Source organism: Saccopteryx leptura, chromosome 1, assembly GCF_036850995.1.
Source record: "Saccopteryx leptura isolate mSacLep1 chromosome 1, mSacLep1_pri_phased_curated, whole genome shotgun sequence".
Classification (NCBI taxonomy): domain Eukaryota; kingdom Metazoa; phylum Chordata; class Mammalia; order Chiroptera; family Emballonuridae; genus Saccopteryx; species Saccopteryx leptura.
This window is the reverse complement of record NC_089503.1, coordinates 260,420,927-260,560,020: the sequence shown is the minus strand read 5'-3', so window position 1 is coordinate 260,560,020 and position 139,094 is coordinate 260,420,927. Positions and strand designations below refer to the sequence as shown.

The following is a 139,094-nucleotide window of genomic DNA, read 5'->3' as shown; positions in this document are numbered from 1 at the left end:
ACATACAGGAGTAGCTCGATGTTCCTGTCTTTCTCTCCCTGCCTCTCTAAAAACAAGAAAGAAAGAAAGAAAGAAGAAAGAAAGAAAGAAAGAAAGAAAGAAAGAAAGAAAGAAAGAAAGAAAGAAAGAAAGAAAGAAAGAAAGGGAGGAAGAAAAAAAGAGTGCAAAGAGGGAATATTCTGAGAGACGATGGTGTCCACATTGGGAGAGGTGTTGGGCCTAGGAGTCAGGACTCAGCAGTAAAGGCACAGTAAAAACCAGGCACTTAGGAACAGCTGGGTTCACAGTAGAGGCAGAGCACATGGCTGTGGGCCCAGCACTGGGAGGTCAGCCTCTGAGGGCTGCATTCATCTTCCTTCAGGAAAGGCACAATTCTCTCCTTTTCCTCAGCCCCACCCCCTCCCTCTGCCCTAGTTTCTTGTTTATTCATTCAGGGTCATGATTTATTTTCAGATGAGAATATTGTACTCCTCACTCTCTGTGGCAACCTGCCAGAGCCACATGCTGGCCACACTGGGAGAAGGGAGGCCAAAATGAACACAGCCCAACTGAGAGAAGGCAGGTCCTTGGGGAAGGTTCTCAGTCGGGCCCAGCCTTTGACCTTCTTTGTATCCTCATGAACATCAAATCAAGTAACAGTACAGGTGGCCCAAATTTTCTAATTTCTCCATGTGCCTGATAAATACAGAGACCGATGTGCTGTTACATCACTGTCTTTGTGGTGGGCGTGAACAATGTCATTTGGGAGTTGGTCTGGGTGAGCCAGGCATGGTTCAAGGTGGATTGTGAAGTGTCCAAAAATAAACACTCCTTCAGATCATTCAGACTAATGAGAATGCTTTCATTTTTATTTTTTAAATTATGTTTATTATATTGTTTATTAGATTTTATAAAGTTGAGTTCACTATCAGCTCCCATCTTCAACTTAACAAACTCCTGTTCATCCTTCAAAACCCAACACACACACTCCCTCCTCCATCCTTCACACATCCACACAAATGTTACATCTTTCCCCTCAGAACTGTGAGAGAGGAATCCAAAGGCACCATGATCACCTGTTTATGACTCTTTTTCCACCTCTAGACTCTGTTCTAGTACCCAGCTCAGTGCCTGATACACAGTCAGGACTCATAAATGTCGAATTTTGAAGAATACCTTTTTTTTTTTTTGTCTTGGCTATGGGAGGGTAAGAGGGAGAGAAGGGGATGAGGGAAAAGGAGAGAAGCAGATGGTCACTTCTCTTGGGTGCACTGACCAGGAATTTAACTCAGGATGTCCATACACCAGGCCCACACTCTATCCAAGGATTTATACTATTCAGCAGGCAGAATCAGCACTTTGGAGTGGCCTCTGCCTATAACCATGAAACCTGAGGACTCGTGTTTTTGGCCTGCAGGTATCTTGAATAGTGTCTGAGGCCAAGTGCCTGGCCTGTGTCCAGACGAGGAAGACCAAGGTAATTGGCTGAAGTTCTGCTGCTGGACACTCTCACTTTGTCCCAGAAATCCCATCTCTGACAAGCAAGCCCTGCCTGCCACCACTGCTGGGCCTCTGGGTGCCTGTATCAGTCAGAGCCCTGCAGAGAAACAGAATCAACAGGATATACACACATTATATACAGTGTATGAAGATACTTATGCTTTTGTTTGTTTCTTTTTGAAGATATTTGTTTTAAGGAATTGGCTCATGTGATTGTGGTAGTAAGTCTGAAGTTTATGTCCATCACACTGGAAACTCAGGGAAGGTTTCTATGTTGCAGTCTGGAGGAGAATTCCTTTTTCCCTAGGAACCCTATTTTCACTCTAAAGGGTTTCAACTGATTATATAAAGCCCACCCACAGTATCAAGGATAACTTCCTTTCCGTAAAGTCAGTTGATTGGAGATGTTAACTATCTCAAAAAATATTTTTGGCCCTGGTCAGTTGTCATCCCAGAATGCCAAGTTTGCTGGTTCAATCCTGGGGTCACCTGCTTGATCACAAGGTCACTGATTCAAGCCCGGGTCAGGACACGTATAAGAAGCAATCAATGGGTGCACAAGTTCATACTTCTCCTTCTTTTCCTCTCTCTCAAATCAATGGTATCATGAACCAGCACAATTCGTAATTGTGCAGGTCTCGAGTGGGAATGGAAATGCGAGATTAGGAAATAAACACAGAGAGAAAAAGGATGGGATCGGGAGGACTCATTGCCAAGACTGTGGCCTGCAAGAGCAGCCTGCACCCCCAAAACACTTTATTTATAGGACAAAGAGCAAAGCTATTTGCAAAACAAAGAGATCTCTGATACAAAGTCACATTTCTGAGCTATACCAGAAATTCTCCCAAGTGCAGAAAACTCCCCACCATGCATAACATCTTAATTTTACAAAACAGAGGGTAAAAGAAAACTGCCTGCAGTCTCTTCGCAGGACATGGGGGATGGGACAAGTAGAAACAATCAGCATCACAGCTGACATGGAGGTGTGGGGAAGGGCATGTAAATTGCCTTTACCAACTTAATCAAACAATCAGAGGCTATAGGAAAGAGCTTAGCCTTTGGCTTAACCCTTAAACTGCAAAGATCTGCCTGATCAGGAGGTGGCGCAGTGGATAGAGCGTCGGACTGGGATGCGGAGGGCCCAGGTTCGAGACCCTGAGGTTGCCAGCTTGAACGCGGGCTCATCTGGTTTGAGCAAAAGCTCACCAGCTTGGACCCAAGGTCGCTGGCTCAAGCAAGGGGTTACTCGGTCTGCTGAAGGCCCGCAGTCAAGGCACATATGAGAAAGCAATCAATGAACAACTAAGGTGTCGCAATGCGCAACAAAAAACTAATGATTGATGCTTCTCATCTCTCCGTTCCTGTCTGTCTGTCCCTGTCTATCCCTCTCTCTGACTCTATAAAAAAAATAAAAATAAAAAAAAAATAAATCCTATCCCCATCTTAAAAAAAAACCCCAAAACTGCAAAGATCTTTGTCAGCTTACAGTCTCCTACAGCCTTTAGCAACTTAATCAAGTAAGTGAGGTGGGGGGGGGGGGCATGGGCAGCAAGGAGCCCTGTCAGCTTACTGCCAGTCCCGCACACCTCTGTCCCCCAAAAATCTAAACTACAAGGACCCTGTCAGCTTGCGGCCTGTTTCCCACACAATGGGGAAAAAATACTTTTGCAGCAACATCTTAGAATAGTATTTGACCAAAAACTGGAGATCATTACTTGACTAAATTGACACTAAATTTTAACCATCAGTGTGTTTCCCTGTTCTCCACTCCTACACACCCACCCATGAAAATGCCAACTCCTCTGATAAATTTTCTGTGACAGGCCCTGGCCGGTTGGCTCAATGGTAGAGCGTCGGTCTGGCGTGCGGGGGACCCGGGTTCGATTCCCGGCCAGGGCACATAGGAGAAGCGCCCATTTGCTTCTCCACACCCCCTCCTTCCTCTCTGTCTCTCTCTTCCCCTCCCGCAGCCAAGGCTCCATTGGAGCAAAGATGGCCCGGGCGCTGGGGATGGCTCCTTGGCCTCTGCCCCAGGAGCTAGAGTGGCTCTGGTCGTGGCAGAGCATCGCCCCCTGGTGGGCAGAGCATCGCCCCCTGGTGGGCAGAGCATCGCCCCTGGTGGGCGTGCCAGGTGGATCCCGGTCGGGCGCATGCGGGAGTCTGTCTGTCTCTCCCGTTTCCAGCTTCAGAAAAATAAAAAAAAATAAAAAAAAAAAATTTTCTGTGACATGTCTACCACAAAGGAGAGTACATGGAGGTGTGTTGACTGGCTGCATCGAGGCAGAGAGAGCCAGAAGGGGAGCAAGCTAGGCAGGCATTCAGGGTACCTGTGGAAGGACAGTGGAGATGCCAACGCCAGCCAAAACGTTTGACTTTGCTGCAAGGGAGCCATAGTAGATGTTGGAGTAGGGGAGGGATATGGTTAGGTACACCAACCATTACAAGGCTTGTCATTGGCTGTTGTGGGTCTGTCAGCACGCCCATGTGGAGGGAAATAGGGGGCAGAGCCCCAGTCCAGGCAGGAAATATCAAGGCCTAGGCCAGTGGTTCTCAGCCTGTGGGTCACGACCCCAGCGGGGGTCGAATGACCAAAACACAGGGAAATACATATTTTATTTAAAAATGTATTGTATAATAAATATGTAAATATGTATTTCTGATGGCTTTAGGCGACCCTTGTGTTTTGGTCGTTTGACCCCCGCCGGGGTCGTGACCCACAGGCTGAGAACCGCTGGCTTAGGCTAAGGGCTATTCCATGATCTTCACAGAGGTTGCCCTCACTTGACAAAACAATATTTATTGTTTTCCATTATTTTCTCTTTTTTTAATGTTTACTTTATAGCTTTTAGAGAGAGGAGGGGAGACAGAAACATCAATTGGATAGGAACATCAGTCTGTTCCTATATGTGACCTGACCAAGGATCGAACCTGCAACCTCTGCTCTTCAGGATAATACTCTAACCAATCAAACTATCCAGCCAGGGCTCCATTATCTTCAACATGTGACCTTAATCCTCAGCATTGCAGGTCTTTTCCCCCCTTTCATTCAAGTTTTGTGTGTGTGTGTGTGTGTGTGTGTGTGTGTGTGTGTGAGAGAGAGAGAGAGACAGAGAGAGACAGAGAGAGAGAGAGACAGAGAGAGAGATAGAGAGAGGGGATAGGGACAGACAGGAACAAAGAGAGATGAGAAGCATCAATAAGTTGCAACACCTTAATTGTTCATTAATTGCTTTCTCATATGTGCCTTGACTAGGGGCTACAGCAGAGCGAGTGACCACTTGCTCAAGCCAGCAACCTTGGGCTTCAAGCCAGTGACCTTTAGGCTCAAGCCAACAACCATGGGTCATGTCTATGACCCCACACTCAAGCCAGATGAGCCTGTGCTCAAGCAAGCAACTTCAGAGTTTCGAACCCAGGTTCTCTGTGTCCCAGGCCAAAACACTATCCACTGTGCCACCGCCTGGTCAGGCTCAAGTTTTTTATTTTAAAATAATTCTATATTCATGTACAATTGTAAGAAATAAGAAATAAAATTATTAAAAAATTATTTAAAAAAAAAGAAATAAGAAAGATAATTGAAAGCATATATTCATACAAAAATTTGTATGTGAATAAAAATAGTGAAAAGTGGAAACAATCCAAATGTCTACCAACTGATGAATAAATAAAATATAAAATATTGATACAGTGAAATATTATTCAGCCACAAAAAGCAAAAAGGAACGAAAAATGAGGTAGGCTGCAACATGGATGAATCTTAAAATTAATGCTGAGTGGAGCCCTGGCCAATAGCTTAATTGATTGGAACATCCTCCACAAGAGAGTGAGTCAGGGCCTGATGGCGAGCACTTTACGGAGCTACCCCAGAGTGTTGTGGGGAGCCACGACATGTGGGCCCAGCAGAACACTGTGAGGTTTACCAAGATGGGGCCTTAGATGACACTGCAGCTTATCAAAATCCAAGAGGGGCCTGACCAGGCAGTGGTACAGTGGATAGAGTGTTGGACTGGGATGCCGAGGACCCAGGTTCGAGACCCCGAGGTCGCCAGCTTGAGTGCGGGCTCATCTGGTTTAAGCAAAGCTCACCAGCTTGGACCCAAGATTGCTCGCTCGAGCAAGGGGTTACTCGGTCTGCTGAAGGCCCGCGGTCAAGGCACATATGAGAAAGCAATCAATGAACAACTAAGGTGTCGCAATGCGCAACGAAAAACTAATGATTGATGCTTCTCATCTCTCCGTTCCTGTCTGTCTGTTCCTGTCTATCCCTCTCTCTAACTCTCTCTCTCTCTGTCTCTGTAAAAAAAAAAAAAAAAATCCAAGAAGGCATGGGAGAGGGGAACATGGTCATTTATAGTTTCATACACAAGACACAGGAGGAACTGCAGGCCACACTGGTCTAGCCAAGGAAGAAAAGCTATAGCTCAAGGCCCAGTGGCAGGCCCAACAGGCCCAGAATGTCCAGTGTAAGCAAGAACAGAGAGAGGTTCACTGAAGAGGAGACTGACAGGCATGAAGCGGGCACAGACAGATGCCAATGGGGATAATGATGTTGAGGACCTTGTGGCCCCCCCCCCAAAGCAGAGAGGCGAGGGCCAGCCAGCAGGAGGACAAGGATGAAGCTGAGTATTTCCACCAGGCAGTAGGCGAGGAGCCTGATGCAGACATGTTCCCAAAGGCCCAGCGGAGATGACCCACCAGGCCTCTGTGCAAGAAACAGGTAAAGCAGCAGAAGTCAGACCATGGCAGTGACCAGAAGCCTCCAAAAGCCAAAGTCAGGCCCTGGGGGGTCCAGGCCAACCTGCGGAACTGAGCACAGCCACCTAAGAGAGTATCCTGAGGCCAAGTCTGACCAGCGGATGGAATGCCCCAGATTGGGGCCCAGGAGATGCTGCCCTGGGTGCCTGTTTGGGCATCTAGGTGCAGCCATGTTTCCTTTGATAAAGGAAATATCCACTCTAATAAACACTGACTTCCCATGGGAGGGGAAGCAATGCTGACTGAAAGAAGCCAATCATAAAAGAGCACATAGTATATGGTTCCATTTATATGAAATGCCTAGAATAGGCAAATCAATAGAGACAGAAAGTACATTAGTGGCTGACTCAAGGTAGGGGGAAAGGAGAATGAGAAGTGATTGCTAACTGGCACGAAGTTTCTTTTAGGATTTGATGAAAATGTTTCGGAATCAGATAGTGGTGATGGTTATACAACTTTGTGAATATACTAAAAACCCATTGAAGGCCCTGGACGGTTGGCTCAGCGGTAGAGCGTCGGCCTGGCGCACGGGGGACCCGGGTTCGATTCCCGGCCAGGGCACATAGGAGAAGCGCCCATTTGCTTCTCCACCCCCCTCTCCTTCCTCTCTGTCTCTCTCTTCCCCTCCCGCAGCCGAGGCTCCACTGGAGCAAAGATGGCCCGGGCGCTGGGGATGGCTCCTTGGCCTCTGCCCCAGGTGCTAGAGTGGCTCTGGTCATGGCAGAGCGACGCCCCGGAGGGGCAGAGCATCGCCCCCTGGTGGGCAGAGCGTTGCCCCTGGTGGGCATGCCGGGTGGATCCCGGTCGGTCGGGCGCATGCGGGAGTCTGTCTGACTGTCTCTCCCTGTTTCCAGCTTCAGAAAAATACAAAAGAAAAAAAAAGCCCATTGAATTGCCCTGGCTGGGCCCTGGCAGGGCCCTGGCCAATTGGCTTAGCGGTAGAGCATCGGCCAGGCGTGTGGATGTCCCTGGTTCAATTCCTAGTCAGGGCACACAGGAGACACGCCCATCTGCTTCTTCACCCTCCCCCTCCTGCTTCTCTCTCTCTCTCTCTCTTCTCCTCTCCTCCTGTAGCCATGGCTCGCTTGGAGCAAGTTGGCCCCAGGCACTGACGGTGGCTCCATGGCCTCTGCCTCAGGTACTAAAAAATAATGGCTCCAGTTGCAAAGCAGCAAGGGCCCCAGATAGACAGAGCATCGCCCCAAGTGGGCTTCCCTAATAGATCCCGGTCAAGGTGCAAGCGAGAGTTAGTCTCTGACTCCCCTCTTCTCACTAAATAAAATAAAAGAATTGCCCTTGACACATAGCTTGGTTGGTTAAAGCACTGTCCCAATATGCAAGGGCTGTGGGTTTGATTCCTGGTCAGGGCATGCGCAGGAGTGGGGATTGATGTTTCTGCCACTCTTTCTCCTCCTCTCTCTAAAATTAATATAGTGATATCTTGACACACAAGTTTAATTCATTTCATGGCCGATCTCATGACCCAATTTGCTTGTGTGTCAAATAGAATTTTCCCATTTAAATGAATGGGAATGCAATTAATCCTTTCCAGCCTCAAAAACCACACAAATTTTTTGTTTTGTATGCTTTTAAATAAGAAAATGTACTTTATAAATAACAAATATATATATGGTCTACTGGAAAGTTCTGTCCGTTTCTATCACAACAAGTTTTGACACGTAAGCACATGTTTATTTGGCACGTGTGCCTCTCTATTTTTATCACTTAATGTATACATACTGACGTAGCAAATTAACTAAAACAAAGTTGATTTACGTTAGTCTTATGTGTGAAGTGATAGTGTACCCATGGCTACTGATAAAGTTCATTTATGCCACTGTAATTTTTTTATTCACTTTAATTAATTTTTATTTTATTTATTCATTTTTAGAGAGGAGAGAGAGAAGGAGAGAGAGAGAGAGAGAGAGAAGGGAGGAGGAGCTGGAAGCATCAACTCCCATATGTGCCTTGACCAGGCAAGCCCAGGGTTTCGAACCGGTGACCTCAGCATTTTCAGGTCGACGCTTTATCTACTGCGCCACCACAGGTCAGGCTTTTTTATTCATTTTAGAAAGGAGAGAGAGAGGAGAGAGAGAGAGAGAGAGAAGGGGGGAGGAGCAGGAAGCATCAACTCCCATATGTGCCTTGACCAGGCCAGCCCAGGGTTTTGAACTGGCGACCTCAGCATTTCCAGGTTGACGCTTTATCCACTGTGCTACCACAGGTCAGGCCTATGCCACTGTAATTTTTACGAATTTCAACAAGGAAGAAATGCTACAGAAGCATGTCTGTCGCATCCACCCTATTCCCCAGACTTAGCACCCTCCAACTATCACTTGTTTTTGTCCTTACAAAATTTTTTGAAGGGCAAAAAATTCAAAAATGAAGAAGATATCAAACAAGCACTGGTTCAACTTTTTGCAATCAAAAGATAAAACATTTTTCAAAAATGGGATATACATAGCCTGACCTGTGATGGCGCAGTGGATAAAGCATCGACTTGGAATGCTGAGGTTGCTGGTTTGAAACCCTGCACTTGTCTGGTCAAGGCACCTATGGGAGTTGATGCTTTCTGCTCCTCCCCCTTTTCTCTCTCTCTCTCTCTCTCTCAAATGAATAAATAAATAAATAATTTTTTAAAAATGGGATATACAAATTGCCCTCACGCTGGCAAGAAATCAATAATAATGGCAATTATATTATTTAATAAAGTTTACTGACGGTAAGAAAAATTTGTATTTTGTTTTATTCCAAAAACGGACAGAACTTTCCGGTAGACCTTTTATGTGAGGTATTTTTCCCCACCGAGAAGGAAGAAAGAGGGCTCGGAGCCACCAAGTGTGGAACAACAAAAGGCTTTATTTATTTATTTATTTATTTTTAAAGGCTTTATTGAGTACAGAGCGCGCATCCCGCCCGGCAAGGTTCCCTGGCCCCAAGGAGAGATGGAGGCCAGAGAAATCGCAAGGATTAAACCACGTGGGAGATATTTAAAGGGTGCCTCTAGGGAAGTCGAGCTAATATGATGTGGTGAAATCTCACTGGCTAGCAGCCGGTTGCTTTTTCCAAAGGGTTCCTGTGAAGCTTCTTTTGGTGCGCTAGGTTATGGGCGGTCCTAGCCAAAGTTCGCGGGTCTGGGTTCCCTATGTGACCATCCCCCATTATCCACCGACCTTACATTCTGACCTTTTGTGTTAAATAGAAAAAGGGCGCCGTTTATTTGTCTGGCTACTTCCTGCTGATTAGGGGCATTGTGGGGAGGGGGAGATCGGAAGGTGGTGGCTTTGAGGGGTGTCAGGAGGAACATCTGTTTGGCAGTGAGTTGAGAAACTTTGAGGATGTGGTCCTGTAAGGATTAAAAAAAAAAGAGGAGTAATAGGGGGATTTGTAGGGTCCAGCCTTTTGGTGAGCTGGAGATGGATGGAGTCCAGTGGTTCCGACTGCCAGTGGTTCTATAAGGAGGCAAGCTTGAGGCAAAACTGCATGTCAGGAGTAGCGTAAAAAGGGGAAAGGAAGGGGTCCCATCCATTCCCATAACCGAGACCTGTGAGGGAACTAGAGGTCCAGAGTGTGATGGCAAAACAGAGAAGGTAGCCCCCGTGTCCACAAGAAATGAGATAGACTTACCCACTAGTTGCAGCATACCCTGGGTTCTCTGTGTCCAGGCCGTGTCCTAGGAGTTTGAGCGATGCACCCACCCGGCTGGATTGGCCTTCCCATTTGGGCAGTTTGTCCTCCACGTAGAGGCACTGAGGAAAAACCTGTTGCTCAAAGGGGCAATCACTCCGCCAGTGACTAGACTGCTTGCAGTCAGGGCAGGGCTCAGTGGGCAGCTGCAGGCAGGGGCCCTGCCGGGACTAATGATCCTGCTTACCACACTTAAAGCAAACTGCTGGTGGGGTTTCTCTTTGTGGCTTGGATTTGGGTCGGGCACTTCCTGTGCCTTGCCTCTGTTGTTCTACTGGCCTCAGGGTTGCCACAAGAGCAGGGGTTTGCAGCGTTACCTTCTGCTGCATGTGGGCCTGGCGAACAGCCTTGGCCTGTTTCTACTAATTGGGACCATTAAAAACTTTAAATGCCGTGTTCACAGGTTCCAGATAGGGGTTTGGGGGTTGAGAATAAAAGAAGGAGGGCTCATGCGGAGACTGGCACCCAGATACTGCAGGAAACACTGGAGCCAAAGGCAGGACAGGGCCAGAACTTCCTGCAAGAAAATTGGGGTTGGATGTCCTGAAAACCGGTGTAAGAGCCAATGCCAGGCTGAGAATGGCCTGACAGAGGAGGAGTTTAAGAACACAGTGGAGAAGGGAGGGGCCCCTGACCAGCAGGGGAGGAGAAAGAGAGATGGTAGTGGTGAATAAGAAACAGGTTTTTGTGAAGGGAGGGGAGGTGGCTCTGAGAGGGAAGAGACCCGAGCACAAAAGAGGTCCGCGAGGAACTAGAGAGAAGTCTCGAGAGAGGGGCAGCGACCCCACGGGTCAGACAGGAAGGAGAGAGGGTTGGGAGTCCACGGAGAAGGAAAGATCAGGAGTGGAGGTTTTAGGTGAGGTTTCTCTGGCCAGAAAAAGGCCTGCGCGGTGGGACAGGTGGCACAGAGATTAAGGACGGGTGCGCAAATAATTAGAAGCCGTGTATGTAAGAGATCTCCAATCAGTTCCCAGCTTTTTTGGAGATAGTTAAATTGGTGAGGGTGTTAAAACCGAAAATCCCTTCAGGAAACTAATTCAGTGGGTTCTGTGGCCTGGCCACAGTGGAGAAGAACAGTTTCTTCTTCTTTATGGAGGGAGATTCCTGTGCCCACCCAGACGCCCTCAGTCCTTGGAGTAGTCAGATTTGAGTATTAGCGTCCTAAAACTCAAGGTCCGGCCATGGATGGAAAAGGTAAAGTGGATATGCTTGGGGCGTCTCCCCAAGCACACACTCACGCGGAACGGAAAAGACTTCCCTGACATAGCTACGGTTACTCGGAGGAAAGAACTCAAAGGTGGCTGGAGGCAGGGGATTTACCGCACCATGCGCCGAAGTGGGTGGAAGGTTGGAATCCTGGTTCTTTCTCGGAGGGGATGAGGAAGAGGAGCGGTCCTTGTGGACTTCAACTCCTCCTGGGTTTCGGCACCAAAATGTAAGGTATTTTTCCCTGCCAAGAAGGAAGGAAGAGGGCTCGGAGCCACCAAGTGTGGAATAACAAAAGGCTTTATTGAGTACAGAGCGCGCATCCCACCCAGAGAGTTTCCCTGGCCCCGAAGAAAGAAAGATGGAGGAGGCCCTGGCCGGTTGGCTCAGCGGTAGAGCGTCGACCTGGCGTGCGGGGGACCCGGGTTCGATTCCCAGCCAGGGCACATAGGAGAAGCGCCCATTTGCTTCTCCACCCCCACCCCTTCCTTCCTCTCTGTCTCTCTCTTCCCCTCCCACAGCCAAGGCTCCATTGGAGCAAAGATGGCCCGGGCGCTGGGGATGGCTCCTTGGGCCTCTGCCCCAGGCGCTCGAGTGGCTCTGGTCGCAGCAGAGCGACGCCCCGGAGGGACAGAGCATCACCCCCTGGTGGGCAGAGCGTCGCCCCTGGTGGGCGTGCCGGGTGGATCCCAGTTGGGCGCATGCAGGAGCCTGTCTGACTGTCTCTCCCCGTTTCCAGCTTCGGAAAAATACAAAAAAAAAAAAAAAAGAAAGAAAGATGGAAGAGATGAAGGCCAGGGAAGTCGTAAGGATTAAACCACGTGGGAGATATTTAAAGGGTTCCTCTAGGGAAGTCGAGCTAATATGATGTGGTGAAATCTCACTGGCTGGCAGACGGTCGCTTTTTTCCAAAGGGTTCCTGCGAAGCTTCTTTCGGCGTGCTTGGTTGTGGGTGGTCCTAGCCAAAGTTCGCAGGTCTGGGTTCCCCACGTGACCATCCCCCATTATCCACCGACCTTACACTTTATACACACACACACACACACACACACACACACACACACACACACACATAATAAGAGAGAATGTAAAGAAATAAACTGGTTTATGAAGTGTATTTACCTTCAAGGTCAGGCAAAGATGCTGGTGGAGGGGGAGGAGACTAGAGGAGGAAGTTTTCATTTCATGCGCCTGCTATAGCTTAACATAACTTACTCTCTACACACTTAAGGCTACATTTAGTTGCAAAATTCAACTTACACACTATGTATGATATGTAACTTTATTGCTAAACTTAATTGCTACTTTTTTACTTTGCTTAATCATCATTGTATGGCTTCCTTCTCCTCTGCTCTTTTCAAAACTTTTTGGCAGGAAAACCCCTGCTCCAGCAACATTAGCATAACAATGGCCCTTCCCAAGCAGGAAGGTAATTAGCAATTTCACAGACAGCTGCCCAGGATCATTTTTAACAATAAAAGTGAGCAAACTCAGAAAATACAAATTTTACAAACTCATTTGCCCAACAATCATTTTCTTCACTGACTTTTGGCTTTTTTGCCAAACTTTCCTCGCTTTCACTTAGAAGCCATTTCAACAAAAACCTTTCCATGGAAGATTATTTCTTCCTCCCTTTCAGAACGTTTGGCAGGCTATCTATTGGAGGGTGACGGAAGCTCATGATTCAAATATTCGCTTGTGGCTTTAATGCAAAAATCCCACGAGCCACTGCTCATCTCTCAAATTGCTCGCAATGTAAAGTGCTCATGTGTCAAGGTACCACTGTAAATAAATTTTATTTATTTATTTTTATTTTTTAATATTTTGGACAGAAATAGAGAGGAGAATCAGAAAGAGGTACGGATGGGGACAGACAGGAAAGGAGAGAGATGAGAAGCATCAATTCTTCATTGCAGCACCTTAGTTGTTCATTGATTGCTTTCTCATATGTGCCTTGAGTGGAGGGCTGTTAGGTTAAAGCTGCGGTGGCCAGTCCACTGGGAAAGGGGAAAGCCTCCTTTCAGCTTCTCTTGGCACCTGGCAGGTCGATATAAACTCTCGACTAGGTCTGACCTGGAGGGAACTCCAGGTTTGTACTGCCTTATCCTGTATGAGATAGCTGACAGGCTAGATCCCTTCCTGGGTTTATGGGTGGGCACCTGGGAGAGCCAAACTGAAAACACAAGGCTGGTGTATTCCAAAAGGATTATTTAAAATGCTTCGGTACAAGTGTGCCCAGATGGAACCAAACGCCATATTAGCCCCGGGGTGGGTTGAAGAAAGGTATTTATACTTTACGTAGGAGTCTTGGAAAAAGCGGCTGACGTCATTGCCTCTATAAGAACAAAGTAATATTTTTTTTGTTTGTGGATTGGAGAGATGCCACAGTTTCTCCAAATTGTTTATTTCCCCGGCTCAACTGTCTAAAGGAGGCCTGTGCTAGTTCAAAAGGTCCCAGGTCAGCCAGGCATGCCGAGGCTTCAAGCAAACCAGTCCCCCTTCCTCCCACTGGTTTGCACTGCCCCTGGTGGGGGGGGGGGGAGCTGATCCCTTAGTAGACTGCTTATCAGAAGACAGTGCCCAATGTGGGGCCTGTAGCTAGGCTTTTATAAACACTTATTGTGATTTAAACTCCTCTAATTGTCAGGTCCCTTTCCCTGACTTGCAAAAATAAACTGTTTGTTATATTTATAAGTGAAGGCCAGGAAGCCATTAAACGAGAGAATATAGCAAGCCAATTAACTACAACCTCACAGTGAGGGGAGGAAAATGTGCTGCATTGAGCTGGCTAATTTGGGTGAGGAGAATTTTAGTTTTAAAGGGGGCTCTAGTTTTAAAAGCTGCTCTGAGCCTGACCAGGCAGTGGCGCAGTGCATAGAGCGTCGGACTGGGATGCCAAGGACCCAGGTTCGAGACCTCGAGGTCCCCAGCTTGAGCACAAGCTCATCTGGTTTGAGCAAAAAAAAGCTCACCAGCTTGGACCCAAGGTCGCTGGCCCCAGCAAGGGGTTACTCGGTCTGCTGAAGGCCCACGGTCAAGGCACATATGAGAAAGCAATCAATGAACAACTAAGGTGTTGCAATGCACAGTGAGAAAGTGATGATTGACTGCTTCTCATCTCTCCATTCCTGTCTGTCTGTCCCTGTCTATCCCTCTCTCTGATTCTCTCTCTGTCTCTGAAAAAAAAAAAAAAAAAAAAAAAAGCTGCTCTGAACCCAAACCTTACAGGGGTTACAGGCTACAGCAGAGGAAGTGATCCCTTGCTCAAGCCAGTGACCTTGGGCTCAAACCAGTGACCTTGGGCTTCAAGCCAGCGACCTTTGGGTTCAAGCCAGCGACTATGGGGTCATGTCTATGATCCCATGCTCAAGCCGGCGACCCCTCGCTCAAGCTGGTGGGCCTGTGCTCAAGCCGGCGACCTCGGGGTTTTATTTTTTTTATTATTTTTATTTTTCTGAAGTTGGAAATGGAGAGGCAGTCAGACAGACTCCTGCATGCGCCCAACCAGGATCCACCCAGCATGCCCACCAGGGGGCGATGCTCTGCCCATCTGGGACGTTGCTCTGTTGCAACCAGAGCCATTCTAGCGCCTGAGGCAGAAGCCACAGAGCCATCCTCAGCACCCGGGCCAACTTTGCTCCAATGGAGCCTTGGCTGTGGGAGGGGAAGAGAGAGACAGAGAGGAAGGAGAGGGGGAGGGGTGGAGAAGCAGATGGGTGCTTCTCCTGTGTGCCCTGGCCGGGAATCGAACCCAGGACGTCCTGCATGCCAGGCCAATGCTCTACCACTGAGCCAACCGGCCAGGGCTGACCTCGGAGTTTTAAATCTGGGTTCTCCACATCACAGTCCAATGCTCTATCCACTGTACCACCGCCTAGTCAGGCAATAAATAAATTTAAAAATAAATAAATAAATAAACCTTGTGCAAAAGAGGAGGTGGTGTGGTATCGCCATTTTTTGCAAGGCTTCCGACAGCACAATGTTGGGACAGAGCATTCGGAAGTTCACAACCTCTGTGGTCCGTAGGAGCCACTATGAGGAGGGCCCAGGGAAGAATTTGCCATTTGCAGTGGAAAACAAGTGGCGGTTACTAGCCATGATGACCCTGTTCTTTGGGTCTGGGTTTGCTGCACCTTTCTTCATAGTAAGACACCAACTGCTTAAAAAATAAGGATGTTTTCATTAATTCGTGAAACAGATAAGAAGAGGATCATTTTGAGAGGTGCAGTCTCTTTGAAAAATGGATTAAACTGTTGAACTCAACATATTAGATGTGTTTGTAAATAAACTTAATGGCATGAAAAAAAAATAAACCATTGAATTTAATACTTTTAAAGGGTAAACTTCGTATTATGTAAATTATGTCTCAATAAAACTATTAAAAAAAGAATACAGGGAGATCTAGGATACTGTTCACCCCACTCCACCAGTGGGAACATCCTGTATGAATACAGTACATTATCACAACTGGAAAATTAACATCAATACAATGGACAGCCTGACCAGGCATTGGCGCAGTGGATAAAGCATCAGACTGGGATGCAAAGGACTGAGGTTCAAATCCCCAAGGTTACCAGCTTGAGCGTGGGCTTATTCGGCTTGAGTGCATGCTCACCAGCTTGAGCACAGGGTCGCTGGCTTGAGCATGGGATCACAGACAGGTCACTGGCTTGAGCCCTAGGTTGCTGGCTTGAGCAAGGGGTTACTCACTCTGCTGTAGCCCCCTGGTCAAGGCACATATGAGAAAGCAATCAACAAACAACTAAGATGCCACAATGAAGAATTGATTCTTTTTTTTTTCTTTATTATTATTTTTGTGTGTGTGTATTTTTCTGAAGTTGGAAACAGGGAGACAGTCAGACAGACTCCTGCATGTGCCCGACCGGGATCCACCCGGCATGCCCACCAGGGGGCGATGCTCTGCCCATCTGGGGCGTTGCTCTGTTGCAACCAGAGCCATTCTAGCGTCTGAGGCACAGGCCATGGAGCTGTCCTCAGCACCTGGGCCAACTTTTTGCTCCAGTGGATCCTTGGCTGCAGAAGGGGAAGAAAGAGACAGAGAGGAAGGAGAGGGGGAGGGGTGGAGAAGCAGATGTGTGCTTCTCCTGTGTGCCCTGGCCGGGAATCGAACCCGGGACTCCTGCACGCCAGGCCAATGCTCTACCACTGAGCCAACTGGCCAGGGCCGAATTGATTCTTTTTATCTCTCTCCCTTCCTATCTGTCTGTCCCTATCTGTCCCTCTCTCTGTCTCACTCACTGTCTCTGTCACACACACACACACACACACACACACACACACACACACAAATACAATGGACAGGCTTTATTCAGATTTCTTCAGTTTTACATGCACTCATTTGCATTCTTCATAGAATTTTAAAGAAATAAGAATAATGGCAGTAGCTGTTTGAGAGCTAGCTGCACAACAGGCTTACTGGGACCCAATCTCAGAACAGCTGTGGGAGGTGGGGACCATATCCCAGGAGAGGCTCAGGGTAAGAAAGGCTTTACTCAAGATTGATTTTTTGTAGATGGTGTGAGGTAGGGACCATTTGTTTTGTTCCACAGGGAATCTGGTAGCTCCAGACTATTTCTTTTTTTTTTTTTTTCTTTTTTTTTTGTATTTTTCTGAAGCTGGAAACAGGGAGAGACAGACAGTCTCCCGCATGCGCCTGACCAGGATCCACCTGGCACGCCCACCAGGGGGCGACGCTCTGCCCACCAGGGGGCAATGCTCTGCCCCTCCGGGGCGTCGCTCTGCTACGACCAGAGCCACTCTAGCACCTGGGGCAGAGGCCAAGGAGCCATCCCCAGCGCCCGGGCCATCTTTGCTCAGTGGAGCCTCGGCTGCGGGAGGGGAAGAGAGAGACAGAGAGGAAGGAGAGGGGAAGGGGTGGAGAAGCAGATGGGCGCTTCTACTGTGTGCCCTGGCCGGGAATCGAACCCGGGACTTCTGCACGCCAGGCCGACGCTCTACCACTGAACCAACTGGCCAGGGCCTCAGAACAATTTCTTGAAAAGCCTATCTGTGTCCAGGCTCATACAGGTAACCAGGGGCGGGGCAGAGATTACAATCCAAAAACACCTGACTCAACTGAGAACAGTCTCTACATCCCCTGTGGCATAAGCAGAGCAAACTTTGCTCTGTCAGCACAATGCAGCAGCTTCTGAGAGAGTTTGCCAGAGGAAGCAGGGCAGGGAGGCACAGGCCAGCTCTAACTTGCTTCCTTCCCATAGAATGGTGAAATGTTTCATTCAGCCTTCAGCCCACCACAGCTGCACTTTTTTACTATTTTTTCCTTTTTCTGCCTTCTGGGGAAAAGGTGGACATCTGGCCATGTGTGTTTCCATGCACTTATTTGCCAAAGAAGTTCAAGGTCATGGGAGATGTGAATGTGAGGCCCCAGGCCACCCTCAGACCTTCCCAGAATCACCCAAGACTCCACAAATCACAGAGAAGTTTCATCAAACATACGAACATCCAGGAGCCTCCTACACTCCTCTTCTCTTTCAGCCTCCAGAACATTCCCCTCCAAACCTTCTCATGATCACTTCCCTACTCAGGCCCACCATCTCTCCTCCGGAGGCTGCGCCAGCTCACCTTTGGGCTCCCTGACAACACCATTCCCTCAGTCCCTTCTCTCTCTCTCTCTTTTTTTTTTTTTTTTGTATTTTCTGAAGTTGGAAACGGGGAGGCAGTCAGAAGGACCTCCACATGCGCCTGACCGGGATCCTCCCGGCATGCCCACCAGGGGGCGATGCTCTGCCCATCTGGGGCATCGTTCTGCTGCAACCAGAGTCATTCTAGTGCCTCCTCAGCACCCGGGCCAACTTTGCTCCAATGGAGCCTTGGCTGCTGGAGGGGAAGAGAGAGACAGAGAGGAAGGAGAGGGGGAGGGGTGGAGAAGCAGATGAGCGCTTCTCCTGTGTGCCCTGGCCGGGAATTGAACCCGGAACTCCTGCACGCCAGACCGATGTTCTACCACTGAGCCAACCGGCCAGGGCCCAGTACCTTCTATTGACAGCAGCCACAGGAAGCTTTGCAGAGCTTATAAACCAACCAAGTTACTCCCCAGCTCAAAACTCTCCTATGATTCCCTAGGAATCTCCTATGATCCTAGTATTCTACTACTCCTTGCAATCTCTAAGGAGGCCCAGGGTCTGTGCATCGCCGTGGTCTTTTAGTCCTCCCTCTCCTTCACTTCCCCTATTCCAGCTTCAGCATCCTCCTTCGTGGTCCTCAAACATGCCCAGCTCCTTTCCACTCAGGACCTTTGCATATGCTGTGCCTGCAAACTGGGATGCTCTTCCTTCTGATCTCATTGCATCTGACTTCTCTTTCCAGACTTAGCTCAAATGTCACCTCCTCAGAGGGGGCCTCCCTGCAGATCCAGGAGACAGTAGGGCAGTCCCCACTTCACTCGCCCACTCTCCACCCTTATTTGCATGCTCTCTAGGCCATCTCTTGCTTCCTGTGTTTGATTTCCTTCTCTGTACATATTACCATGTGAACTCTCCTTGTTTATATATTTGCCTTTTACGCTTATTGTAACCCCCACGCCCAGCACAGGGCCCAGAACATGGTTAGGTCTCAAAATATTATTGTAAAACGAATGAGTGAATGAATGAACAAGTGGACCAAAGCAATTAAGGGACCAGAATCCACAAGAACCCATTCTGAGGTCCAGCTACTGTTTACACAGTAACAGTATAACAGTAACACTGGGTGAACTGTTTATACCTTGCCCAATTCAGAGATGGCCACTGGGCATCTTTGAAAGGGGCCAGGACTGCACCCCTCTCCTCACAGTCACCTGGCTTGGTGCAACCTCAATGCTCTGAGCTTCAGTTTCCTTCTCTGGAAAGCAGGCATAATAATAATTGTGAACTCCTCCGCCAAATGAATGAATATGAATGCAACTATGCCAGGGAATGATGAGAGCTTTGATGAAAAATAAAAGGACAGATGGAAAGAGCTGGGAAGAGGCATGATGGGTTGATGTGGTAATGAGGGGAGGCTCCCTGGAGAAGGTGACACTGACCAGAGTTTTGAGAACTTTCTGGAAGCCAGAGACCGCCCCCTCCAGGTTAGGGCCTCTGATATTTTTTGTTTGTTTGTTTGTTTATTTTTTTACAGAGACAGAGAGTGAGTCAGAGAGAGGGATAGACAGGGACAGACAGACAGGAACGGAGAGAGATGAGAAGCATCAATCATTAGTTTTTCGTTGCGCATTGCAACACCTTAGTTGTTCATTGATTGCTTTCTCATATGTGTCTTGACCGCGAGCCTACAGCAAACCGAGTAACCCCTTGCTGGAGCCAGCGACCTTGGGTTCAAGCTGGTGGGCTTTTTGCTCTAACCAGATGAGCCCGCGCTCAAGCTGGCGACCTCGGGGTCTCGAACCTGGGTCCTCTGCATCCCATCCAACGCTCTATTCACTGCCACCGCCTGGTCAGGCTGATATTTTTAATGAAGTAAAATTCACATAACATAAATTAATGATTTTAAAGTGTATAATTCTGTACTGGCCAGATACCTCAGTTGGTTAGAGCATCATCCATAGGCACAGACATTGCCAGTTCAATTTCTGGTCAGGGCACATACAGGAACCGCTCGATGTTCCTGTCTCTCTCTTTCCTCTCTCACTTAAATCAATAAAGAAAAAAATTTTTTAAGTATATAATTCAGCCTGACTGTCAGTGGTGCAGTGGATAGAGCATCAACCTGGGATGCTGAGGTCTCAGCTTTGAAACTCGAGTTCGCCAGGTTGAGCGTGGGCTCTCCAGCTTGAGTGTGGGGTCGCTGGCTTGAGCCCAGTGGTCACTGGCCTGATGCCTAGATCTCTGGCTTGAGCCCAAGGTCACTGGCTTGAACAAGGGGTCATTGGCTTGGCTTGAGCTCCCCAGTCAAAGGATGTATGAGAAGCAATCAATGAACAAATAAAGTATCGCAACTACGAGTTGATGCTTCTCATTTCTCTCCCTTCCTTTCTCTCTCTCTCTTGCCCCCTGCCCCCATGTGTGCATGCACAAAATAAGTAAATAAGTAAAATAAAGTGTATAATTCAGTGGCACTTAGCACATTCAGTGTTGTGCAACTACCACCTGAATCTAGTTCCAGAACACTGTATTACCCAAAAGGAAACCCTGTACCTATTAAGAAGTCACTTCTCAATTCCCCATTGTGAGTCTAATTTTAACTCGTCTTCCTGCAATGCCAATGTCTCTAATATTTATTTGCAAATGTCAGATGTTCAAAGAAATGGACACAGAGTGAGATTTGGCACACATGCTGTGGTCCTAGGTGTCCATCCAAAGCATTGAAAATGTGTGATTCTACTTTTTTCTTCCTTCCTTCCTTCCTTCCTTCCTTCCTTCCTTCCTTCCTTCCTTCCTTCCTTCCTTCCTTCCTTCCTTCCTTCCTCCCTCCCTCTCTCCCTCCCTCCCTCCCTCCCTCCCTCCCTCCCTCCTTCTTTCTTTCTTTCTTTCTTTCTTTCTTTCTTTCTTTCTTTCTTTCTTTCTTTCTTTCCAGAGACAGAGAGAGAGAGTCAGAGAGAGGAATAGCTAGGGACAGACAGACAGGAATGGAGAGAGATGAGAAGCATCAATCATTAGTTTTTCGTTGTGCGTTGCAACACCTTAGTTGTTCATTGATTGCTTTCTCGTATGTACCTTGACCGCGGGGCTACAGCCAACCGAGTAACCCCTTGTTCGAGCCAGCAACCTTGGGTCCAAGCTGGTGATCTTCACGCAAACCAGATGAGCAGGCGCTCAAGCTGGTGACCTCAGGGTTTCGAACCTGGGTCCTCCACATCCCAGTCCAACACTCCATCCACTGTGCCACTGCCTGGTCAGGCTGATTCTACTTTTAAGGCCATCCCCCATACATGTTCCCTGAGGAAGCACCCTAGATGCTCAACCATAGGGGGTCAGTTTAACAAATTTTGGAAAAACCCTGATAAAATCTTTCAACACAAGAGGGCAGTCTGGTATTGATCAGTGTGGAAAGTGAAACTCCACTGAGAAGTCATGGGTACAGTATCATTGCATTGTGACTAAGAAGAGAGGAGGAAAAAATCTAGAATAAAATAGACCATCATGTTATAACAGTGATTTCTGGGCACTCCCTTTATTCTTTTTTTTTTTTTTTTTTTTTAATATTTTTTTTTCTGTATTTTTCTGAAGCCGGAAAAGGGGAGAGACAGACTCCCGCATGCGCCCGACAGGGATCCACCGGCACGCCCACCAGGGGGCGTCGCTCTGCCCACCAGGGGGCGATGCTCTGCCCCTCCGGGGCGTCAATCTGTTGCGACCAGAGCCACTCTAGCGCCTGGGGCAGAGGCCAAGGAGCCATCCCCAGCGCCCGGGCCATCTTTGCTCCAGTGGAGCCTCGGCTGCGGGAGGAGAAGAGAGAGACAGAGAGGAAGGAAGGTGGAGAAGCAGATGGGCACTTCTCCTGTATGCCCTGGTCGGGAATCGAACCTGGGACTTCTGCACGCCAGGCCGACGCTCTACCACTGAGCCAACCGGCCAGGGCCACTCCTTTTATTCTTAAAATTTCATTCACTCAACAGATTTTTTTTACCAAGCACCTGGTTTGTGCCAGCCCACACATACCCATGGCAGAGGTAGCATCTGAATTTAGTTTGTTTCCTGTGCCAGTGTGTTTTAACTTACCAGTGAACACCAGGCACATTGTAAGTTCGTAATAAAAATGCATTCACGGAGCCTGACCAGGCGGTGGTGCAGTGGATAGAGTATCGAAATGGGACACAGAGGACCCAGGTTCAAAACCCTGAGGTTGCTGGCTTGAGCATGGGATCGTAGACATGACCCCATGGTCACTGGCTTGAGCCTAAAGTTCGCTGGCTTGAGCAAGGGGTCATTCGCTATGCTGTAGCTCCCTGGTCAAGGCACATATGAGAAAGCAATCAATGAACAACTAAGGTGCTGCATCGAAGAATTAATGCTTCTCATCTCTCTTCCTTCCTGCCTATCTGTCCCTATCTGTCCTTCACTCTGTCTCTCTCTCTGTCTCTGTCGTACACACAAAAAAATGCATTCAGGGAATTAAATGCTATGACAAAGGACCTATTTACATTATTTACATTATTCTTGTCTGTGTTTTCTCTGAAACGGATTTTACTCTGAGTACATATCACTTTGGCAATCAGAAGAGAACTTACAGGCTCTGGTTGGTTGGCTCAATGGTAGAGCATCCGCCTGGCATGTGGATGTCCTGGGTTTGATTCCCAGTCAGGACACACAGTAGAAGCGACCATGTGCTTCTCCACTCCCTACCCCCACTTCTCCTCCCAGAGCCATGGCTTGATTGGCCTCAGGTGCTAAAAATAGCTTGGTTGTGAGCATGGCCCCAGATGGACAGAGCTTTGGCCTCAGACAAGGGTTGCTGGGTGGATCCCGGTCTGGGTACAGGTGGGAGTCTCTCTATCTCCCCTCCTCTCACTTGAAAAGAAGGGGAAAAAAAGAGAGAAACTACATAAAGCTGATTTTGTTAGCAAATGTATGCCTGTGTGTTCCCACCATCCCCTACCCCCTACGCTCCAGAGGCCACAGCTCTTCCTGGCCTCTGACCAAGAATGAAGTTGGTACATCCTAGCTTGTGGGGTCTACTCACCAGCCCACCAAACACTCAACACACTTACCACTGTCTCAGGAGGGGAGAGGACCTCTTAGCTCTTAGCATATGCCCCTCCCTCTCTCAGAGTCAGTTTCTGCAGCTGTAGAAGGTGGCCCCAACAGCTCCCATCAGGGTTGGCTTCTGAGTTTAATTCTCTGATGTAACTTTCTGAAAATCCTGAGTAATTTTTCAACAAGGGACCCTAATTTTCCTCTTGTGCTGGGTCCTACAAATCAGTGAGGCAATGCTGCCTCTGCTGGATCTGTCAATGAGCACTTATCCTGTGCCTGCCATGGTTCCCATCTAGGAAATGTGTGATCACTGCTCTCAGACTTCCCAGCCAGAATAAGACAGGACAGGACTTGAACCCAGGCCCCTGACTGCCACCTGCACATATAGTGTCTCCCTTGTGCATGCAGTTGGTACCTAATGTGAGACCTTTCTCTTTCCCTCAGGGGTCCTTCTGCCCCAGCCTGAGGGACAACAGGCTCCTCTGCAGGAAGCAGATGTTTCCGTCTAGTTGGAGGCCTGGAATTTCAGTGATAATAAGGCCTTGAGAGAGAGAGAGAGAGAGAGGAGAGGAAGGAAGGCCAGACAAGGTAGAAAGGGGGTTAGTGAGACAGGCTTCCTTCCCGAGGCCCTGGGAGCTCAGAGCCTGTGGTCAACTCCAAAGATATAATAATAGTGCTGATAACAATGCCATTTGTTTATTAAGTACAACCCAGGATACCCTCTGCATTGTGACAACCAAGGAAGAAAGTCTTAGAATCACTCTCCTCAGCCCATTTGTCATGTATCACTCTGGTGAATCTTACTAAAACAGAGTAAAAGCAGATCATGTCCCTCTCCCGCTTAAAAGCCTTCCATGGCTCCCCAGCTCTGTGAGTATAAAGCCAATACTTATCGCTGGGGCTCCCTAACATCTAGCTCCCTAATATCCTCCCAAATCACCCCATTCTGGCCACACCTGCCTCTTTGATGTTGCTCGAAGGGGTTGAGCACATTCTCACTTCAGGTCCTTTGCACATGCTGTTCCCCTGAATTACTATCTCCTTTTAGCATCCTTCACTGACCACCTATCCTTGCGTGTTGCTTTGTCTGGTTTTCTCTCCTTTGCAAAAAGCTTTCAGAAATCATCCTATTTGGTCCTCTATCACCTATCTTGCCCACCAGATAGCTGTGCTCTCTCTCCCTCAGGGTAGGACCTCCCACAGTACTGAAACACAGTAGGTGCTCAATAAATGAGTTAAGAGATGGGAAACCAGTCTTACACAGGAGGAAACAGAGGCCCAGGGAGGCCCCCAGTGCATCCATGGAGATAAACTCTGTCGGGCTCCTCGAGTCCAAGCCCAGATTGTACCAAATCCCCCTCCTGTTTGTTTGTAAATAAGCCTCCAAATGCTACAGAGAGCAGGTCAGGCTTTCCACCTGGCCAGCTTTTGACATGGAGAATCTGCTTAAGACTCCTAAGCCTCATTTCTCCATTATAAAAATGAAGTTAGAGGTCAGGTCCATGGGGTTCTGTCTTGGGCTGCCACACTAGGTACCCTCCACCACAGAGTCACCTTTGCCCTCCTATACTGGGTGACAATGGAGCCCTGAGAGGCCTTAGCCTATGCCTGGACTCTGAGAAACCCCAGTCTGAAGTGAAAGCAGAGCCAGACACAGACCCCTATGGGGTCATGGTTGGGGAAATGAAGAAAGTCTGGGAAGGCTTCCTAGAGGAGGAGATGTTGAAACTGAGTTCAGAGGCTCAGATGTGGGTCCAACAATGTGGCTAATAGTGATGAGGAGCTGGATTCTCTCTCTGAGTCTCTAGGAGAGTCATGAAGGGTGTCAGAGAAGAAAAGTGAGCATGCATCAGTTAAAGGGATCCTAGAGACAGAGAAGACGTTGTTTTAGGGGTGCTCCAGAGAGGCGAATATTGGCTCTGGCTTGTGCCTGGAGACCAGGAGTGGTGTCCCCTAGCAGATCAAGAAAAGAGGCTGCCATATCTGTCAGCCAGTTTCTGCAGAAACATTCGGTACTAGGTGGCCCCTTGTGGGCCATCACCAAGCAGGAACATGCATCCCCCACCCTGCCCCTCCTTTCCGTCTTTGCTGAGGCCTCCTGTTTTCTGTTCCCACAGTTGTTCCTTCAAGGACACAGACAAAAAGCAGGAGGAGAGGGCAGGCAAAGGAGAGGCCATGTAGGCTACTCAGCTAGAATTCGGGAGTTTGTGGGAGGAGAGCTTTCCTGGCTGAAGGGCAAGTGTGTGCTGGAGCTGTCTAAGCCTCAGCACTCTGACAAAGTGGAGGAACTAAGGCTCAGAGAAAGGGAGGATCTGAGCTCATTCTGCACATGTACACACACCCGGTTCTTTCCTAAGAACTCAAACTCAGCCAGGAATCTACAGTGTAAATCTGATCACATCCCTCTCTCTTTGGTGTCAAACTGTCCCAAGGCTCCCCAGTACCCTTAGAACAAAATTCACATACTTTATCAAGGCCCATGAGGCCATAACTGGCCACTCTACCCCTCCAAACTTCCTACTCTCCTCCCACTCGCTGTGTTCTGGCCACCTGGCCTCACCACTCTTTCTTCAATGCACCCAGCCCAGCCCTACCTCAGGGCCTTTGCACATGCTGTGCCCTCTGCTCAGAGTACTCTTTGTGAGTTATCCCTGTTTAATTCCTCAGGAAAGGTTGCAAGAAATTTGGTCATCTGTTCAGAAACACACAACAATTCCTGCCCAGGCCCATCTTACCAGCCCCCTGCCTCCATCCCTCTCCCACCAATGGTGCCAGATTTTAAATAGACTTCCAGAATAGTCCACCTCAGAGCTGATTCTCAGCCCCTCCAGGTCTTGCCACCTCCAGCTATGTGCCAAAGACCCTCAGGTTTCAGGCCCAAAGTCTTTGATCAGGGAGCTCCTGGGACAACCTGACCCCCATATCTCCCAGCATCCTTCCTGAAGTGACTGCAATTTCTCCGCCCCACTTTCTGCCCTTCATGCGGGCAGATGCTAGAGCCTTCAAGGACAGCACAGCCAAAAATAATCAGGCCCGACCTACCTCCCAAAAAGTGGAGCAGAACCTGCCCAGCCACCTGACACCATAGAGGTAATTAGTGCACATGGCAATTAGGGTAATTAGGTCTGTGGGATCCAGACCACAGTTCCAGGTTTGGAGTTGGGGGGGGGGGGTGCAAGTGCACCACCACCACAACGCCTGACCCTCCCTAGTTTTGGGAGCTTGAGTCCATAACCTGGTGCTTAACCCCCATCCCTGAGCCTCTTTGTTTCTGGGCCCGAGGGTGCCTGGCTTCATTATTTCCCAGGTGCTGTTTGTTTAATGAATTAGCCTTGCCTTGGGTAGAAGTTGAGTTGAATCTAAATTTAAGGCAAGGTCACTTTCACTAATATTGAATCATTACACTCTCCCCTGCCATGATCCTCATATATCCACCCTATGCCGGGAGATACAAAGCCAAAGGTAAGCCTCAGCTCAGCCCTTGAGCTGCCCTTAAGCTTGGGAGAGTTAGAGTTAGACACAAACATCCCCAGCCCCTTGGAGTCAGAATCGGACCAGAAAGAGGGAGGGTATTGGGAAGGGTCTAGCTTCTCAGAGAAAAGAACATTGGAGATGGGGCTTTGAGGGATGAGTAGGAGTTTTCCCCAAGGCTAAAGTGTAATGGCTGGCCTAGTTCGCATGGCTGCAGAAAAATGGGGTGAAGGGGGAGAAGGATGACTGGAGGAGCACATAGTTCAGAGCTAAAGATTTAAAGGATATTAATTACACCAGGTTGGACCTGAGCTCACACTGGGTTGGGAGCCTTCAACTCCTAAAAGGGAAGAATTGTAAGAACTTGGCTCAGGATCAAAACCACATGCCCAAACAGCCAAGAATAAATAAAATGTTTATAGCAGTGAGCTTTTATTAAGCTCCTAGAGTCATGCCCTCTTGACTCAAGGACTTGTCAGATTCTTACAGGAAACTTCAGAAGTGGGCAGCATTCTTATGCACATTTTATAGGTGCAGAAACTAAGGCACAGAGAGGGAAACTGGCCTCGTTAAAGTCACACTCTGGTAAGAGGCAGCAGGGCTGGGAGTCACTTTCTGGCTCATGTGACTCTAGAAAAAACCAAGGACCAAGGCTGGAGCCTAGAGATCCCTTCCTTCTGGAAGCATTTATAGACTTCCTACTGCAGATCACACTTGCTCTAGGTGCTGGGGCGAAGCTGTACAAGAGGTGGACAGAACCAAATTATGCCATAACAGATCGAGGTGGCCACAGTGACACATGTGGTTGGACATGTCACTTTGGGGAAGAATGACAGACTGCCCCTGATCTGGTGGGATAGGAATCCTCCAGGGAATAGAGAAGATTTAACTATAGTTCAAAGGTTGGGTCAGATTTAACTAGGCAGAGGTAATAAGTGCCACTCTACAAAGGGCTTTTCTAGAGCCAAACAAGTCATTCTAGTTTCTGTTTGGTCCCTCTTATAATGGGTTGCTCATCCCCTCATGTCCTTCTTTAACCTGAAGAAAGAGCTGTCACTTCTGGTCAGCCACCCTGGGATATTGGCCTCTGCCCACCCTATAAGGATAGCCCCTAGGAGAAGAGGCCTCAATCTGTGGTGGGGATAGCAGCTCGGCAGCCTCCCACCTATCTACATTCAGGGCACAGTGAGGATCTACTGGTATCACCTGGATCTTCATTGCCTCCTCCCCCAACTCAGCCCTGTGAGCATCAGCCCATTCACAAGGCAAGAAGTCTGAACTGACAAAGCCACTCCCCCAGTTTGGACTTGACTAAGACAATATCAGGTCAGGGCTGCTCAAGACCAGCACCATCCCAGCCCCTCCTGGAGCCTGAGGGGAACCTAGGAAATAATTCATTTCCCCACTCTCTCTCATGCTGTTGCCTTCTGCCCACACATAGAAGAAATTTGGCCTGGGCCCCTAGCCTGGCCCTCCTCAAAGAATGGCCATGTGGCCCTAGCTACACCCTAGGAATGCCTAGCAGTCTGACATTCAGCATACCCTGAATGGCTTCCAGAAGTCTCAGGTCTGCTGGCACATTTCCAGTTACTACTTATTTATTCATTTTTGGTAATAAGGAAAAGTCACTATGCACAGAACAGACCGTATTCTTTGTTCCACATAGTGTTCAAGCATTTTGTGGCTTCGGGCCTGAGAGCAAAGCCAAATCTTTTGCTTGTGCAGATGCCTTGCAAAGTTAGAAGCAGCCTGGGAAATTGAGTCTGCGCTTCCATTTCCCCAGTGAGGCTGGGGGTCCAGGATGGGCCAGCCTACCAGGAGTGACCAGGTCTGGCCACAGTTGATAAATAATATCTAATTAGATAAATATCTTATAAACAGATAACACACATCAGGGATCTCACAGAAAGGGACGGCAGCGTAAGGCAGGGTGGGGTGAGATTCCTTCTAAACCCAGGCTGGTCAGACAAGCTTCTCGAAGGAAAGTGGCCATGGAGTTGAGCCTCAAAGGACAAGGTAGAATAGTGCCTGCAGGAAGGGCATTCTTGGTGGAGGGAACCGCTTGGGCAAAGTCCTGGAGGGAGTAAACTCAGATCTTGGCCTGGGAATAAGTTTCCAGAATTCACCTAAAAGTAATTTGAAGGTAGCAAACAACTCAGATGTGTGATTCTTGTTAGGGGAACAGAAATAAAAGAAGAGGGAGAGGAGATGTGACATAGGAAACGAAAAGCAAAACCTCTGGAAAGCTCAACCATGAGCCTCAGAGCTTCAGGGAACTGTGGGTCTTGAGTTTAAGGAGCCTGGATGCCTCTGCCCATGGACCCGACAGCATTGTGTGACTTGAGACAGGCCAGGGGGCCTCGGGAGGGGATCACTGCTCAGCCCCAGAAGGACATGCTATTGGTAAGTGTTTGAAGCGCTCCCTCTGACCAGAGGTGCAATCCAGGTGTGCGGACCTAGGGGACTCACCCATTTGGTGGGAACAGGACACCGACATTCATTCTCTTCACCCTGGATTCTGGGACCCTATAACAAAGTCATAAAACCATCTTTGGCATTGTCATGTTACACAGTTACAGTTCTGTCTGTCCGTTTCCTCTGTCTCTGCGTCTCTCCCCACCTCCGCACCCTGTCTGTTTCTGGGTCTGAGTCCCACCCTCATCCCAGTCCCCTTTCCCACTCTTTCCCCACACCCCAGCCCTCTCCCATTCTTCTGGCCTCCCTTACCCCACTCTCACCCCTCCCTCTCCACGAAGGGCCAGCAGGGGGCGCTGCGGGAGGCCTCGGGGAGGCGGGGAGGCGGGGAGGCGGGGCGGGCGGCGGCCGCGTCGGGACCGGCTGTGATGGGACCGGAGGCGGCGCGGGCGGCAGCGCAGACAAAGGCGCGGGCGGCGCTGAGGGCGCGGGGAGTCGGCGCTGCGTGCCGCACCCGACTCCGCCGGTACACCGGGGAGCCTAGCCGGCAGGGTGAGCCCGACCAATGAGCTTGAGCGCTAGTGCGGGGACCCCGAAGTTCTAGGGCCGGGGGAGAGCGCGGGGGTCCCCTAAGTTCCGGACTCCGAGGCTGGGGGCGGCCGGGGAAGCTTCGAGTACCAGGTCTGGCTGGGGCTCACGGCCCCCGAAGTTCCGGAGCTCGGGTCGGGGGTCGGGTTCAGTGAGAGGGTTTCCCAAAGTTCCGCGCCCAGAGTCACAGGAAGCTGCGAAGGCGTTTCCGAAGTTCCAGACCTGGGGGTGAGGGGTGGTGCGAGGAGACCCCGAAATTCCGGACCCGGGGATGCAAGGGTGTTAGGAACCGGGTGGCGCGGAGGATCCCCGAAGTTATGAACCTGGGTTAGAGGAGGCAGATAACATGTCCCCGAAGTTCTGGACTCGGAGTCGGGGGTGTCGCGGGCATCTTGGAAGTTCCAAGGTTGGGGACCGCACATCCTAATGTTGAGGCACGCACTGGGCGCCCCACTCCTGGCGCGTGTTGGGACTTGATCCTGACTGAATATCAGGAACCCGCATTGGGGCGCCAGGGCATCGGGCGGGGTCGGGCCCCCTCTGGGAGCCTCACAGCCGCGGTATCCGAGGGGCATAACTAGTTGGTGAGTAACTTTCGTCAGACGCGCAAGTGCAGTCCCGGCCGGAAGGGCCAGCGTTCCCAGAGACCCCTGAGCTCCAGAGCCCCAGCTGGGCCCAGGACCACCATCCCCCAACCTCTGCCAGAGTTGCACACCAGGGGCTTAGGTTTCAGACCCTGCCCAGGACTGTGGGGTTAAGGGGGGCGTCTCCCTCTGACCACTGAGACTACTAAACCCTGGAGTCCCTTCTCCCTCTCCCAGCTTGCCTCCCCCAGGTCCCTCCTGAGTCTCCTGCAGATACCCTGGATGCAAGTTTGAGGATGCAGGGGAAGGGTCGGGAATCCTCCCTAGGCAGCTGTTTCTGGTTCCTGTGGGGTCATCCCCAGCAGAGAGACTGGGGAGCCCATCTCCTAATCCTGGGTCCTATCCACCCTCCATGGTATTGGGAGTGAGTGTTGATAAGCCACCTGGTGGTGGACACCAGGGTGGTCCTGTTTGACTACATCTTTTTTTGACAAGGATGGAGGGTCCCTAATTGGATTTTGACACTACATCTGTGCCTGTGCCTTAGAGTGGAAATGGAGGGATCCTTCTGTGGGCCCAGCTAGGACTGGTCTCCCAGTAGGCACCTGGTGATGCCACACTTATGGCTGGAACCCTGGTTTGAGGAGGGATGGGAGAATGTATGGGAAAGTACTGAGCAGGAGCTGGCCTTGGCTCTCTGAACCCACCGGATATTGAGGGAGCTTCACTGGGCTGGGGATTCAACATCCCGGATGATGATATGTTGAAATGTCAGGGGCCACCTGGCTCCTCAGAAAGCCATCTCCTGCCCAGGGTGTTGTAAGTGTTCTCCAGGAGGAGTCAAGGTCTCCTTGCTCTGAGTGATCTTCTGATTCCCTTACCTTTTTGATTGAAATTCTATGAAGGGTGCATCTGGTGGTAGGTCCTGAGACCTGCTTGGCCTCCCTCAAGCTGTCCTGGGGGTGGGGGTGGGAGGCGGGGAACACTCACAAGCCCCATCTACCCCAGAGGCTGAACCAGCAGCTCCTGCCACTGCTCTGGCTGCCCCTTGAAGCCCACCCAGCCCAGCTTGACCAATGTCCACAGCCAGGTGAGCCCCTGCCTCCACTGATTTGGCCCTGAGCCTTCTGGGGACGGGGTACCCAGCTCCAACTGAGTGCTCTCTCCCCATGCAGGGAACAGCCCATCTTCAGCACACGGGCACATGTGTTCCAGATTGACCCAGCCACCAAACGGAACTGGATCCCTGCGGGAAAGCATGCACTCACCGTCTCCTACTTCTATGATGCCACCCGCAATGTCTACCGAATCATCAGCATTGGGGGCGCAAAGGTCCTGGCAGGGCCTAGTTGGGGCAGCAGGCAACAGGCCTGGTCTGGTTGTTGCCTTGCTGTGTGCCAGTCTCTTCCTCCTGAAATGGCTCAGACCATATACCTTGGAGGCACTAATACAAAGTGATACCCCAGTGGTCTCTTGTTCATTATTAGCAGTCCCATTGACCCTGAACTTTGTTCTCTTCTCCCCAGGCTATTATCAATAGCACTGTCACCCCCAACATGACCTTTACCAAAACCTCCCAGAAGTTTGGACAGTGGGCAGACAGTCGTGCCAACACTGTCTATGGCCTTGGCTTTGCTTCTGAACAGCATCTGACCCAGGTGGGTCTCGGGTATGTGGTAGGAGGGATAAGGCTGGGCCTGGGTATTCTCTTGGGTGCACTGGGGCCCTTGGTCAGGTGCTGGGCCTCTACCTTCCCAGCTGTAGAACTGGACAAGCCAGAAGCCCCTTCCCAATTCCCTGGTTCACATCCCAGCCCTGCAGGCCACCTGCTCCAATTTCAACACACTCTGCCCCTCTCTGGGTTCCTGGGCTGGGCTGGGTGCTTTCCCCACACATGCTAACACTATATCATTGCTGCCCTCCACCCTCTGCTGTCTCTAGATGTCAGTATTGTTTTATCTACTATTTTCCTGGATGGTTGGTTAGTGTTCTTGGAGTTATTCTCAGGCATAACAATTTTCTTCTTCAATTAGTTTTCATTTTCCTTTCATATTTAGGTCTTGAATTTATTTCTGTGGGTAGTATAAAGCAGGAGTATTTTTTCCTACATGAGTATGTAAGACTCCTCCATGAACTTCCCACCTCCCTCCCTCAAGCCCACTCTGCTCATTGGGTCATCATTTCCTAAGCCTTCTTCCCACTCTAGCAGTTCATGAGATGAGGGGATACACAGAGTTGCTAAGTCCCTTTGAAAGTGACAGGGCCTGCCCAGGCGGTGGTGCAGTGGATAGAACGTCGGACTAGTATGCGGAGGACCCAGGTTCAAAACCCTGAAGTCACCAGCTTGAGCGCGGGCTTATCTGGTTCGAGCAAGGCTCACCAGCTTAAGCCCAAAGTCACTGGCTTGAGCAAGGGGTCACTCGGTCTGCTGTAGCCCCCCGGTCAAGGCACATATGAGATAGCAATCAATGAACAACTAAGGTGCCACAACGAAGAGCTGATGCTTCTCATCTCTCCTTCCTGTCTGTCTGTCCCTATCGGTCCCTCTCTCTGTCTCTGTCACACACACACAAAAAGAAAGTGACAGGGATGTGCTGGCTGGTAGTAACCTGGTGGGGTGTCGGGGAGGGGGCCAAGGGTTTATTGACTGTCTATTTCTGTTCCCCTTCCTCAGTTTGCTGAGAAGTTCCAGGAAGTAAAGGAAGCAGCGAGGCTGGCAAAGGAGAAATCTCAGGATGGGGGGGAGCTCACCAGTCCAGCCCTGGGGCTTTCCACCCACCAGGTCAGCACTCCCTGTCCCATGCCTGCCTGACAATATTGGAGGGTGGGAGGAGGGGGTCCCTGCATTGTGTTGTGTCAGTGCCCAGAACTAAATGCACACAAACTGTGGCAGGGACCACGGAGGAGGAGTGTGGGTGCTATGGAGCATGTCAAGGGAAATCTGGCCTAACTTTGGGTCAGGAAGACCAGAAAGCCAGCTCAGATGACCAAGTCAAAACCCGGAAGTTGAGATGGCTAGGGAAGCAGAGTAAAGAACTGTTTCTGGGCAGTTTCTCCCATTAATTTATGCAGCGTAATTTATTAACCACCTGCTGTGTGCTGGGCCCAGGGCTGGACTGGGGTTACAGAGATGAAAAAGCAGGCTGGCTCCTGCTCTCAGGGCTCATGAAGTGGATTCATAAGAAATTCAGCCTGGTGGAGAGGGCTTATTGTAGGTACTGTTCCTAGGTTTTCAGATTGACTTTCCCCTCGCAGCCCCCAGATTTCTAGTATCTCAGTGGGTTTAGACTGGCCAGCATCAAGCTTGCACCTGAGGAATTGGTGAGAGCCCAAGCAGGCAAGGTTGGGGACCATGGAGGTTGGATGAGGATGAGAGGGGTGCGCTCGGATCCCAGTGCTGGGAAGATCGCCTGCCCTCAGTCATGACCCTAATAACATAAGTCCTGACCCTAACCATGACCTACTAACTGATCCTTGACCGAAGCCCCACCTGCCCACACTCTTAGGTGCCCCCGAACCCCCTCGTCAGCGCCAATGGCCCCCCCAGCGACGAGAAACTGTTCCGCAGCCAGAGCGCGGAAGCCCCTGGCCCTGCTGAGCGAGAGCGGCTCAAGAAGATGCTGTCGGAGGGGTGAGGGAATAGGGCGGGGCATGGGGGTCACGGCAGGGCCAAGGGCTGCAGGAGGAGCGTCTCAGAAGCCGCTGGAGCGCAACCAGCGGCCGATCTGACTATGGGTACAGGGAAGCGGTTAACCCCAGTCCTGCCCCTTCCGGAGAGGAACTCACCCTTCTACTCACTCCGGCTTTGGTCACGCCTTTTAGGGAGATGATCCCGCCCCGTCCCTTTCACACCTCCCCTAGTTAGTTCTAAACTCCCCTGCGCCTCCCTACCCTACCCGGTTGTGGCTACATCCCCATGGCTTGCCCATGGGACATTCTCATTGTCTCACTGAGGAAATAACCGGTGCCTACTCAGACCCGACCCTCGCCCACCCCCTAGCACCGCCCCCCTAGCCACACCTCCAGTAAGACTCCTTCCCGGGTTTTCTGGGCGCTGGCTCCGCCGCCAAGCTTTGTCCTGCTTCACCCTGCCGCTGCCCATTGTACCGCTCTCCGCACACCAAGTCCACTGTGGCCCCTCCCATAGACCGCCCGGCCCAGTCGGCCCCACCCCTAGCCTAGCGTCTGCTTGCCTGGCTTCACATGGTGTCGACCTGTGCGTCTCCGCAGTTCCGTGGGCGAGGTACAGTGGGAGGCCGAGTTCTTCGCTCTACAGGACAGCAATAACAAGTTGGCCAGCGCCTTGCGAGAGGCCAACGCAGCTGCCGCTCAGTGGAGGCAGCAGCTGGAGGCCCAGCGCGCAGAAGCCGAACGGCTGCGGCAGCGGGTAAGGAGACCCCTCCCTCTCAGAGACCCCGCGACCCAGACAACTGTAGCCCCTGCATGCACGCGTCCTGTGTGTCCTGGGTACGCCGACTGGCTGTGTGAACTCCACAGATCACTTCCTTGAGCCTTAGTCTTGTACTCTGTAAAATGGGTATGATACAGCATAACCTCAGAGGGGTGTCAGACCAGAGGCGGATTAAGGTCGGTTGAGGACCCAGGCGCAGAATATTGGGCTCCTTAAAAAAAAAAAAGACAAGGAAAATAAAAATACATGTTAACCATACTTTTAAATAAGTAAAAAATATGTACTATTAATGTTAAAATCGCACATGAGACCAAACTTGGTATCATTAGAAAAAAGTGTGAATTGGGGTTTTGTGGGGCCCTTCAGAAGTCGGTGCTGGTGCACCCACCGTTAAATCCGCCTGTGTCAGACTCTAACAGTCTTCCCTACCAGGGGCAGGGTGGTACCTCCAAGCAGAGGGGGGCAAATAAATGCCTAGTCACAGGCAGAACTAAGCAGAAGGTAGATTCCTCAGGGAGTTGCTGACCTTTCTGTCCATGCAGGTGGCTGAGTTGGAGGCACAGGCAGCCACAGAGGCAACCCAAGTCTGTGAGGAGGGGACAGGCCAGTCGCTGGAGCAGCTGGAGTCCCTAGTGCAAACCAAGGATCAGGTGAGCACTGAGCAGGTTAGAGTATATATTTATGTATGTCACCAGGCTTCACTTCCCAGACCTATGGGGGAAGCCAGGACCCCCACATCACCCTGGAAACTTCTCCACTAGGAGATCCAGACACTGAAGACCCAGGCTGGTGGGCCTCGAGAGGCCCCTGATGCAGTGGAGTGGGAGGAGACGCTGCAGAAGGTGCAGGTGTGTGTGGTTGCCAGGGGGTGGAATGACTGCACTTGGGCAGCCAGCCTCTGGTGTGGGATAGACTTGGTATCTTCCCTTCCTGGCCCATCCCCGAGCCTGTTTCTCCACCTGTAAATGGGATCAGGAAGATATCTTTCTAAGGCTGTGAAGGATTGGGAAAACTAGATGCATGGAAGGTCTGAGGTGGTTTGTAAATGGTTGTTATTGGTACATTTTTGAGCCACTCATTTATTTATAAACAAGCAGTTTTTAATTCCCCATTGAGCTCCAGTTCTTGACCCCATGAAGTCCTCACTCATCCCCAGCCTGAGATAGGAGCCTGCATTTGAACTCAGGTCCAGCTGACCTGACTTTCACTAAAAACTTTATCCAAGAAACATTCATGGAACATGTCTTGGGAGTTTGCAGGTGGAGGTATTAAAAGATCTGGTGTCCCCAAAAGTGTCCTGGGGAGAAAGTTGGGGAAATATGCCAGTTTCCTGGGCAGAGGGCACAGCATGTGCAAAGGCCTTGAGATAGGGAGGACATCAACATGTTGACCACAAGGCCAGTGAGGTTGTGTTGGAATAAGAAAGGAGGAGAGGGATGGTATGTATTTCATGGATTTCATCCCCAGCCTGATCAGTCACAGGAGGGCTTTCAGAAGAGAGGCATTATGTTCTGTGATGTTCAAATTGGCCTTGGGACCAGGGAGTGTCTCCAACACAGGTAGCAGGGAGGACTGGCTGTGTGATCTCCACAGATCACTACCTTGAGCCTTAGTCTGGTACTCTGTAAAATGGGTATGATACAGCATAACCTCAGAGGGGTGTCAGACCAGAGGCGGATTAAGGTCGGTTGAGGCCCCAGGCACAGAAGAAAATATTGGGCTCCTTAAAAAAAGACAGGGAAAATAAAAATACATGTTGGCAACCATCTTGGCTGACCAGATGGAGGGCTTGGCCCACATTGGGGTTGTGGATGGCATTCAGATACTGACACCCCGGGCAGTGCTGGGTGACCCTAGACACCTGTGAGGGCCCTTAACCCCACCCATCCTCTCCCTGCAGGGCCTGGAAACCCGCAACGTGGAATTGGAGCACCAATTACAGGTTACAGAGCAGAGTCTGGAGGAGGCTCGGGCCGAGCGGGAACAGGCAAGGGCCGAGGTGGCCCGGGCTGCGCAGCTGCTGGACGTCAGGCTTTTTGAGCTGAGCGAGCTGCGGGAGGGCCTGGCCCGCTTGGCTGAAGGTGCGCCCTGAGCCCAGTCCAGCTGCCAGTCCTCATAGGAGCTCAGGCCTACGGGAGCAGGTTGTATACAAATGCTTCCTACCTGGGGCACAGGCTGGCCGCAGGCGGTCCAGCAGGCCATTCACCCTGGCAGGGACCAGGGCCGATTCAGCCCAGGAGGGGCTGGCCTGGCCACTCACCCTTCAGCAGTTATTTGGGGCTTCTCACTATGTAGGATTTTTTTTTAGAAAATTTAATTTAATGGGGTGACATTGATCAATGAGTACTGTACATAGGTTTTAGGTAAACATCTCCATAACATTTGAACAGTTGATTGTGTTGTGTGCCCATCACCTGAAGTCAAATCATTTTCCGTCACCGCATATTTTCCCCTTTATACCCCCTGCCTTGCGTAGGATTTCTAGAATCATCAAAGCATTACTGGTGCCCAGACTACATTTCTAAGTCTGGCTCTGTGGGTACCTAAGCACTGTCACTAGACCCTCTCCTGTTTACTTTGGGTACACCTTAGCTGCCCCATCAGTGTAGGGTGAGACTCAGCCCAGTGAGGGGCCCAGCCCACACAGCTCTGCCTGGTTCTGCTGCCCCCATCCCCTTAGGCTCAATCCATACTGTCTAGACCAGTTTTAGACTTAGGTGGCCCCTGGTTAAGCCCCAGTTCACTCTGGCTACAACCCCCAAATCTGATGAAGTGGGCAAGCAGAAAAGCTCCTCAGACCACAGCCATGTTCACAGAGGAGGGGATGATCTCACCAACCTCATGGCCACATTTGGAGAGTTGCAGTTTCTGTGTCCATTTCCCAAATGGCAAAAGTAAGGGTCACCCAGCTGGAACAGCCAGCACTGCAGTTCAAAGTTTAGGGCTTGGCCCAACAGGACTGGAAAACTGGGGGTGGGATGGCGTAACATGTAGTTCTGGGAGACTTAAAAGGCACAAGAGGCCATAACCTCCTTTCCTGCCCAATCCCTCAAGTCAGACAGGTAAGTCAATAGACCTATTTATTGAGTGTCTCCTGCAAATGACACACCTTTACTCTTGGGTTCCATGGCAACTCCCTCACCCATGGTGACCCTTGTCACTGTATGGAGATGAGCCCAACATGGCCAGTGTTCTTTCCTTTACAACCTGACTTTGGTCAAGACTCTAAAGGGCCAGCCAGGACCATAGGGTGGAGGAGCCATGTACTGCACAATGTGGGTGTCATTGGGCTCCACTGAGGGGGGCTAGGCAGGCTGGGAGAGGGGGTTTTCAACAGGGTAAGACCCTTCAACTCCAACCCTCAGATCAACGAAGGAATCTGTCAGCATGCAGGGGCCCAGTGGGGCTCAGGCAGGGCCCTGGGTGGGTGCTGGGGCCTCTTGGGCCTCAAGCTGAGCCTTGGATGAACGTCCTCTGCCGCCAGGGCCACCAGCCATCTGCTGCTGCAATGTATGTTCCACCTGCTTCCTGAAACGCTGGTTCTTCTGCTTGATCTTGGCCAGCTCAGCCTTACGTTTGGCCTCCAGGTCAGGGTCCTGGTTCAGGGAGGATGGGGAGGTGGCTGAGCTGGTGGTCATCCCCTACCTCAGGAACCCTGCCTCCCACCTGCTGGCTCAGCCCTCACCTTCCCCTCCAGGATGAGCTGCTTCCGCTTATTAATTTCCTTCTTTTCATCAAAGTTGGCTGCCTCAAATTTCTGGGGTAGGTGGGAGAGGGAGAGGCTGTCAGAGGGGGCTGGAGGTCCCCATCTTGAGGGGACCACCCTGGGTCCCAAGGATTAGCTCCCCAACACTCACAATTTCACATTCTCTCCGGACCATATTGACCTGCGTGAGAATCTGCAGCACCTCAGCCTCCTCCACCACGAACTCCTCCAGCTTCTTTTCTGTGGGGACAGTGGGGGAGGGCGAACACGACAGGGAGAAGGGATTTCACTCACTTAATGAGTTCTCAGTGCAATGAGGCATTCAAGGCATCTTAGATCGTATCAGTTAAGTCAGGTGGGCAAGATCTGGGATTTCAGACCTAAGAAGGTATAGAATGCTTTTTGTGTTTGTGTATGTGTGTGGTTATTAACACCATGAACTTGACTGGGAATATTTATTTTTTGGACAGTGTCCTTTAAAGTCAAGGAGTTTCTGAATTTTAGGACAGTGTGGTGATTGGAGATACCCTAGTGGTTCTTCATTTTAGCTACACATTAAACAACTTGAGGCAGGTTTTAAACAGACTCAGTCCCCATCCTTAGGACCTCTGACCCATCCACAGGGACGATCCACACAGCATGGTCTCAGAAACCAAAGTCCCTGCCCACTGGACATGGCTTTTGGCTGCTGAGAGCCATAATGGGGAGCTTGTACTTCAATAACTGGGCAAAAAAAAAATTCTTTTTTTTTGTTGTGTAAGAGAGTACAGTTTAAGTCCGTTCATGTGAGAAGGCAGGTGGGCATCCTGCCCCTGCCCCATTACTTACTGATCTGCTCCTCAATAGCATGTACCAGGTGGATGTCATACTGTGTCACCAGTGTAATGGCCTGTCCCTGCCGCCCTGTGAGGATACACCAGTTATCAGGATGAGGGATTAACAGAGGCAGGTCAGGACTCCTTTCAATTGAGGGCAGCAGAACTTGATGGGTACGTGGGGGTAGGTGAAGGAAGTCCAGAGTATCAGGGCTCGACCCCCAGCCAGACCTGTGTAGTGTGTGGGTCTGTCTCGGGGGAGCTATAGGACACCAGGGAGAGGCAGCTCTCCTGCCACCTTGGCCCTACATGGAGGTGGGCAATGGTGGCTGATTTCCCTTTTCAGCATGGCTGCCAGACTGAGTGATGTCAGCAATAAGCCCTGACAAGCCTCAGCCCAGATTTGTACGTGCCAACTTCTCCATCCTGTTTCTGTGACAATGACTAGTACTGGACCAGCACTAACAGCTGATGAAGCCCATGACCCTTGGAGCCGCTCCAAACAGGCGGCATGTTCTCATCACCCATGATTTAATGAGAGTGTAAGGCCCAGAAAGCTGAAGTGACCTCCCTGAGGCCACAGGGCAGGAGAGAAGGAACAGGTCCAGTATAGCCCCAGAAGCCTCGTCTCTACTCCAGGCATGAGAAAATCTCACAAATGCAGTATCTCTCCCTGGCAGGGCTGGGGAGCAGAAAGATGGATGCTTCCTTGGCCCCTGGCTAGGGTTACACTGAGCACACTGAGAAGCTAAACTTGGCACCAAATCCCATAGGGCAACATCACACCAGGACTCATGCACCCACTCACTGCAAGGTCCCAAATGGCAGCCCTGACAGGAGAAGAGGACTGGAGTGAGGTAATAGGAAGTGGTAAGGATTTGTGAGTATGCGCCACATCTCCAGGAGACAGAGTGTAGGTCACATAGAAATGCCAAAGTACAGTCACTGCCTTTGCTTTTAAAAGGACAATTCCCCAATTTGCAAATGCTGTCTCTTAACATTTCTCACCTGCAGGCTGTATCCCTCCTGTTGTACCAGCTAATGATTAGTTTCTCAATGTGTAGGGCAGGCTGAAGGAATAGGTCCCCAAAGGCCACCATCCTGTCTGCTCACCTGCACGGGCTGTCCGGCCAACTCGGTGGATGTAGATCTTTGGGAGGCCAGGGGTGTTGTGGTTGATGACCACCTGTACTGTGGGAATGTCCAGGCCCCTAGAGGCAGAGGCCAATCAACACCACTATCCACATGCAGAAACCGAGGCTGAGACTCATCCAATGTCACTTAGCAGTGAAGCTGGGGTTGCCCAACCCTTGCCCAAGGCCAGCCTCCCCTTCTGGCCCCTCTTTGGGATGGGACTGGGCCAGTGCACAGGAGGGAGTACCCTGGGCCACTCACCGGGAGGCCACATCTGTTGCAATCAGGATCCGATAGATGCTTGACTTGAACTTGGCCAGGGCAGCAAAGCGTTCTTTCTGAGCCAGATAAAGGAGAAAAATTGAGGGATGGGGGCTAGGGGTCAGTTAGCACCATGGTAAATGTTCAAGCACTCACTAGATGAAGCCTGAGAACAGAGCAGGGGCAAGGATGGTGCTGTCCTCACAGTCCAGTGAGGGAGATGACTGAAAAAGCCAAACCAGGGCAGACAGGGGTAGCAGGAAGAATGTTCCAGGCAGAGGGAAGAGCCTAGCCAAGGGTCCTGTGGCTGGGAGGAGTCTCAGGCAAGGCTGGCAGGCGGGGGTCTGCTCACCTGTTTCATTATAGAATGCAGAGCCACAGCGGGGAAGTTGAACTTGCGTAGCATCATGCACAGGATCTGGCAGGTCCTGGTCAGAAAGACACACTGGCAGCCCCTCCAAACCTGCGACCCTGGGAAAGTGCTCCTGCCCCCACCCCTGCCGAGGACCCCAAGCAGATGGTCCTGCACAAATGGAAAAGGGCAAGCAAAGGTGCTGGGTGTCTTGCCCACTGACATTCTCTCTGTAGACTCTTCTCCTAGCCTAAGCCAATGAGTCATCCAGACTTAGCCCCACATCCAGACTTTTCAGGAAGCCAATAAATTCTTGAGAAGTAGCACCAGGTAGGAGGTCCTGTCAATGTGGCACGGACTTCCCATTGACTGGCTCATACTAGAACAGTTTACAGTTTCTTGACAATACCACGACGTGCTTCAGAATATTCTAAAGTACCCTGTGGGAAGACCAGCCCTGAGTGTGGATGCTGCTGCACTGGGCCTCCATAACACCTTAGACCACAACAAATAGGCTGGTCCAAGCTGGGCAGAGCTGGGGACCCCTGGTTCTTTGGGTTAAGGGAAGATCTGAGGAATCCCAAATCCTGGTTACAACTTTAGGAGAGGCGACCATGGTGAGCTGCCTGATCTCTGAGTCTCCTGAAGCAAATCTTTCAAAACCTCTGGTCTGAGCAGAGGCCCTGGAGTGCTGAGATTGACTGTGTTCCTCCCACCTGTGACCTCGGGTCACCTATTGGGCCTCTATGAAGGTCTGTGGGAGGCAGGCCCACTGAGCTCACTTGCATGTGTTGGTGAAGATGATGATGGACCAATCCTCATGTTCATCCTGGAAGTTCTGAATCAGATGGACCAAGTAGGCATCCTTAACCTTCTCAGGCACCAGTAGGTAGTGCTGGTGTAGCTGTTCTACTGTGCGCACCCTGGGAAGGGGTGGGCCTCAGTTTCCCCGTCTGTTGAATTCAGCCAGTGCCCTGCCCCTCCAATGGGCAATAACCTCCATTGAGGGTAACCTCCCCACCACCCCACCACCTCCTGCCTGCCCCTGCCAGCCCTGGAATGTGTCTGTAGACTCACGGGGCCTGAGCCTCCCAGAAGAAGGGCTGGTTGGTGGCCAGGCCCTGCAGCTCCCTGAGTGTGTCGGTCAGGGTGGCACTGAAGAGTAGTGTCTGCCTGCGTGCAGGCACAGCCGCCAAGATAGCCTCCAGGTCCACGGTGAAATCAGTGCAGCCCTGCTCCAACAGCCGGTCCGCCTCGTCCATCACCTGCGACACAGGCAGCAGCACATAGTGGTAGGGGTTTGGGATGGGGATGTTATCTGAGGTTGGCCTGCCACTCTCACGTGCCTCCTTCCCAGCTTTGGCCATGGGCGCAGGGGCATTCTCCCTTGAGGTTTTAGAGGCCCTGCTCCCTCACCTGTCTCAGCTCCAATGTCACTTCCTTAGACAGGCCCAACCACCCTTGCTGGTATAGGCCACCTCATCTTGGCCTCTGAGCTGTTCCTAACATTGTCCTGGATGGCTTATGGACCACATTTTCCAAATGGATGAATCAGTGCTGAGGCCAACTCACCAGAAAGCGGATCTTCTTGATGCTGAAGGTGTTGGAGCTGCGGAGGTGGTCAGCCAGGCGCCCTGGGGTGGCGATAACCACGTGTGGTTTCCGGGAGAGCTCCAGGGCCTGGGCCACCATGTCTGTAGGTAATGGGCAAGAAGTGGGGCTCAACAGGTGGTTCAAGGCTGCAGGGATCCCACGCCCAGAGCCTTCCTGGGGCCCCTGTACCCATGCCGCCGACAATGATGCATTCTTTCAGGCCCAAAGGCTTCCCCAGGACCCGGAACTGCTCTGCGATCTGGTAGGCCAGCTCCCTGTGGGTATGAAGCCAGGCTGGGTTACATAGCGGTTCTGTGCCTACCTCCCATTTCTAGCTCCACCCTAGAGCTTCCTGACTCACTCTTATCTATCCATGGCTCCCAGTCTCCCTTGGACAAAATCTCTGACAATTAGCACTGGAGAACTGTATAGGCACTTTCCCCTCACCAGACTGAGCCCAGAACAGCCCATGGCACCTCCCCTAGCAGTCCCACTCAGTCTGGCCTCTCCTCCTCCCATATTCTCAGCAACAGCCTTGACACCAGTCACCAAAGCCTAATACCTGAGCGTTAGTCCCTTACCCCACCTCCCCAAGGCTAGTCAGTATCCAACTTCTCTTCTCTCTGCCTCTCAGCCTTAGCTCCAACCAGGTCTCTCTTGGGCCCATGTCCCCGCTTCCTGGCCTCCTCCTGTCTTGCCTTCTGTCACTCACATTCCCTCAAAATCAATTCTAACCTGGCGTTTAAGGCCCTTTTCAGGCTAGCTCTAATATGCCTGGCCCCCAGGACCCTTTCTGTATCCTGCCTCTCACATCTCTGCATGAGTGCACTAGCAATTCCCTCTGCCTAGATTAACTTTCCCCAAACAAGTTCCTTTGAGAGACACTTCTCATTCCTTAAGGAACCCTTGACTGAAGTGTTCCTTGATCTCACCCTTTCCCAGGTCACACTTTCATAACACAGTGCTTAACTCATCTGCCATTTCAGAACGTGTCATGTCAACCACCCTCTCTATGTGACCAATAATGGAAGATATACCTATTCTTAAGCTACAAAACTACTGACAGATCCTGTCTGGCCAGTGCTTGCCCTGAGTCAAACGCTATGCTCAACATTTTTCACATGCTATATTACTTAATTCTGTAGCACCCATAAGAGGAGGCATGATTTGTTTCCATTATGCATACAGGGAAAGTGTGGCTCACAGAGATAAAGAACTTGCCCAAGAGAACACAGCTGGTTAACTTACCCAGAGGTCTGTGGGGAGCTCACCTTGTGGGTGTCAGGACAAGGCAGAAGATACCATAGGGATCCTCAGACAGTTTCTGCAAGATGGGCAGGACAAACGCTGCCGTCTTGCCACTGCCTGTATTAGCACAGCCCAGGCAGTCCCGACCTGGGCAGAGTGCAAAGCAACATCAACAGTTTAGGTGCAGATAAATGTTCCATTGAACAGTTAATGTATGCCTGATACTGGCCCATCCCTTTTCCATTCTGGGGATACTGACAAATTTTAGGAGGAAGAGACCATTATCATTCCCATTTAACAGAAGCAAAAACAGACTCAGATTTGCTCAGGAACACAGTTGGTGAATAGCAGACTGGATTGGAATCTACTTCCATGACCCAAGATGTTATATCTACTACCTCATGTGGACTACCCCCCGCCACCATCATCTCAGCATGGGGAACCTGGAATGCCCTCCTCCAATCTGCATCTTATGCTCCCTATTAATTCTTTCACATGTTTATTTAATCCAGGGGTAGTCAACCTTTTTATACCTACCACCCACTTTTGTATCTCTGTTAGTAGTAAAATATTCTAACCGCATTACTGGTTCCACAGTAATGGTGAGTTATAAAGTAGGGAAGTAACTTTACTTTATAAAATTTATAAAGCATAGTTACAGCAAGTTAAAGCATATAATAGTAATTACTTACCAAGTACTTTATGTCAGATTTTCACTAAGTTTGGCAGAATAAGTCTTTATAAAACAACTTACTATGGTTAAATCTATCTTTTATCTATACTTTGGTTGCTCTGCTACCGCCCACCATGAAAGCTGGAACGCCCACTAGTGGGCGGTAGGGACCAGGTTGACTACCACTGATTTAATCCATCAACTTGTCACGTCCTAGGCTTCCTGAGGGCATCTCTGCAATGGCAAAACTGGGTTGGGCTAGCCCGACCAGGCGGTGGCGCAGTGGATAGAGCATCAGACTGGGATGTGGAGGACCCAGGTTCCAGACCCCAAGGTCACCAGCTTGAGCACGGGCTCATCTGGTTTGAGCAAAGCTCACCAGATTGGACCCAAGGTCGCTGGCTTGAGCAAGGGGTTACTCAGTCTGCTGTAGCCCCACGGTCAAGGAACATATGAGAAAGCAATCAATGAACAACTAAGGTGTCCCAACAAAAAACTAATGATTCATTCTTCTCATCTCTCTCTGTTCCTGTCTATCTGTCCCTATCTATTCCTCTCTCTCTGTCTCTATAAAAACAAAACAAAACAAAAAAAACAAAAAAACTCAGTTGGGCTAGAAGAGTGGGGAGAAGAACAGTCATGGAGCCAAAGTCCTTGATCTATCAGTAATTTTGACAACCTGTTTCCGGATGTAAAATGAAGACAGCAGGACCTGGCGGGTGGCTCAGTGGATAGTGCGTAGGTCCATGAATGGACATCCTGGGTTTGATAACCGGTCAGGTAACACAAGAGAAGCAACCATCTGCTTCTGTCCCGTTCCCTCTTCCCCTTCTTTCCCTCTTCCTCTCGCGCAACCTGTGGCTCAATTGGAGCGTCCACCAGGTTCTGGGTTGGTCTGAGCAGCCGCAGGTGCTAAAAAACAGCTCCTACTCGAGCATCAGCCCGGCCCTAGATGGAGGTGGATCCGGCAGGGGCCCATGCGGGAGTCTGCCTCACTATCTCCCCTCCTCTGACTTAAAAAAAAAAAAAAAATGAAGACAGTAATGCAACTTCTCTTAAAATTTCCCAGTACTATCGGTTAGTCATCCACCAAACCTCCCTGATTCTGAGAATATGTAGGTTTCAGAGGTTAAGAGGTTTTACATCACTTGTGTGCGGACACACAGCAAGTCAGTCCAGCAACCTAAAAGCCAACAACGCTGCTTAGTCTGCCTCCGGAACCCAGGCTCCCTGAAATGCCCGAAAACCAGCATGTGTAAGGGGAAGAGAGGAAGAGACAGGGGCGCAGACGCCTCCTGGGGACGAGGACGGGCCATACTTACCTTCCAGAATGGCGGGGATGCAGCCGAGTTGCACAGGTGTAGGTTGCTTCAAACCCAGCTGCCGACATTGTTCCACGAGCCACGACGAAAGCCCTAGACCCGAGAACCCAGACATTTTCTCGGCTCGCTACTAAACCCGTGTGAGCCGCGCTTCCGGCGCGTGCCAATGACGCAATAAAAAGTTTCCCGTTCTTTGGATCCGATTCCTGCGTGGTCCCACCTCCGTTCCATTCCCAGCCTGACCACATCTTTACCATGTTTTCCCGAATCCCATTGTCTGGCAGGATTAAATAAAACTACAATTCTCGAAATGCCCTGCGAGACGCACTTGCGTCACCCTCCGGAACGAACAAACTATATTTACCGGCGTGCCCCGCGGCGGGTCACGGCTTCCGGCCGTCGTGGCGCTCAGGAAGAGGAGTGAGTGACAGCAGAGCGTTATGGCGCCTCCCGCTCCTGTCCCGGCATCCGGCGGCTCTGGGGAGGTGGACGAACTGTTCGACGTGAAGAACGCCTTCTACATCGGCAGCTACCAGCAGTGCATTAACGAGGCGCAGCGGGTGAAGGTGCGGCCGCTCCGGGGCCGGGGACGTTGGGAACGGAGGCCGCTTCCTGGTGGCCGTGGGTCGCGTTGTTTTTAAAAACTCTTCTTCAGGTGGCAGACCCCCTCCCCCCTCACACACACACAAACAGGCATCTTCTCAGAGGCAGTGAGGAGTTAATTCTCGTCCCTTGACAAAATCCAAAGCAGTAGAAGTTTTTATTTCTCAGAGCATTCCCTGCAACCTGGAAGGCATTTGAGTAAGAGAGACGTTCATGCTACTGTAGTAATCAACAATTCTCACTTGTTAGACAATGGTTGCCATACCCTGTATTACCTACCCGTGAAGTAGGGACGGTCTATTCTCATTTAATAGATGAAAATACCGACGCTCAGAGAGAAATTACTTCCCCTACGTTACCCTTCCTCACTAGCCCGGTTATTTCTCCCCAGACTCAGTCATTTATTCCTCAGCGAGCATCTCTATGGGTCAGGCAGTGTGTTCGTGCTGGGCTGAAAACGGTAACAAAATAAACAAAACTCTCAGCTCTCTTTTGGGAACCTCAGCTTGGCAAGGGAGATAGACAGTAGACGAGTAAATAAGCCAGCAGTGGTGGGAATGATCTTGGTTGGCTGCTTGAGAGTTTGGAAGTAAATTTGCAGGCAGGGCCCAGCCAGGTAGGAGCTGGTGACCAGAGAAGGGGCAGCAGGGGCTGTTAGGACCTTTAAGGGAGGACTTGGGCCTGCTGTCACTTTGAGTGAACCTATGGAGAATTTTTTTTTTCTTTTTTTTACAGAGACAGAGCAAGGGATAGATGGGGACAGAGACAGGAACGGGGAGAGGTGAGAAGCATCAATCATTAGTTTTTCGTTGCAACACCTTAGTTATTCATTGATTGCTTTCTCATATGTTCCTTGACCGTGGGGATACAGCAGACCGAGTAACCCCTTGCTCAAGCCAGCGACCTTGGGTCCAAGCTGGTGAGCTTTGCTCAAACCAGATGAACCCGCGCTCAAGCTGGCGACCTCGGGGTCTCGAACCTGGGTCTTCCACATCCCAGTCCAATGCTCTATCTACTGTGCCACAGCCTGGTAGGGCCTGATGGAGAATTTTTAAGACCAGAGAACATGGCAGGGTCTTTGCCTGCCTTCACCTTCTGGTGTTCCAAAGAGAGGAAACAAAGAAGCTAGTGAAGAGTGATTACAACTTGTGCACTGTGTGTGAAGAGGAGATAAAAAATACTCAGCCTGACCAGGTGGTGGCACAGCGGATAGGGCATCGAACTGGGACTCAGAAGACCCAGGTTTGAAACCTCGAGGTTACTTGCTTGAGCCCAAAGGTCGCTGGCTTGAGCAAAGGGTCACTCGTTCTGCTGTAGCTCCCCCCCCCCCCATATGAGAAAGCAGTCAATAAACAACTAAGGTGCTGCAATGAAGAGTTGATGTTTCTCATCTCTCTCCGTTCCTGCCTATCTGGCCCTCTCTCTGACTCTGTCAAAAAAAAATACTCAGAGAAACTGGGGGAGGGGTGACTTTCACTGGCAATCAGGCCTTGCCTTTCTTTCCTTTTTTTTTTTTTTTTTTTTTTTAAAGAGACAGAGAGAGAGCCAGAGAGAGGGATAGACAGGGACAGACAGACAGGAATGGAGAGATGAGAAGCATCAATCATTAGTTTTTCGTTGGGATACCTTAGTTGTTCATTGATTGCTTTTTCATAAGTGCCTTGACCGCAAGTAACCCCTTGCTAAACCAGCAACCTTGGGTCCAAGCTGGTGAGCTTTTGCTCAAACCAGATGAGCCCGCACTCAAGTTGGCGACCTCGGGGTCTCGAACCTGGGTCCTCAGCATCCCAGTCCGACACTCTATCCACTGCGCCACCGCCTGATCAGGCAGGCCTTGCCTTTCTTGACTGTCATTTGAGCCTGAGACAACCTCAGCTGCAGAGGTGCTGAGGCAGGTGTGAGCTCAGAATAGTGAAGGCACAGAGGCCAGTGTAGCAGAAGTGGCTGTGGGTGGGGATTGGGATGGAGGGAGGAGGATGTAGAATGAGGTGGGCAGGGTAAGGGCCCATAGCAGGAGTTTTTATTTTATTCTGAAGATGTGGATATACCTTCAGAGCATCAAATAAGGGAGTGGCAGTCATCACAGAGGCAGACAGATGATTGAGATGAATTTGGACTCTGAAGTACTGAAGGTTTACTTTCCATGCTTCTTGCCTTTGGCTGTGAACCCAGTGTCCCTGAGCATCTGTATATGGGGGATAAAACCTCAACCAGACTTCAGGAAGCTGTAAGGATTTGTTGAAATAACACTTGCATGATTACATTAATTTTCTGTTGCTGCCTTGAGGAGTTACAACAAACAGCATAAGACAACACTTATTAATCTCTCACAATTGCTATAGGTCAGAAGTCCAATATGGCTCTCACCATTTAAGGTGTCGGCCAGACTGTCTTTTTTGGAGATTCTAGGGAAGAATCTGCTCTCAAACTCATTCAGATTATAGGCTCTTCATCAGGGGCCACTATTAGCTCTTAGAGACTTCTCTCTACAGTCTTCAACCTTGCATGTGTTCCTCCCCTACCCCCATCTCAGAACCAGCCATGGGGTTTGGTTTTGTTTTTTGGGGGTTTTTTTACAGAGAGAGTCAGAGAGAGGGATAGATAGGGACAGACAGACAGGAACAGAGAGAGATGAGAAGCATCAATCATTAGTTTTTCATTGCAACGCCTTAGTTCATTGATTGCTTTCTCATGTGTGCCTTGACCGTGGGGCTACAGCAGACCGAGTAACCCCTTGCTTGAGCCAGTGACTTTGGGTCCAAGCTGGTGAGCTTCGCTCAAACCAGATGAGCCCACGCTCAAGATGGCGACTTCAGGGTCTCGAACCTGGGTCCTCCACATCCCAGTCTGACGCTCCATCCATTGCGCCACCTCCTGGTCAGGCCCAGCCATGGGGTTTTCACATTTAAAATCACTTGAATTTCCCCTTCTGCCTAGTTCTGCCTACTTTGCTTTTAGAGCTTCTTTGATTAGACTGGGCCCTCCTGGATAACCAGCACACTCTCCTGATTTTAGGGTCCATAACCATAATCATTTCTGCAAAGTTCCTCATGATATAATGTAAGCTGTTCACAGGTCCTGGGAAGTGGCTTGGACATCTTTGAGAAACCTTTAGGTTCACCAGCAGATATGTAGTGCCTCCTTGTTGGAGTCCTGAAGACTGAGATAGACCTGGGCTCAGATTCCGGTTCTCTTAGGTTGACTCTGCAGCTAGGGCTGAGTCACTGTACCTGTCTGAGCTACCATTTTCCCTCCTGTCAAAGGGAAACAGTGATACCTATCTCAGTAGGATCACTGTGAGATTTAGCATCATACTCTAGTTGGCCTTTTGGATTCTGCCTTGTATGTTGCTCACATCATAGTAATATGTTTTTTGAGTCTTCTCCCTTCATAATATGCAGACTTTGCTGCTGAAAGAACTAGCATGATCTGCTGTATGTAGAGAGTGACTGGAAATAAAGGAAATCATCCCAGTGGTCACTCTGGCCAGAGGCACACACAACCCAGCTTCTGAGCCATGAACATGCCAAGACGTTATCCTTGAGGCATCCAGTGAACAGGAGCACTGGCCTCACTGAGCCATCTGATGTTTAATTAACTCTGGTCCATGGAGCACTTTAAGCCCCTTAAGCAGCCTATACTGCATTGAATGCTGTCCATAAAAAGATGCATCCACCTGAAACCTGTTAATGTGACTTATTTGGGGAAAGGGTCTTTGCAGTTGTAATTCAGTGACAGTTCTGTAGATGAGGTCAGGGGATTTAGGAAGGCCCTAAATCAAATGACTGGTGTCCTAAGAGAAAGGCAGAGAGAGAGTTGAGGCAGACAGAGAAGATAGAGGTAGAGGTTGGAGTGGTACAGCCATAAACCAAGGAATGCTTAGAGCCATCAGAAGCTGGGCAAGGCAAAGAAGGATTCTCCTCTAGCCTTTGGAGGGAGTGTGGCCCTGCTGAGACCTTGAACTTGGGCTTCTGCCCTCCAGGACTGTGAGAGTATGTTTGTACTGTGATACGGTGAGCCTGGCAACCTCAGACAGGCATAACATTAGGTGGCCCCAGGTGGAACACCATTGTGTGCTAGCACTATGTCACCATTATATCCCTTTTTGTCAGACATTTTTTTAAGTCCCCACAAGATGGCAGGCAACACCTAGGTGTTGGGAATGAAACAGAAGAAAACCTCAGAGGAACAGACCATCTAGTGTGGTCAGGTGACTCTCATGGCCACAAGGACAGTTAGGGTAGGAGACACAGGACCCCGCCTCCCACCCCCCACCCTCACTCCATCACTGGCCTCCCCAGACAGTGTTCCTTGCTCTTGGGCTTGGCTGCATCTATGCTCTGTCTGGGGGCAGGTAGGACCACCTGGTGTCAGGCAGCATTGGTAGGCATAGGCCTCCTGGCTTTGCTGGTTTCTGTGCTTCCAGGTGGTTCTGACAACCTGTTAGTACTGGGGACCAAAGCACTCACCTGGTGGCATGTATCAGGATCCCTCTAGTAACACGAGTCTGTACATCCGTCCTTGCTCTTATGCCTCCTAGAAGCTCTCTCTCTGGCTAATTGAAAGGGTCCTGAGAGTCCACTTGTGGCTTCTTTTTTTTTTTTACTTTTTTTTTTTTTGGCGGGGGGAAGATAAGAGAGGAGGAGCAGGAAGCATCAACTCCCCTATGTGCCTTGACTCAGGAAGTCTGGGGTTTCAAACCAGCAACCTCAGTGTTCCAGTTTGATGCTCCATCCACTGTGCCACCACAGGTCAGGCCCTCTGTGGCTTCTTGGTGAGACCTTGACAGTCCTGCAGGTTCGGTGGTGGTGGTGTCCATTTTATAGGTAGGGCAGTTGAGGCTCAAAGTCCCCTCTGGGACCCAAGGTCCCCCTCAGGGTCCCCCACTGTATCCTTGCTTCAAAGACATCCAGAGCCATCATGTTGGCTTTTTGTTTTTTAAGATTTTATTTCTTGATTTAGGGGGGAGGGCAAGTGAGAGAGAGTGAGAAGCATCAACTCATAGTTGAACCCCGTATGTGCCCTGACCAGGCAAGTGCAGAGTTTGAACTGGCAACCTCAGCATTCCAGGTCAACACTTTATCCACTGCACCACCATGGGCCAGGCCATCATGTCTGTTTTTTCACTGAAGGTGGTGTAAGGCCGCCTCAGATGGATTGTCCTCACCAGTATCCACCTTTAAGAATCATTTGAAACTCACTTATTTAGCAGACGTGTTCCATGTTATGGCCAGATCCCCAGCCTGGTCACCAAGACCAGAGAAAGCCATTGGAACCCTACAGTGAAGTTGGCCTGAGTTAGGCTGGGACCAGGAACCAGGCTTCTTGTTTCTGGTCTCCTTTAGACTGGGAAGACACACTCACCACCCTCACTCTGCCTCTCAGGCTGGAGAGAAGAAGGCATGGTGACAAGGAATCTGATTTTCATCTTGAAGGAGGCCAGTCCTGATGTATCCCCACCTGTGGAACTCCAGACCCTTTGTTTCTGTGCCGTGGCAGCTGTCCAGGCCATCTCTGGGCTTGTTAGAAAGGCCACCATGCCCTCTGGGCTGAGCTGCTGTGTGCTTACCAGTCCCAGGCACCACAGGGCCCCCAGGAGGTTGGCCAGTACCCTGGGATCCAAAAGCTATACACCCAAGAGAGGATCCTTCACCTGCCTGCAGCTTCTTGGGACCTTTCTCACAGTCCCACAGTGAATGCTGTAGATCACCTCACTTTTGCTTCTCGGCTCTGTGCTTTGTGGCTGGACCAAGGGTGTGCAGCCTGCAGACCTGTCTCCAAGTACAGGGAGGTCCCTGAGGTCTCACCTGGCCCAGCTGAGACACAGACTGAGCTCTCCCAGAAAGATCCTCTTGAGTGAGGAAAACCTTCCTCTCCTGTGTGTCACGTTAAAAGAATGTTTTGAAAGAAAAGCAGACGGGAACAAACTTTGTGGAAGTATTTGTCACAGAAAGCAAAGTCCTCTTCGCATATCTCCAACTGGGTCCTATTTGTTCTCCAGCGTCACCTATCTGTCCCCTCATCTTGTGGCTGGAGTGATTGTGGCACTTTTGGTGCCCAGTTTTTCACTTAGAGGAATGGCTGACAGTCGAGCCTCCTTTCTGAGATGATGTTGGGATGGAACAAAATGAGGTACCCACCATGACATGTGCCCTCAGTGAAAGCTGCTCTCCTGCCCAAGAGCACAGGAAGCTGAGAGCCAGGGTCTGGACTCCACCAGGGAAGCTTTCTGCTCCTGGCCACTAAGGACCTGTTCAGCATATGGCCCTGTGTATCCTGACCTGCCTCTGTTTCCACAGCTGTCGAGTCCTGAGAGAGAGGTGGAAAGGGATGTCTTCCTGTACAGAGCGTACCTCGCACAGGTGAGCCTCGGCTGTGACCACCACCATCCCTAGGATGGGAGAGTAAAGACCATAGTGCTGAATGGGGGCAGGGCACCTGGCAAGATGAGGGGTCCCTGGGGGTGGTGGGTGACAGCCAGGTCCAGGTGTTGGGGCTTCACCAGGGTAATGGTGAGCCCCAAGAAGCCCTCTGTTCCAGGAGCTCAGGACATATATACCTTATGGCAGGGGAGAGTGGGTGGAGTTGACAGCATGGTTGTCTCATCACAGAGGAAATATGGCGTGGTCCTGGATGAGATCAATCCTTCCTCAGCCCCTGAGCTCCAGGCTGTGCGCATGTTTGCGGAATACTTGGCCAGCGACAACCAGAGGTGAGGATGGGGACAGGGAGGGTTCCTCCTTTCTTCCCCCGCACCTCCCTGTGCTTTGGTTTTCCCCACCTGCACAGTGGGAGGCAGTAATGGATCATGCTTCAAAGGGGTCTGGGAGGTCAGAGACAGGACATGTATGTAGATGCCCTCACAAGCTGAGAGGCTCCCTAAACATATAGCTCTGGGCATCACGGAGGGGGCCTCCCCCAGACATATAAGGCAGGGATCCTTAGCATGTTGGGGGAATGGCTGTACCACCTGCCGCTTATCTCCCTGGGAGGAGTCCAGACGAAATTCAGGTGAGGCTACATCAAGATCTCATCCTGGGTCCTGGCCGGTTGGCTCAGTGGTGGAGCGTCAGCCTGGCGTGTGGGGGACCCGGGTTCGATTCCCGGCCAGGGCACATGGGAGAGACGCCCATTTGCTTCTCCACCCCCCCTCCTTCCTCTCTGTCTCTCTCTTCCCCTCCAGCAGACAGGGCTCCATTAGAGCGGGGATGGCCTGGGCGCTGGGGATGGCTCCTTGGCCTCTGCCCCAGGCGCTAGAGTGGCTCTGGTCTTGGTGGAGCGATGCCCCAGAGGGGCAGAGTGTCGCCCCCTGGTGGGCAGAGCGTCGCCCCTGGTGGGTGTGCCGGGTGGATCTCGGTCGGGCGCATGCAGGAGTCTGTCTGACTGTCTCTCCCCATTTCCAGCTTCAGAAAAATACAAAAAATACAAAAAAAAAAAAGATCTCATCCTGCCTGACCAGGTGGTGGCGCAGTGGATAGAGCATTGGACTGTGATGTGGAAGGAACCAGGTTCGAGACCTCGAGCTCACCAGCTTGAGCGCGGGCTCATCTGGTTTGAGCAAAAGCTCACCAGCTTGGACCCAAGGTCGCTGGCTCGAGTAAGGGGTTACTCGGTCTGCTGTAGCCCCACGGTCAAGGCACATATGAGAAAGCAATCAATAAATAACTAAGGTGTCGCAATGCGCAATCAAAAACTAGTGATTGATGCTTCTCATCTCTCCATTCCTGTCTGTCTGTCCCTGTCTGCCCCTCTCTCTGACTCTCTCTGTCTCTGTAAAAAAAAACAAAAACAAAACTCATCCTAAGGCAGTGGTTCTCAAAACTCTTTGAAGTTGGGGCGCATTTAAAATCCTACAAGTGCCTGACCTGTGGTGGTGCAGTGGATAAAGCATCGACCTAGAAATGCTGAGGTCGCCGGTTCGAAACCCTGGGCTTGCCTGGTCAAGGCACATATGGGAGTTGATGCTTCCAGCACCTCCCCCCTTCTCTCTCTGTCTCTCACCCTCTCTCTCTCCTCTCTAAAAATGAATAAATTAAAAAAAAATTAATAAAAAAAATTTTTAAATCCTACAAGTAATTGTAGGTGCACTGTATACAAATTTCTGAGAAATATGTTATAATTAAGTCAAGTATTAAAGAAAAAAATAAAGTCCAAGTGTGCTTTTATGATAATTAAACGAAATAAAGACGACAAAATTAAATTTATTCTGACATTAAAACACATTTTTCAGTGGTAGAGCATCGGCCTGGTGTGCAGGAGTCCCAGGTTTGATTCCCAGCCAGGGCACACAGAAGCGCCCATCTGCTTCTCTACCCCTCCCCCTCTCCTTCCTCTCTGTCTCTCTCTTCCCCTCCCGCAGCCAAGGCTCCATTGGAGCAAAGATGGCCCAGGCGCTGAGGATGGCTCTGTGGCCTCTGCCAGATGGGCAAAGCATCACTCCCTGGTGGGTGTGCCAGGTGGATCCCAGTCGGGTGCATGCTGGAGTCTGTCTGACTGCCTCCCCATTTCCAGCTTCAGGAAAAAAAAGAAAAAACCACGTTTTTATGTTATATTTTTTGTTATGCTTTTTAGAATTCATAAAAAAGGATTAAAAACCCTGGCCTGGTAGTTCAGTTGGTTAAAGCATTGTCCGGATGCCCCAAGGTTGTGGGTTTGATTCCCGATCAGGGCACATACAAGAGTCAACCAATAAATGCACAAATAAGTGAAACAACAAATCGATATTTAAAAAAAAAAAAATTAGAAAATAAGAACAAAAAAGGTATCTTTTTTTATATAGAGATACATTCTTAGTAAGATTTAGTAAATTTGGCAGGTCCCAGCACGAGTGTGTTAAGTTTTTTCATCTTGTGTTTATGAGAAACATGAGCCTAATGTGTCCTAGCGGTTTCTTCAATGTTTGGGTATATATTTGAAGGGCAAACTCTCATTTCCCCATCAATACATTGAAGAATTCCTCTCTTTTTACTCTTAATTATGTTGAGGGTAGAAAATCCTAATTCACAATAAATAGAATGTTGAAAATTGTAATAAAATGTTCAGTTTTTTTAGATATTGCCACATACTCTTTTATAGAAATCTAAAAGGCTTCAAGAGACAATTCCCTATGTTTAGTCATCAATCCAAAACCCCCACCACACATATCATCTTAACTTTACACCAAAGGATAGAAGAAACTTGCCTCCAGTCTTTCTGGGGAACATGGGGGGTAGTGTAAACAATCCAGCACCACAGCTTAACTGCCTTTTGCAACCTAATCAGGCAAGTGAGGTGGGGTTTGGGCAGACTGTCAGCTTACAGCCAATTCCCCACACCTCTGTCTCCCAAAAATCTAAACTCCAAAAACCCTGTTAGTTTTTGGTCCCCAACAGGCACATATTTCTCTGGAATACCATAGGGCGCACACTTTGAGAACCACTGTCCTAAGGTGTGGGTCCATTCCAGCCCCAGACTGCAGACCACCAACTGTCAAACTCCTGAGAGCAATGGCCAGGAGAGATTGGGAGAGAGGCTGTGGGGACCCATAAAGCTCACACCTTCCTGTGGCCCAGGAAGGGTATGGTGTGCCTCATCTGCCTACATTAGGGCCAAGCCCAGGGCAGAACTCCCCAGGACTGTATCACCTGTGCTCAGCCACCTAGCCTGCTGGCATCAAGTTTCTGCTGTACATTTTCCTGGGCTGTTCTTGGAAAAAGCCACAGGGATGCTTTTCCAAGTACATGTGAGCTCACAGCTCTTGGCTGTGGGTGGGAGTCAAGAGACCCTGCTTTGCCTGTGTATGGAGCAAACGGTCACCGACACCCAGTTGCAGGAAGCTGCTGTTCTCTGCTCCGCAGCCACCCCAGCTCCTACCCCGTTGCATCTCCAGAAACCCACACCCCCTGGCCTGTCACAGTGGGGCCTTTCCCAATCTTTGCACTTTGGAGCTCCCTAGATCCAGATGTGGTACTCACCTTGGTGACACCACATTTCCCTCATGGGCCACTGTAGCTGTGGGTGAGGCTTTACCCACACCCGCCCCCATTTTTGCTTCTTTGGAGGGCAGCACCCTGTCACCAACTCCTGTGATTGCACTTTGCCCATGAAGCCCAGGGCTCAGGGTGTTTGCTTGTGGGCAGTGGCAGCTAAATGTACCTACCAGAAGACGTCCCTGTCCTGGCACCCAGAAACCAAATGTGACCTCACTGAAAGTTGGGGTTTCTGCAGATGTAAGTAGTTAAGGATCTCGAGATCATCCTGGATATAGGATGGGCTTTAAGTCCAGTGACTGGTGTTCTTAGAAGAGAAGAAGAGACAGGAGAAAACAGAAGAGGAGAGAGAAGAGAAGGTGGAAGCAGAGGTGGGAGTGAAGTAAACACACACCAAGGACTGCCACAGCCAACAGCACCCAGAGAGAATCCTGAGACAGACTCTTTGTTAGAGCCTCCAGAAGGAGCCAGCCCTGCCCACACCTTGATCTCAGACTTCTGGTCTCCAGACCTGCGAGGGAATAAATTTCTGTTTGGTTCCCTAGTTCATGGTGCTTGATGTTGGCAGCCCCAGGACACTAAGACAAGTGGCCTCCTGAGGCCATCATTTCTCCTGCTCTGTACTTCACTAGCCAGGTTGACAAGCCTCATTCTCATGTGGAAGGGGAGCTAGCCCTGGCAGGCCCTCCAGGAGCAGTGGCTGCTGTGAGCATTACAGAGCCCACAGAAGCACAGGGCACAGGGTGAGTGTTTAGGAAAGCAGCGTGGCACATAGTACATCCATCTCCACAGCATGAACTGCTGCTCCTTGCAGACAGTTGTCAAGCAGATGGTGGAGGAAGTACCAGAGCCCATGAAGATAACTACAGTATGTGACAGGAGCAACCTATAACAAACACTAATGTTGCAATGACAACAGGTAGCATGTAAGCTTCAGGCGGTGGCTTCAGAGGCTCCTCATGCCAACCCCAAGTGACTTCTGTGCACGATCCCACCATGCAGAGCAGGAAATAGGCTCAGATGTGAGGATGTTTGTTCCTCTGGCACTTCTCTGGGTACAGAGATGGTGATGGGCACATTCCTGCCCTCTACAGGCCTTCAAACACAGGCACTTAGCCAGTAGCCCCCAGCAGCTGTAAGACATGTGCATTTGTAGAGAAGGGCAGCAGTGATACAGGTTGGATCCACACCTCCCTTTTCTCGTCAGTTGCATAGCAGCCTTTTGAAACATGGGATCTCAGCTCCATTTTCCAGTTCAGCAGACCATGGCTCCAGCTCTGTCGAGGTTGTGAGGTTGTGTTGGTGATCTGTGGCCCAGCCCTGATTCCAGCTGGGCTGCTGCCGCCAGCCCTCAGCCAAGCATGTTGCCCACCTGCCAGGAGTAGCTGGCAAGCTAAGCCAGGACGCAGGCCTCCTCAGGATGGCAGTGACCTCGCTAGTCTGAGTCACCTGTGCAGCCTCATGTCTCCACACAAGCACACCTGGTGAGTCACCCTGTCCCTCCATGAGGTGCAGAGTGGACACAGCAGCCCACTAGCTGTGAAGGCCAAGGGACCCTAGGCCTGGGTCATTACTCATGCTGCTTAGTAGGCATGGAGGGGCCATATACCATGCCTCTCCCACAAGGCTAGAGTGCCCAACTTTTATTTCATTGTGTGTGAGGATGAGAAATGCCTTGTGGGAAGGTGGTGAGACTGGGTGCAGTGGTGCCCGACTCAGACAGCTGTTCCTATTCTACCCTTTTGCTGCTGTGCACACCTGGGGGCCTACCTCGCCCTCTTTGGATGTGTCTGCTCTCGCAGCGAGGGTGTGGGAGCTGCTTCCTGCCGTTGACCCTGAGCGTCTTGTCTTAACAGGGACACAGTTGTTGCTGAGCTGGATCGCGAGATGAGCAGGAATGTGGATGTGACTAACACCACCTTCCTGCTAATGGCTGCCTCTGTCTACTTCCATGACCAGAACCCAGATGCTGCCCTGCGTGCCCTGCACCAGGGGGACAGCCTGGAGTGGTGAGTAGCCTTTCCAGTCTCTGGGCTGCTTAGGGTGTCTTAGTCTGTTGTCATGGCAATGGTGAGGTGGAGGCTGCTTTGAGAGATCTGCAGAGGCCAGGCAACACTACTTCTCCAAGGGCACGGTGCCCAGGGCTGAAAACCCTATCCCTAGGGCAGAACAGAAAGCACTTTCATCTGTGGTTTCTGCACACCCCCTTGTGTTCTGGCCCTGGCCTTTCCATGAACTCTCGGGGTACCCCCAGGCCTTCCCCTCAAGCTGATTCTTATTTAGGGCACTTCATATCTGGGGCTCTGGAGCCCACCCTGGGAGGCCACTCTAGACCTATGCTGCATCCAGGGTGTTGTGTCTGGAGTTCGGGCCCCAGAGGTTGCAACTGCTCTCTCCTGGGAGCTCTCTGGAACCTGCCTTCCCTTGGTACTTGGTCACCAGACATTTGTTACATATACCTGTCCCACCTTAGTCTAGAAAGGGGTTTGTACCAGCTTAGAAACGATGTGGTGCAGAGCTAACAAGGTATTTCTCAGGCTCTGACAAGAGTTGCTCTGGGTGCTGGGTCATGTTCTGGTGGAAAAACCTGGGAATGAGCAGCCACATAAGTTATGGACAGTCATAGCTGTCTAGGGCCGAAAGGGACACAGTGGGTTCAGGAATTGAAGGAGTGATCACCTGCCCTCACAAAGCACTGCATCTGTGACTGAACTCGGGAAGAAGCTGGTGGTGGGGCACAGATATGGTGCCCAGCCTGGACAGGAGGCCTGTGAGCCTGGAGTCTGCACCCTTGGGACCCCATGGGAGCTTTCAGTTCAAGCATGGTCATTGGTAAGATGTGGGAGCCAGGGCCCAGGAGGTGGCCCATAAGCGGTGCTGAGGTCTGACTACAGCTCTGCCGGGCTCACACTCAACCTCAGTGTTCCACCTCTACATGGTAGGGCTGGTGGCCCAAGCACTCATAGGAATGTTCTGGAAGGTGGCACTGAGATGGAATGAGCCCTAATGGGTGTGGTGCCCTGTGACCTGTCCCACAGCATGGCCATGATGGTGCAGATCCTGCTGAAGTTGGACCGCTTAGACCTTGCCCGGTAAGCCCTGTGTCTACCTGTCCCCACCTGGAGTTGCTGGGGTGGGGCCTGTGCGTCAGGGTTGTCTAAAACAGTGACAAGGCCACCTCAGGAACCCATGTTCCCAGGGAACCAGGCCTCTGCCCTTAAGGGGCCACTGAACATGAAGACTGTCCCAGAGCCCTCCCTGAGACCCAAAACATTGGTGGCATGATGGTTTTTCCAGTTAGTTCATTCCAGTCTATTGGGCAACACACCATCCTTACTGCCTTTCCCTGCAGGGGTGAGTGGTGGTATTGTTCATGCCTCAGCTTCTTTCTGTCATGTAGGTAATATGGCAGGACTGGGGTGGGCTTTATGAGTGTCTTGGTTCCTGCATGTCCAAGGTGAAGGTGGGTGCCGGCTGGACCAGGGCCCGTGAGCCAGCATGTGTGTGTACCCCATGAACAAGGAACAGGGATGGGGGAGATGCCAGCCAAACTACTTGGCTCCCTCCTGCCTTTCTCCTCCACCCCTAGGAAGGAGCTGAAGAAAATGCAGGACCAAGACGAGGACGCTACTCTCACCCAGCTGGCCACTGCCTGGGTCAACCTAGCCATGGTGAGCTCCTGGCCACACAGGGAGCTGGAGGGTCAGTGCAGGAGCATCAGAGCACCAGGAGGTGGCCTTCTGAATCCAGCCCTGTTCTCCCATTGAGGAATGGGAGATGTGGGATTCCATGGATGCACTGAACTTCTGTTTACTTGGGGCTAGACACCCATCCCCCAAGGGAAATCCCCAGCCCAACCCCCCCCCCCCCCCCCCCCCCCCGCATGTTTCCCACTTCATTCATCCTCAGTCCCATTCTGGGATTCTTGCAGGCGAGTGGGTTGGCCAGACTCAGAGTGAACAAACTGGGGGCTCCAACCAGTGTTGGGTTGCCTCTCCCCACATGCCTCCCTGGGAACGTGTCCCTCCCTCCACACTCTAACCCTGTACCTGGTGCTGCTCAGCTTGCTTTCTGGGCTCCTAATACCAGGTGGTTGCCAGTGTCCTCCTGGCACCTTCGCCTCTGCCCACTCCCCTTCTCACATACATGCCTGGGTACGCTGTTCCCCGTCTCCTGGCAGCAGCCCTTTTCCTGGTTTTTGGCACTTGGCTTCCATTCTCTGAGTTGTTCTTTTGTATGAGCCTTTTAGAATGTGCTCCCCTTCTGCATCTACACTGCCCTTAGGGGTTGAGACCTCACTCAGGCCGCTGTCTATTATGTGTCCAGTTTAGTGGGACAAACCCCGCCATGCTGACGCCTCTCTCTTGTAGCCTTTCCTGTTTTTACAAGCACACCTTGGTTTTAGGCTCCCTTGCCAGTGTGACTCTGCATCTTTATCAGGAAAGATAGAACTCAGAACCTGGTGGACAGAGAAGAGATTACCCTTGACGGACCATGTGATGCCGTGGTCTCCACTTGGTGCCAACCTGCATACCTGTGGGCCATTTTTCATTTTCAGCTCCACCTCCATAAACTGAGGGTTGAAGGAGCCAGGTGTGAGGCTGTCATGTGCTGTTTTGGCCCCGTCAGCAGAGCCCAGGCTGTGTAGGGATCTCTGCACTGGGTCAGTGTCTAAGGAATGCCTGCTGTGGGCTGCCCATGCTGGGATCATCTCTGCAAAGCGCTGGAATTCTCTGCTCTGCGAGGGAGCAGGCTGGGTCAGGGCTGAGCAGCCGGGTGACAAAGCAGTGATGTTAGAACTTTTTCCACAGGGTGGTGAGAAGCTGCAGGATGCCTACTACATCTTCCAGGAGACGGCTGACAAGTGCTCCCCCACCCTGCTACTGCTTAATGGACAAGCAGCCTGCCATATGGCCCAGGGCCGCTGGGAGGCCGCCGAGGGTGTGCTGCAGGAGGCACTGGACAAGGTAGGGCAGGCCCAGCCCCTACCCCAAGGTCCCCAGAGTGGATGGCAGGTGATATGGGCCACATAGGGATTTTAATGCCAAATTAGCTTAAAATGATTGCAAATAAAAACCCTTATTCCAAGGCCCTGGCCGGTTGGCTCAGTGGTAGAGCGTCGGCCTGGCGTGCAGAAGTCCCAGGTTCAATTCCTGGCCAGGGCACACAGGAGAAGCGCCCATCTGCTTCTCCACCCCTCCCCCTCTCCTTCCTCTCTGTCTCTCTCTTCCCCTCCCGCAGCCGAGGCTCCATTGGAGCAAAGATGGCCCGGGTGCTGGGGATGGCTCCTTGGCCTCTGCCCCAGGCGCTAGAGTGGCTCTGGTTGCAACAGAGCGACACCCCGGAGGGGCAGAGCGTCGCCCCCTGGTGGGCGTGCCGGGTGGATCCCGGTCGGGCGCATGCGGGAGTCTGTCTGACTGTCTCTCCCTGTTTCCAGCTTCAGAAAAAATAAATAAATAAATAAATAAATAAATAAATAAATAAACCCTTATTCCAGCTTCTCTTGGAAATGGGAGGATCTCATCAGCTGGGTCCTGAATAGGCCTGAGCTGAGTAGACACATGTGCCCCAGCCCTTCCTCTCTGTCACCTTGACTGCCTGGTCTGGGGGCCTCAATGTGACACCTCACTTGGGTCTATATTTGGAAATGACCCACCATTCACTAGGAGGGAGGGAAGAGCGGACTGCAGGCAGGAGGTAGTGCCTGGACTCTTATCAGGAAGAGGGACCAAGCACACTGTCCTCTGGGGTGGCCACAGATTTCCCCATTGACATCTGAGGTCTTTCACTGTATTTTTATAACCAGAAAAGATACCAAGCATTTGGCATTTTTGGAAAATATCTTTTAATATAACGAGAAACTGATAGCAGTAGGAAGCTTTCTCCCTTTTCATCTCTTGAGGGGCCAAGTTATCATCGGGAGGTTTGTTTGCAGAGCAGGGGTGGGCCTAAAGGGTTTTAATCCAGTGGTCCTGTGGGCCAGTGTCCTCAGGCTGCATTGTGGAGCTACCTCACCTGTCAGGGAGCCCAGTGCTGACAAGAGAAACGAGGTCTCCAAAGAAGGGCAGCATGGGGTGGAGTGGGCCTCTGGTGGCCATGCATCCTGGGTGATGCATCTCTGCCCCAACTATCCCAGCAGGGCTCCCCCCTCCCCCCACATCCCTGCTTTGCAGTCACTAGGGGCTCTGGCTGAGGTTCCTGGCCGAGGCAATGGCCAGCCTGTTCCCAGGGTTCCCTGTGCCTCAGAGCCTAGTGTGGGCGGGTGGGGTGATGTCACCCTCCTGGAGGTTCTGGTAATTTCCCAGCAGTTTCCTGCCAAGGGCTCTGGGAAACAGGCGGGGCAGGTGGGTTCTCAGACCTCATTCTCCAGCAGGAGGATCAGCTGGGCTGCCTTTGGCTGGACTTTTTTTGAGATTTGAGATTCTTGTGATAAATAGGCCCCTTCCAAATTGTGACAGGCAAGGGGGCTCTGTCCCAGTCTGATCTGATGAGGCAACAAGCTCAGAGGGGAAGCAGCTGGCATGGGGAAGTAGGAGAGCAGGAGGGGGACTCTGAGGTCACCACCTTACAGAATGGCCAATGTGGAGAGCACTGAGCCTTGACCTGGTTCTACCTCAGGGTGTGACATTGTGCAGATCACATCACCATCCCAGGAGGTGGGGGAGCGACATCATTCTGCCCAAGGTGGGGGTGAACAAGTCGAGTCTGGGGCCTGGAAATGCTGACCCTATTTGCTCAGTGTCCCTGTGTTTCCAGGATAGCAGCCACCCGGAGACACTGGTTAACCTCATCGTCCTGTCCCAGCACCTGGGCAAGCCCCCCGAGGTAGGCCCCCTCCCCCAGCCAGGTATGAATGCCATCCTGGGGTGGTTGGGGGTTTCTGGTGTGGCCTTAGCTCCAGAAGAAGCTCAGGGCCTCAGGGCCTGAATTTCAGGTTTGGCCTTGGGTTGGGGCAAAATCCCACTCCCCACAGGCAGGTACAGTTTCATCGGTGATGGGCCCTTGAAGTTGGAGCTGCAGGTCTCCCCCAGAGCCCCCAGCTTGGCCAGGGCCCCAGATCAGGTGCTCATGTGGGTCCTAGGGACAAATGGACTGAGGTTTAGAGAGAGCACTCGGGCTGGGACCCAGGCCATGCCACCTCAGGGTGGGAGGGAACAGGATGGAAAAGGGGCCCAGGGGAGTGATCCCACCTTGTCTGATGCTGGAGCAGTGCTCGTTTAGGTGGTTGGCCCAGGTGGCCAGGGGCCTAGCCAGGGCTCCTTGGCAGTTGGTTCCTGGCCCTTGTAGAAGGACTCTCGGGCAACATCGACTAGGGTGGTGCAGGACAGATAGGATAGCCCTCCAACTCACCTCAGAAACAGACCCAGACACTCCTCCTAGTCTGAGAGAGTTAGAGTCAGACAAATACCTCAGCTCCATACAGTCAGAACTAAGCCTGGTGGGGCAAGGCGCAGCAAAGGCTCTGCTGGAGCCTCTGGGTGCCTCAAACCCATCTCCCCTCCTAACCTCATCCCCCTGACCGGCCCCCCACACTCCCCCAGGGCCCTGCCTAGCCTGGTCTCGTGTACCCTGCAGTCCATCCCCCATCCATATGCCAAGCTCATGCTCTGTCGGGTGCTGTTTCAGCATGAGGCAATGGAGGGCGTATGGAGAGATTAGGTCCTTGTCCTACCCACCCCTGCCCTGAAGTCAGAGCCACAAGAAGTTCCTGTGTTCAGCTAGTCTGGCCTCATGTTCCCCACAGGTGACTAACCGCTACCTGTCCCAGCTGAAGGATGCCCACAGGTCCCACCCCTTCATCAAGGAGTACCAGGCCAAGGTGAGCTGCAGACTCCCCAGGAGCACAGGGAGGGCCTGGAACTTGGTCCGACTCACTCACTCATGTGCTTCCTTTTCTCTCTTTTTGCCCCCATTTCATGTTGAAGGAGAACGACTTTGATCGGCTGGTGCTGCAGTATGCCCCTAGTGTCTGAGGCTAGCCCCGGAGGCCGTTTTCACCGTGGGAAGGTGAGGCCTGGCCGTTCTGCCCTCACCACGGAACCAGCCTCGTCTTTTCTCCCTCACTTTGGCTAGCCAGAGGCAGAGGCTGTCAGCTCAGCCTCCTTCTGTCAATAAATATCTCCACTCTGACCCACGTGTGCTCTAGCCACTTTGAGGGGGAGCATGTGGGAGCCAAGGCTGGTACAGGAGTGGCCTGGGCACAGGGTCCTGGAAACAAGGGTCTGTAAACAGCAGCTACAGGGACTCTTGCTTCTCAAACCAGGTCCATGCTGCTGAGCTGAAAATAGCACAGCTTAGTCCCCCAATCCCAGTTGGCATCCAGGGAATCAGAGGCACAGAGAGAACACAGCCATCTTGATGGGCATCCGGATTTAAATCCTGGACCCTGGGTCCCTGGAAGGTCTGTAGGTGGTGATGGGGCCAGAAGCGCTCAAGCCTCAACTTGGCCAAGCGAGGAAGTGGCGTGCTGGGTCCTCATGGAATAAACAGCAGCCCCCTCCGGACCCCTGCTCCTCAGGGCCCTCCTCCTTGCTGCTGCTGTGCGGTGAGGCATCCTCCAAGTCTGACTGCTGTGGTTGGGGCTGTGGGTGCTGGAATGCCACGGTGGCCCCTCAGCTCCCTGCCTGGAGAGATGAAGGCATAGTGATTGCCCTGCGAGATAAGAAGCAGGACAACAGAGAGGGAGGTGGGTAGGGTGAGGGGAGCCTCTGGGATGGGGTCACCGTCATACTATGTTCACCCAAACAATAAGGAGTTGCTCCCAGGCCAGGTTCTGGGTGACTAGCGTCTTAGGTAGCAGGAACAGCCCATGCAAAGTTCCTTAGGCCACACTGGGCTCCATGAGCTGAACAGGGCGTCTTGCTTTTTATCCCTGGGCCAGTGTCTGGGACCTTTCTAGGGCAGAGATATGGCACCCAAGGTCCCAGTGCCTGGCCTCATCTGCCTCAGAAATGATTGCCCAAACCCAGTTCCTGGTTTCCAGGAGAGGACATAGAGCAAGGGACTCCCATCAGTGCAGCTGGCCCCCAGCCCCTCCCTGCCTGTCAGGGAGCTCAGCAGGGGAGATGCAGAGACAGCCTTTCTAGGCAGGAGCATCAGTGGGGAGAGAGGAGGCCTGCTCTCAGGTGGGGCAGGGAAGGAGCACCAGCCCTGGAAGCAGCTCCTTACCAGGCCCCTGGTGTCTAGGAGCCCTGGTCCCCAACTGCCAGTACCAGGAGCTACTTTCCATTTCTGCCCTGCACCCACCTGTTAGCAGCCTCCTGTCTGGACCCTGCCAGACTGAAACTCGAAGCTGGCCTGGGCTGGTGGGCAGGGGCCCTCTCCCATTACTGATAGGCGCCATGGATACCAGATAGTGCTGGAAGGAAGGACAGAGGTGGGTGGTTGGCAAGATCCGGAGCTGCTCCACACACTGGCTGGACCTCTGGAGGCATGTTCAGCCAGCCTGGGACCTCTGAGTCCCTCTGCCTGCCAGATTGGTTGTGGCATTAGTCATCCAATGGGATGGATGAACCTCTGTCCATGTACATATTCAAAAATAGAAGGAACATCCGGACAGATGGTGCCAAGTGCCAAGAAGAATACTGATGGTGGGGGTCAGGGAGGTACACCGAGCAAATGACATTTGTAGGTAAAGCCTGAAGTTAGAGGAGGAGGAACCCTGCCACTACAAAGGGGGGACAACATTCTAGGCAGAGGGATAAGCCAGTGCAAAGGCCCTGAGGCAGACTGCCTGCATGTTTGAAGAGTAGAGAGGAGCCCAGTGTGGCTATAACAAAAGGAACAAGGTGGAAAAGAGGTGGTGAGTCACAGGAGTTGAGCTTTTACTCTGAATAATGGAAACCATGAAGACAGCAGAGAAGGCTCACTCTGATCTCTGCAGTATAAGGAGGAAGCCAGGATGCCAGGCAGGAGGCACAAAATGGCTTAGGACCACATGAGGCTGTACAGATACAAAGTGGCCAGATTCAAGAGCATTCGAAGGTGGGGCCACAGAACACGCTATAGGACTGGATGCGGGGTGAGGGAAAGAAGAAATGAGGCCCCTTTGACTCCTGTTTTCACCTCTGTGCCTGAAGGTCAGGTCAGGCCAGTGGCTGCATGGGACCTACTATCCCAGCTCTTGCAGAGCCCAAACATGCCTGCACTGTGCACCTCAAAAACTAGGGGATAAAAAAAATAAAAAATAAAAAATAAAAAAACTAGGGAATAACATCCTGGGTTGAGGGAAAGCAGGGGCACAGGTGGGAGTACTGGGGGCTATCAGTGCTAGGTAAGGTGATGTCCCCAACAGGTGACCAGTGCCCTCAGTGATGGCTGTTGGGGACTTCAGGTACAGGGCCCATCATTGGATGGTGGATGATCCCCTGGGGTGGTCCCAATAAAGCCTAATCTTGATCAAGCTTCTGAACCCCCACTCCCAATTGGGCATCCACTCCCTTGGCCTCTGCAGAGGCCTGTGTCAGCCTGCTGCAGGGAAGTCCTGCCAGGTCCTGAGAGTCACAGAGAACACCAGGTGGTTTTCAGACATGTCCTGGGAGCCCCCTGATGCCTGCAGCGCCTATCTCACACTTGAAACCCCTGTAGTCTGGGTAGGTACAGAGGAGCGAGCCTGGGTCCCCAGTCCAGGGGCCCTGTTAGAGGGCAGAATCTCCATCGGGTATTCTTCAGTGTCCTTTTAAGAATAACAGGTCTTTTACACTAAATGTAGTGAGGCCACTGGATGCATCGGTTGTGTACTGCCTGGCCTCAGAGAATGGTGAGGTCTGAGGGTGAGATTGGAGAGCTGGGGAGGAGGGAGTGCTCATTGGAGTCACTGTCCACTGGTGCCCACCGTGCCCCTTGTCGCAGACACAGTGTAAGAGTGCGGGAGCCCGGGGATCTCCGCGCCTGGGTTTCCTCCGCTGGAAAATGAGGCCGAGCGTGGGCCCGCCTCCAGGACGCAGCGAGACAATGCCAGGAGTTATTCGCCCATGGTCCTCACAGGGCTTCGGGGGTCACCCAGCACCTGAGTGCCTCCAGATTGCGGACGCCATGCCCGGGCCCAGCGTCCCTCGCTGAGGCGGAGCTTGCGTCTGCTCCGCCTCTCCGTCCCCAGGGCTTTGGCCCCGCGTGCCCTGGCCCAGCTGCAGCCCGTGACGCAGGCGCGCGGCTCCGGCGGCCAGCGTGGGCAGGCACAGGCGGCGGGACGACTGGCGAGCGAGCGGGCAGCATGGCGGCGGCGATGACCATAGCGAGCCCAACGGGGCCTGAACCCATGCCGAGCTACGTGCAGCTTGTGCAGCGCGGCTGGGGCAGCGCAGTGGCGGCGGTGCGGGGCTGCGTGGACTGCGGCTGGGGTCTTGCGCGCCGCGGCCTGACCGAGCACGCGCACCTGACGGCTCCCGAGCTGCTGCTTCTGGTGCTCGGCGCACTCGGCTGGACTGCGCTGCGCTCGGTGGCCACCGCGCGTCTCTTTCGGGTTAGTGCGGCTCGGGACCCGGACGCGGGAGCCTGGGGTGGGGGACCCCGGGCCGCCTCGCGTCCCTTTCTGTCAGTGAGGGGTGGGATGGATGCGGGGGTGTGGCCGGGCGAGGGGAAACTTGCCACATGGGGACCCTGACACGGGTGCAATGTTCGTGATATGGGGGAACCGTACGACCCATTCAGGTCAGTGCGGGACAGGGTGCCCGTTGTGCAGCCAGGGAGGACTTGGCGCACGGGGCTATCTGCTCCTGGAGCTTCCGGACCATGTTGGGGAGCCCCCTCCGAGCCCAGGCTGGAGCGGGGTTCGGGGTTCGGGGTCTGCGCGGCTGGCAGGGCCCCCTTATCCACTGCTGCAGGGGAGAGGCCGTAGCTGCCAAGTCGCTGCCTCCTGTCTGTTTAGAGTCAGCGCCTGCCTCCAAGGAGGCAAAGGCCTGGATTCACCCGCAACGTTGGTGATCGCAGCCTTGAAGACATGGCAGAGCCTGGGTCTTGGAAGCTGGACTGTGCTGCTTCCAAGGGGCCCCGACGGAAATGCCCAGTTTCCAGCGAACCTGGGAAGGCCACCGCCCTGGCTGGAGAGTGACCATGGTGGTGGCATTGATGCCTGGCCTCCCTCCTTTCCTTGGGGAGGGGTCTGCTGTGGGAGCTGCTGGGAAGATGTTTGGGCCCCTAGCTCGGCTGAGACTCTCCCATGAGCCATTTGGAGTCATTGAGCCCCAGTCTGGCTGGAGGTGGCGGGGTGCAGGGACAGAGTGTCCAGCGCCAACAAAGGGGCCTTTCTCTGCTGGCCGGGAAGAGGCTGGCTCTTGTTAAGTCGGGATAGGATGTTGTCTGGCTGCCATTGTCCCCACCCCCATCCCCACATCACCCACGTGGGGCAGAGACCTTGGCTGTCACCCGGCTGAGGGAGGGGAGGGAGATATGACAAGGTCTCCTCCGTAGTTAGCCCTGGTTCCAGTTGGGCTTTATTGCCCCCCTTTCCCAGTTTCCCCCTGGGAAGTAGGAGGTTCAAGAGTCCAGTTCTGAGGAGGGGGCTTTTGTGACCACCAGGACAGAGTGGGCTCCCTCCCAACTTTACTGAGAGAGCTGTTCCTGAGGGAGCCGGACAGTAAGGTCACGTCCCCCCTTTTGTAATCCCTGGAGGTCGGGCTGCTGCCCCAGGCCCTCCCTCCCAGCCTCTCGCCCCAATTCGAGGCTCTCCCTTCCAAAGAATAGGCCGAGGTGTGCCGCCCTCCGTAGTGCATCTTCTTGGCAGCAGCCTGGTTGTCAGGGGTTCCTGGAGCTGGCTCTTGCTGTTTCCATGGCAACTGGAAGTGTTCCCGCCCCTCAGCCTCCGGGACGGGGGTGGGGCTTGGCCTGGGAGCTCTGGAGTCCAGCGCTTGGGGAGCTTGAGGGTCCGCCTCACCAGGGACTCAAGAGTTGAAATCCTTTGCGTCTCACCATTGCATGCCCTCACTTCCCTGCTGTCTTCCCTGCTGTCCCCTCAAGTCACCTCATTTCATTGTGCCATCTTTTCCCAGCCCCATTATCTCTTTTAGACAAAAGATAACATCTTCATGTCCTTCCCCAAATACCGACTCTATCTTCCTCAGCCCCCTGTTCCTCTCTTGTTTCCCCAAATTCCTCTTTTTTTTTTTTTTTTCAAATTCCTCTTTTGAGGCACCCTTTCCTTCAGGTTTCTCCCCTATGGGGATAACTTGGTGTTCCAACCCTCCAATTTCCTCCAGATGCCTCCATATTCCCTTCATGTTCTCCACCTTTTTTTTTTTTTTTTTTTTTTTACAGAGAGGAACAGATAGGGAAAGACAGAGAGAGATGAGAAGCATCAATTCTTCGTTGCGGTTCCTTAATTGTTCAGTGATTGTTTTCTCATATGTGCCTTGACCGGGGGGCTACAGCAGACCGAGTGACCCCTTGTTCAAGCCAGCGACCTTGTGGTCAAGCTGGTGAGCCTTGCTCAAACCAGATGAGCCCACACTCAAGCCAGTGACCTCGGGGTCTCGAACCTGGGTCTTCCACATCCCAGTCCGACGCTCTATTCACTGCGCCACCGCCTGGTCAGGCCCCTCCATGTTCTCATCACAGGTCCACCCCCACAGTCCACTGCATGTATTTTTTTAATCCCCTTCTCATATCATACCTCCAGCCCCCTGTGAACCCCTAGTGCTTTGACTCCCCTGTGCAGATCCCACTGACCTCCCTTGCTTTCTGCCCACATGTCCCTCTCCTGACCCTCATAGTCTCCCCTTACATTTCCCTTAGCACCCCCCACACATTCCCCTCTACATAGCTGGGCCAGACAGCTGGGCACTAAGTTTAGCCCTTTGGCCGGTGCACATGGGCTCTGGTTACTCCGGGTTGCTATGGGTTACCAGGCCACCCCTCCCCAACACTGCCCAGCTCAGGGAATCCCTGGGCCTTGGTCTTCCCTTTGTGGAGGAGCTGCCTCCAGCTCTGATCGCCACCCACCTTCTCACCTACAGCCCCTGGCCAAGTGGTGCCGCCTCCAGCCTAGAGATGCCGCCAAGATGCCTGAGAGCGCCTGGAAGTTCCTCTTTTATCTGAGCGCCTGGAGCTACAGCGTCTACCTGCTCTTTGGCACTGACTACCCCTTCTTTCACGACCCACCCTCTGTCTTCTATGGTAGGGGCTCTGATGGGGTGAAGGGTTGTTCTGCTCTAAACACTGAGGAGAAGGGTATATGGGGGAGCCAACACTGATCAGCCATCCCATGCTGAGTGTCTGCCCCAGAAAAGTGTGATCAAAAGGTCCTGGGGACAGAAAAGGGGGCACCTGGCCCTATTAGGGCTCAGGGAGGTGTCTTAGAGGAGGTGGCCCCCTGTGTGAGCCCTGGGGCATGCACAAGCTTGGTGTGTGAGAACAAGAGGAGGTGGCAGAAGTTTGAGCATCACTCTAAATGTGATGATTTGTGGCTTATAGAAAGCTTCCTCTGGTTGCCGTGTGGAGACAGCAGAATCTTGGGTGAGGATGGTAGCAGGGCCCAGGGGGGAGGTGAGGGATGTGGTTGGGACCAACTTGGCAGAGATAAAGATGGTGAGAAGTGGCTGCATCGATGGACTGGGTTAGATCGTCTATCACCAACGGGCAGGTCAGTATAGAAACTTGGCCTGTGATGAAGGTCAGGGTCCTCTGTTCCTGTGCTGAGCACACAGGCGGTGTATCATGGATGTGCTTCTAGCACGTGACATAAATGGCCTGAGTGGAGTTCTGGTGGCACTGTTGGAGGGCCAGCTGTGGAACCCCCTGCACTGCAGGGTCCTGGTAACTAGCACTGGGTTTACTGGCACCCATCTGTCCTTCATGGGACTATGCTGGCCAAGAGGCCATTTTCCCATATGGTAAATTTCTAGAGGAAAGGTTTTAGCTGCCATTCAGTTTTCCTTTATGCAAATGAATCATAATTGAACTCTCTTAAAATTTCAGGCATGGAGTTGCCTCTGGCTTATAAATCATGTTACGATACCATAGTTGCGAGTTAGCTGTTTCTTTGCATGCTCATTGAGTATCAACTGTGTACCAGGCTGTGAGCAGATCAGAGAAAGCTCCTGACAGTGAAATACAAAATCTGTTAACAGTGATAAATGCTGAAAACTTGAGGGGGTAGAGAGGAAGGAGTAAGGGTGTCTATGAGGGGGTGGGGACACTTTCTACAGCAATGGAGGTGGCCCCACCAAAGGTGACCCTTGAGTGAGGACCTGGAGGAGCCTGAAGCAGATAGGAAACACATTCCTGGTGGCTCAGGAGCAGAGAGAAGCTGCGTGGCCGGGTCAGGGAGTGCGGAAGGTGAGTGGGCAGCGAGGATATTTCTCAGGAGGACGTGAGCAGGGTAAAAAAAAGAAAGAAATTTAAAAAAATGTGAAAAAATGTGAAGAGAGGAGTAGGCCAAGGACAGGAACTGGACACAAGGGGGACTCCAACCAGGACAGGGCTGAGCAGAGGAGAGAATTGGTTGTTTGTTTTGAAGACATGTTTTGAAGGCAGAGCTGATAGGATTTGCCACCAAACCAGAGGTGAGTGTGAGAGGAAGGTGGGGACCACACTAGGGCCTGGGGCCTCTCAGTGAGACAGCGGGGCCAGGAGGGGTGGGTTTGGGGGAGACCAGGAACTGGGATTAGGAAGCACAGGGGCCTGATATTGTAGGTGGGGGAGGAGTGACATGGAGCATCCAGAGCAGCAGGTGGGACATGTATGGAGAGAAGGCTGGAGGTCCATGGACAGAGCCCAGCCATCCAACATGCGGAGAAGAGCAGATGATGTCTGGATGGTGAATTACATGCTCCTCTCTTCCCCCTGCCTCAGATCTGGAGCCCAAGGATGGAGGGGGGATGCTCACCCACTGTAAGTCTCGCCAGTGCAATAGGTGGAAAATTTGGTGTCCCATTTCCATAGTGGGCTCTGTGCATCAGATACTCTGCATGCCTGCCTTCTAAAGAGATACAGAGGCATCTGGCTAGGGCGTGGGGGGGGTGAGGGGGCGCCTCCTCCAACTGCAGCATTCCCACCTGGCTAGGGACAGAGCTCGGGGGAGGGCCCAGCTGGAGGTGCGATTTTGCTGTCTAGATTTGAGAAGCCCCTGGACATGTTAAAGTGGGGAAGATTAGATCTGATCCGTGGGGAGATTTGCATTTCTTTATTAGGTAAAATGTTCATAACATAAAATAAACCATTTTAGCCAGACACAAAAAGGCAAATAAAAAAAAAAAAAGGCAAATACTGTGAGTCCACTTACAGGAGGTCCATAGAGGAGTCAGATTCATAGAGACAGGATCTGGAGGAGGGGGAATGGGGACTGAGTGTTTACCAAGGACAGAGTTTCAGTTCTGTAACATGAAAAGCGTTCTGGAGAGGGGTGGTGGAGATGGTTATACAGCATTGTGAATATTCCTAATGTTGTGGAACTTAAAAATAGTTAAGAAGGTTAAAGTTTATGTGAATTTTTGTGTCTGGATTCTCTCACTCAGCATTGTTTTTTAGGCCCATCCACATTGTAGCAGTGCCGGTGCATATTTCTCTTTGTGGCTGAGTAATATTCCACTGTGTGGATTACCTTCCTCTATTGATAGGTTGTTTCTTTTTTTTGCTTACTGTGACTAGTGCTGCATGGACTAGTACCTGTCTTAGTCCTTGTTTTCAGTTCCCTTGAGTACACACGTAAGAGTGGAATTACTGGGTTGTGGAGTCTATGTATTCACAGCTCTTGAGCCCACTGTGAGGAGAGTGGACCATCAGGAACACACTCGGGGGCCAGGATGACCTGGGCAGTGCTGGGTGCCTGGACCAGGGTGGGAGTGGGGAGCCTGGGGAAATGAGCCAAGAAGTGGACTGTGGAGGGGCCCACGTATGGGGGTCTGAGTGTGCATCTTGGTTGCAGGAAGGCCCAGAGCACAGATAAGGGAGTATCATGAGGCAGAGGCATGGGTGGAGTCTAGGGAACTGCAGGGCTCCAGGGGGTCATGAGGGTCTGGTTCCAGTTCACTGAGGCAGGGTGGGGCAGCGAAGGAGTGGCCAGAGCAAGAGCTCCAGGTCAATGGTCAGAGCCCTTGGCCCTGATAATGGAGAAGAGAGGTGGTGGGAGAGCAGGGATCAGTGTTGCCCAGAAGGGGTGAGACATGAGTGGAGGTGGACATAAATGCCAGGAGTGGAGGAGGCTACAGGAGGAAGGGAAGGGCCGCCTGGGGAAAGCTCGTATTCTTCAGCGTCGGCGGGGCCTGTGGCCTCGGCTTCAGCTGCTCTGCCAGCATCATGAGGGCAGCAGCCTCCATCCAGTTGGGAAGTTGCTGGGGGTGGGGGTTCTTGGAACGGGCATACAAGCTGGTAGAGAGTGACTGGTAATTAAGAGAAACAGGAAAGGCAACCAGGGCAGAGTTGAAAATCTTGAAAGGGATTGATTTCAGAGATAGGAGCACCTTTTTCTATAAAACTAAAAGTGTTCTAGAAAATAATGCCTATACATAAAAAATAACAGGTAGAGAATCGGGGATGGGAACCAGTGGCCAGTACACCTGCAGAGACATGTGTTGTTCCCCGATATGGGGAGGATTCATGCCTGGCTTGAGAGCGTGCGGGGTCACTCAGGGGTCCTGGAGGCCCTGCAGGTCCCTGATGACCCGGTCTGGCTCTCCCCAGACTGGACACCAGGCATGGTGGTTCCATGGGACATTGCAGCTGCCTACCTGCTGCAGGGAAGCTTCTACGGCCATTCCATCTACGCCACGCTGTACATGGACGCCTGGCGCAAAGATTCAGTGGTCATGCTCATCCACCACGTGGTCACCCTAGTCCTCATCGTCTCCTCCTACGCCTTCCGGTGAGTCCAGGAAGGCATAGGACATGCATGAGCAAAGGCGGGAGGCTGGCACAGGGTGGACACTAATTTCTTGAGAGGGGGCCTTGGGGTGTCTGTGGGCGAGTTCCAGAGAGATTACAGAGAGACGGGGTATAAAAGGTACAGGGAACCCTCACCTCATCCATTCCCATCCATTGCCCTCCTACCCCACCTGATGGCACCCTCAGCCAGGTCACATAGCAAGTGTTTCCTGAACACCTGCCACATGGCAGGTGCTGCTGGGAGCACAGCCATGAACACAACAGATGAACATTGGTGCTTTAGAGCCCACACAAGGCCACTAAGACTGTCCAAAGTACAACCTGCTGACAGCTTCAAAATCCACCTCAATTTCAAAGGCAAAGGAGTGAAAATATCTTGCCCATACCTTTGTTACATCCATTACATGTTGAAATGACAATATTTTGGATATACTGAGTTAGAGTACATTGTTTTGCCTGACCAGGAGGTGACGCAGTGGATAGAGTGTTGGACTGGGACGCTGAGGACCCAAGTTCAAAACCCCAAGGTCACTAGCTTGAGTGTGGGATCACTAACTTGAGCATGGGATGACAGATGTGACCCCATGGTCGCTGGCTTGAGCCCAAGGTCACTGGCTTGAGCAAGGGGTCACTGGCTCGGCTGGAGTCCCTCAGTCAAGGCACATATGAGAAAGCAATCAATGAACAACTAAAGTGCTACAACTATGAGTTGATGCTTTTCATCTTTTTCCCTTGCTGTCTGTCTGTCCCTGTCTGTGTGTCTGTTTCACTCTCTCGTTAAAAAAAGATAGAGAGAGAAACTATATTGTTTTAGTTTCTATTTTTTTAAACACGGCTGGTAGAAAATCTGAAATGAAGTATACACTCATGTTCTGTTCCTATTAGACTAGCTGCTCTAGCTGTTCTAGCTGCAGCCTCCAGTGCAGTATCCACTGGCCACAAGTGGCTATTTCAACTTTAAGCTTAAATAAAATCACACATTCTGTTTCTCAGCCACACCACCCACATTTCAGCTGTTCAGTGACCACATCTGGTTGGTAGCTCCCATATTAGACAATGCAGGTTTAGAACATTTCTGTTGTTCTAGGAAATTCTATTAAATAGCCCTGCCCTAGACAGTAAAATCATATGACACCCTCCCTCCCAAAAAAGGGAAAAGAAAAGAACAACTTATTTGATATTGACTATGGAGAAAAGTCAAGTTGGAAGATAAGGACTGCAGGGGTGGTGAGGTTTTATGGAGTGACAGGTGAGCAAAGACTAAAGGAGGTGAAGGAAGGCTCTGTGAACACTGGGCAGGTGCACGTTAGGTGTTGGGAACAGCACATGGGAAGGGCTTACACAGAAAGGCCAAGTGGGGCCAGTGCCGTGGTGAAAGAAACCCATGATCCAGTCTGAATTCAGGACCCTGGGCTCAAGCAGCAATAAGGGAACGCGGGGAGGGACAGGGCAGTGACGGCTTTCGGGCTTCTGTAGATCCTAGTGGGAAGCAGCGCTTCCTAGGCATTGGCCGCCCACAGCACAGTTCAGGTTCACCCTGTAGACCTGGGATGTTGGCAAGTTTATGAGGGATCTAGACACAGAATGGCCCTGGCCTACGAGAGTCAGGGGTCATGGAGGGTTAGAGGCTACAGAGATGAGGAAAGATTAGAGAAGGAACTTTCAGGAAGGCTCCTGGGCCACCTGGGGACAGTGGGGGCCCAGATGGGGCTGCCACAGGGTGAGTACAGCCTGGGTGCTGACCTGGCCCTGTGGGGGGATGAGCAGGGCAAGTGGGCCAGGGAGGGTGGCTCTGAAAGGCAGGAAAGGTATGGCCCAGGGTCCTGTATTTGGAGCCCTCGGTGCAGGGTTTTGGACCCAGTGTGACCTGCCGTCTTCCCTCCCCGTCCCCCCTTCCCTCCCCAGGTACCACAATGTGGGCATACTGGTGCTCTTCCTACATGACATCAGCGATGTGCAGCTGGAGTTCACCAAGCTCAATGTTTATTTCAAGTCCCGTGGAGGGTCCCACCATCCTTTGCAAGCCCTGACTGCGGACCTGGGCTGCCTCAGCTTCAGTCTTAGCTGGTGAGCAGGCCGGGCAGGGGTGGGAAAGGGCGCAGCTTATGGAAAGAGAAGAGCCAGTCAAGGAAGTAGACAGGGCTTGCGCCTGGTGAGGTGGGAGGGGCCTATCAGGGAAGGGGAGGAGAAGAATGGAGCTGGGAAGGAGCGGGATTGGGCAGGAAAGAACAGCGGGAATGGAGAGAAGTGAGCAGGGGCAGATAAGGCTGGAGCCACCCGACAAGGATGGACGTGGATGAGCCAGGACAGATAGTAAGGCCAGAGGAGACTGGAGAGGGGTTGGGTGGGGCCGCCCTCCCTCTCTTGCCCACAGCCTCCCCGAGCTGTTCCTCCCCACCACAGGTTCTGGTTCCGCCTCTACTGGTTCCCACTCAAGGTCCTGTATGCCACATGCCACTGCAGCCTGCGCTCTGTGCCTGATATTCCCTTCTACTTCTTCTTCAACGCACTCCTGCTGCTTCTCACTCTCATGAACCTTTACTGGTTCCTGGTGAGTCTGCCTCGCATAGCTCCTTACCCACCTGCTTTCTCGGCTGGCAGTCCCGTCCTGGTTCCCTTTCCTGGGCAGCTGTCCAAATGAAGGCTCTTCTCAAGCATAACAAGAGAGGAGCATGTTAGGCAACAGAAACAGCACATGCAAAGGGCCCGTGGCAGGAGTGCATGGCCATAAGGAGAGCAGCATGGTTGGGGAAGGCTCTGTTCTCACCTGTGCCTTCCCTTCCCACAGTACATCGTGGCTTTTGCTGCTAAGGTGCTGACGGGACAGGTGCGGGAGCTAAAAGACGTGCGAGAATACGATGCAGCAGAGGCCCCAAGCCCCAAGCCCAGCAAAGCTGAGTGAGTGTGGAGGGGCTGCCGCCCCATTTCGTTCCTTTAGCCACATGTCAGTCTGAGCACACACTGTGGGCGGGCCCTGGAGACACAGCAGCAGATGAGGCTGTAGCTGACACTGCGCACAGAGCCTACGTCCAAAACAGACTGCAGTAAAGGCGCGGATGATGTAATGATGGAGTTAGATGCTATAAGGACAGATATTGGGGAGGTGATTGCCAGGTTAGGATGGGGCAGAGTATTGAGAGGCAAGAATCAGGGTGTCGTCAGTGTAGCAGTGAAGGCCACGCCAAGTGGCTAGCATGGTTGGCGTGGCTGGAGCAGGCAAGTGAGGTCCCTGTGGATGATAAGGTTGCAGCCCTTGGCTAGGTAGTGGGGGTGAGGAGAGGAGGTTGTCACGGGCTGTCTAGAGAGCCCATACTTTGTTCCTGGTCCCCTGACCATGCAAGCAGTAAATGGGGCTGGGAGCAAGGGGCTCAGACCCAGTCCATCCCAGGTGGGAAGCAGAGAGAAAGAGGCCTTGTCTAGCGTCCTGGAGGCAGGCCCCCAGGACTTGCCAGCCCTGGGATGTGAGCCAGGTAGTGTGTGAAGCCCTTGGCCTGCAGGGCCCCAGGAGTGAACAGAGGCAGATTTGGGTGACAAGCAGGTTTCAGTGTGCAGTGCCTCAGAGGCAGTGTGAGTGGTGGTTGAGCAGGTGTGAGGTCAGGCTGTTGACCAAGTGGATCTCTGATTTAGCCTCTGGAGGGTCATCAGTGACCAACCTAAGAATGGTGGTTGTGGGGAAAAAGTGGGCCCACAGCTTAATGAGGTGGGTCAAGATGGGTAGTGAAGAGGATGAGAGGAGCAGAGATTTTAAAACCTCCTTGAAAGACAGAAAGGAAGCAGAGAACTGGGGCATAGCCAGAGTGGAGGGTGGGATCAAGGGACGGCTTTCAGACTGGCTCAAATAAAGACAGGCACTTTGCACCTATCAGCATGGGATTACAGGTAGGTGTGCCTGGGCCAAAAAGCCAACACCCAGGGTAGGGAGGGATCAGACAGATGAACAGAGATCACAGACATAAGTGAGCTGGGCAGCGAGTGAGGTCACCCCACTGGTCAGATCCCAGCTCTGTTAAAGAACTGACCAGATTTGCTTTGGATGTAGGTAAAACTGAAAAGAATCAAAGATGATCCAAGACTTCTGGCTCGAGCTGCCATTTACCAAAATGGGAGTTGGGAAGGGCTTCATGCCAGCGTTAGGAGGGGTGGAGATAGGCGTCTGCTTGGAGGTGGGAAGTGTTTGATCATTGATGTCCTGGGATCATGAGTCCAGATCATGAGGACAGAGAAGTCCCAGCAAGGAGTCTGACTGACCCTCAGAAGTGTCCAGAAACAGTGATGGCTAAGAGAACTCCAGGGGCAGGGGAGGAGAGGGACCTGCTTGGCCAAATCTAAAAATCTGAAAGCTTTTCCCACTATAGAACAGTAAACTGGTGAGAGTCCTTAAATACAAAGCCCAAAGCCATACCCCCAGCCTCACCTGGTGCTGCTCTTTCTCTGTCTCCCAGACAATGTCCAGCCAGAATGTGGGGTGAGGGCCTGGTATCTCACCAGCATTTCCACTAGGATGGCAGAGTGTGAACTCCACACTCTGGAGTGTACCAGGGGACACACTTGTCATGATCCACTCCATGGGCACCACCAATAGAGCTCAGTTCCCCAAGGATGGCTAGAGTTAGCGCAGTTGGGTATAAAGATGGGGTGGTCAGGATGCCTCAAAACTATCAGGTCATGGAAAACAAGGAGATGGTGGACCTGTCCCAGATCAGAGGACTGAATGTAATGTGTGATCCTGGACCAGAAAAAGGACAACTATGGACAAACTGGGAAAATCCAAATAAAGTCTGCAGTTTGGTTTGTAGCAGTATCCCAGCATTGGTTGCTTAGTGGTGACAAATATACCGTGTAGATGTAAGATATTAACATTTGGGAAGCTGGGAAGAGCTACACTGGAGCTCTCTTTTGTATCTTTGCAATGTTTCTGCAAATCAAAAATTAATTCTAAAATAAAAAGTTTATTTAAAAAAATAAAAGGCACGAGTGACCATCAAAAATGGCATTGGATGTTAATTACTTTCCTAGGACTGCTGTAACCAAGCACCACAGACTGGGTACCTTAAAACAACAGAAATTTATTCTCTCACAGCTCTGGAGGCCGTAAGTCTGAAATCAAGGTGTCATCGGGCACACTCTGAAGTTCTCTAGGGGAGGATTCTTCCTGCTTCTTCCAGTTTCTGGGGCTCCAGATGTTCTTTTGCTTGTGGCTACATCACTCCAATCTCCGTCTCTTTCTTCTCTTTCTGGCTTTTCTGTCTTAAATTCCTTCTTTTAATTACATCTGCAAAGACTCTTTTCCAAATAAAGTCTATTTACAGGTTCCAGAGATTAGGATGTGGACCTGTCTTTTCAGGGACCGGCATTCAACCTTCTGAAGCTGTTAAGACTCACACAACTAATCAATGTCACCCCATAAAAATTAATTAAAAAAATATTATACAGGAAAAAAAAAGACTCACACGATTAGATACAGCTGAAGAGAGAATCAATAAATTAAAAGTTGTGAAGAAATTACCCAGAATGCAGCAACACAGATGAAAACTATGGCAGCTAGAATTCTAAGAATGACCTGGTCTAGCTGAATTCTAATAGGAGACAGATAAGGAGAGACAATATGAGAAGACATAATGCTGAGAATTTTCCCCAAAGTGGCAAGAGATCAATCATAGCAGGACGACTAAAAAAAAAAAAACATTAATGCCCTAAAGACATTGTAGTGCAAATGCAAAAGCCACAGAAAAGAGATGACCTATGAAACAATGACAGACTAACAGCAACAAGAGACACTGGATGACTATGGATTAAAGTATCACTTCAAGTACTAAAATGAAGTAACAAGCAAGCAGGAATTTTGTACACAATTTTTAAAAACAATTACTCAAGAGACAGTAACACAGTTATATTTTTAGAAAAAAAGGAAAGCTCTCTTAAGCAGAGAAACTGAGACATATCAGAGTAAACATTTAAAATCCTAATTTGGCCCTGGCCAGTTGGCTCAGTGGTAGAGCATCGGCCTGGCGTGCAGGAGTCCCGGGTTCGATTCCTAGCCAGGGCACACAGGAGAAGCGCCCATCTGCTTCTCCACCCCTCCCCCTCTCCTTCCTCTCTGTCTCCCTCTTCCCCTCCCGCAGCCCAAGGCTCTACTGGAGCAGGGTTTGCCTGGGCAGGCAGGCGCTGAGGATCGTTCTGTGGCCTCTGCCTCAGGTGCTAGAATGGCTCTGATTGCGGCAGAGCATCGCCCCCTGGTGGGCATGCCGGGTGGATCCCGGTCGGGCGCATGCGGGAGTCTGATTGCCTTCCCGTTTCCAACTTCAAATAAATAAATAAATAAATAGATAGATAGATAATAAATAAATAAATAAAATTCCTAATTTGAGAGATATAAAATAATTAGAACTAAAATATTAAATATCAAAACAGGATTGGGGGCTTTGCATTTTGCAAGAGGTTGAAGATTACCTTTAGGCTGTATTAGGTACTTTAAAATTTTACACTATCAGGGTTAACAAAAGATAGACACAAAGTAAATAAGAGGATAGAATCTCGCCTGACCAGGCGGTGGCGCAGTGGATAGAGCGTTGGACTGGGATGCGGTAGGACCCAGGTTCGAGACCCCGGGGTTGCCAGCTTGAGCGCAGGCTCATCTGGCTTGAGCAAAAAGCTCACTAGCATGACCCAAGGTCGCTGGCTCGAGCGGGGGTTATTCAGTCTGCTGAAGGCCCATGGTCAAGGCACACATGAGAAAGCAATCAGTGAACAACTAGTGTCGCAACGAAAAACTGATGATTGATGCTTCTCATCTCTCTCCGTTCCTGTCTGTCTGTCCCTATCTATCCCTCTCTCTGTCTCTGTAAAAAAAAAAAGAAGAAGAAAAAGAAGATAGAATCTCAAATATTAGAATTCAAATAAACATATGTGAATAATCATGACAATTATGGGATTGGCTTTTTTTTTAGCCAGACAGACACAGGAAAGGAGAGAGACGAGAAGCGTCAACTTGTAGTTGTGTCATTTTAGTTTGTTCATTGATTGCTTCTCACATGTGACTTGGGGGCTTCAGCTGAGCCAGTGACCCCTTCCTCAAGCCAGAGATTTGGGGCTTAAGCCAGAGACCTTGGGCTTCAAGCCAGCAACTATAGGATCATGTTGATGATCCCACACTCAAGCCAGTGACCCCATGTTCAAGTTGACAAACCTGCGCTCAAACCTGATGAGCCCACGCTCAAGCTCACAACCTTGGGGGTTCGAACCTGGGGCCTCAATGTCCCAGGTCGATGCTCTAACCACTGTACCACAACCTGACAGGTGAGACTGACCTTTTTCTCTTATTTTTTTTTAAATCTATCTCTATACAATTAAAAGTTAAAAGACTTCAATTTCAAGACACTTAGAAGTTGCAAGTGAAAAAGACAGGAAGAGAAATTTAGGTGTAATTCTGTGTGTGTATGTGTGTGTGTGTGTGTGTGTGTGTGTGTGTGTTTCTGAAGTAAAAAGTGGGGAGGCAGAGAGAGAGAGACTCCACATGTGCCTGACCAGGATCCACCTGGCATGCCCACTAGGGGGCGATGCTCTTCCCATGTAGGCTGTTGCACCATTGCAACCGGAGCCATTCTAGCATCTGAGGCAGAGGCCATGGAGCCATCCTCAGCACCCAGGCCAACTTTGCTCCAAGGGAGCCTTAGCTTCAGGAGGGGAAGAGAGACAGAGAGGAAGGTAAGGGGGAAGGGTGGAGAAGCAGATGGGCACTTTGCCTGTGTGCCCTGGTCGGGAATTGAACCCAGGACTTTCATACACCCAGCTGATGCTCTACCGCTGAGCTAACTGGCCAGGGCCTAGGTGTAATTTTTTTTTTTCTGAAGTTGGAAACGGGGAGGCAGTCAGACAGACTCCTGCATGCGCCCAACCGGGATCCACCCAGCATGCCCACCAGGGGGCGATGCTCTGCCCATCTGGGGCATTGCTCTGTTGCAACCAGAGCCATTCTAGCGCCTGAGGCAGAGGCCGTAGAGCCATCCTCAATGCCTGGGCCAACTTTGCTCCAGTGGAGCCCTGGCTGCGGGAGGGGAAGAGGGAGACAGAGAGGAAGGAGAGGGGGAGGGGTGGAGAAGCAGATGGGCGCCTCTCCTGTGTGCCCTGGCCGGGAATCGAACCAGGACTCCTGTATGCCAGGGCAATGCTCTACCACTGAGTAGGTGTAATTCTTTTTTATTTTTTGTTTTTGGTTTTTTGTTTTTGTTTTTACATAGACAGAGAGAGTCAGAGAGAGGGATAGACAGACAGGAACGGAGAGATGAGAAGCATCAATCATTAGTTTTTCGTTGCATGTTGCGACTTCTTAGTTGTTCATTGATTGCTTTCTCATATGTGCCTTGACTGCGGGCCTTCAGCAGACTGAGTAACCCCTTGCTGGAGCCAGCGACCCTTGGTCCAAGCTGGTGAACTTTTTGCTCAAACCAGATGAGCCCACGCTCAAGCTGGCGACCTCGGGGTCTCGAACCTGGGTCCTTCCACATCCAGTCCAATGCTCTATCCACTGAGCCACCGCCTGGTCAGGTGGTGTAATTCTTTTTTAAAAAGTATATTATTTTTGCCTGATCTGTGGTGGCGCAGTGGACAAAGCGTAGACCTGGAATGTTTAGGTTGCTGGTTCAAATCCCTGGGCTTGCCTGGTCAAAGCACATACAGGAAGCAACTACTACGAGTAATGTTTCCTGCTTCTCCCCACTCTTTCTCACTCTCTCTCTCTCTCTTTTCCCTCTCTCCAAAAATCAAACAATAAAAAATATTATATATAAATATTATATTTCATTGATTGATTTTAGAGAGACAGAGGAAGTGAAAGAGAGAGAGAGAGGGAAGCATCCATCCATTGTCCCATTTAGTTTTTTTTTTTTTTTTGTATTTTTTCTGAAGCCGGAAACAGGGAGAGACAGTCAGACAGACTCCCGCATGTACCCGACCGGGATCCACCCGGCACGCCCACCAGGGGCGACGCTCTTCCCACCAGGGGGCGATGCTCTGCCCCTCCGGGGCGTTGCGACCAAAACCACTCTAGCGCCTGGGGCAGAGGCCAAGGAGCCATCCCCAGTGCCCGGGCCATCTTTGCTCCAATGGAGCCTTGGCTGCGGGAGAGGAAGAGAGAGACAGAGAGGAAGGGGGGGGTGGAGAAGCAGATGAGCGCTTCTCCTATGTGCCCTGGCCGGGAATCGAACCCTGGTCCCCCGCACGCCAGGCCGACGCTCTACTGCTGAGCCAACCAGCCAGGGCTCTCCCATTTAGTTTTGCATTCATTGGGCACTTCCCATATATGTCCTGACCTGGGATCAAACTCACAACCTTGGTGTTTTGGGACAATGCTCTGACTGAGCTAACCAGCTAGAATTAGGTGTAATTCTTGATCTGGAATGTTTCACATGATGCAGTCCTGAACCTTAGGATGATGGGACTATAAGAGGTACAATTTTTGTTTTGTGCTCCTCACCAACCTACTCAGAAGCACAGTCAACAGATGTTCTTTTTTTTATCCATTTATCTTTAGGGAGGGGTAGACACGCATGAGAAACATTGATTTGTTCAATTTATTTATGCATCATTGGTTCTTTTTTTTTGTATTTTTCTGAAGCTAGAAACGGGGAGAGACAGACAGACTCCCGCATGTGCCCGACCGGGATCCACCCGGCATGCCCACCAGGGGGCGATGCTCTGCCCCTCCAGCGTCACTCTGCTGCGACCAGAGCCACTCTAGCGCCTGGGGCAGAGGCCAAGGAGCCATCCCCAGCGCCCGGGCCATCTTTTGCTCCAATGGACCCTCAGCTGCGGGAAGGGAAGAGAGAGACAGAGAGGAAGGAGAGGGGGAGGGGTGGAGAAGCAGATGGGCGCTTCTCCTGTGTGCCCTGGCCGGGAATTGAACCCGGGACTTCTGCACGCCAGGCCGACGCTCTACCACTGAGCCAACCGGCCAGGGCCGCATCATTGGTTCTTTTTTTTTTTTTTTTTTTTTTTCATTTTTCTGAAGCTGGAAACAGGGAGAGACAGTCAGACAGACTCCTGCATGCGCCCGACCGGGATCCACCCGGCACGCCCACCAGGGGCGACGCTCTGCCCACCAGGGGGCGATGCTCTGCCCATCCTGGGCGTCGCCATGTTGCGACCAGAGCCACTCTAGCGCCTGGGGCAGAGGCCACAGAGCCATCCCCAGCGCCCGGGCCATCTTTGCTCCAATGGAGCCTTGGCTGCGGGAGGGGACGAGAGAGACAGAGAGGAAAGCGCGGCGGAGGGGTGGAGAAGCAAATGGGCGCTTCTCCTGTGTGCCCTGGCCGGGAATCGAACCCGGGTCCTCCGCACGCTAGGCCGACGCTCTACCACTGAGCCAACCGGCCAGGGCATCATTGGTTCTTTTAAAAAAAATTTTTAGCCTGACCAGGCAGTGGCGCAGTGGATAGAGTGTCGGACTGGGATGCAGAGGACCCGGGTTCAAAACCCTGAGGTCACCAGCTTGAGCGCGGGTTCATCTGGTTTGAGGAAAAGCTCACCAGCTTGAACCCAAGGTCGCTGGCTCCAGCAAGGTGTTACTCGGTCTGCTGAAGGCCCGTGGTCAAGGCACATATGAGAAAGCAATCAATGAACAACTAAGGTGTTGCAACGCGCAATGAAAAACTAATGATTGATGTTTCTCATCTCTCTCTGTTCCTGTCTGTCTGTCCCCGTCTATCCCTCTCTCTGACTCACTCTCTGTCTCTGTAAAAAAAAAAATTTATTTTAACGAGAGGAAGGGAGAGAGAGAGAGAGAGAGAGAGAGAGAGGAACATTGATCTGTTCCTGTATGAGCCCTGCCTGTGGGTCAGACCAGCAATGCCTGTGCTCCAGGATAATGCTCTAACCAACCAAGCTATCCAGCCAGGGCAGGTTGATTCCTGTATGTGCCCTGACCAGGGATTGCACTTGCAATCTTGGTATATTAGATCAATGCTCTAATCAACTGAGCTACCCAGCTAGGACCTAGATGTTCTTTTTTTTTTTTTTTTTTTTTAATTAATTAATTTTTTTACAGGGACAGAGAGAGAGTCAGAGAGAGGGATAGATAGGGACAGACAGACAGAAACAGAGAGAGATAAGAAGCATCAATCATCAGTTTTTTGTTGCGACACCATAGTTGTTCATTGATTGCTTTCTCATATGTGCCATGACTGTGGGCCTTCAGCAGACTGAGTAACCCCCGCTCGAGCCAGCAACCTTGGGTTCATGCTAGTGAGCTTTTTGCTCAAGCCAGATGAGCCCGCGCTCAAGCTGGCAACCCCGGGGTCTCGAACCTGGGTCCTACCACATCCCAGTCCGACACTCTATCTACTGCGCCACCGCCTGGTCAGGCCCAGATGTTCTTTTTTAAACACAGGAATATTTCTCAGAATTGACCACAGCAAACCACAGGGGTAACCTCAGTTGCTCCATAAAGTCGAAAATTCAGTTAGACTTGAAACAGTTAAGAAAATGACAACTGAGAACCACTTTAAAGTAATTCAGGAGAAACAAACCATATGACAAATAGCACTAATCTCTTCCTCTCCCAGCCCTGTCTTCACTCCTGTTTCCTCCCTCTGTTCTCTTTCCTGGTGGACCATCTCCCCGGACCAATTCAGCCACCAGGGATGCCCCCAATGCCCTGGTCATGACTTGGCACTTGGTCTGAAATGCATCGTTCTGTCAGGGTCTGCCTGGGCCACCATCCACCAAGGGGCCTTGTCCCATTCTGAATGACACCTTGCTGCTTTGTACAGCCAGTTTTCCAACACTGCCCCTGCTGTGTCTAAAGAGTTGTGACCGCATGTCTGGTCCATGCTGAAGCCCCAACATGGGCTGGAGGGGCCTTGAGATTCCTGCACAGTGCCAGCATGCCTCCTCTTCCTCAGGTGTTCCTTCTCAACCGTCAACTGCTGTCACCATCATCACCTTGGACAACGACCTGGCCTCCATGTCCCCAAGAAAACAAGTGGCTGGATGGATGAGACATCCATCCTTGCATTGGCTCACTGCTTTAGTGGATGGTCCATCTCCCTCCAAGGCCACTGCTCAGGGCCAGGGACATCCACCCTCTTGTCTGCTTAGGACAAACTGATCATGGAGAGATAACCTCTTTCTCCACCCTTCTGTGCCGGCCTGGCCCACTTTTCTCTCTCTCTTACAGCAGGACCCCTCCATTCTCGAACCCACTTCACTCCAGGGTCCTCCACCCACTACTCCCTGAGACCACCCCTGTTGGGATCCACCGAGGCCTTCCTGGTGCTAGACCCTGCATCACCTCCCTTTCTTCTTCCTCTTTTTTCTCTTCCTCCTCCTCCTCCTTCTTCTTCTTTCTTCTTCTTCTTCCTTCTTTTTTCTTTTCTTTTCTTTTGATTTTATGTATTGATTTTGCAGGGGTAGGGAACCAAGCAGTATCAACTCATAGTTGCTTCACTTTAGTTGTTCATTGGCTGCTTGTCATATGTGCCTTGACCAGGCAAGCCCAGGGTTTTGAACCGGTGACCTCAGCATTCCAGGTTGACACTTTATTCACTGAGCCACCACAGGCCAGGTTTTTTTTCTTTCAGCTTTTTTTTTTTTTCTGTATTTTTCTGAAGCCGGAAACAGGGAGAGACAGTCAGACAGACTTCCCGCATGCGCCGGACCGGGCTCCACCCGGCACACCCACCAGGGGGTGACGCTCTGCCCACCAGGGGGCGACGCTCTGCCCCTCTGGGGCATCGCTCTGTTGCGACCAGAGCCACTCTAGCGCCTGGGACAGAGGCCGAGGAGCCATCCCCAGCGCCCGGGCCATCTTTGCTCCAGTGGAGCCTCGGCTGCGGGAGGGGAAGAGAGAGACAGAGAGGAAGGAGAGGGGGAGGGGTGGAGAAGCAGATGGGCGCTTCTCCTGTGTGCCCTGGCCAGGAATTGAACCCAGGACCTCTGCACGCCAGGCCGACACTCTACCACTGAGCCAACCGGCCAGGGCCTTCTTTCAGCTTTTTATTTTTATTTAGTGATCCAGCAAGAGAGAGGGGAAGGGAGAGACTTGAGAAGCATCAACTCATAGTTGCGGCACTTTAGTTTTTCACTGATTGCTTCACAGCTGAGCCTTTTTTTTTTTTTTTTTTAATATTTATTTTATTGATTTTAGAGAGAGGAAAGGAGAGGGCAGAAGAGAGTCAGGAACATCAAGCTGTTCCTGTATGAGCCCTGACTGGGGATCGAACCGGCAACCTCTGTGATTCAGGATGATGCCCCAACCAACCAAGCCATCCAGCCAGGGCACAGCTGAGCCTTTTTAAAAAAGATTTTATTTAATGAATTATAGAGAATTATAGAAAGAGGAGAGAGAGAGAAAGAGGAGGGCTGGAGGAGCAAGAAGCATCAACTTCTAGTTGCTTCTCAAATGCGTCTTGACCGGGCAAGCCCAGGGTTTTAAATCATCAACCTCAGCATTCCAGGTCGATGCTTTATCCACTGCACCACCACAGGTAAGGTTTTCTTTTTTACAGGGACAGAGAGAGAGTCAGAGAGAGGGATAGACAGGGACGGAGAGAGATGAGAAGCATCATCAGTTTTTTGTTGCGAGACCTTAGTTGTTCATTGACTGCTTTTTTATATGTGCCTTGACCGCGGGCCTTCAGCAGACGGAGTAGCCCCTTGCTCCAGCCAGCGACCTTGGGTCCAAGCTGGTGAGCTTTTGCTCAAACCAGATGAGCCTGCGCTCAAGCTGGCGACCTCGGGGTCTCAAACCTGGGTCCTCTGCATCCCAGTCCGATGCTCTATTCACTACGCCACCGCCTGGTCAGGCCTTTTTTTTTTTTTTTTTTTTTTTTTATAAAAGTTTTATTGAGCCTGACCTGTGGTGGCGCAGTGGATAAAGCGTCGACCTGGAAATGCTGAGGTCACCGGTTCAAAACCCTGGGCTTGCCTGGTCAAGGCACATATGGGAGTTGATGCTTCCAGCTCCTCCCCCCTGTCTCTCTCTCCTCTCCCTCTCTCTCTCCTCTCTAAAATGAATAAAAAATAAAAATTAGAAAAAAAAAAGAAAAAAAAAAGTTTTATTGAGCCTGACCAGGTGGTGGCAAAATGGACAGAGCATTGACCTGGGATGCTGAGGACCCAAGTTTGAAGCCCCGAGGTGTCCAACTTGAGCACAGGCTCATCAGGTTTAAGCGCAGGGTCTCTGGCTTGAGCAAGGGGTTACTGGCTCATCTGTAGCTCCCCGATCAAAGCACATATAAGAAAGCAATAGGGCCTGACCAGGCGGTGGCGCAGTGGATAGAGCGTCAGACTGGGATGCAGAGGCCCAGGTTTGAGACCCCGGGAGTCGCCAGCTTGAGCGCAGGCTCATCTGGCTTGAGCAAAAGCTCACCAGCTTGGACTCAAGGTCGCTGGCTCAAGCAAGGGGTTACTCGGTCTGCTGAAGGCCCGCGGTCAAGGCACATATGAGACAACTAAGGTGTCAAAACGAAAAACTGATGATTGATGCTTCTCATCTCTCTCCGTTCCTGTCTGTCTGTCCCTATCTATCCCTCTCTCTGCCTCTCTCTGTGTCTGTAAACAATAATAACAACAACAAAAAAAGCAATAGGCCCTGGCCATTTGGCTCAGTGGTAGAGCATTGGTCCAGCGTATGGACATCCCGGGTTCAATTTCTGGTCAGGGCACACAGGAGAAGTGACCATCTGCTTCTCCACCCATCCTCCTCTCTCTTCTCTCTCTCTCTCGGGGCTCAGTTGGCCCCAGGTGCTAAGGATGGCTACCTGGCCTTGCCTCAGGTGCTAAAATAGCTCAGCTGCCGAGTAACAGAGCAACAGTCCCAGATGGGCAGAGCATCACCTGGTAGGGGACTTGCCGGGTGGATCCCGGTTGGGGTGCATACACAATTGAATTGTGTATGAGAAGAGTCCAGAGCCAGGAACCTCCCTCTGCTGAAGGACCGACAGGCAAAGCCAGAAGACAACAGACACATGGAGGTCCGTGTAGGGCTTAACTATAATCTCATAGATAAGGGGCTCCTGCTGGTTCAGCAAGAGAAAGAGCAGTGATGCATAGTAAAAGCAGGGAAGATAGAATTAGTGTTCCCAGGAAGGGAATGCCAATGGCTCCAGCCCAAGAAAAGGAGTTAAAGTGACTGAGACCATCTTCTTCAGGAAAGACTATGTTCTTGTGGGAAAGGGTGTCTGCTATTGTCCATAAGACTACATCCCAGGAGTAGCTAGGGTTGTGGGTTTTCTAAACTTTATGGTGTCTACATCATGAGAACATAATACTAGGCCAAAAAACTTAATACATTTGTGTGCAAACTAAACTGTAGAACCCACTTCTACAGAGACCAGTTGGCCATGTGCACAGGCATAAAGAGTTCCTGTAAGCAGGAACAGAAGTGGCTAATGGCTATGACATTAGGCTCTAGTGAGATGTCATCTGGGCACTAGCTGGCCAGTTAAACAAGATGAACTGAGCTTTGACACAGGTGATGAGCAGGGACAGAAACCCCAGTCAGGTCAGGGCAGGTTGGCCTGGAAAGACCTCCAGAGCACAGGTCCCTCTGCTCTGAGATACTTGCAGGGAAGGTGGAATTTATGGAGAGGAACAGTGTGTACAGAAGAGATCTCAAAAGTGTCACGTTTTTGGAAATTTGAAGACATCTTTATAGAATTTTGAAATATGCAAACCATGCCTATTGTTTGGAAGTTAGGGACTTTCTCTGGGATCTTAAGCTGGATTCTTGGCATATTGGTTAGAGTTTTAAAATACAATGTAACTTTTTTTGGCCCTGACTGGTTTGCTCAGCGGTAGAGCAGTGACCCGGCGTGTGAAAGTTCCGGGTTCGATTCCCGGTCAGGGCACACAGGAGAAGTGCGCATCTGCTTCTCCACCTCTCCCCATCTCGCTTCTCTCTCTGTTTCTTCTCCTTCTGCTGTGATGGCTCAGTTAGAGCACGTTAGCCCCAGGTGCTGAGGATGGCTCTATAGCCTCTGCCTCAGACTCTAAGAAGAGCTCAGTTCCTGAGCAATGGAGCAATGCCCCAGATGGGCAGAGCATTGCCCCCTAGTGGGCTTGCCAGGTGGATCCCTGTGGGGGCACATGTAGTAGTTTGTCCCTCTGCCTCCCCTCCTCTCAGTGAGTTATATATATGTAACTTTTTGTGTGTGTGACAGAGACAGAGAGAGGGACAGATAGGAACAGACAGGAACGAAGAGAAATGAGAAACATCAATTCTTTGTTGCGGGTCCTTAGTTTCCTTAGTTGTTCACTGATTGCTTTCTCATATGTCTTGACCAGGGGGGCTGCAGCAGAGCGAGTGACCCCTTGCTCAAACCAGTGACCTTGGGCTTCAAGCCAGTGACCTTTGGGGTCAAGCCAGTAACCATGGGGTCATGTCTATGATCCCATGCTCAAGCCAGCGATCCCGCACTCAAGCTGGTGAGCCCATGCTCAAGCCAGATGAGCCTGCGCTCAAGCCAGTGACCTCAGAGTTTTGAACCTGGGTCCTCAGTGTCCCAGTTTGATGCTCAATCCACTGCGCCACCGCCTGGTCAGGTTGTAACTTTTTTTGAGAGAGAGAGAGAGAGAGGAAGCGAAAGAGATGAGAAGCATCAACTCATAGTTGCATCACTTTAGTTGTTCATTGATTGCCTTTCATTCATTCATTCATGCCTTGTCCCTGGGGCTCAAGACAAGCCAGTGCCAGCAATCTTTGGGCTCAAGCCAGTGACCATGGGATCATGTTGATGATCCGGTGCTCAAGCTGGCAAGCCTGCACTCAAGCCAGCAACCTTGGGTTTCCAAACCTGGGACCTCAGTGTCCCAGGTCGACACTTCTATCCATTGTGCCACTACTGGTCAGGCTCATGTAACTTAAAAAAAATTTTTTTTTATTGATTTGAGAGAAAGGGGAGAGAAAGGAGGGGAAGAGACAGAGAAGCATCAACTTGTCCCAGTTAATTGTGCACTCATGGATTACTTCTAGTTGCCCTGACTGGGGATCGAACCCACAACCCTGTTGTGCAGGGTCAACACTTTATTTACAGAGCCACCTGTTCATGTAACTTGTTTTAAAATCATGGAATGAAAGTAAGGGCTGTAGCAATGGAGACAGTGATGGAGAATGACAGGGCAGGTTAGCCTGTCCTAGTGGGGCTATCAGCCAGCCAAGGCCACTGGAGCAGGCAAGCCTGTCCTGGAAATTGGCAGGGGCCTCTGGCCAGTTCTGCATTTTTGGGAAGGGGAGAGGATAAAGTGCAGGGTTGATCCAAGCTGAAATGGTGGGGTTATGTTGGGCAGATGTGGGCAAGTGGCATTTGTTCTCCAGTGGCTACTCCAGGCCCAGGGTGGGAAGGAAAGGGGGAGAGGGTTTATGGGCCCAGCACACTTCCACTGCGCAACTCTGGGGAGGGGGTTTAAATGTTTAAATGTGGGGAGAAGCCGGACAAGCAGCTAGGCTTGGTTAAGGGGTGTGGACTCCAAGGCGGGTTGGACAGGGTTTATGGGAGGGTGTATGGTCCATGGACCTGGTTCTGGCCCCCAGGAAGCCGCTGAGGAACGGTTTGGTGAAGGACAAGCACTTCTGAACTCTTCGACTCCCGCTCCGTCCCCTAGGACCTAGCCCTACTCAACCTTGCCCCCCGCGATGGCTATGCCGCTACCCCCGACCCTGTCCCTGTCCAACTCCGCCCTTCCTGGGCTCTGGCCATTACTGGGACCCCTGCCCGGCACCCCCGAAACCCCGCCCCAGGATCGGTCTCTGCCAAGCTTCAGGGCCGTGGCCACGCCCTCCGGGACCTCGACTCCGCCCAGTCCAGACCCTCGATCACTTGTCCGGCCGCCGCCTATGAGGAAGATGCCACAACTGCTCCGCCATCCCGACCACCGCGTTCTTCTCCTCCTCCTGGCCTTGCTGCTGCCCTCGCCGTCCCCGGCCCATGCCCTCGCGACCCCGGGCCCCACCGCTGCTCTCCTCCAGGCTCTCGGGCTGCGCGACGCGCCCCAGGGCTCCCCCAAGCTCAGGCCCGTACCCCCAGTCATGTGGCGCCTGTTCCGCCGCCGGGACCGCCAGGAGGACAGGGTCCGCCCGCAACGGACGTCCCCGGGGGCCACCCTACGACCGTGCCACATGGAGGAGCTGGGGGTCGCTGGAAACATCGTGCGCCACGTCCCAGACCGCGGTGAGTGGGGCCTGCCCTGGGGGTGTGGGTTTGAGAGGTCAGGACCCCCTTGGGCGCACATGCCCCACGAGCTTCCAGCGGCCCCGAGGGTCCCTATTCACCCAGTCCAGCCCACGACCAACCTGGGCCCCTGTACTCCATCCCTTCTCCCCATGGACACCTACGGGGACCGGCGTGAGTAGCTACAAGACCAGGCTACCTTGCACCCAGCAAGGCCACTTGCTTGCAACTGAAGCCCTGCCCCCACTCTCCCTCACTCCCGCTGCTTCACACCATCCGAAGCCTTCCTGCAGATGACACCCCGCCCCAGCATTGCTTTCCCAGGCGTTCGCTCCTCTCTGCCCCCTGCCTGTGTTCTCCATACAGGCAGGCCTCCCTGCATTGGGCAAGTCTTCCTGGCAAGCGATGCCCCACCCCCCTATTCCCCACCCTACCTCTCCCCTCCCCCTCCTTTACACCGTTTGACGCCTTATAACAGATGGTGTGCGTTCAGCTCCAGGCGCTCACCTTACCCCCCTGTTCCTAGCCGACACCATCTCACGCGCAGGTGGGTACTGCGCAGGGACGCAGCGAGAGCCGAGCCCTCTCCCGGCTTCCCTAGGTGCGCGCGTCCAAACCCCGGAGCCCTTGGCCGCAGGGCAGTGCTCGAAGTGGACCGTCGTCTTTGACCTGTCGGCTGTGGAACCTGCCGAGCGCCCGAGCCGGGCCCGCCTGGAGCTGCGTTTTGCGGCAGAGGAAGCGGAGGTGGGGTCGGCAGGCAGCTGGGAGCTGAGCGTGGCCCGGGCGGCTAAAGGCGCGGGCGTGGACCCGGTGCTGCTACGCCAGGCGGTGGCCTCTCTGAGTACGCCAGTGCGCGCTGAGCTGCTGAGCATCGCCTGGGCCTACAACACCTCAGTGCCGCGCAGCCTCCAACTGGTACTGGCGCTGCGGCCTCAGGCCACTGGCGCTTGCGCGCGCCTGGCAGAGGCCTCGCTGTTGCTGGTGACCCTCGACCCGCGCCTGTGCTACCCCCTAACCCGGCCACGGCGCCACGCCGAGCCCATGTTGGGTGGCGACCCTGGGGGCTCCTGTCGCGCGCGGCGGCTCTACATTAACTTCCGCGAGGTGGGCTGGCACCGCTGGGTCATCGCGCCACGCGGCTTCCTGGCAAATTACTGCCAGGGCCAGTGCTCGCTGCCCGCCACACTGCCCCGGCCCGATGGGCCGCCCGCGCTCAACCACGCGGTGCTGCGCGCGCTCATGCACTCGGCCGTCCCTGGCGCCGCTGGCCTGCCCTGCTGTGTACCGGTGCGCCTGTCACCTATCTCTGTGCTCTTCTTCGACAACAGCGACAACGTAGTCCTGCGGCACTACGAGGACATGGTGGTGGATGAGTGTGGCTGCCGCTGACAGAAGTCATAAGCGGAGACACAATAAACACTGGGTGGTTTCAGCTGCTTGTCTTTGGGTCTTGTCACCTGAGGTTGGGGGAGGACCGCTGCATCCAGTGGAGGGCAGCCGGTGGGGGGGTAGGAGTAGGTTCTATATTGTTGCCACCTGCCCTTGTAAGAGTGTCATATCCTGGCGGTTATACATCTAAGGGTACCCTGACAGCTCCCTCCAACCCCCCCCCCCAGGCACAAGCCCAAGGGGCAGAGCCCCCTCCTTTCCAGTCTGCCCACCCAGCCTTTCTCGGTTTTGTCAAGGCCACAGGCTCCCAGACCAAGTGCTTTCCCACCCCCTGCAGATTATCCAGCCCTGTCCTTTGACACATGCAAGAGTTGTTTTAACAGTTTATTGATGACAAAAGAGCTTAAAACAAATTGACCAAAAATCAAAGTGACATTGCCTTGGTACAGATGCTCCTTGATTTGGAAAACTCAGAGTAACTGCTGCTAGAAGGTGAACAAAGCCAACAGCACAGAGCGAGGTAGAGCACTCCAAGGAAAGAAGAGATGGGCGGCACACAGGATCTCAGCAGAAGCCTATCCCAGCCCAATGCCTCTAGGCGGCCTACCAAAAGGGACTAGAAGCCCCACAGCAATGGGATAAAAGGCCTTGCCAGGAGAAAAATGCCTGTGTGTTCCTGTCTCTCTGTGTACCAGATGGCATCTGAAAGCTTTGGGCTAGGGCCAGTGTCAGGCACATGGGGAAGGGATGCTGGGTGCCATAGTCACTAGGATCTCAGTAGTCCAGAAAAGATCACGAACTTGGTGGTTGCCAGGGAGACTAACACCTACCCCCCCATAGGGTGCCTTTCCCAAACACTAGAACTTATGCAATGCAGACCAAGGCTGATATCCTTCTGTACTAACTGAATGGACAACCTCCAAGCACCTTCAGCACAGAACCAACTTATTTCTGAAATTTCTTTTCCCAAATTAAGCAGAAATCACCCCAACTCAATGAAGCTATGCCCACAGGTTAGAAGAGATTCAAATTTGGGAATGGAGTGGAGAATAAAGGGGGCAAGGTGCTTGGCTTGTCTGATAGCCACAGGGACTGTGGGCGCCTCACTGGGGCAGAAGCCACTGGGCAAGGAACACCACCTTCATGCCCTACGACCTCACAGCTACTTCTGCTGGGGTCCTTTGGGTGACCAAGTCCACTGCAGGTGTGAAGCTCCTCGCTTCTCCGAGTCCAGCGGAGCCCATGGGCCCAGGTGACACTCCCTCATCAGCCTGACGAGCAGGGAGAAGCTGCTGGAAACTAAACTGAAAAATCTTCCTCTCCAGGATTGCATCACAGGTGTTCATCCTAACCTCGTGTGGCTCGATTAAACTTCGTTTCTGGAAGCTTCTTGAATCTCCAAAGTCCACCACTAAGATTTGAGAGACAAACTCAGGAAAGTATATTTTTCAGTACTCCTTTGAAAGAACCTTTAAAAAACAAACAGAAAACGCCCAAACACCATTTTTTCTTCAAATGAAAACCCTCTCAGAACAGGCAGTGTGACTGCAAGGTCTCAGACAATGTTGACAGAACCCGTGCCTTGGCGGGACTCTTTGGGCATGGCTGCAAGGAGCCTGCTCACCACAGAAATGCAAGTTGTTCCTGATAAAACGTAGTCCCCTTTCAATAAAAGAGAAAAAGAAAGAAAGAACAGAGGAAAGGGCTACTCTGAGATGAGGGTCTTCCTCCCTCCGCCTGGTCACAGACCCAGGTGTAGACGCGGCGAGCTGGGCCTCCTTTGGCGAGCGGGCTGCTGAGCTCTTGGGCGGGCCGGCCCTAGCTCCACTCTCCCTCTGTCTCCTCGCCGCGGTGCCAGCAGTGGGCGCTCACTATCTCGGGCTGCTCTCCCTCGGGTGCTCCTCTCCCTCTCCTGTTGCTCACAGTGGTACTTCAGTTTTAGCAGTGGAAAACAGGTATCCATTTATTTTTATTTTTTATTACCCAGAATAAGATGCTGATGGACTAAGCCACATACTTAGCTCTTCTGCCGCCACCTGCAGAGAGGGAGGGAGGCATAAAACTGTTAGAGGGTAGAGTCTGGCCCCACCCGGAAGGCAAAGGGCTTTTTCCTGCTTCCACTTTGCACCTATGTTTTCACTTGTGAAATGGGACCTCAGGTGCTGGTTAGTCCTAAGACCGGTGATTTCCCAACCAGAGAAGAAGGCACCTAAGGCTAGAGCCTGCCCCTTCTCCTGGCAGCACCAGAACCCAACTTTTCCCATCACACAGACAGATGGGAACCACAAGGCAAGGCTCTTGCAGGCACCTCGCGGTGTCTCTTGCAGAAGTTCCCAGTGCACCTAGTGCTGGGACCCATCACCCTCACAGCTGCCAGTCCTCCTCCCTGCCTGCCTAGGTGGCGATGGGCCTCCACATCAGCCTTTCTCAGGAGTTCTAGGACTCAGAAGAGACACAGAGCAAGGTGCAGGGACCTAAAGTGACAAGTCACAGGATGAGCTGGCCGTTTGTGGACCTGAGACTCCCACCACATTTTCTGAGTTTTTGCACAAGTTCAGGTCCCGGTGAAGCCCTCCTATGGGGTTGGCTTGCCTTCTAGTACTGGGACAGCCCCGTCACTCCACCATGCTGGTATGCCCGCTCCCCCTGGTATGTAGAATCTTGCGACAGCGCCACATCAATCTGGGACTTAAACTCATCACCAAGGTAACTGTCCTGAAAGACAAAGTTGGGGAGATGAGCAACTAGTAAGAGAACTGGGTCATATCCTTGTAGCCTTGAGAACCTGCTGAGTGTCCAGCCGCTCCCCAGCCCAGAGAAGAACCTGAACGAGTGGTCCTCCTCAAGCTTCAGTAGCAGGAGACCCACACTGGTTACCTCACCACTGAGACAGGTGACTTAGGACTGTTGAAGGGACAGTGTCATGGATCAGATGTTCTAGACCCACAGTCCTACTGCAGAGGTCAACTGTGCAGGAGGACAGGCCATCCTTCTTCCGAGTCCTTGTGGGAGAGAGTGTATGTTGTGTGTGGCCTAACTTCTCTGCAGGTGTGATGTGTTTCCCGGTCAGTGTGGCCAGCTCACCTGGGACAGCTCAGGCTGGGAGAGGCCAGGCTGGCTCATCTGGGAGGGCTGGCTCATGGAGATGTAGCCCTGCGTCAGGGCCCCCTGTGAGAAGGGTTGAGATGCCACGTCCTGGCTGGCCTGGCTGCTGGGTAGGTTTGTTTGGCTAGGCCCAGGAAGCCCAAAGCGGTTCTTCTGGCGTCCACCACGACCTGTCTTGCCTTTTGGGGTGCCTCGGCCTGAAAGACAGTATCCAGGGTTCCTTTAAGGAGGTCTGAGCCTCAAAGACAAGTGAGACTGCTCTAAGGCCTGGTTCTTGCTCACCTGTGGCCGGCCCGTTAGCCTGTCCAAAGTACCCTGGGGGCGGCATGGGTGGCATAACCAGGTTGAAGGGGATGGGAATGTTCATGGCGGCCATGTGGCTGGGGCCAGCACTGATCATGCCAAGCTGGTCATGGGTCTGGAAGTACATGTTCGAGGGCCGGCCTGCAAGACAGGGTGGGTGGCGAGTTCCCCACTGTGTATAGGTGAGCCTGCTGCCCGCCCCCGTCAGCTACTCTGCCCACAGTGGGATATTTATCCCATTCTATCACTGCTCTGCTTGCAATTCTTGGGATGTCCCCACAGAAGAGCCACTTGTGAAAATTATGTTATTCCCTTCTCAACCTGCTAGAGGATGGTGCCCAGGAAACCATCTTTTCTCCCAGGGGATTCTGAGAACCACCATCACAGGGACCTGAGAAAGTGAGAACTACCACACAGTATTTCAAATAAAAACGGTTCTTTTTGTGCCAATTACATGTTCATACCAAAATGCAAGAGAACCACACACACCAAAATGCAAGCGAACATCTTAAGCTCCACAGACAACTGTATCAGCTGAAGGCAAAGGCCCCCCTGGTGCCAGGACCAGATAGCATGGCCTGGATTGGTCCCTGGGGACTCATGGAAGGAGCAGGGGCCTTGGACACCCTCTGCTACACAGAGAGTCACTGGATGTGATGAGAGGTTTGTTGTTAGGGAACATAATCCCCAGTCTGAGCCCAGAAGCCAGGGGAATGTGGGGTCAAAGAAAAGTGGCTGCCAAGACAACATGTGAGAAGAGGAGCTAGGGTACACCTGACCTCAGGATGGACCTCCAGGACATGAGGGGATGAAGCCCATAGTAAAACATGGGCAAGTGGAAATTGGCAGAGTGCCTGGACACGGTGGTCATCCTCCCTGGGCACTGGGGTGGGGAAGGGTCCCTGTAGGCAGAGATCTGGGGGATACACAGGAATCATCTACAGACTAGCACAAGCAGGAGGTGTACCAGGTAGCCAGGTCAGACTCAACCTTAGGACATACAGACTCCACACCAGAGACAAGAATGTGCACCCAACTCTGATTTCTGACAGAGCAAGTGGAGGCTACAGGAAGGAGGCAAAACCTGAAATGAGGATGCAGGCCACCTGGAGGAACTGCAGGTATGACTTCCCATTAAAAAAGGGAGCACAGGGCAGGTGGGATGGGCACAGGGCACTGGGGCAAATAGAGCTGTTACTTAAAAACATCTTGTTTTTGCCCTAGCCAGGTGGCTCAATTGGTTAGAGCACTATCCCGATACATCAGGTTGCAGGTTTGATCTTGTCAGGAAACACACAAGAATCGATCAATGGTGGCACCGTGGATAGAACGTTGACTTGGGACACTGAGGCCCCAAGTTCAAAACTCTAAGGTTATCTATCAGCTTGAGCACGAGATCATCAACATGATCCCAAGGTCGCTGGCTTGAGCAAGTGGTCACTGGCTCAGCTGGAGCCCCCCTCCCACCCTTGTCGAAGCATGTAAGAGAAGAAATCAATGAAAAACTAAAATGATACAATTATGAGTTGATGCTTCTCATCTCTCTCCCTCTAAAAACAAACAACTAGCGAATGCATGAAAAGATGGAACACCAAATTGATATTTCTCTCTCTCCCCTCTTCCTCATTCTCTAAAACCAATTAAAAAAATAAATAAAAAGCTTTTAAAAATAGAAAAAAATCTAGTTTTTAGAAACTGCCAAAGATCAACTCTGATCTCAGATGAGAAAGCTAAGAAGGAACTTGTTGCCAGGCAGGTTTCTGTGGACATACACAATGCAAGCGTGGGAAGGGTCAACATCCCCAGTGTTGGCCTGGGCCCCCAGAGGACTTACCCTGGCTACTCCGATCATAGACAGATCCTGGGATAATGGCCTCCCGAGCGTCATACATGGCTGTGGTCATGAAGCGGGCGCCCTGCAGGGGATTTGGGTAAGTCAGGAATCCCATCCCTTTCAATGACCTGGCCTTTGATGCTCAACATTTGATCTCTGACTTCAATTCAAACAGCACTGTATCCCTCAGCCCCCAAAGCACCCCTGGATTCACAGGTTTCCTAACTGTGTCTGACTCCTAGACACCCTCAGGACTTAGCATCCAATACATCCCCAGCCCTCAGGACACTGGTGTGGCAAGCCAGCACGCATTGCTCTTCTTCACACATGGGCATGCACACACTTGCCAAAGGCCATACTGGCCATTGCTTACTGCCAGATGACAAATGTGGTGGGCTTGGGGAAAAAGGGATCCTGACCCAAATGCCATCAGCTGGGGGGCTCACAGGATTAATGGTGTTGACCAGCTTCCGAGGCTTGCTGAACTGCATGAGGCTCTCCCGCAGGTTGTTCAGGGGCCCCTCCACCAGCACCTTCTGCTCCTTATAGTAATTCAGCAGGTGGTTCCACAGCGGCTGCTTGGACAGGGCCTTGGGGTTGCCCACAATGATGACCCCATATCTGCAAAGCAGCAGGCACAAAGGGCATGGTGTTTAGGGCCGCATGGCAAGCGAACACCATGCAGAACATCTGAGGCCAAACAAATTCAAAACCTTAAGTTTAAAGTCCTTGGGGGCCACCCTTAGCTTCTCTGCCCAGAGGCCTGGCCTGCCCATGATGACCAGCACTGAACACCACTATGCAAGCTGTTGACACTGCACTCAAGTTTATTTGGTAGTGAAGTTTTCTAGGGGCTCAGATAACAAAACACCCTTGCAGGTAGGTTAGCTCAGAGACCAGTTTCCTTGTTGAAGCCCCAAGTTGGCCTCCAGAGCTGCCTTGGGGACCTGAAAGTTGGGGCACGTAACTCCATGCCTTTGCCTAGGCCTAGCTTCTGTGGACAGTTACCCTCACCCAGCTCTGTCAGGGACATGCCTCCATGCTGGCCACCTAACAACAGTGTGCCACAGGAAGAGGGTAGCCATGAAAACAAAGTGCTCTGAGTGGGGAATGAACTGACGTGGGAACATGAGCCCAAGCGCTACCTTGTTCTCTAGGACCTTCTGCTGTTACTACTATCTCACAACGGTGACATCTCAGAGCCAAAAAGGAGACAGGATCAAAACATTAGACTTGTAAGTTCAACAACCTGACAGAGACAAGCCTCCGCCCCACCACTGGGTTTGAATCTCAGGTCAGAAGGGCTCTAACTGACACTGTCCATAAGACAGAGGCCAAAGAAAAGTGTCAGGACACAAAACAACGACAACTCACAGGTGAACCCTTCTTTCTAAGTTGCTGCTATACCCTTGGACCTCAAGCATTGGTGAAGCCCCCTCTTGTGCCCTGTGTCCCCAGCAAAGTTGCAGCAGGGGTGCAAGAACTATTAACGAGAGGACCTGTGAGAACCCTCCCAGAGCCAGTCCCTGAGGAAAAGTCCCTCTGAAGAACCCTAAGGCAGGACAGTGGCAACTGCCAACTGCAAGCCCAGACAGGACTCAGCCCTTGTACCTTGCTCGGGTCAAGGCCACATTAAGCCGCCTGGGGTCGTTTAAGAACCCAATGCCTTGGTGTTCGTTGGCCCGCACACAGGAGAGTATGATGAAGTCCTTCTCGCGCCCTTGGAATGCATCCACGCTGGCGATCTCCACCTCCTGCAGGGACACATGGCCATGGCCAGCCAACAGGCCACCCTCAATGACGCATAGGTGCATGAAGCATGTCCAAATGCACCACTGAGTCCTACCCAGAAGCCCCGAGCCCCTCCTGCTCTCCTGGGCTTCCCACTTCAGTTGTCTTTTTAACCTTAGTAATTTGTTTCCCAATAGTTAAAGCATACTTGGTCATCAGAAAACCCCAGACTGTTCTCAAGTTAACAAAACAAAGACCACGTGTCAATGTCAGAGCCATGACTTTGCATTCTAGTTCATTTCCCTTAGTCCTACACCCTCACTACAGATATACCTGGACATTTACCCAGGTGTGAAAAGCGTTCTCACAACTACAAAACAACCACTACAGCATAAGCCATAAATCTACTGGTCAGCCCTGAAGCCTTTTCAAGTTTAACTCTGGAAAGTATCCTGAAAAAAACTTTTTTTTAATATAATAAAGTTTATTGATTTTAGCTGGAGAGGAAAAAAGTGGGGGCAGACAGAGAGAGAGAAAGAGCGCACAACAGACAGGAACATCAATCTATTCCTGTCTGTGCCCAGATCGGGTATTGAACCAGCAACCTCTGTGCTTTGGGCTGATGTTCTTACCAACCGAGCTATCCAGACAGGGCGAGAAAAAGTTTTAGGCATGAATCTTAGCCCGTATTTCTGACCCTTAAGACAGTCTTGACGTGCAAGACTTGGGCAGAAAGGATGGTAACATTCAAATGCAAACCTCCCTGGCCAGGCAGTCAAGGTCAACCTGGAGGTGGAGACAGAATGCACACCTGGTAGAGTTTGGTGTGCAGAGAACCACTGAACTGCATATACTGCACCAGGTAGGAGCGCTGGCCCTCATAAGGTGTGATGATGCCAATCTGGTCCGGCTTAGCACCTGCCTTCAGCAGCTTCGTGGTGATCTTCTCCACATTTGCAGCCTCCGTCCTAAGGAAACCAGGTGTTCAGTTCCTGGGATGTACCTGTGGGCTCCTGAGACCCGAGGCTACGGGAGGTGCAGGGGCAGCTATGCTCTCAGCAGAGCCACCCTGTCCTGGACCGAGGGAGTCACAGAGGACAGAAAAAGCTTACCACACGTGGGCACAAAAATGAGCTGCTAAACATAAAAGTCATACTGAAAAGCGAAATGAGAACATGCTGTGGGCTGAGGAACCTGAACAGAATTGAGTGAGGAGGAGGGCAGTTTCAGACCAGCATCACATAACAACAACTTAGCCAAGCTGCCACCAAAGCCAGATACCACACTGGGCAAACCTCTGCTCACCTGTTCAGGTAGGAGGTACCCGAGCTGGCGATCTCCTCCTGGCCCTGGGTCACATAGAAGAACATTGGCTTATCAGGTTGAGGCCACTGGAAGTCAAACCCCTTCTTCACTCGATCCGCTGTCATTGGGGGAAGGAAGAGAGGCAACACTTCCCGTCAGAAAAGAGAAATAAAGCTAGAGAACACCTGAATGGATCCCCTACCCAAGCAACAAGGACTGAGTGAAGCTGTGCACACAACATTTGGCACAGAGCTGCTCACTCCCTGGATAGGTCTCACTGGTCAGTGCTTTCTACAGCTAGTTTAAGAAATCTCAGCCCACACCCATGAAGACATTCTCCTGTTTCCTTCCAGAAGCTTGACTACTGTTGAGGACCCAGAAGCCCCTACAACCAGCTTTTGTGAATGACAACACTGAGCAACCCATCCTGTCACAGATCAGGCTAGAGGAACTGCACCCAACCAGCAGATCAGTGTGAAGAAACTGGTATCTTTGGATTGCAAAAGCCTGATGTTGATGTGCAAAAACACATGGAATGATGCTCTCCATGTCAAGCTGAAAGTGAGGTCAAGTTCATCTCTACTGTTTAAGTGAGGACAGAGGCCAACTGGTGAGTGCAGTGGCCCATTAGCCCAGAGGCTGCTGGTAAATGTTTAACATCCACTAAGGTTGGAGCTGGTCTGTAGCACCTGCCAATTTCTGTCACAGTTGTCGAAATACCTGGTGCCACTGTGTCTGAGGTCTACCACTGCCCTGAATAGAAGGGGAGAGGTGTCAGTCACCTCAAGGCGGATGGGGCTCCTGGGGACGAGTCAGGTGCTGGTTACATAGGGGTGTTCAATTAGTAAAAACTCACTAAGATCAACACTTCAAATCTGGGTGATCACACTTCAATAAAGAATTTTGCCTGACCTGTAGTGGCACAGTAGATAAAGTACTGACCTGGAATGCTGTAGTCACTGGTTCGAAACCCCAGGCTTGCCTAGTCAAGGCACATATGAGGACCAACTACGAGTTGGTTTCCCACTCCACCCCCATTTCTCTCTCTAAATAAATAAATTAAAAGTGAGAGGAAAAGAGATAGTGAGGCAAACTTCTGCATGTGCCCCAAAAGGGATCCACCCAGCAACCCCATCTTGGGCCAATGCTCAAGTACCGAGCTATTATTAGCACCTGAGGTTATTATGCTTTTGACTGAGCTATTCTGAGCCTGGAGCCTCACTCAAACCAATTGGGCCAATGGCTGCGGGAGAGGAAGAGGGAAGGCGGGGGAGAGGGGTAGGGGGAGTGGAGAAGCAGATGGTCACTTCTCCTTTGTGCCATGACCAGGAATCGAACCCAGGACGTTCATATGCTGGGCCCACACTCCACCCACTTAGCCACCCACCAGGGCCAATAAAATCTTTCTCTTTTTTTTGTATTTTTTTCTGAAGTTGGAAACCGGGAGGAAGGCAGGCAGGCAGACTCCCGCATGCGCCTGACTGGAATCCACCTGGCATGCCCACCAGGGGGCGATGCTCTGCCCATCTGGGGCGTTGCTCTGTTGCAACCAGAGCCATTCTAGCACCTGAGGCAGAGGCCACAGAGCCATCCTCAGCGCCCGGGCAAACTTTGCTCCAACAGAGCCTCAGCTGCGGGAGGGGAAGAGAGAGACAGAGAAGAAGGAGAGGGGGAGGGGTGGGTGAAGCAGATGGGTGCTTCTCCTGTGTGCCCTGGCCGGGAATCGAACCCGGGACTCCTGCACGCCAGGCTGACGCTCTACCACTGAGCCAACCGGCCAGGACCAATAAAATCTTAGAACATACTCATTAGGTGCTGTCATTATCAAGGCATTGATGCCACAGCAATGAACCACCACCACTCCCTGAACTAGGGCTAAGCAGCAGTTTTCCAATCAGTGCCAACCATGTCAGAGAATCACAATAAGCTCTTCATGGCCTGGCCTTTCCTGACCCCATCATTCGATGGACTAGTAGCATTCTAAGTATCATGGTGATGACAGTTGTGCTAGCAACTCTCAGGACCTCATTGCACAGCAACTGTGTGGCCCTGAATGAGCATGCTGTCAGCCTCCTCATCTATGCAGTGGGGCTAGACAAGGCTGACATGGTGGCTGCTGACATTAATACCACACTAAGTCAGTGGTTCTCAAAGTGTGCACCAGGGCACACTGATGCACCCTAGATTTCCAGGTGCGCCTTATGGTATTCCAGAGAAATATGTGACTGTTGGAGACCAAAAACCAACAGGGTTTTTAGAGTTTAGATTTTTGGGGGACAGAGGTGTGGGGAGTTGGCTGTAAGCTGACAGTCTGCCCAACCCCTCACCTCACTTGCCTGATTAGGTTGCAAAAGGCTGTTAAGCTGTGGTGCTGGCTTGTTTACACTACCCCCCATGTTCCCCGGAAAGACTGGAGGCAAGTTTCTTCTATCCTTTGTTTGGTGTAAAGTTAAGATGATATGTATGGTGAGGGTTTTGGATTGATGATTAAAATTGATGGAATTGTCTCTTGAAGCATTTTGGATTTCTATAAAAGAATATGTCGCAATATCTAAAAAAGCTTTGAACATTTTACTATAATTTCCAACATCCTATTTATGTGAATTAGCATTTTCTACCCTCAACACAAGAGTAAAAAGAGAGAAATTCTTCAATGTATTCATGAGGAAATAAGAGTTTTCCTTTCAAGCATATGCCCAAACATTGAAGAAATCACTAGGACACATCAGGCTCATGGTTCTCATACCACAAGAATAAAAAAACTTAACACATTCACGCCAGGACCTGCCGAATTTACTAAATCTTACTAAGAATGTATCTATATAGGGGAGATATATTCGGTGGGACACTTGAATCTATGTAAACACAAATTAAAATAATAAAAAAAGAATATTTGCATGTATATAAGAAAATAATGTATCTACATAAAAAGATACCTTTTTAAAATTTTTTTAACCCCTTTCTTATGAATTCTAAAAAGCATAACTCAAAAAATGTAACATAGAAATGTTTTAATGTCAGAATAAATTTAATTTTGTTGTATTTATTTCACTTAATTACCATAAAAGCACTCTTGGACTTTATATATTTTTTCTTCAATATTTGACTTAATTATTATAATATATTTCTCAGAAATCTGTATATAGTGCGCCTACAATTATTTATAGGATTTTATTTTTATTATTTTTTCATTTTTGGATTTTTCTAAAGCTGGAAACAGGGAGGCAGTCAGACAGACTCCCACATGCGCCCGACTGGAATCCACCTGGCATGCCCACCAGGGGGCGATGCTCTGCCCATCTGGGGCGTTGCTCTGTTGCATCCAGAGTCATTCTAGCGCCTGAGGCAGAGGCCATGGAGCCATCCTCAGCGCCCAGGCCAACTTTGCTCCAATGGAGCCTTGGCTGTGGGAGGGGGAGAGAGAGAGAGAGAGAGAGAGGAAGGAGAGGGGGAGGGGTGGAGAAGCAGATGGGTGCTTCTCCTGTGTGCCCTGGCCGGGAATCAAACAAACCTGGGACTCCTGCACGCCAGGCCAATGCTCTACCACTGAGCCAACCGGTCAGGGCCTATTTATAGGATTTTAAATACGCCCCGACTTCAAAAAGTTTGAGAACCACTGCACTAAGTCATCAGTTCTCCAATGCTGGTCTCACGGCCCTTTTACACTCGAAACAGTTGACAAGTTGTAATACAGTGTGTCCGTAAAGTCATGGTGCACTTTTGACCGGTCACAGGAAAGCAACAGAAGATGATAGAAATGTGAAATCTGCACCAAACAAAAGGAAAACCCTCCCAGTTTCTGTAGGGTGATGTGGTAGCATGTGCACATGTGCAAATGATGATGTAACACCGTGTATACAGTGGAGCAGTCCATGGCCATGCCAGTCAAGATGTGGACGGTACAGAAAAAAGTTCAGTGTGTTCTGTGGCTCTCTAAATTCGAATCCGTGACCAAAGTGCAACGTGAATATCAGCGTGTTTATAACAAAGTACCACCACATAGGAATAACATTACTCGGTGGGATAAGCAGTTGAAGGAAACCGGCAGTTTGGTGGAGAAACCCCGTCCTGGTAGGCCATCAGTCAGTGACAAGTCTGTAGAGGCTATATGGGATAGCTACCTAAGGAGCCCTATAAAATCTGTGCAGGAGCCCGCATCGAACTGCACTGAATAGGTATGAAACTGGGAGGGTTTTCCTATTATTTGGTGCAGATTTCATATTTCTATTGTCTTTTGTTGCTTTCCTGTGACTGGTCAAAAGTGCACTATGACTTCACAGACACACTGTAGTTACTGTTTCTGTGGGTCACACCTGATATTTACTGTACTTTAAAACCTAAGTATCTATGGAATCTATTACTTCATTTAAAGGTAATGACCTGTGGTGGCGCAGTGGATGAAGCATTGACCTGGAATGCTGAGGCTGCCGGTTTGAAACGCTGGGTTTGCCTGATTAAGGCACATATAACAAGCAACTATAAGTTGATGCTTCCTGCTCCTCCCCCTCTTTCTCTCACAAGTCAATAAATAATATCTTTTAAAATAATAAAATTAAAAGGCTCATTACAATACAAAAAGAAAAATATGATAAACCTATTACATTTTTTTTTTTTGTATTTTTCTGAAGCCGGAAACAGGGAGAGACAGTCAGACAGACTCCCGCATGCGCCAGACTGGGATCCACCCAGCATGCCCACCAGGGGCGATGCTCCGCCCACCAGGGGGCGACGCCCTGCCCCTCCGGGGCTTCACTCTGCCCCCAATCAGAGCCACTCTAGCGCCTGGGGCAGAGGCCAAGGAGCCATCCCCAGCGCCAGGGCCATCTTTGCTCCAATGGAGCCTCGGCTGCAGGAGGGGAAGAGAGAGACAGAGAGGAAGGGGGGGGGTGGAGAAGCAAATGGGCGCTTCTCCTATGTGCCCTGGCCCGGAATTGAACCCAGGTCCCCCGCACGCCAGGCCGACGCTCTACCGCTGAGCCAACCGGCCAGGGCCTACATTTTTTTTTTTAAGTGAGAGAAAGGGTGAGAGACAGACTCCTGCATGCACCCTGGCCATGATCCACCTGACAACCCTGTCTGGGGCCAATGCCCAAGTACTGAGCTATTTTTAGTGCCAGAGACAGACACGCTTGGACCAAATGAGCTATCCTCAGGGCCCAGAAACATGCCTGAACCAATTAAGCCACTGGCTGTGTAAAGAGAAGAGGGAGAAAAGACGGAGAAGTAGCGGGTGGAGAGAAACAAATGGTCACTTCTTCTGTGTGCCCTGACCAGAAACAAACCCAGGACGTCCATACACCGGGCCTATGCTCTATCCACTGAGCCACTGGCCAGGGCCTACATATTAATTTTAGAATGTATCTTTTTAATAAACAGTGACTTGTGCAATTCACTATGTGACCTGGCTCATTGGGATCTGCTCCTGCATATGGTCTCCCATGAGCCAGTGACATGTTTTATAGCCTTTCCACTGTGGGATTCAACTGATTCTCCACCAAAGCTGGATGGGAGGCCCCCTGCAGGTCTGTGATGAAAGCCTTCCTACTCTGCCCTGTGCTTGGGACAGCTTTTGACCCCAGTTACTTTGCAATTACCCTCGCTGGCCACTGGGATAGAAAGTACCCACTGACTCCCCTCACAGACACTCTCATCACCTCAGCCTCATCAGAAAAACAACTCAGCATTGGAAACAGTCTATTAGCTCATGCTAGGGGACATGAATGTTCTAAAATACAAAATTTTTTTTTTTTTTTGTATTTTTCTGAAGCTGGAAACGGGGAGAGACAGTCAGACAGACTCCCGCATGCGCCCGACCAGGATCCACCCGGTACGCCCACCAGGGGGCGATGCTCTGCCCCTCCGGGGCGTCGCTCTGTTGCGACCAGAGCCACTCTAGCGCCTGGGGCAGAGGCCAAGGAGCCATCCCCAGCACCCGGGCCATCCTTGCTCCAATGGAGCCTCGCTGCGGGAGGGAAAGAGACAGAGAGGAAGGAGAGGGGGAGGGGTGGAGAAGCAGATGGGCGCCTCTCCTGTGTGCCCTGGCCAGGATTCGAACCCGGGACCTCTGCACACCAGGCTGACACTCTACCATTGAGCCAACCGGCCAGGGCCTACAAATTTTTGTTGAGTCCTTAGATTTTATCACTAGTAACAAACACACTGCTAGTTGTTTTCTATGAAGCCACAAGCTTGCTTTGTTTTCAGGAAAACACTTGCCAAATATCCCCCAATCCGAACAACCAGTGTATCTCATTCAAGCACCTTGCATACCCACCAGTGTCACAAGAATATGCACTTAAGGTGCTGCCTGCCATGAGCATGTGGCAGTGATGACACACAGCAGTCTGGTGGCATCTAGACTCATGCTGAGGTCCCCCCCAGCCCCCGCTTGCACTACCAGTACAAGAGCCAGTACAGCAAAAGGCACATGCCATCTTTGTGTCACTTGCCTCCTGTCCTGTGGACCCTAGGGCATGGGCCCTGAGAACTAGCCATCCCACACTCGAGTGGACATGCTGTACTGCTAACCATCATGTCTCTCTGAGGTGCCACCCCACACAAATGGTTGCTAGGTAAAGCCACTCAGGAAGAAGTGACTGCAGGTTTCGTATACCCCTCCCACCCCCTGCCAAGTATTACCTGCAGTGACACCGTTCTGCAGAGAGCCTTCGTAGAAGATGTTGGATGGGAAGGCACTGAGCGCAGGGTGCATCCGATACTGGACTTGCAGGCGGATTGGACGAATGCCCAGCACCACCAGGCGCTCGAACAGCGACTGAGACAGCCCAGCCTTGGCCGCCTTCTTGCACATCACCACGGGGCCCAGCTGGCAGTGGTCACCCACAAGGATCAGCTGTGGCGAAAGGCCACACCCAGTTGAGAGGCTCAAGCAAGAAGCAGGTGGGACATCCACTCTTCAAAAGGCTAAGGGGCCCAGGGTCCACATAATCACCCAGCCACATGAATTTCAATGGTAAAATATTGACTGGGCATGGAAAAACTGCCCACCAGGGGTGAAACACACTCACACTTGCATTCAGGACCCACAAAGAGATGCTCTCAAAGACCCCCTTTAAAGGGTTCACCATGCATTCCTGAGCTCTGCCAGGGCATCACACAGCTTCACAGGGTGTTAAAACACACACACACACACCCAAACCTCCAGCACTAAGAATTACACAGCACTGGAACAAGAGAGAATGCATACCAGTTTCCAAACAAGACTACTATGAAAGTGGCATGGCCCACCTGCTTGGCTCCGAGAACCACAGGGACCATGCACTCTGGCTCAGTAGCCTGGGTGCTCTCGTCAATTAGAATGGAGCGGAACTGCATCTTGGCGAGCCTGGGGTCCCCTGCACCCACACACGTGCAGCAGATGACGTCTGCATTCTGGAAAAGAGAGGGTGTAAGCATCAGGGCACCTGTAACAATACATGTTACCAGACCCTGAAGGGTGGGTGGGCAGGCAGACAGGATAAGACAGGATACTACTCTGGTCCCTGCTCTCCCAACAACCACAAAAACAAGCTGTCTCTCCCTGACTGTATTCACTTTCCAGGCTGCAGTGGCAAAAACTTCTGAGATCTTAAGTGGTGGGACCTTACAAGAGAAAGCCTCTGAGTGGGAAACAGGTTCTGGGCTGGGATCCACTTTTGGTTGGTTTGCCATGAAACCACAGGCCCAGCCCTGGGGTGCAGACAAGTATCCCAAGCTCTCAGTAGCAGGGAAGCCAGCAGGGAGTAGAACCTACCCAAAAATCAGGTCTGTGTGATCTCAGAGAAGGCAAATAAAGTAGGGTATCTAAGCTCCACCAAAACCAAGTAACAACCTGACTAAAGGTGCCATCATATGCCCAAATGCCCCGAGGCCCAGGCCCTCACCATGAGCAGCTCCCTTTCAGCTGTGCGCTTCAGGGCTCGGTACCGCTTCTCATCAGCAGACGACAGCTCCCCAGTCTCGTCCTTCAGCTGCTGCAGTTTCTGGAGCTCTGGCATGCTGGAAGCACAGGGGCACATCAGTCAGTGGGCATGGAGAACTATGCACCAGGAATGTTCAGAGGAAACCCCTTCACTTGTGGCCAGGTACCCGACACCCACCTGTCCATGTTCCTGATCTGGTTGTGCAAGGCCAGGAATGACACCGGAGAGTCGATAGCCTCACGGCTCTTAGCACAGAGCCGCACAACTTTCAGACCAGTCTGGTGGATCTTCTCAGTCAGCTGATCCACAGCTATGTTACTTGGAGCACAGACAAGCACAGGCCTTCAACATAAAGGGAATGAATAAATGTCTCAGTGCTCATCTAGAAGAGATTCATAAAATCTAAGTAACAAGACTCTTGTTTTGAATCAAAGGCAGTGCAGACAGTTCAAACGTAAGTCTAAAGCCAGGGATAACACAATGCAGAAGCTTCCTGTCCTCACCTGGTTTTCACTCTATTGGTGCAAAACACTGCTAATAACAGTCCTGCAGCCTCACCCTTCCCTCTCCTCATGGTGAAGACTTGCCAGCACAGCACAGACCACCTAGGCAAACTGACCAGTGCTGCCTTTAAAAGAAGCAGGCTAGCTTCTTAAAAGCAACCCAAGGCCTGATCTAATACAAACAATATAAAATGCAGCAAGCAGGAAACCCTCTCAAGATGTTCCGCAGTCAGGCCTGCTGACCCCTACCCGTTGCCCTGCCGAGCCAGGTGGTAAACAATGGTGGCCGAGGTCACTGTCTTCCCTGTTCCTGGTGGTCCCTGGATCAGGCTCAGTGGTCTCTGCAGCACAGTCTTTACGGCATAAACCTTGAGATACAAGTGGCCATTAGGGGTGCAGATGCCCTGGGCCCTCTCCCCAGCAGCAATTTGGGCTAGACCCTGACCACCCCTAGGACAATAAGAACCTGAGAGTGGTTGAGGTCTGGCAGCCCCTGTGCTGTGAAGCGCTTGGGCAGCTGGCACTTGATGATCACATCCTCCACCTCATGGCCGAGCAGTTTGTGGTAGATATAGCCCGAAACAGAGGTCTCGTCCACAGCAAAGGTCTTTAGCGCACTCTGCATCCTAAGGGGAAGTGACAGGTTGGCCATGTGCTCATGTGGGTTGGTGGTAAGCCCCATCCTCAAGAAGGGAGACTATCCAGAGCTGGAGGCCGAGGCAGACGCACCTGTCGAATGAGGTGGACTTCCACACAAAATCCACCTGGAAGTTATGCGTCACCTCCACAGGTGCGCCCACGCTGCTCCGCAGCTCAATAGCAATCTCATCACCATAATCTGCGAAACTGAGTTAAGGTTCACCTCACTGTAACCTTTCCAAGGAACCCTCATTTGGTTACTGAGAAGACAGATCCCCCCTCCCTTTGTGCCAAAAAGTGTCAACACAGCCAGTGAGACCCACGTTCTCAGTGACACATTCTGTCCATAGTGTTTGGGTCCCCTGCAGCCAGCAAACCCCCAACTACCCTGTGAGCCTTGGGGTGTCACCCAGGATGCTGGGATGGATTGACCACATCTAGAATGCAGGTTCTGGCTGTGAGCTTCAGAGAGCCCTGAGGCACAGATCTCAAAGCAGCCTAGCTCCAGGCAAATCAATGCTTCTAGTTTTATACAAATGAAGAAAGGGCTCAGTGGCTTGAAACAAACATGACTCCAGCCGTGGACCCAGGAACCAGTCTCCACAGTGACCCACACACAGGTATCCTGTACTAGCTGTTCTTCACACAAAGGATACTATCAGGGACCTTGATGACGTGGCCAATCCCTTTCCACAGGGGTGCCAGGTCCCCTTTGTACCGCAGGCATATCTCATCCCCCTGCATGAGCCGCATGTCTTTCAGGAAAAAAATAGCAAGAAAGTCAGTGTTTTCAACATGTGCCTAGGCTACCACCATGAAGAGTTTAAATTAAGAGACACTTTACAAGGGCAAAACTAGGAATTTTATGCTACGTGTGATCACAAATATTTTAAAACTTAAAATCACCTCTTAACCAAATTATGACTAAATCCTCATTACCAGAGTCAGTCTTGGGTAAAGTGAAGTAGGCGATTCTCTTCTTGTTAAGGCCCAGGTCCCACCTGACTGTGATGTTATCTTGAGTCTGAGCACATGGAAAATAAGAACCCTGTTAGCCTACAACAGATACGGCCTGGACTCCTGTGTCTAGGTACCCAGAGGTGTGTGCCCTACAGCAACTTCATGAGCCACAATGCTGGGGTGCGGCAGGCAGAACCCAACAGCCTGAAACACCAACAAGGACACTGCTAGGAGAGAAGCCATTAGAACCCCCAGAGCCTGCACAAGATGACCAGGTTCATGTGACACCAGCTCTCAAGGGTCTTCAGAGGGAGGAGAGAAGAAAACTGACAACTGAGGACATGGCTCAGGAGCCCCAGGGCTCAGGCTTGGGCTCCCTAGACATCATCTTTGTGAGACCAGCACAAGGAGTGCCCTCCACGTGTCAAAGCTCCTTGAGTCTGATGTGTGAGGCTACAAACAAAGGCTAACAACCCAACTGTGAGGGGCCCTGGCCAGTTGGCTCAGTAGTCGAGCACTGGCCCGGTATGTGGATGTCCCAGGTTCAATTCCTGGTCAGGGCACACAGGAGAAGCACCCATCTGCTTCTCCACCCCTCCCCCTTTCGTTTCTCTCTATCTCTCTTTTCCCTCCTACACCATGGCTTGATTGGAGTAATTTGGCCCCAAGCGCTGAGGATGGGTCCATGGCCTCACCTGAAGCGCTAAGAAGACCTCGGTTGCCGAGCAACAGAGCAATGCCACAGATGGGCAGAACATTGCCCCCTAGTGAGCTTGCCAGGTGGATCCCAGTTGGGGCACATGTGTAAGTCTTTTTCTCTGCCTCCCTTCCTTTCACTGAATAAAATAAAATACCCAACTGTGAGGAACTTGTGTTGGATTTATAATAAGCTAACACTCAAGACACTGTCTTGCTGAGTGGCAGGGTACCTGCTCTTGATCCACAGCACTGTCTCTCTAGGCCCTGGACTAAGGCCCATAACAGCACTGGCAACCTATAGGAAAAATCACCCTCTTGCACACACCACATCACCTGTGACTCTTTCAGCTTCTTGTCATAGTCAGCCTCCAGCTTGACCAGAGGCCCAAATATGTTCTGGTACTGGTAGGCATCCTCATACCGCAGGAGCACGTGCTGTGGCTCCTCATCCACCCCGGGCTTCTCTAGGTCCTCCAAGGTGGCAGATGGATTCTCCTAGAAGACAAGAACGATACCAAATTCAACTCCAGTTTCCCGTGTATGAAATCAACTATATGCAAGCGCACCAGTCACCAGAGAGACAGGGGCACACCCATCACTTCTCAGAACGAGCCAATGTTGAGCTGACACAGAGAAAGGCACCAGCTGTCAATGGTATAGACCAGGGGTCGGGAACCTTTTTGGCTGAGAAAGCCATGAACGCCACATATTTTAAAATGTAATTCCATGAGAGCCATACAATGACCCGTGTATGTTACGCATTATCCAATAAAAATTTGGTGTTGTCCCTGAGGACAGCTGTGATTAGCTCCAGCCACCCACAACCATGAACATGAGCAGTAGGAAATGGATTGTAATACATGAGCATGTTTTATATTTTTAACGTTATTATTTATTTTTATTTTTATTTTTTTAGAGAAACGGATAGATAGGGACAGACAGGAACAGAGAGAGATGAGAAGCATCAATCATCAGTTTTTCGTTGCAACATCTTAGTTGTTCATTGATTGCTTTCTCATGTGCCTTGACCCATGGGCCTTCAGCAGACCGAGTAACCCCTTGCTCAAGCCAGCAACCTTGGTCCAAGCTGGTGAGCTTTTTTTTTTTTTTGCTCAAACCAGATGAGCCCGCGCTCAAGCTGGCGACCTCAGGGTCTTGAACCTGGGTCCTCTGCATCCCAGTCCTACGCTCTATCAACTGCGCCACCTCCTGGTCAGGCAACGTTATTATTTTTTTATTAAAGATTTGTCTGCAAGCCAGATGCAGCCATCAAAAGAGCTACATCTAGGCCCTGGCTGGTTGGCTCAGTGGTAGAACGTCGGCCTGGCGTGCAGAAGTTCCGGGTTCGATTCCCGGCCAGGGCACACAGGAGAAGCACCCATCTGCTTCTCCACCCCTCCCCCTCTCCTTCCTCTCTGTCTCTCTCTTCCCCTCCCGCAGCCGAGGCTCCATTGGAGCAAAGATGGCCCGGGCGCTGGGGATGGCTCCTTGGCCTCTGCCCCAGGCGCTAGAGTGGCTCTGGTCGCAACAGAGTGACGCCCCGGAGGGGCAGAGCATCGCCCCCTGGTGGGCAGAGCATCGCCCCTGGTGGGCGTGCCGGGTGGATCCCGGTCGGTGCGCGCGCATGCGGGAGTCTGTCTGACTGTCTCTCCCCGTTTCCAGCTTCAGAAAAAAAAGAAAAAAAAGAAAAAAAAGAAAAAAGAAAAAGAGCTACATCTGGCTCACGAGCCATAGGTTCCCAACCCCTGGTGTAGACCCTGTGGGAGAGCCCTCATGTCAGAAGTTCATGTGGCACAGGGAGCTGGATGCCTGCTGAGGTCATTGCTCACATCTCAGGTGCTGCTCCTAACACCGCCTAACAAGGTGACACCAATAGACTGAGTCTTGGTGATGACACTCCAGATACACAACTAACATGCCCATACAATCAAATGGCAATGTCCTCCACAATCACCTGGCCCTGAATTGGAGGACAGCACTTCTTCCAAGCTGCCACAAAGACTACTAGTTCCTCTGGCTGTATGCACCTCCCCATTTCCTCCTGATCCTATACTGTATCAACAGGGCTACACACTTTTTCCTGGCAGGGACAAAACAGTATCTGGGCTGCTAAAAGATAAACAGGAATGGTGAAAAAATTGTGGCAACCTGAAAATGGAAGTGGAAAGTCATCTTGCTAGACAATGCCTGAAAAATATTTTTACTTGGTGTCAAACTAAAGATAAATTCACATTTAAGATTTCTGGTTATAGAGGCACCTAATTAAAACATCTAACCTTGTTATTAAAACTTGACAGTGAAATTTAAACAGCCAGAGCCTGACCTGTGGTGGCGCAGTGGATAAAGCCTCGACCTGGAAACGCTGAGGTCGCCGGTTCAAAACCCTGGGCTTGCCTGGTCAAGGCACATATGGGAGTTGATGCTTCCTGCTCCTCCCTCCCCCTTCTCTCTCTCTCTCTCTCACTCTCTCTCCTCTCTAAAAAAAAAAAAAATTAATAATAAAAAAAAAATTAAACAGCCAGAACCATAGGAGGGCTTGCCTGGAGAAGTGGATATGCAGGCTGGGCAGGTGACCCATTAGGCAACCTACAGCCTCTCTCCTTCAGGTGCTAGGTTGCGCATCTTGACTGTCAGGATCACAACTCCTTTCCCACTACAGGCTCATCCCCAGCCTGGTGTTGCCCCAACTCAGACACATCAAAGCTCAGTGAGGTTTTACAAGGTACGCATAGTTCCTGGCCAATATGCTCAGTTGGTTGAAGCATCGACCCAATTTGACAGGGCACATATGGGAAGCAACCAATAATGCACAAGTGGAACAACAAAAGAATGCTTCTCCCTCTCTCTCAAATCAATGAGAAATAAAATTAAAATGCATTCACCGTCCTACCTACTCAGGCCCAGGCTCCTCCAGACACGTACACCCACAGCCGCCCAGAGCCAGTTCCTGTCAGGACCCCTCAGGCAGAGGCTGCAGAGTCTCCCAGGAGTTCCTTCCAGAATCTCCTGTTTATAAAGAAAGCCCCCCCCCCCCCCCCAAGTCTACCGAAAACTGATGCTGAGGTGGATTGCATTCTTAGCAGGCCTCACCTTCCACAGCTCCTCCAGCTTGTTGATCTGCTGGGCAGTAATCTGCCGGGCCCGCAGCTGCTCCTGCTCAGACGGGATCTTGACCAGCCAAGAAAGGAAGCAGCGATCCTGGATCAGGGGCTGCCACTGTGAGCTGTCCCAGTTGATGTCCTTGAGGCTGCTCTGACTGGCACAGGGCTGCCTACAGAAGCCCCAGGCAGGAGAGCCCAAGTGAGAATGACCTCCACCCAAGACTTACTTTTCACCCCAAGGTGCCAGTCCCTACTTTTCATTATGTGATCACATTACCTTTTAAACTGTTAGTAATAAATTACATCTCCCCACACAGTTAAGCCCTGAACTCTTAAAATTCAGAACAGACTTTGGTTTTACAGAATTGCTTTTATGATTTAACCAGAACATATCCCCAGATTTACTCAACATTCCCATCTCACCAATAAGTCCCAACCCCCAAACATCCTCACACCTAGCCAGTTGGCAGAAACCATTTTAAAAGTCCCACTGAGTCAGAACCAGCCCCCAGGGAAATTGGGGCATCCTCACCTGCACAACAGCACCACCACTGAGTCAGCCTTGGCAGGGATGAAGCCAAGAAGGAAGACATTGCGGCAGCCACAGTTGTAACACTCCAGTACCGTCTCCCCCAGGGGCCCATCCTTGTGCAGAGTCACCTCTTTGCATTTTGCCCTCACAAGGTGATTTACAATGTGGCTTAAAACAGGAAATGATAAATAGTTAACACCCAAAGTTTGGCTTTTCACCACTTCCAATTCTCAAGCCCCTGTTAAAAGTTCCGGTACCATTCACGGTCCATTAGCAAGGGCGGTCACACCTCATCCATCTGGCATCCCAGGAGACCAGGCAGCCCCTGAACTGGCTCCCCACTGAGTGTAAAAATCAACCCTCCTTGAACCACTTTTAAGGGAAACTTTCCTAACACGTTTTACATAGTTTCTGCCTCCCCCCCCCCTTACAGTTCCTGCTTTCTTAAATCCAACTACTGGGCCTCACTGGATCTACAGCTGGGGCCCCAGCTGCTGCCCCTTTCCCAGCTCCTCTTGTTCCTTGTGGTTTCTCTGTTGCTTCTTCCAAAGTCACTTCTCTTGACCCCTGCGCTGGCTGCCAGGAGCAACAGCTCCTCTTAATGTGCTGCAGGCCAGGAAACTTGATAGACACCCATATTAGAAACCTGAGGATAGTAAAACCATATAGGATAGGGGGCTCAGGACTACTCTCAGAAATTACAAGGGAAGTGCCAGCAATGAAATCCTCTGAAACCCCACCAACTTGGCTTTGCCAGGACTCTGCTGTCATTCTCATTTCTGGGCTACAGCTCACCTACACCAGGGCCTATGCCAAGCCAGCCTTGCTGAGGATCACAGGTGGCAGAAGCCCTGTCTCAGGCTCTCTGTAGCCCGGCTGTGGGTCTGTGGAACACTCCTTGTGGCAACCCTCTCGTCACATCAGAAAACCCCTCCTCTAAGGTTAGGCTCATATATCAACATTTTATAACCCTGTCTGGCCCCACAAAGCCCATCATCAGATCATCTAACCAACCACTGCAGCTCTTGGCACCCTCATCCCAAAGTCCCCCACTCTTCTCTAAAGCCACTACCACTTGGCATGTCACCAGAACCAGCAGTTTTCTCTTGCACTTCTGTGCCTACCTCACCTCACTACACGCAATAGGCCACCCACCAGTTTTCACTCAAGCCTTGCAAAGAACATGTGATGCTGGTTGACTGAGCCTGTTTTCTCTTAGACACCTTAAAGATGCTTTTCCTTTAAAGTCTTTTGAACACCAGCCCCTTTCCTGCCTTGCTCAGAACTCTACAATTAGTATCCTAACTCCAAGATGACCCAAGACCTGATCTGTGTCCTTAGGTAGCATGATGGTAAGGCCTAGCCCATGGCTACTGAAGGCACAGGAAGGGTGGGTGGGGACTCCTGTACACATAAACCTTCCTGTGGATTTTTGTCGCTTCTCCAAAACATGAACTTCAGAAGATGCCACTTCCCTGCTGAAGACCTGGAGCCCTATCCACTGAGATGCTACTCTGCTTGTGGCAGCAGTGAGCTAGAGGTGGGGGCCGAGGAGTTCTAGCACTGGAGCTAGACAGAAGACTCTCCCTAGGATCCAAGCACTACACTGCTCTCACCCCAACACTGAACTCAAGTACAAGCCAAGTCACAATTGCTGCTGATCAGGAGGGAGCCCAGAGCCACCACTGGTTAGATGAACTTGATTTAATCTGATGATTCAGGATCTGGCCTGTGTTAGCCTGTGAACTACTCGATGAGCTCAGGCCTGAGGGAGCCTTCTCAGGAAGCATCTCCCATGGATGCCCATTACTGTCTTGAGAACATCCTCCCCAAGCACCCTATAATGAAGATGAATGGGCCTGCCAGGATCTCATCTTGCAGAGAAATATAAATACAAACTGGGAACGAGAATTAAGCCAACCATGCTGGCATAATAAAAAGAACCAGAGAATAAATTAAGGGTAAATACATTAAGGCATTCACACACCACCATCTGTTTCAAGTTAAACCCGTCACAGAGGAGGAAAAAACCCAGGTTTGTTAGCATGATTTTATACTGTACTTCACTTCAGCATTTCCATAATTTACACACAAATCTGAGCACAGCCTGATTAAACACACATGCATGGCCTGATACCTACCTGCCAGAAGTATTTCCACGTCCGTTACAGAACCACTTCTTGCTAGTATTACAGTAAACCACGCAAGCAGGATCATGTATTCCGCAGTAACTAAAAAAGTCAAATCATGAACAGTTAAAGTTGGAAGGCTGCTCTGGTTTTAATTTGGCAGAATGTAAAATTCTTTCCTCTTACAACATTTTTAAGTTTTTCATTAAACACATACTCAAACCCAATGATCCCACTAACAAAATTCGATCAGTTAACTATTGAGGATTCCTGGCCCTGTGAATGCAGGAAGGAGTTGGTGTGCTATTGAGACCCTCAGAGATACCCCAGAAAGCAGCAAAGCCCCTTCTAAGTGAGGTCAAGCTCTGTGCAAGGCACCAAGTGAGCCCAACACCTTCAGGGCGACTCAGTCATCCTCATGGCCTTAAATTTCAGGAACGTGACTTAAAAGCAAGGAAACCAGTGTCCATGTGTAGCTCTGGGCACACGGAAGGTGAGGTGTGACTACGCTTCATTCACACTCCAGCAGAGGGCACCATGCTCCCAGAAACACTCAGCTGAGACACAGTAGCAGAGGGTCCTTGGTGCAAATACAGCTCAGCTCAAAAGAAGAACACCAGGAGAGTCTACCATCCCCTCCCACAATCCTGGCATGTTTTTCTGAAAGTTGACACACCAAAAACAAGAACACTGGATCTCCACCGAGTTTTGTATGGCTGTGAAGCAAAGACTCAGCCTTAAACCAGAATGTGCTTGACCCCAATACCCCACATATGGGGACAACCAGGAGGGCCAGGGTTGTACAGACCACCTGCAGCTTCACCAGGACTAGTACCTGCATACATGACAGAAACACAAATACATCACTCATACATAGGCAAAAATATGTAAAAGAGAGTGAACAAAGAGCCAAAATAAAGTAAAAAAACTCTGTGAGGGGGGTAGGTAAAGGTGGAGGGGAAGAGGCACATTTTCTCCCTTGGTAGGTAGACTCCAGAAGGGCAGCAGGCCCAAGGGATGGAAAGGGCTGAGTAGAAGCCCAGGCCCAAAGCTGCCCCAACTGGCTGAGTCCCCTGAGCAAGATCATTTCACCTCTTTTGGTATCAGTTTCCTCTTGTGTGTAACAAAAAGGCAAGAATAAGTCCAAGTCTAAGGGATGGGTCCTGCTCCAGATAAAAATTCCAAATTTGGTCAACATTCAGGTCTACCCACTGACTATTCGCTCCAACTTTCCAGGAATCTTGAACACACAGATACTTTAAAGAATCTGACAACAGTGCCTGACCAGGCGGTGGCGCAGTGGATAGAGTATCGGACTGGGATGCGGAAGACCCAGGTTCGAGACCCCGAGGTCGCCAGGTTGAGCACGGGCTCATCTCCTTTGAGCAAAGCTCACCAGCTTGGACCCAAGGTCACTGGCTTGAGCAAGGGGTTACTCGGCCTGCTGAAGGCCCATGGTCAAGGCACATATGAGAAAGCAGTCAATGAACAACTAAAGTGTCGCAAGGAAAAACTGATGATTGATGCTTCTCATCTCTCTGTTCCTGTCTGTCTGTCCCTATCTATCCCTCTCTCTGACTCTCTCTCTGTCCCTGTCCCTATAAAAAAATAAAATTAAAAAACAAAATAGAATGTGACAATACCCTCTCCATAAGAGAAATCTTGGTGGCTGTATTTATCTTATAAACCCAAATGCTCACCCAATAGGAAGAGGTATTTCTGATGAGTGAGTGGAGCAAGTACCAGAAACAGGCTAGGGCCTGATGAAGGCAGAGAGGGAAACCTTTCCCTACCTGCTGGAAGAATCAGGAGTGACAGAGGGTGCTGAGCCCACCCTCCTGCCTAGTAACATGTGTACACAGGCCTGAACAACCTCCTTATTTCCAAGGACAATTTGATCAAGCATCACAGACCTTGGTCTTAGAGTGATCTCTGTGAAACCAGCAGACACACTTGGAATGTGAAGACTCTGGGACACCCATGTTATTGGTGCTCACCTGCAGGCATGTACTGGTAGGTCCTTTGTGTAATAGGTATCCTCTTCATCTTCTTCGAAGTTCAACTCAGCCAGCAATTGGCTGGTCTTGGCCACGCTGTCATCCACAGCCCCATTCTGCAGGATGCCTTCAGGTCCTCCAACCTATGGCAGAACAGCAGCGTCACCATGTAAGCCTATATGGTCTCCAGGCCTCTGGCCTGTGGCTTCTCCCCAAGTGAGCAGCCATAGAGACCCTTGTGTGTGGAGACCCTTGTGTGAAGTGCTGGCCTGCTCTCCACTTTTGAGACAATTCAGCCTCTTTGGCTTTGACTTTTCACACTCTCTCCTTCCATATCAAATTTACCCAGACCAAAGCATGGCACTCACTGGTGGCCTAGGTTATCTGCCCTGAGTCCTAAGCAGCCAGATCCAACCCCCATGGAGTCACAATCACAACCAGGATGCAGAGGAAAACACTTCGTTCTCATCACTGAGGGCCACAAAAGCTGATTTTTTACAAACCAGTTACAGTCCCTTCTGGCTGCAAAATGTCTGGCCAGAAGGCCTGGAATCCCACACAGTTAAGGCTCCTCTCAAAACCTAAGCACCAGAAGTCAAGACTGTGAACCCTGGAGACATAGGAGAGCAGTAATCTCCTCAGTCAACTGACTTCTTCCACTGCCAGTACCTTCCCTGCAAGGCAGCCCTTCTTGACTATGAATCAGAAATTGAGTATTAATTAGGATAACCTTCTGAATTCAGGCAATAATCTTACTAAATGTACTACCTTTTATGTTACAAGAGCAAAAACAAACAGGCAACTTTAAGTAACTAAATCATGAATTTCACAGGCACTTCTGCTGAGCTCACATATTCATTCGGGGCACGCAGACTCAGCTCCCCCAGGAAAAAAGGAATACTAACATCACCCACCAGGAACTACAGGTGGCAGTCAACAAGAGCACTGTGTAATAAAGTGTGAGGAGGAGTGCTGGGAACACCCCAGGGCAGACACCAGCCTTGTTGCATTGCAAAGCCCCTACCACCCAGAACCAGGGGACCAAAAACCAGAGCCAGCCCAGCCTGAGCCAACAGTGCCCACAGGGGCTTTCCCTATCCACACTCTGGCCAATCACCTGTTTGAGCCTAAGAACACCAATTCTCGTGAGAGGGCATTCTGGATATTTCAAAGGTACATTTGGGGAGTCAGAAAGTCAGCACCCTATTGTAGAAACACCTATGTCTGCAATGGTCTCAGCCCAGATCAAAACCCCATTGCAGAGTCAGCTACCACATTAATATGCTTTTTTCAAGAAGGCAACAACCAGGTTAATTACAAAAAGACTGTATGCTTTTTTTGAAGGAAAAAAAAAAATCAAAATCAACGTCTAGATTTTAATGCAAAGAAAACTGCTATAAAATCATCGCAAGCACCTGTGAATCCCTTATCTCCGTTTTTACTTTTTTTTTTTTTTAAGTGAGAGGAGGGAAGATAGAGAGACAGGCTCCCCACAGCGCCCTGACTGGGATCCACCTGGCAACCCCCATCTGGGACCGGTGCTCTAATGAGCCAAGCCATCCTCAGCACCCAGGGCTGATGCTCAAACCAATCCAGCCACTAGCTGCAAGAGGGGAAGAGGGAGAGAAGGGGGAAAGGAAGGGAAAGAGAAGCAGATGGTCACTTCTCCTGTGTGCCCTGAGTGGGAATCGAACCCAGGGCGTCCACAGGCCAGGCCAATGTTCTATCGACTGAGCCAACCAGCCAGGGCCTCCTGTTTTAAAAAAAACTGTGGTAAAATACACATAATAGCCTGACCAGGCAGTGGTGCAGTGGATAGAGCATCAGACTGGGACATGAAGGACCAAGGTTCGAAACCCCGAGGCTGCTGCCTTGAGTGCGGGCTCATCTGGTTTGAGCAAGGCTCACCAGCTTGAGCCCAAGATCGCTTGCTTGAGCAAGGGGTCACTTGGTCTGCTGTAGCCTCCGGGTGAAGGCACATATGAGGAAGCAATCAATGAACAACTAAGGTGCTGCAACAAAGAATTGATGCTTCTCATCTCTCTCCCTTCCTGTTTTTCCCTATCTGTCTCTCTCTCTCTCTCTCTCTCTCTCTCTCTCACACACACACACACACACACACACACACACACAATACATATAATATAAAACATATTGTCTTAACCACTTTTTTCCCCAAAAACTTTTTATATATTGATTTTGGAGAGAGAAACATTGATTTATTGTTCAACTTGTTGTTCAATCAATGCATCATTGATTGATTCTTGTATGTGTCCTGACTGGGTATTAAACCTGCAACCTTGGCATATCAGAATGATGCTCTAACCAACTGAACTACCCAGCCAGAGCCCATCTTAACCACTTTTAAGTATACAGTTTGGGGGCATTTAAGTAACCAATTCCCACAATCCATCTCCAGAACCTTCCATCTTCCCGAACTCTGTCTCCATTAGATACTAACTCCCCACTGGCTGCTGCCTGGCACCCACCATTCTGCTTTCTGTCTCCATGAACTTGACTCTTCTAGGAACCTCATTATCACACAGTATTTGTCCTTTGGTATCTGGCTTATTTCACTTAGCACAAAGTCCTCAAGGTTCATCCATGTTGTAGCACAGGTCAGAATTTCCTTCCTTCCTTCCTTTTTTTTTTAAGTGAGAGGAGGAGAGATAGTGAGACAGACTCCCACGTGTGTCCCAACCAGGATCCACCAGCAACCCCATCTAGGGCCGATGCCTAAATCAACCAAGCTATTTTCAGTGCCTGAGGCTGATGCACTGGGACCAACCAAGCCATCCTCAGTGCTTGGGGCAATGCTCAAACCAATCAAGCCACTGGCTGTGGGAGGGGAAGAGGGAGAGAAAGGAAAAAGGGAGGGGGGAGGAGATGGTCACTCTTCCTGTGTGCCCTGACCAGGAACTGAACCTGGGACGTCCATACACCAGGCCAATGCCAGGGCCTCTTCTTCTTCTTTATTTTAAGATTTTATTTATTGATTTTAGAGATGGGATAAGGAGAGAGAAGGGAGGGAAGCAGTAAGCATCAACTTGTAGGAGTTGCTTCTCGTATGTGCCTTGACTACAAGCCTGGGGTTTCTAAGCAGCAACCTAAGCATTCCAGGTCCACACTTTATCCACTATGCCACCACAGGTCAGGCAAGAAATTTCTTCCTTTTTAAGGCCAAATAATATTCCACTAATAGATTTACCACATTTTGTTCAGCCATGTGTCGATGGACACTTGGGCTGCTTCCACCTTTTGGCTGCTGTGAACATAAGCATACAACCATCTCTTAGAGACCATGCTTTCATTTCTTCATTTCTTTTGTATATACACCCAGAAGTGGAGTTCCTGGATCACATGGTCATTTCAGTTAACTTTTTGAGGACTCACCAGACTGTTTTCCTCAGCAGCTGTACCATTTTTACATTCCCACCACAGTGCACAAGGGTTCCAATTTCTCCACATCCTTAACACTTGCTCTAATTTTAGTTTCAAAAATAAATAAATAAATAGCCTGACCAGGTGGTGACGCAATGGATAGAGCGCCGGACTGGGATGCCAAGGACCCAGGTTCGAGACCCCGAGGTTGCCAGTTTGAGCGTGATCTCATCTCGTTTTAGCAAAAAAGCTCACCAGCTTGGACCCAAGGTCGCTGGCTTGAACAAGGGGTTACTCGGTCTGCTGAAGGCCCGCGGTCAAGGCACATATGAGAAAGAAATCAATGAACTAAGGTGTCGCAATGAAAAACTGATGATTGATGCTTCTCATCTCTCTCCATTCCTGCCTGTCTATCCCTCTCTCCGACTCTCTGTCTCTGTAAAAAAAAATAAAAAAAGTTTTAAATAAATAAATAAAAGGGAACAAAAAAAAACAAGAACAGCCATCCTGATAGATGTGAGGTGGTATCTCATTGTGGTTTTGATTTTCATGTCCCTGATGGCTGAGAGTGAACGTCCTTTCATGTGCTTTTTGGCCACTTGTATATCCTCTTTGGAGACATGTCTATTTAAGTCCTTTGCCCATTTTTTAATTTAACTGTTAAATTTTTTGTTGGTTATCACTTCATTCTTTTTTTTTTTTAATTTTTATTTATTTATTTATTCATTTTAGTGGGGGAGAGAGAGAGAAAGAGAGAGAGAAAGGGGAGGAGCAGGAAGCATCAACTCCCATATGTGCCTTGACCAGGCAAGCCAGGGTTTTGAACCGGCAACCTCAGTGTTTCCAGGTTGATGCTTTATCCACTACGCCACCACAGGTCAGGCTGTTGGTTATCACTTCAAAGAGTCACCTCTCTATCTGGCAATGCTTCTCCTGACACATGTAGTGACAATGCTGGTATAAGGCTGTCAATAGGACTGGCACTGCTGTTCCTAGGCACATTTATGATGGTTTTCTAAAAGTGTGTAGCCAGTTTATGGTATCTGAATTTCAATACATGGCAGTGAGGTTGAGAATATATATCATGCTGCAGGAGAGGGCTGAGAAGGTGGTCTAGAATGGGTTCAGCCTAGAAGCCAGCCACCCTCTTGGGCTCAGAATAGTGTTTACATTTTTTTTTTAAGGTGAGAGGAAGAGAAATAGTGGGCAGACTCCTGCATGCACCCAGGACCGGGATAGTGTATAGAGCTATTTTTAGCTACTTTTAGCACCTGAGGCCAATGCACTGGGACCAAACTATTCTCAGCACCCAGGCCACACTGGAAACAATCGAGCCACTGGCTGCAGCAGAAAATGGGAGAGAAAGGGTGAGGGGGTGGGAGAGATAGGCAGATGGTTGCTTCTCCTGTGAGCCCTGACCAGGAACCTGGGACGTCCATACACTGAGCCGACACTCTATCCACTGAGCCACCGGCCAGGTCCGGTATTTACATTCTTAAACAACTGGACTACATACTTAATCAAAGCCTCAAATTTACTCTTTGTCTCATAAAGTCTCACAACTGACTCACAAAGGAGTCAATGTTTACTGACTCCTAGGTTAGAAAAACTCCTAAAATTATCAGGTTGTATAAACTTTTACATGTAAAAAAATATTCTAGGTGGTATCTGAATCTTTACCCTCTTGAAATACCAAAATAAGTACATGAAGTAAAAGAGGAAAAAAGCAGACCACCCAAGGGCTCTCCTCCTACCCACTTCTGCCTCACACTTTACCTCCTCTCACCAGGAAGATGAGGCACCTCAGGAGCATGTGAGCCTTATAAGGGAGCCTGACCAGACAAGACTGACTAAACCAATGTAGCAACCCTCTCTAAACCAATGTTTTTTAACCACCTGTCCAAAGACCAGTACACCAAAAATTTCGTGCCAGTCTGAGAAAGTTAACCACCCTGATGTTGTATAATGATTACAGACCCAATGATCTTAGTTGAATTCTCTTGAGTTATCTTATGTTCTGCCTTAGCAGCCCCCAAAATAATTCTCCTATTTTTACTGGTCCCCAAATGTAAAAATGTTGAAAACCACTGCTCTAAACCACTGACCCCTTCAGGCTTCATACGAGGCAGAAATCTAAGTCCTCTCTCAGAACTCCAGGGAGAAATGGATCCAAGGTCAGGGGGACTTTCCTCACCTCCATAAAGCTGGGGAGAAGTACAGATTCCCTAAGGCCCAGGGACCTTGCAGCTGCCTCACTGGGGAGTGTGGTGTGCCCCCCACTTGTGTGCTTGTTTGCACACATGCATGTGCATACACTTCTAGCTCCCGCTAGGCCTCACTCCTGCCCAGCTGTGATCTAGCCACAACACAAACTGTCCTCTAGAACTGTGTTAAGTTTCTCCCTTTACTTTCTGGAAAGTTTTTAAGATAACATTAACATCAAAAGTACACTTGACCTTAGAAACTGTCATTAAATGAGCTAAAGCATTTAGAGAGTATATATAGAATATAATAGAGTACCTGGCATAGAGAAGGCCTTCAATCCATGTCAGGTGACACAATGGGAGGAATGCAGGTGTCCTCGTCCTTAGCTGGCACAGGACTGAGGTCCTCCAAGGTCACTAACCCTTCACCTCCAGCCAGGAACCCTCGATCCTGCTGGGCTCAAGAGGGGCAGGGCCTCCCTGTACCCATGGGCTCCCAAAGCTTACATCCAGTGAGAAAAGTTTCACTGTGGGGAAAGTTTCTTCCCCATTTGTGCTCTGGACACTATCTGAAGTCCGTATAAGAGCTGCAGAGCTGGCAAAAGCCTACAGGGGTTTTCTGCCAGAATGAGTTCCATACAACCCACTACAGAACTCAGATGATGCACATCAGAGCAGTAGGAAGAAAGGCCTCCATTCCCACAGAGGAAAAGCAAGTACATTAAAAAATTACCCCTCAATGTGCTGGAAAGAACTTTTAGACCATAGCCTTTACTCCAAATTTCTAAGCATCGTACCACTCAATATGAAACAGATCTTTCTGTCTCTCAGTCTCTGAGTCAGCAGGCATCCTAGGGCCTTAGCACTCATTGTCCCTTGGCCTTTGCACAGCTGACTCTTGTTCCTTCAGGTCTCATCCACAAGACACCTCCCAGGGAGGCCTTCCCAGACCCAATCTGAGGGAACCCAGTGAGGCCACTATGCCTGTCCTGCTCCCTATGACCCCAACACCCAGAACTGACCCCACATAGGGCCTCACTGTATTGGCTAAGTAAATACATCTCATCCAAAACACAAAGGCTGAAAAGTGGCTCATCATTTCTTCTTTTATCGCCAAGGATTAAAAATAAAAGAGGGAGTGGAAACTCACCTTTCCTTCCGGGTAGCCTGAGGCAGAGAGGAGCTGCAGGGCCTCTGAGCAGGAAAAGGTAACAGAAGGTCCAGCCTCTCCAACTTCTGAAGAAGTTTCAAAATGAAATACCCATGTTCTTGGCACGTGGATCCACCAGCCACTCACAATTCATCATGCCTGCTCTCTCCTCACACACTTTTATTTTCCTGACCCACTTCAAGTCATAGGCCCCAGTACAAGGACTTTCTCCCCATAATCCCCATACAGGCATACCTTTACTGCACTTTACAGATATTGCTTTTTTTTTTTCAATATGAAGGCAAAACCTACCAGCAGCAAGAATATTACTATTCACTGAGGGCTCCAATGATGGTTAGCATTATATAGCAATAAAATAATTTTAAATTGGTATGTGCAGCTCTGCCTAGTTGACTCAGTGGTAGAGGGTCAGCCCAGTTTGTGGATGTTCCAAGTTTGATTCCCAGTCAGTGCACACAGAAGTGACCATCTGCTTCTCTACCCTTCCCCTTCCTTTCCTGCGCTCTCTCTCTTTCTTCCCCTCCTATAGTCATGGCTTGATTGGTTCAAACACATCAGCCAGGGCACTGAGGATGGCTCAGTGGAGCCTCTGCCTCAGGTGCTAAAAATAGCTCGGTTGCAGCATGGCCCCAGATGGGTATGATCATTCATTGGATCTTGAATTTAAACAACCATAAAGGACATTATTAGGACACTAGGAAAATGTGCCTGTGTGTATTAGATGGTATCAGTATTTTAACAGTATGCTCCTGAGCGTGAGACCTGTATAGGCATACCTTGGAAACACTGCAGGTACCATTCCAGACCACTACAATGAAGTCAGTCACACCAGTGTTTTGGTTTCCCAGTATGTATAAAAATTATGTTTTCAGTATACTGTATGTGCAGTAGTAGTGTATCTACATAAAAAGCAATACACATACCTGATTTTTTTCTTCTTTTCCATGTGAGAGGAGGGCAGATAGACTCCTTCATGCTCTCCTACCGGTATCCATCTGGCAACTCCCCTCTGGGGCTGATGTTCTGCCCATCTGGGGCCAGGAATCGAACCCGGGACTTCCGCACGCCAGGCTGACGCTCTACCACTGAGCCAACCAGCCAGGGCCTGAGAGTTGACCATTTTCAATTTATAAAGAAGGCATGGGCCCTGGCCAGTTGGCTCAGCGGTAGAGCGTTGGCCCAGCATGTGGAAGTCCCGGGTTCAATTTCCAGTCAGGGCACACAGGAGAAGTGCGCATCTGCTTCTCCACCCTTCCCCCTCTCTTTCCTCTCTGTCTCTTTCTTCCCCTCCCACAGCCAAGGCTCCACTGGAGCAAAGTTGACCCAGGTGGCCACACCGGTACTAGAATGGCTCCAGCCGCAATGGAGCATCGCCCCCTGGTGGGCATGTAGGGTGGATCCCGGTTGGGTGCATGCGGGAGTCTGACTGCCTCCCTGCTTCTAACTTTGGAAAATTACAAAAAAATCAGAATAGAATAGATAAATAAAAGGCATGATCCCACCCAACAGCGAGCTAGGTTCTAAATAAAAAGTCCCACCCTCCTGCCCCTTACAGTGGACCACTGTTCTGGTCAGTATGCTGAACCTACCCCTGCAAGTCATTTCCATGCTCTGAGGATCCTGGACATATCCCTAGTCTCCGTGGGCTGCCCCTGCCTGTCCAGCTCTGAGGTCAGTCACTTTCAAAGGAGCCTGAGGACTAGTGCTTAGGCTCCCAGACATCCTCAGGGAGAAGTCAGGGAGTGTCCAGAAGGCGGGACACATCACAGAACCATGACCCAACTGAAACCCAGCTTAGTGACATGTAGAGGAGGGCTGCCCTAGACAGCAGTACAGGTAGATATGACAATCACATTAACGCTGGACCCTGAAGGGGTCCAGACCAAGCAAAGGTGACACTTTCTGACCAGTGAAGAATCTGATTGTGGAGAAAGAAAGCTCCCCCCACACCCTGTATTAGATGATCCTGAAATACCGTTGGCGCTATTCATCTGACAACAGCAGTACAGTTAACAAAGGAGAGGTACCTTTTCATGTCTCTAGAGATACAGACTAAATACTGTAGGTCATTGGTTGGGTATTACTAATTCTTATGGAGCAACCTCAGAAGGGAGGTGAAGTGACACTCTAAAACACTTCAGTGAAGAAAAACAAAAAAAGGGGAGAGGATAATCTTCACAGTTGCAAAATCAAGGCAATGGATGGATAGGGTTTACCTACAAGTGAGACAATCTATAACAAACATTTTTACACAATACAAGTAGCCACCTGGAATCTGCGGAAGCTCTAGCAAATGTCTCCCACCCAAGGTAAGGAAAGCCACCTCTCCAGGCTCAATGTTATCCCTGGCAGCTGAGCTCTATCTACAAGGAGCTGAAGTAGACAGGCAGGTCCCATCCATCTTCAGTGGTGACAAAGGGCTCATAGAGCTCAGCAGGCAGCCTACATCTGCTGCAGGTCTAGAAGCCTCCTGGCAACAGTCCACGGGGTTCCTGAGAAGCCTGACTTAGTTGTCCAGCTTGCAAGCTGCTACTGGACCAACACATAAAAAGGCACAGGACCCTTTGCCAACCAAAGGTCCACTCGGCCTCCCATGTTTACCAGAGATAGTAGCATTTTGCTTTTAAGGAAAGCTCTTCTGGCAAGATGAGTTCAAGGACCCCTCATAAGACCTGGAGATTCGGCTGGACTCACTGCCTCCTCAGCACCTTCCAAGGACACACTCTGTAGAGCCTCACTGAACACAACTGGGCATCATGGCTCTATTCAGCAGGATGGACTGTCCAATACCACCACAGTGACCACCACAGCTGCCCAGAATCTGCCCCTTCTAGTCTCCATGCTTGTCACTCTGGTAGGGCCATTCTCTCCAGCAAGGCCTCTCATCCACCTCAGGTGGGGCCTCCAAGGGTACACTGACCAGCACCGCCCCCACTCATAACTACAATCCAAGGGGAACACTGTCTCAGCCCTGGGATCCTGGGCCCTGATTCAAAAACAGAAAGTTGTGTCTGCACTAGACATAACTCCTTGTGAGGACTCAGGGGAAATGGAGTGTCCAATGCAGGACACCCAGGAGGAGGACTGACCACTGCAGAAGCCTGGTACTGAATCACCTGAGTGCATCCAACCACAGCGCCACCCTGATTAAACTCTCCTTCTGGCCTAGGTCATACTTTGCTAAGCCTCCAGCCATCTGCCTAAGGACTCTTCCTCTCAAGTGCAGTCACAGCACCCCTCAGCAGCTCTATGAGGCTCCAGATCCAGTCCAAATCCTTTGTGATGGCAAATCAGCCCTCACCCACACCCACTCTTCCTCCATGCCAAGCCCCAGGCAGTGCTCCATATCTACAATTCTGCCCAGTGGGCAGCACCTTCCTGAACCATTCTCAAAGGCTCTTCCTTTGCAGGACCACTCCCTTTTCTGAGCCCTGACCATCCCTAAGGTCAACCACAATCTGGGAAAAACCTGTCATTTCTAACAAAGCAGCTGCAGTTGCTGCTATGAGGACAGGAGTTAGAACCAAGCTGAAAGGCTAGCCTGATGGCCTGCACAGAGGAGACAGAAGTAAATATGAACAGACCTAAAAGGGCTTCCAGGCCTCACCCTGCCTCTGAACCCCAGTGCAGGGTTCAGCATATCCCCTCACATAGGATGGGGAGTAGCTAAGCATGGATTTCCCTATGTTACTGCTGTTGAACAAACACTAAACACTACAAAGATTAGCAAGAGCAAAAATGGGAGAAGAAAGGAAAGGTGGCTTGAAGGAGAACTCAAAGGCAGCAAGTGACTACGGTGATGGTCAGAGATCCCTGCAAATTTATTAGAAAAACACTGACACAAGAAGGCTCTACAGTGTGAGAAGAGATGAAACTACTGGAACGATGTCTTTTTCTGGTATGTGGGAGCTAACTGAGAGCGAACTTTAGTTTTTTGTTACTATTGATACTGTATTGGCATTAACTTTTCCCCTAATCTTCCTAAATCTGGGTGAAGAAATGGGTAAATTGAGTAAGAAATCATTTCAGTTATTCACGAAACTGACACAAAACCTTTTGTTCTAATTGCTGATGGAGTTCTTACCATCTGGAAACAAACCTGGGAAATCCAACAACAGGAAAGTGATGGATGAACACTTGCAGGAGCTCCTGCAAGATTATCAGTGTCTTATCTCTGATTTTGTCAAGGCATGCTTTTATCAGAACTGAACTGCATATTCACAAAACCAGATGGAAAAAATCCTACTCCAATTCTAAACTCATCACCTTTAGGGACCCCTGGACTGTATCAAATTCACTCCTCATAAGCTTCGAGCTAGTAAGCAGAAGAGGATCTGTTCTCCCGATGGTCAAGGATATAATGGGACAGTCTGCCAGGAACTCTGAAGGTGGCAGGATTATGGTTTCGAAGACTCCAGTACATAACAACTCTTTAGCCAAGTCATCTTCCCACTTGAAAATGGAAATGAAGCTCAAGTTTATGTACTCAGGACTACAACTGAGAAAAAGCCTTTGTGTATCTGGTCACCTGTTTACAGCAACTGGGTTGTTTCCAGTTTGCAGCTCTTATGAGCTCTTTATGAGTCTGCTGTAACACTGAGCAGCCCCACATTTGGGCAACTACCTTGTTTCTCTGCTGGGCCACAGAGCTGTGTGTAACCATCCCACCAGCAAGGCATGAGTTCCAAGTGGTATTCCCAGCATTTTTTTTTAAATGAGTGGGCAGTAATATTTCCACGTGGTTTTTACCTTACATTGAAATACAACTAGCCCTGGCCGGTTAGCTCAGTCAGTTATAAACATTATCTTGAAATGACAAAGGTTACATCACGCATTGGATCTCCGGTCAGTGCACACACGGAAAGCACTACCAGTGAATGTTCGACTAAATAGTACAACAAAATGGATGCTTCCCCTCCCCCTCCCTCCCTTCCTCTATCTTTTATCTTTTTTTTTTTTTTTTTTGCAGGGCGGGGGGTAAATCAGGGACAGACAGGAGGGAGAGAGGTAAGAAGCATCAACTAACAGTTGCAGCACCTTAGTTGTTCATTGATTGCTTTCTCATATGTGCCGTGATGGGGCGGGAGGTCCAGCTGAGTCAGTGACCCCTTGTTCAAGCCAGTGACCTTTGGGCTCAAGCCAGCAACCATGGGATCATGTCTATGATTCCATGTTCAAGCCAGAGGCTTAAGCCAGATGAGCCCACGCTCAAACCAGTGACCTTGGGGTTTCAAACCTGGGTCTTCAGCATCCCAGGCCAACGCTCTAACCACTGCACCATCACCTGGTCAGGCAACTCTCTTGGGGAAAAAAAAAAAAAGCCCTGATCGGGTATCTCGTTTGGTTGGAGCATCATCCCTGAGCATGAGGTTGCAGGTTTGATTCCCTGTTCAGGGTACATACAGAAGCATCTCAATGTTTCTATCTCTCTCTCTCAAAAAAAAAATACAACTGACACACAATAAATGGCATGTTTAAAGTGTATTTTATAAACTGACACACGTCAATGCATGCCAACAACCACAATCCAAGCAATTAACGCAGGGGTCCCCAAACTACGGCCCACGGGCCACATGCGGCCCCCTGAGGCCATTTATCCGGCCCCCACCGCACTTCCAGAAGGGGCACCTCTTTCATTGGTGGTCAGTGAGAGGAGCATAGTTCCCACTGAAATACTGGTCAGTTTGTTGATTTAAATTTACTTATTCTTTATTTTAAATATTGTATTTGTTCCCGTTTTGTTTTTTTACTTTAAAGTAAGATATGTGCAATGTGCACAGGGATTTGTTCATATTTTTTTTATAGTCTGGCTCTCCAACAGTCTGAGGGACAGTGAACTGGCCCCTGTGTAAAAAGTTTGGGGACCCCTGAATTAACGCATTTACTAGGCTCAAATCCTTTGGTGTTCTCTGTCATCCCTACCTTTCTTTCCTCTCCTCCCCCAACCACAGACCTGCTTTCTACTATTCACAGTTAGCCAGCACTTTCTAGAGCTTTATAATGAATGGAATCATAAAGTATATACAGACAGTTCTTGACTTACAATTTTTTGACTTTACAATGGTGAGAAAGCATCCATGCTGTTGCATATATCAACAGTTCATTCCCCCCACCCCCTACACCCGTTGAGTGGTATTCCCAACTCTTAGATTTTCACCAGAATTTCAATGTTTGGAGGAAACAAAATCGTAGCAACAGTCAAGAAGAAATAGTCCAACAACTAGACAGACCAGAAGGGTTGTAACATCAGTTATTAAACCTTTTTTTTATTTTTGAAAGAGAAACAGATATAGACAGGAAGGGAGAGAGATGAGAAGCATCAATTCATAGTTGTGAAACTTCAGTTGTTCACTGATTTTCATACGTGCCTTGAGGCGGGGAGGGTGTCTAGCTGAGCCAGTGACCCCTTGCCAGCAATCTTGGGCTCAAGCCAGCAACCATGGGGTCATGTCTATGATCCCTCACTCAAGCCAGCAATCCAACACTCAAGGTGGTGAGCTGGTGCTCAAGCCAGCAACCTTGGGGTTTTGAACCTGGTTCCTCAGCATCTCAAGTCAATGCTCTATCCACTGCACCACCACCTGGCCAGGTCTATTAGGACTTCTGAATTTACCTTTCAGTCTTTTGGAAATAGGGGAAGAAACCAAGAAAGGATCAGCTACTCAAAAGAAAACTGCTGTAAAGACACTTGGCAAGACTATTTCTGCACTTTTCATCCCAGGATCTTGAAGTATTTGAAAAATATCAGTTTCATTTCATAAATAAAAAAAATAAGTGTTATTTGAACCAACTCAAGAACTCAGCAAGAGTCACCCCCACCTGCCATTCTCCCACCCTGGCCAGCAAAGACTTTCAGCCTCTAAAAAAACTTTCAGATAAAACCAACTGTTTTCCTGGCTGGATAGCTCAGTTGGTTAGAGCATTGTCCCGAAACACAGAGGTTGCTGGTTCAATCCCCAGTCAGGGATCATACAGGAACAGATGTTTCTGTCTCTTTCCTGCTTTCTTCCTCCTGCTCTCTCTAAAATCAAGAAAATAAACATTTAAAAACAAAAACAGGCCCTGGCCGGTTGGCTCAGCGGTAGAGCGTCGGCCTGGCGTGCGGGGGACCCGGGTTCAATTCCCGGCCAGGGCACACAGGAGAAGTGCCCATTTGCTTCTCCACCCCCCTCCTCCTTCCTCTCTGTCTCTCTCTTCCCCTCCCGCAGCCAAGGCTCCATTGGAGCAAAGATGGCCTGGGCGCTGGTGATGGCTCCTTGGCCTCTGCCCCAGGCGCTAGAGTGGCTCTGGTCACGGCAGAGCAACACCCCGAGGGACAGAGCATCGCCCCCTGGTGGGCAGAGCGTTGCCCCTGGTGGGCGTGCCAGATGGATCCCGGTTGGGCGCATGCGGGAGTCTGTCTGACTGTCTCTCCCCGTTTCCAGCTTCAGAAAAAAAATAAAAAAAAACAAAAACTAGAACAATTCTGCAAGGCCCTGGCTGGGTAGGTCAATGGATCAAGCTGTCATCCTGGTGTGCTGAGGTCATGGGTTTGATCTCTGGTCAGGGCACACACGAGAAGCAACGAGTCCACAACTAAATAGAACTAAGTGGAACAAGTTGACGTCCCCCCTCTCTCTCCCCTTCCCAAATCAATAGGGAAAAATAACCAATTACGCAAAACTGGCAGTCGGGACTGATGTCAAAAGTGGCTGCACATCGGAAAAGTCTGGCAGCTCCCCCCCAAAATTATATACAGTTACCACACAACCAGCAGTTTCACTGAAAACATATACCCACAAATAAACCTGTATACCAATGTTCAAAGAAGCACTATTCATTCATAATATATTGCTCACAAAAATTAGGGGATATTTTATTGCTTCATATTCATTTTGAAATATCCCCTAATTTATGTGAGCAGCATAGGTAAAAGTGGAAACAACCCAAATGTCCACCAAAAGATATGTAGATAAACAAAATGTAAACTGTCCATACAAAAGTGGTAGCACAGCACTTGACAATCACTCATACAGTAAGATCAAATCAAGTTATTCAGGATGGGAGGTTTTCTGAATCTCTCTGGAAACCTTAACATACAGTTGGTTACACAAATAACTCCTGAGGACAAACAAGGTAAAGTCTTCCCAAATGCTGTAGGTAGCCAATGCCACCAACTGACAGGAGATTACCAACTTTCCTGCCCCCAAATTCAGGGCCTCCTCTTGTGACACAAAGGATATTACTTTCCTCCCCTAAATGCAAATCAAAAGTTAGGCTACAGGGGCATGCGTCACCAGGGCTAATTAAAAGGAAGGAAGGACAATCCCTTTTGATATCATCAGAACTCAAGTGAGCTCAAATACAAATGTTTAACTCTGATAGAGAGTTTTAATGCTTTTATTTTATATACCTTAGTGTTCAGGTGCAAGGAAATAAATCCATTATTTCAACTAAAAGGACATACCCTCATTTAATCGAAAACACAAGGAACAAAACCAGAAAAAGAGCTGCCTCAGGTCTACTATTTTGTATTGGCTACAGTTAAAAGGATTTGTCATGAAACCATTATCTTCCACAACCCTGAGCTGCCACAGATTGTGGCACACTGCTCCACCAAGAGATCTTTATCCTCAGCATTCCAGACTCGCTGAGCACAAGTTACACACAGCACTATCTGGTCCACTCATACATAAGTCCCGATTTCATGTTATGTTTAAAAGTAACAAAACTAAAACTGCTATGCCCCATTTTATAGCTGAGGAAACAGAGTTCTAGAGTCTGAGATTACAGGTATAATCACACACCTCCAGCAGCTCATTCTTCTCTCCAGGCAAACTCTCCCCTCTCTCATCCCTTCCTCCACTACATATAAACAAAACTGAAAAACATACATACTCACACACCTGTTCTCCCTGATGCCCCCCCACCCATCAGGCTTCTATTTTTAAGGAATCTGGGGTTAGAATGAGTCAAATGTTTTCTGCTTCTATTAGGGGCTAAAAGAAAGTCCAAGTGGGTGGTCTACCCACAGGAGTGACTCAAACAACTAGACTCTAACCAGAATTCAAACCTCCATCCCCCAGGACAGGGTCTGAGCTCAGTCTCAGTCTGGCTATGGTGGGTGGCTACCCCAGCCCTAGCATGGGTCCTTGTGCCACGGGTCACCTGTGACAAGATGAGCCTTGTAGCTCTTCCAGGGCTGAGAATGCAGAGAAATAACCTCAGGGAGGTGCCAGATACAGGGAAACCTGGTGAATGCAATCTGAGATCCATAGGATGACAGCTACATTCCCTGGGATCCCAGCGCAGAATCCTAGCCAGCCTCCTCTCCCACCTCTGGGTCAGGACCCAGCTCCAGGAAGTGTACACCTGATATCTCAGAAGCCAAATTCAAATTTGAAATACCTGAATAGCTTTCGCTAAACGTTCTCATCATTAAAAAACAAAAGTTTCCAATGTGGTGGACCCATTTATATAAAAATCCACTATCGGCCTGACCAGGTGGTGGCGCAGTGGATAGAGCGTCGGACTGGGATGCGGAAGGACCCAGGTTCGAGACCTCAGGGTTGCCAACTTGAGCGCGGGCTCATCTGGTTTGAGCAAAAAGCTTACTAGCATGGACCCAAGGTCACTGGCTCGAGCGGGGCGGGGGGGGGGGGTTTACTCAGTCTGCTGAAGGCCCACGGTCATGGCATATATGAGAAAGCAATCAATGAACAACTAAGAAGTCGCAACGTGCAACGAAAAACTGATGATTGATGCTTCTCATCTCTCTCTGTTCCTGTCTGTCTGTCCCTATCTATCCCTCTATCTGACTCTCTGTCCCTGTAAAAAAAAAAAAAAAAAAAAATCCACTATCGTCTGATTAGGTGGTGGTGCAGTGGATAGAGCGTCGGACTGGGATGCGGAAGACCCAGGTTCGAGACCCCAAGGTCGCCAGCTTGAGCGCGGGCTCATCTGGTTTGAGCAAAAGCTCACCAGCTTGAACCCAAGGTCGCTGGCTCGAGCAAGGGGTTACTTGGTCTGCTCAAGGCCCCCGGTCAAGGCACATATGAAAGCAATCAATGAACTAAGGTGTCACAATGAAAAACTGATGATTGATGCTTCTCATCTTTCTCCGTTCCTGTCTGTCCCTATCTATCCCTCTCTCAAACTCTCTGTCTCTGAAAAAAAAAAAAAAAATCCACTATCATTGCCCACTGGAGGAACAAACTCAAACCCAACTTTTTCAAGGCAGGGCTATGGAGTTACATAACACATCGGTTTCAGCAACAGGCAATGCAAGAGGGAAAAACAAAATGCAACCTGCCTCTAGAATATCAATAGATGGCGAGTATGGGGATTCTCCATTGGAGGCAAAAATTCCGTTTCTGTTCCAGAAGTCTCCACTCTTCCCTCCCTATCCCCAGAGTCCCTGGGCCTGAGGAAATTTGATCAGGAGGCTGTGTGTGAATGAGGGTGCCCAGAGGGCTGAGACCACAGGTGGGAAGTGGGGCTTGGCTACGGTTCGGCCGCAAGGGGGATCCGGACAGACCATCCTGGACCCAGGTGAAGAGGCACTTGGGGACATGTAACTCCGATCTGGCCGGGGACGGACCTAAGGCAGGTCACCTCGGACATGCTAAGACGAATTGGGACAGGTCACCTAAGACCTGGCTTGAGCTAGATCCAGACCAGACCTTAGAAGTACTCAAAGCAGATCACTCAGACGCAAACAGAAAAAGACCTGGAGCAGGTCTGCCCTGTGCCCAGAAGGCTAAGGGAACCGGGACAGTTACTCTGAACCAGGCCAGAGTGAGGGTCGCGAGACAGATTACACCGGACTCGGCCAGAGTGAAGGAACCAGAATAGGTTACTCCGGGGCTGGCCGGAATAGGGAGACGAAGCCAGGAGCCAGGAAATGTTAACCCAGGCCCTGCCGGAATGGGGGACCTGGGGCAGGTCCCCGGACGCTGAGACCTGGCCTGGCTTCCGGCGCCGCCATGTGCCGCTCACCTGGGCGTCGAGCTGTCCGGCCGCAGCGCCCGCACCCGCGCCGACCGGGACACCCGGGCCACCACCTCCGGGGGCCCCGGGGCCTCCGGGAGGCGTCTGCGTCTGGCTGGGGAGGGTGAAGTCGGTGAACTCGAATTCGGAGCCCTGTGTGTCGGCGCCGAGAAGCTCGGCCTCCTCGGTGTCCAAAAAGGTGAGCGTCTGTGAGCTGGGACCGTACGCCTCCACGCTCATGGTGCCGCTGTGTAGGGCCCGCAGGCCGGCTCCACACCGCACTCGAGCCCGCCGCCGCGCTAAGGCCTAGGCCGCAGGCCTTGGGGCGCAGCCGCCGCCTCGCCCGCGCCCCTAGATCGGACCGAAACGACCCCGCGGCGCGAGCCGGGCCAAGAGCCGCGCGCCGAGCCTCCGCGGCCGCCACCACCTGTGAGCCCCTCAGCGTCTCCGCTCTACTCGGAGCCGCCAGCCGCTCGCAAGCTCCGACAAGAACCGCCGCCGCCGCTGCCGCCGCCGCCGTGCGCGTGCGCTAGCCTGACGTCAGCGCCGGCGCGCGCGCTCCTAGCCGACGCTTCCAACCGCGCCCGGACGCCCAAGGCTGAGCGAGTCCACAGCACGCACGTCCGGGGGGTGGGGCTTTCAACTGCCATCGAGGGGGCCACACGAAACACGTCGTCCCGGCGGGCGGTCTGCGTATGGTGGTGTGCGTCTCTTGGGTTAGTTGAACGCTAATTGAACACCCAATTAAGGTGACGGTGCATCCCCATCGCTCAGAGACGCGCCTGGGTCTCAGTTTCCCTCTTGTAAACTCGGGGTTACTACACATAATAGGTATTCAGTGTGTATTTGTTGAATAAACGAATGGGGAGAGCTCTCAGCACAGAGCCTGATGCCGGAGCTGCTATATACAAAGTGACTGGGACCACTTGCTCTGCGGTGAAATCCAGACCTAGCCACCTACCAGCTGTTTGACTTTATAGAAGTGACTTCATCTCTCTGAGCCTCCAGTTCCTGGGAAAGTGAAATAATAACCATTAAGATGGGATGAAGACTAGGCTGACCAGGCGGTGGTGCATTAGATAGAGCAGGGGTTCCCAAACTTTTTATACAGGGGGCCAGTTCACTGTCCCTCAGACCGTTGGAGGGCCGGACTATAAAAAAAAAAGCTATGAACAAATCCCTATGCACACTGCACATATCTTATTTTAAAGTAAAAAACAAAACGGGAACAAATACATTTAAAATAAAGAACAAGTAAATTTAAATCAACCAACTGACCAGTATTTCAATGGGAATTATGCTCCTCTCACTGACCACC

General features: G+C 50.7%; 6 protein-coding genes and 1 pseudogene across 12 annotated transcripts; 5 read left to right on the top strand and 2 right to left on the bottom strand.

Moving 5' to 3' along the window:
• The first annotated feature begins 15,055 nt into the window (after window positions 1-15,055).
• On the top strand, window positions 15,056-15,440 carry LOC136389271 (cytochrome c oxidase subunit 7C, mitochondrial pseudogene; annotated as a pseudogene).
• Window positions 15,441-29,078: 13,638 nt separating this feature from the next.
• Window positions 29,079-36,637, top strand: HOMER3 (homer scaffold protein 3). Of its 4 annotated transcripts, none has more exons than XM_066350439.1 (10): window positions 29,079-29,219; window positions 30,848-30,929; window positions 31,015-31,171; window positions 31,366-31,497; window positions 32,514-32,621; window positions 33,346-33,470; window positions 34,070-34,226; window positions 34,793-34,900; window positions 35,012-35,098; window positions 36,151-36,637. In XM_066350439.1, the coding sequence occupies exons 2-10, from the start codon at window positions 30,916-30,918 to the stop codon at window positions 36,340-36,342; spliced, it is 1,080 nt and encodes a 359-aa protein (XP_066206536.1). In that variant the 5' UTR covers window positions 29,079-29,219; window positions 30,848-30,915; the 3' UTR covers window positions 36,343-36,637. The 4 variants fall into 4 exon arrangements, with proteins under 4 accessions (XP_066206536.1, XP_066206565.1, XP_066206555.1 ...); XM_066350449.1 differs by having other exon boundaries at window positions 29,091-29,193; XM_066350468.1 differs by lacking the exon at window positions 30,848-30,929.
• Window positions 36,638-37,313: 676 nt separating this feature from the next.
• On the bottom strand, window positions 37,314-45,616 carry DDX49 (DEAD-box helicase 49). Its single transcript, XM_066350427.1, has 13 exons — window positions 45,355-45,616; window positions 43,383-43,506; window positions 42,301-42,386; window positions 42,091-42,212; window positions 41,596-41,783; window positions 41,301-41,441; window positions 40,519-40,594; window positions 40,167-40,243; window positions 39,885-39,982; window positions 38,785-38,859; window positions 38,108-38,196; window positions 37,936-38,007; window positions 37,314-37,846 (listed from the first exon to the last, which is right to left on the bottom strand). Exons 1-13 carry the CDS (start codon window positions 45,467-45,469, stop codon window positions 37,658-37,660), a joined length of 1,452 nt encoding a protein of 483 aa, XP_066206524.1. The 5' UTR covers window positions 45,470-45,616; the 3' UTR covers window positions 37,314-37,657.
• A 124-nt stretch (window positions 45,617-45,740) lies between these two features.
• Window positions 45,741-64,055, top strand: COPE (COPI coat complex subunit epsilon). Its single transcript, XM_066350481.1, has 10 exons — window positions 45,741-45,920; window positions 52,257-52,319; window positions 52,569-52,669; window positions 57,782-57,934; window positions 58,964-59,017; window positions 59,515-59,596; window positions 60,737-60,892; window positions 62,682-62,750; window positions 63,670-63,744; window positions 63,851-64,055. The coding sequence occupies exons 1-10, from the start codon at window positions 45,795-45,797 to the stop codon at window positions 63,896-63,898; spliced, it is 927 nt and encodes a 308-aa protein (XP_066206578.1). The 5' UTR covers window positions 45,741-45,794; the 3' UTR covers window positions 63,899-64,055.
• A 3,007-nt stretch (window positions 64,056-67,062) lies between these two features.
• Window positions 67,063-91,404, top strand: CERS1 (ceramide synthase 1). 3 transcript variants are annotated; one of them, XM_066350395.1, is made up of 8 exons: window positions 67,063-67,386; window positions 69,875-70,034; window positions 73,539-73,719; window positions 75,645-75,806; window positions 76,143-76,290; window positions 76,528-76,637; window positions 78,756-78,830; window positions 91,267-91,345. In XM_066350395.1, the coding sequence occupies exons 1-8, from the start codon at window positions 67,138-67,140 to the stop codon at window positions 91,307-91,309; spliced, it is 1,128 nt and encodes a 375-aa protein (XP_066206492.1). In that variant the 5' UTR covers window positions 67,063-67,137; the 3' UTR covers window positions 91,310-91,345. The 3 variants fall into 3 exon arrangements, with proteins under 3 accessions (XP_066206492.1, XP_066206511.1, XP_066206501.1); XM_066350414.1 differs by lacking the exons at window positions 78,756-78,830; window positions 91,267-91,345 and adding an exon at window positions 77,779-78,622; XM_066350404.1 differs by lacking the exon at window positions 78,756-78,830 and having other exon boundaries at window positions 67,064-67,386; window positions 91,267-91,404.
• GDF1 (growth differentiation factor 1) lies at window positions 91,369-93,335 on the top strand. The gene is made up of 2 exons (XM_066350380.1): window positions 91,369-91,903; window positions 92,505-93,335. The coding sequence occupies exons 1-2, from the start codon at window positions 91,369-91,371 to the stop codon at window positions 93,290-93,292; spliced, it is 1,323 nt and encodes a 440-aa protein (XP_066206477.1). The 3' UTR covers window positions 93,293-93,335.
• A 327-nt stretch (window positions 93,336-93,662) lies between these two features.
• On the bottom strand, window positions 93,663-138,309 carry UPF1 (UPF1 RNA helicase and ATPase). Of its 2 annotated transcripts, none has more exons than XM_066350346.1 (24): window positions 137,786-138,309; window positions 120,053-120,195; window positions 118,068-118,157; window positions 115,927-116,094; window positions 115,384-115,564; window positions 112,627-112,788; window positions 111,541-111,658; window positions 111,291-111,389; window positions 110,725-110,833; window positions 110,462-110,621; window positions 110,245-110,363; window positions 109,670-109,834; window positions 109,454-109,568; window positions 108,819-108,962; window positions 108,210-108,423; window positions 101,571-101,688; window positions 101,077-101,233; window positions 100,146-100,288; window positions 98,981-99,155; window positions 98,535-98,616; window positions 96,680-96,841; window positions 96,377-96,594; window positions 95,885-96,007; window positions 93,663-95,328 (listed from the first exon to the last, which is right to left on the bottom strand). In XM_066350346.1, the coding sequence occupies exons 1-23, from the start codon at window positions 138,014-138,016 to the stop codon at window positions 95,888-95,890; spliced, it is 3,393 nt and encodes a 1,130-aa protein (XP_066206443.1). In that variant the 5' UTR covers window positions 138,017-138,309; the 3' UTR covers window positions 93,663-95,328; window positions 95,885-95,887. The 2 variants fall into 2 exon arrangements, with proteins under 2 accessions (XP_066206443.1, XP_066206446.1); XM_066350349.1 differs by having other exon boundaries at window positions 111,574-111,658.
• Window positions 138,310-139,094: the final 785 nt, after the last annotated feature.

Excerpts from the sequence above, each read along its gene's own strand:
- UPF1 (XM_066350346.1), bottom strand. The coding sequence starts at position 138,016 with ATGAGCGTGGAGGCGTACGGTCCCAGCTCACAGACGCTCACCTTTTTG. Across the intron at positions 111,659-112,626 it reads AGAAGCTGAAAGAGTCACAG|ACTCAAGATAACATCACAGT; the intron begins GTGATGTGGTGT and ends CCATGTGCTCAG. Across the intron at positions 96,008-96,376 it reads CCCAGCCTGAGCTGTCCCAG|GACAGTTACCTTGGTGATGA; the intron begins GTGAGCTGGCCA and ends TTTGTCTTTCAG.
- CERS1 (XM_066350395.1), top strand. The coding sequence starts at position 67,138 with ATGGCGGCGGCGATGACCATAGCGAGCCCAACGGGGCCTGAACCCATG. Across the intron at positions 73,720-75,644 it reads GTCTCCTCCTACGCCTTCCG|GTACCACAATGTGGGCATAC; the intron begins GTGAGTCCAGGA and ends TTCCCTCCCCAG. Across the intron at positions 75,807-76,142 it reads CTCAGCTTCAGTCTTAGCTG|GTTCTGGTTCCGCCTCTACT; the intron begins GTGAGCAGGCCG and ends TCCCCACCACAG.
- COPE (XM_066350481.1), top strand. The coding sequence starts at position 45,795 with ATGGCGCCTCCCGCTCCTGTCCCGGCATCCGGCGGCTCTGGGGAGGTG. Across the intron at positions 59,018-59,514 it reads GACCGCTTAGACCTTGCCCG|GAAGGAGCTGAAGAAAATGC; the intron begins GTAAGCCCTGTG and ends CTCCACCCCTAG. Across the intron at positions 62,751-63,669 it reads ACCTGGGCAAGCCCCCCGAG|GTGACTAACCGCTACCTGTC; the intron begins GTAGGCCCCCTC and ends TGTTCCCCACAG.
- GDF1 (XM_066350380.1), top strand. The coding sequence starts at position 91,369 with ATGGCTATGCCGCTACCCCCGACCCTGTCCCTGTCCAACTCCGCCCTT. Across the intron at positions 91,904-92,504 it reads GCGCCACGTCCCAGACCGCG|GTGCGCGCGTCCAAACCCCG; the intron begins GTGAGTGGGGCC and ends CGGCTTCCCTAG.
- HOMER3 (XM_066350439.1), top strand. Across the intron at positions 31,172-31,365 it reads TCAGCATTGGGGGCGCAAAG|GCTATTATCAATAGCACTGT; the intron begins GTCCTGGCAGGG and ends TCTTCTCCCCAG. Across the intron at positions 32,622-33,345 it reads TGGGGCTTTCCACCCACCAG|GTGCCCCCGAACCCCCTCGT; the intron begins GTCAGCACTCCC and ends CCACACTCTTAG.
- DDX49 (XM_066350427.1), bottom strand. The coding sequence starts at position 45,469 with ATGTCTGGGTTCTCGGGTCTAGGGCTTTCGTCGTGGCTCGTGGAACAA. Across the intron at positions 43,507-45,354 it reads CATCCCCGCCATTCTGGAAG|GTCGGGACTGCCTGGGCTGT; the intron begins GTAAGTATGGCC and ends CACTCTGCCCAG. Across the intron at positions 38,860-39,884 it reads TGGCCGGACAGCCCGTGCAG|GGCGGCAGGGACAGGCCATT; the intron begins GTGAGCAGACAG and ends GTATCCTCACAG.